The 144,179-nt window shown below is 40.1% G+C and overlaps 1 protein-coding gene and 1 pseudogene across 1 annotated transcript; both read right to left on the bottom strand.

Annotated features, from left to right (window-relative positions):
- Window positions 1-14,336: 14,336 nt before the first annotated feature.
- Window positions 14,337-75,094, bottom strand: SLC25A43 (solute carrier family 25 member 43). Its single transcript, XM_077146492.1, has 5 exons — window positions 74,768-75,094; window positions 57,560-57,801; window positions 52,892-53,064; window positions 16,534-16,668; window positions 14,337-15,549 (listed from the first exon to the last, which is right to left on the bottom strand). Exons 1-5 carry the CDS (start codon window positions 75,040-75,042, stop codon window positions 15,349-15,351), a joined length of 1,026 nt encoding a protein of 341 aa, XP_077002607.1. The 5' UTR covers window positions 75,043-75,094; the 3' UTR covers window positions 14,337-15,348.
- Window positions 33,747-37,268, bottom strand: LOC143670917 (junctophilin-4 pseudogene; annotated as a pseudogene).
- Window positions 75,095-144,179: the final 69,085 nt, after the last annotated feature.

Genomic DNA, 144,179 nt, shown 5'->3' on the forward strand with positions numbered 1-144,179 from the left:
GTGCTTTCATATTTGTGGTTCTGTCAGGTTTCTTTCTCTCCCCCAAAAGGTGATCAACTAGTCACATAGAATTTCCCCCCTTTTTAGTCTTTGGTGTAATATTGAATATAGTTTTATTGAAGATGATAAGATAGGTCATTTGAAAGCAACTTCATGCCATGCTTGTTTTTTGTTGTTGTTGTTTGTTTTTTGCCAAAAAACTAGTTGCCTATGATCATGTTCATGTTAAGTAGTCAGACGTTCTCAAAAGGGTCAAGGTCAAAAAAGACAAAGAAAGATGGAGAAACTGTTGCTGATTAAAGAGACCGAGGAGATATGTCAATTTACTGCAATCTGTGACCCTGGATTGGATCCAGGACCAGAAGAAGTACATTAGCGGTACAATTAGTGAAATCTGAGTAAGATCTATAGATTAGTTCAGAGTATACCAATACTATTTTTAGTTACTGTGTTTGTGTAAGATGGTAACATATAGAGTAACTGAGTGAAGGATATATGGAAATTCTTTGTACTGCTTTTTGCAACTTTCTTATAAGACTGAAAGTTAAAATAAAATGAAATAAAGGACACCAGGACCAAAAGCCCAGGAAAATAGAGAACACTATTCACGATGATAATGCCTTGTCAACCCATTAAAAACAAATTCCTCCAGTGAGGTATAGTATTATGATGTGTTATGTTAGTAACTATTATGTTTCTGGAAGCTATATAGAATACAAATATAATAAAGATTAACTAAAGCTAAGGCTGTGCTTAGTAATTCTCAAGAGAAAATAAAGGGTCAGAATTATACTTAAGGCCTCTGGTATTGCTTCAGTTTGCTAATGCTGCTGGAATGCAATATACCTGAAATTGACTGGATTTTGATTTACTTTTTTTTTTCTTTTGTCTGAGCAGGCTCTGGGAATCAAGCTGGGTCTCTGGTATGGCAGGCAAGAGCAGGCGAGAACTCTGCCACTCAGCCAGTGTTGTACTGCCTATGAAATTGGCTGGCTTTTACAAAGGGAATTATTAGGTTACAAGTATACAGTTCAAAGGCCATGAAAATGTCCAAATTAAGGCATAAATAAGAACATACCTTTACTCAAGAAAGGCCAGTGGCATCCGGGGTTTCTCTGTTACATGGGAAGGTACATGATGATGTCTGCTGGTCCTTCTCTCCCGAGTTGGTTTCAAAAATGGGTCTCTCAGGTCCTGTGGGTCCTTCTGGCTTCTCTTGGGGCATCTTCCTTCTCCAAGCCTCTGTGGGTCCTCTCTTAGCTTCTCTGGGGCAAACTCTGAATTTCGTCTCTTAGCATCTCCTGGGGCATTTTCTGTCTCCAAACATCTGTCATCTCTCTGCTTTCTGTATCGGCTCTGAACTCTCTGTTTTCTGTCTTTTATTTTCTTCATTGAGGACTCTAGTAAATGGATTAAGACCCACCTTGAGTTGGGTGGGTCACATCTTGGAAACAGTTTAATCAAAAGGTCCACCCACAACAGGCCTGCCCCTGTTGGGATTAGAAGTACATGGCTTTTCTGGGGTACATAACAGTTTCAAACCAGCACATGTATCTAGGTACCAATACCCAGAATTTGGGTAATAATGTGAATGTAAGCTGTTAATAGAAGGAAGACAACACAGTTTTATAGGTATCATTCAGATTTGATAGGTTGGGACTTGTGATTGGCAGCTGGGAAAGGAAGGGAAACTTGGCTCGGAGAGAGGTATGGAAGGAGAGGAACAGTGGTAATATGTCCAGAAAGTATGCATAGTAATTCATTGGCCACAGGGTGGAAAGCATTCAGTGAGGATGAAAGGGAGAAATGAAAATGACTGTAGTCGTGAAAGTATATAAGAATTTCCCAGATAAAAGATATGAACAGTACCTCATAAAGCTGTCACATAGGTGAGAATGATGATCAGAGACATAAACTATCTAAATATCTGTTTGTAGCTTCATTATTCTAATAGCAACACATCAGATAAATTCTTCACTCTCTTGCTGATAATTATAACTCTCATAAGACTGAAGAAACAGTGAGGGAAACTGCTAGGTCAGACTTAATCCCGACAATAAATAGGAAAATCTGGTTAGCAAAGTGAAAGTGACGAGAATCTTGGGGAACATGACCATGCCATCTGGATTTGTTAAGCAGAAGAACGCTGGGCGTGGCAGACAGGTTAGCTAAGCTTTTTTTGCAGGGGTTGGAACAGGCATGGGGATTGCAGACTTCAAAAGGATCAGAGAAAAAATAAGTATGATTTCCTGGCCAAACACCAAAAAAGAAAGACAGATCAAGACGGAGAGGGATTGCAAGAACAAAGTCAAAATTAAAAATTGTAAAAATTTCAATGGGAAATTTAAAAGAGAGAGAGAGAGTAAACTAAAGTGTACTTGTAGATTATTCTCTAATGGACTTAGATTTTAAAAGGATTTGTTGTATTGATGATGAAAGGAGGGCTAGGCTTCCACGGACAAAGACCAAAGAGTATCACAAACTTCTAGGAATTGAGTCATAAAGGCTAAAGTCCAGAACAGACCCAGGTTTATAAAATGGGAAGGACCATAATAAAAGTTTCTGATGTTCCCTTTGGTGCAAGACCTTTAAGGGCGAGGAAGTGAACTTAATGGCAGTACATGTGAAAACTGAGAGTCCTAGTTGACTCTGAGTTGACAATGTCAAAAATGCTAATCAGTCTTGAGTTGGAGGAAGAGAATGGTAGTGAATGGGGGGTGGTGGTGGTGGTGGGGCTAGTTTAAGTTCCATGTGAGTCTCTGCTAGTCAGCCCATAGAGTTTTATGTTTCATTCTAGGTGCTATGTTTAAGAGGACATTAACAAGCTGGAACATATATTTAAAAGGCAATAAGGAAAGCGAGTGTCTCTAAACCGTATCATATAAGAAATGGCTGAATGGATGAGCTCTGGAAAAGATCTTTGGGTGAAGGGGGAACATCAAAACTGCCTTCGAAATTGAAGGACTATTAGGTAGAAGAGAACTAGACGTTCTATGTGGAATTAACGCAAGCTGGTAGAAGTTTCAGGAAGGTAGACTTCAGTTCAGCAAGAAATTACTTTCTAAAAATATGAGCTATTTAAGGCGGAATGGGTTACTTTATGATGTGGTAAACTTCTTGCCTCTGGAAATATTAAAAGTGAACATGGAATAACCACATTAGGGACACTTTAGAAGAGATTGTTGTGCTGGCTGGGAAGAGAGTGTTCTACAGCCCTTTCTGATCATAAGATTCAATGGCTCTCTACTATTTCTGCATCTATAACAATAAATGGATTTGAGCATTTAGGTTTGGAAGTCTGGGACAAAATAGGAAGGGAGAGGTAGTTTAGTTCAGTGGTTAAGAGGGTGGGCTTTATTTCCTAATTTAATTTCTATGGTCAGTTTAATTGAACACCATAAGTACAAGGAATCTTAATTAGGGCATGATATTTTGTTGGTTTGTCCAGGTTAGCGTGATGCCCCGATAAATCCCAGAGTGATTTGGACAGTGAATAAAAAGTATTTGCAAAGTCCCCTTGAGGGAATGGGGAGAAAGGGGGAAAGATTCAACTTCCATATTTGGAGAATTCCTGATATTCTCGGACGCAGTGAGGACAACCAAATCAATAAGCTGAGCCCTCAAACTTGGGGTTTGCCCTATGAAACTTATCCCTGCAAAGGATAGGCTAAGCCTACTTAAAATTAGGCCTAAAAGTCACCCCAGAAAACCTCCTTAGTTGCTCAGATGTGACTTCTCTCTCTAAGCCAACACGGCAAGGGAACTCACTGTATGTTAAAAATATTTGTGTTTGTATGTTGTTGTTTTTTTTAAATATTAAAAAAACATTAGAAAAGAAAAAGAGGGTGGGCTTTGGAGTCAGACTGCTTGAGTTCAAACACTGGCTCTACCACTTGCTAGGTGTCAGGCCTTGGTAGGTTGCTTAACCTTTCCAATTTCTTCAGGATTCAAAATAAGAATAATAATAATAGTACCTATACCTCAGAGGGCCACAGGAACAATGAAGCGAGATGGTGTTTGCATAGAACAGAGTTTGGTACAAAGTAAGCATTCCATAGATGTTAGGTGTGATTTATATTAAGAAAAATACTGACTTTGGCTGACTAACTCTGAGTTTTAATGAAGAATTCACTTCAACACTGCTTAAATTGGGTGGTAAGCCAGTTCTCCATCCCAGGTAAGGACCCTATCTATAATTTGGTAACATATCAGAGTCCACGTAACAAGATATGTGGCTCTAAGATGAACCCAGAAAAAGTGTTCTCCATTTTCAGTCCTGGCTTACATTTCCAGGATGGAAGACTGGAAAGTCTCAGTCGCGTTTGCAGTGTAATTACCGAGGAGAAAACAAAGAGTTTGTGAGCAGTCTTCCTGTCTCTAGTTTTTCACTACTCCAGCTTCTGAAACAATCTCACCAACATCCAGTTTTCATTGCCTCATCATGTTGCTAAAGAAACTAGTGACTCCCGTTTGCTTATTAGATTGAATCTAAACTCAGCATTTGAAGCCTTTCTCTTTTTGCCCCAGTGCTTCAGAGGATTTTTTTTCTAGCTCCTCTGCCAGCCTTGGAAGGCTTTTCACAGATCCCAGCCCTGGGATAACTGCTTTTCTTTTGGCATGGGCAGGACCCAGAATGGAGCCCGGGTCTCCTGCATGGCAGGTAAGAACTCTGCCACTGAGCCACCATGGCCCATCTGGGATAACTGTTTTTTTTTTAAAAAGAAAAGAAACGAACCCAAACAGCAGTCTCATTGAGGTAAAATAATTGACGTTCAACAAACTGTACATATTTAAATTGTACAATTTGGTATGTTTTGACTTATACATCTGTGAAACCATCATCACAATCAAGGTAATGAATATATCCATTGGCCCCGCCCCTCAAATTTTCTCATGCCCCTTGGTAATCCCCCACTGACCAGCTTTCTGTCGCTATGGGTTAGTTTGAATTTCCTAGAATTTCGTGTAAATACAATTATCATATAACATGTACTCTTTTTTTTTGTCTGACTTCTCTCACTTGGCAAATTATTTTTACGTTCATCCATATTAAAGTTTTCTATTGCTAAGTAGTACTTATTGTATGGATCTACCACAATATGTGTCACAATATGTCATCAGTTGATGGACATTTGGTTTATTTCCACTTTTTGCTTATTATGAATACTGCTGCTGTAAACACTCCTTCACAAGTTCTTTGTGTGCACACCTGCTTTCATTTCTCTGGGCTGCATATCTTGGAGTAGAATTGCTGGGTATTATGGCATCTCCATGTTTAACCATTTGAGGAACTGCCAGACTAGTTCCATTTCCTCCATATGTTGGGACCTTTCTTTAACCACCATTTCCTTGATACCATTTCTTAATGCTTCCCCCTGCACCAGCAGTTTCACTCCTTTGGTGCTCTCACTCAGTTCCTTGGCTTCAAGGGCCATCTACCTGCTAATGACAGCCAAACTTCTATCTCCAGGCACTACTCTACCCTGAACTCCTGGTTTGTCTGGGAACTGTCTTGTTTAAGCCTATTATCCTGACATAGTTATTAATAGCATCTTGTGTATTAGTTTTGTTTTGCTGCTGTAACAAATTACCACAAACTTACCAGTTTAAAACAGTAATGAATTCCTTCAAAAGTGAGGGAGAGATTACTCTTTTCCAGGACAAACAAGCACTGAGAGAATTTGTCAACTAGAGACCTGCCTTACAAGAAATACTAAAGGGAGTTCTGTTGGCTGAAAAAAAAAAAAGCAGGAGAGGCAGGTCTGGAGGAGGGCATAGAATTGAAGAGTACCAGTAAGGGTAATTTAAAGGATAAAAAGTGAAGGAGGGCAAAGAATATATAGATCTGACACATAAAATGCAAAGGATAAGATGGTGGATTCAAGAAATGCTTTTACAGTAATAACTTTGAATGTTAACAGACTGCACTCACCAATTAAAAGATAATTGGCATAATGAATTGAGAAACATAGTCCAGCTATATCCTGCTTACAAGAGACTCATCTTAGATAAAGGATACAAATAGATTGAAGGTGAAAGAATAGAAAATGATGTTCCATGCAAGCTGTAACCAAAAGAAAGCATGAGTAGCTATACTAATATCAGATAAACTAGACTTTAAATGAAAGACATCATAAAAGACAAAGAAGGACACTATATATTAATAAAAGGGACAATTCACCAAGAAGATATAACAATCATAAATGTGTACGCTCCCAATCAAAGAGCTCCAAAGTACATGAGGCAAACATTGGCAAAACTGAAGGGAGCAATAGATGTTTCAACAATAATAGTAGGAGACTTCAATACACCAGTCTCCTCTATAGATGGAACAACCAGACAGAGGATCAACAAGGAAATAGAGAACTTAAACAATTTGATAAATTAATTAGAACAACATATATAAGTTATTACACCCCAAAACACGAGGATATGCATTCTTCTCTAATGCTCATGGATGTTCTCCAGGATAGATCATATGCTGGGGCACAAAAATGGGTCTTTATCAATTTAAAAACATTGAAATTATTCAAAGCACTTCTCTGATCACAATGGAATGAAGCTGGAAATCATTAACCACCAAAGAATGAGAACATTCACAAATATGTGGAGATTAAATAGCGCACTCTTAAATATACAGCGGGTCAAAGAAAAAATTTCTAAAGAAATCGGTAACTATCTGGAGATGAATAAAAATGAGAATACAATATATCAGAACTTATAAGATGCGGCAAAGGTGGTGTTGAGAGGGAAATTTATTTCCCTAAATGCCTATATTAAAAAAGAAGAAAGAGCAAAAATCGAGGGCTTAACTGCTCATCTGGAGGAATTAAAGAAAGAACAGCAAATTAACCCCAAACCAAATAGAAGAGGAGAAATAACAAAGATTAAAGCAGAGTTAAATGAATGAGAGCACAAAAGAACAACAGAAAGAATAATAAAACCAAAAGTTGATTCATTGAGAAAAATCAATAAAATCGATAGAGCACAGCAAGGCTGACAAAGGAAAAAAGAGAGAGAATGCAAATAAACAAAATCAGAAATGAGAGGGAGGTCATTACTATGGACCCTGAAAAAACAAACAAAAAAAAATCATAAGAGGATACTATGAAGAACTTTAGGGCAACAAACTAAACAACTTAGATGAAATGGACAAATTCCTAGAAACACTACTCAAGAAGAAACAGACACCAATCCCAAGTAAAGAGACTCAAGCAGTCATCAAAAATCTTCCTACAAAGAAAAGCCCATGGCAAGATGGTTTCACAGGGAAATTTTATCAAATATTCCGAAAAGAACTAATACCAACCCTGCTCAAACTTTTTCAAAAAATTGATGAAAAAGGAACACTACCTAACTCATTTTATGACACTAACATCACTCTAATACAAAAACCAGGTAAAGATGATATAAGAAAGGAAAACTACAGGCCAATTTCCCTAATGAACATAGATGCAAAATTCTCAAAAAATACCAGCAAATTGAATCCAATGACACATTAAAATAATTAAACACCATAACCAAGTGGGGTTTATACCAGGAATGCAAGAGTAGTTCAACACAAGAAAACCAATTAAAGTAATACAGCACATCAACAAATCAAAAGAAAAATCACATGATTATCTCGATTGATGCTGAAAAAGTATTCAACCAAATTCAGCAACCTTTTCTGGAAAAAAAAAAGAAGAAACAACACTTCAAAAGATAGGAATTGAAGGAAACTTCTTCATTATGATAAAGGGCATATATGAAAAACCCAAAGCCAGTATTGTACTCAATGGTGAGAGACTGAAAGCCTTCCCCTAAAGATCGGTAATGAGACAAGGATACCCTCTGTCACCACTATTATTCAACATTGTACTAGAAGTTCTAGCTAGAGCAATCAGGAAGGAAAAAGAAATAAAAGGCATCCAAATTGGAAAGGAAGAAGTAAAACTTTGATTATTTGCAGAGCACATGATACTATACTTGGAAAATCCTGATAAATCTACCACAAAGTTACTTGAACTTAAAAATTCAGCAAGGTGACAGTATACAAAATTAATATGCAAAAATCAGTAATGTTTCTATACACAAGTAGTGATCTAACTGAGGAGTCAATTAAGGGAAAAATTCCATTCAAAATAGCAACTAAAAAAATCAAGTATCTAGGAATGAACTTAACTAGAGACATAAAGGACTTGTACACAAAGAAAACTACATAACATTGCTAAAAGAAATCAAAGATCTAAATAGGCAGAAGGACATTCCCTACTTATGGATAGGATGGTTAAATGTAATTAAGATGTCAATTCTATCCAAATTGATCTACAAATTCAATGCAGTACCAATCAAAATTCCAACAATCTACTTTGAGACTTGGAAAAGCTAGTTACAAATTCATTTGGAAGGGAAAGAGACCTCGAATAGCTAAAATATATCCCAAAAAAGAAGAATGAAGTGGAAGGATTAACACTCCCTGACTCTAAAACTTATTATAAAGCCACAGCGGTCAAGACAGCATGGAACTGGCACAAAGATAGAAGGATTAACCAATGGAATCTAATAAAGAGTGCAGAAATAGATCACATCTATGGTCACTTTATCTTCAACGAGGCCCCCAATCCACTGAACTGGGACAAAATAGTCTTTTCAATAAATGGGCATGGGAGAACTGGATATCAGTAGCCAAAAGAATGAAGGAGACCATTACCTTAACCCTATACCAAAATTAACTCAGAGTGGATCAAACATCTAAATATACAAACCAGTACCAAGAAACTTCTAGAAGAAAATGTAGGGAAATGTCTTCAAGACTTAGTAATAGGAGATAGCTTCCTAAACTTTATACCCAAAGCACAAGCAACAAAAGAAAAAATAGGTAAATGGGAACGCCTCAAAATCAAATGCTTTCATGCCTCAAAAGACTTTGTCAAAGAGGTGAAGAGGCAGCCAACTCAATGGGAGATAATATTTGGAAAGCACTTATCAGATAAAGGTTTGATATCCTGTATACATGAAGAAATCATGTAACTCAATAACTAAAGAACAAACAACCCAATTATAAAATGGGCTAAAGATATGAATAGGCATTTTTTCCTGAAGAGCAAATACAGATGGCTCAAAAGCACATGAAGAGATGCTCATTTTCACTGGCTATAAGGGAAATATGGATCAAGACTAATGAGATAACACCTTACACCTATACAAATGGCTGCTGTTAAACAGATAGGAAACTGTAAATGTTGGAGAGGATGTGGAGAAACTGGGACACTTATGCACTGCTGGTGGGAATGTGTAATGGTGCAGCCACTATGGAAGACAGTTTGGCGGTTCCTTAGGAAACTAAATATTGAGTTGCCCTATGACCTGGCAATACCACTACTCAGTATATACCCAGAAAAGCTGAAAGCAGTGACACAACAGACATTTGCACACTGATGTTCATAGCAACATTATTCGCAATAGCCAAAAGATAGAAACAATCCAAGTGCCCATCAACAGATGAGGGGATTAACAAAATGTAATATATACAGATGATGGAATATTATGCAGAAGTGGGACAAATTGATGTCCTGAAGCACATGACAACATGGATGAACCTTGAGGACATAATGCTGAATGAAATAAGCCAGACACAAAAGGATAGATATTGTATGATTCCATTTTTATGACCATGGTAAAGGTAAAGTCAGAGGTTTATAATACAGAATCTAGGGGACCTAGAGATACATGGAAGATAGAGATGGTTGAATGGTTAGCTAATGAGGTGGAACTCCAAAGTAAGGGAATAGGTAGAAGTTTAGGTGGTTCTCTATAGGTAGAAGTTTAGGTGGGTCTATAAGTAACATTACCACATTGAAGGTGAACATGACTGAAAGGGGTTGTATAGACTCATGTGTCCCACCAATTAACACTAGAAATATAAACAAGTTCTTGCATGAACTACTTCAAAGGTATGAATCTTGTACAAAGAGTGTATAATTTCAGGGTATGGGGGGAAACTGCTATTGCATGCTATTGTACCACAGCAATATCAGGGTTAAATAATGGGGGGTGGGGTGGGAGGGAAAAGAGTTAAGGGGAGGTTTGGATTTTCTATTTGATGAAAGTGTGTTTATTGGTTATTTTTCTCTTGGGAACAATGAAATTATCTAAAATGAAGAGTGTTGATGAACTGTTGACATTGGACATTATACATGATGCCCAATGGACGGAGCTGGCTGAAGGATATATTGACTGAGAAGTAGAATGGCGAATGATGGTGTATGCTTATGATCAAATATTGTGCTGCTACAAAAATAAATGAAGTTGTGAGGAAGTATGCAATGTTGTGAATGAACCTGTGAGACATCTTGTGAGGCAAAATAAACCAGAAACAAAAGATCAAATATTGTATGTTGTCATTTAGAAAATACTTATAAAAAAACAGGGGCCTAGATTATAAGCTCTTATAGCACTCACATCTTTCCAGAGTGGTAATTGTTATTTCTAGATTTTAAGAGGCTGTGCTAAATATGTATTTAGAGATAAGAATGAAGCTGATCAGGTCGGGATTAAGGTGATTCAGAACACAGGGTTAAGGAAGACATTGTCTGTGTTTTAGGACTTCACCTACTCTATGAGACCAAAGGAAGAAAGAGTTATTTTGTCCAGAATCTAAATTTTCTATAGCACATAGGTTCCATGCACTAATCTAAATCAACCTATCTGGATAGATCATTTAAATAATCCAAACATGAACCCAGAATGGGAATGAGGGCCTGTAATCATGTATAGCTTAATGTAATTCTCAGGGTGTATTAAGCAGATAATAAAAAAGTATTGGCAAAGTCCTTTGAGGGATGGGAGAAAATATATGGAACTATTAAATTTTAGCACTGGGGAAACCCCTGGTACTGTGTCAAACATTAGGGACACCCAAGACAATGGGCCAAGCCCTTGATCTTGAGGCTTGCTCTTGTGAAGCTTATTTATGTAGTGGAGAAGCTTAGCCTACCTATAGGTATGCTGAAGAGTTACTTACAGAGAACATCTTTTGTTGCTCAGATGTGGCCTCACTCTCTAAGCCTAACTCTGCAAGTGAAGTTACCCTCCCCCTTATGTGGGACATGACATCCATGGGTGAAAGTCTCCCTGGGAACATGAGATGACTCCCAGGGATGAGGCTGGCCCTGGCACTGTGGGATCGACAATGCCATCCTGACAAAAAGGGGGAAAAAAGTGTAACAAATAAGCTATCAGTGGCTGAGAGAGTTGAAATAGAGTGGAGAGGCTACTCTGGAGGCTATTCTTATGCAAGCTTCAGCTAGATACTGCTACCCTCCATAACTTGCCAAACTGCAATCAAAACCATTCCTGCTAACCCTAAAGAATACCTAGGGCTTTATATGAGATACTACAAAGGTTCCATGCACTAGGATTACTTTCCAGAAACCTACAACCTCCAGATGGCTTCCTAGACCAGATAAGTCTTGAAATGCTGAGGACCCAGCCTCTCCAGAACATCAGCTAGTTCCGTCTCCCTACCCACTAGTACTGACAGCCCCTTCCAAAATGAAAAGTTAGAATGAGCATAGCCCAAGTACCCCTAAAGAATTGGAGAAAGAGCAAAGGAGATGATGGAGTTATACAGAGAAGGCAGGATTTCGAAATGAGTATGATTACTGAATCACTATATTGATATTTCTTTAAGTCTCCAGTGTCTTGGAGCAAATAGTAGTAAAAACCTAAAATTGTGGAATTGTAAGTCATACCAAACTCTGAAATCTGTTCTACAACTAATTTGTTGCTGTGTGCTTTGAAATGTATTGCTTTTTTGTGTGTATGTTATTTTTCACGAAAAAAAAAAGAAGTGGATTGTGATGCACAGCTATATAATGATACTGTGAACCACTGATTGTACACTTCGGATGATTACATGGTATGTGAATATATATCAATAAAATTGCATTAAAATAAAAAAAAAGAATGAATTGACAATCTCACAGTCAGGTAGGTCAGAAGTCTGATGCAAATCAAACCAGGGGAAAATCGAGGTATTGGCAAAACTGCGTTTCTTTCGGGAGGAGGCGCCAAGGGCGAGTCTGTTTCCCTGCTTATTCGGGCAATTGACTGAATTAATTTCTTTACGGTGGTAGGGATTGAAGTACTATTTCCTTGGCCCCAGGGCACTTAAATCTTCAAAACCAACAATGGCGAGTTGAGTCCTTTTTATGCCTCATTTCTCCTTCCTTCTTCCACCCTTGCATCTGTCTGACCCATTCTTCTGCTTTCCTCCTCCACTTTTAGGGACTCATGTGATTAGGTTGGGCCCACCCAGATAATACAGGATAATCTCCTCATCTGAAGATCTGTAACCTTAATCACGTTTACAAAGTCCTTTTTGCTTTGTAAGGTAACATCAGTGAATGGCAACATCATCTACTTTGCTAATCAAGTCAAGCCAAAAACCTAGGTGCCATCCTCAGTTCCCTCCTTTTTTCTATTCTTTACATTCAGTCCCTCGACAAATCCTGCTAATTCCAAAATATGTCTTGCACTCATTCACTTGTCTCCACCTTTATTGCCAGTCCAAGCCACCCCCCACTTCTTACTTGGACTTCTGGAATAGTCTCCTAATTAGTTTCTCTCCTTCCTGTCTCGCTTCCCTCCAGTCCGCTATCCACACAGCAATCGGAGTGATCTTTTAAAAGTGAAGATCAGATTATATCCCTTCTTTGCCAAAAAATCTTCAGTGGCTTCCCGCAGCTATTAGAATAAAATCCCCACATGTGATCTGGCTCTCTATCCAACCTTATTTCTTGTGAGTCTCTCCCTCAATCTGGCTACAGTCACCTCCGTTTCATTCAAATCTTTTCCCACTTCCAGACTTTTGCACTTGCTGTTCCCTCTGCCTGGAATGCTCTTCTCCCTTGATCTTTGCCACATGGAGGAGCAAGTAGCCAGAAGTCAGTGGAAATTGAAAAAGCAGACACAAGATGAGAGATAGCCGTATATCTAAGAGAGATATGCAGACCAAGGAACCCCAAGTAAGTGACACCATAATGCCACAGTCTTCCGGGGAAAGCATCGTGTTGTTTGCCACCTACGTTTCCAAACCGTGAGCCAATAAATCCCTGTTAAACCAATTAGCTGTGTGGTATCTGTCATAGCAGCTGGGAAAACTAAGACAGCATGGTCAGCTCATTTTCATCCTTTAGGTCTCATCTCAAATGTCACCTCTCAGAGCCAGAGAGGGTGTCCCTGGCTCCCTAATTTAAAATATCTCCCTCACCCCCAGTTGATTCTCTAACAAAGCACTGTTTCTCTCTAACATTACAATCTATAGTGACCTAATTGATTGATTAGTTCACTTGTTTATTGCTACCCTCACTAGAATGTAAGCTCCAATTAATGTCCTCTTACTTCCTTCAAACTTAGGTTGACTCATTACCTCCCCAAACCCCTGCTCATTACTAGCCCCTCTAACCTCTGAGGATCCCTTTAATCATTTCTTCAGTAAGTATATATTGAAATTCCTGGCAATCTTGTAAAACAATTGATTCTACATGATCATGCCTTTGCTTGCATTTGCTTTGTAATCCTCATTGTTCCATATATGTAGGCGTGTTTTGTTCCTTAAAACTATAAGTTATTCCTGGGTAATTACCGCATCGCATGTTTTTATAATCCTCCTAAAATACTTAGTCCAGTGTAGTGAACACTGCTGGCTAAACAGCAGAACACTCCCTTCATACCTGTGATAAAATGAAAAGATCTGAAACTTCATTTTCAGAACCGAACTAGAGTTTTAAAGAATTGTTCTGAAATTAGAAAAATAAGGCATATCCTTTTCCCCACTTAATTTATTAAAAAAAAAATCAAAACTGCACCTGAGGAAACATCCCTGTGTATGGCAGTAGCAAGGGTTTATATTACATGTAGAAGAATATATAGAAGATATGACTATGATATAAACAGCCGCAGGGATAGGATTTTAGATTGTTATACTAAAGTAAAAAAAAAAATGTTTTGTAGCTTTCAGGACTTTTTGAAAATTTGCTCAATTCAAGGAAAATAGAGAGTAACAAACATGAACTACTAAATCTGGGTAAAGAATTTACCACCCTCCAGACTCTAACAGATTAGGCTACAGATGAGATTTTCACGTATGTGTTAACTGCCATTCCTCATATAACACAGTCTGCCAAAGCAATTGGATATATTAGTTATTTTGGTAAATATTAAATAGGAGAAGGTTCTGGGAGTTTAGAAATTTTGAGCAGGATGTAGTCAATCATAGTTTTTACAACTCTGATTAGTAACAAATGAACAGTACATCACTTTTCTTTGGAAAATAAATTTAATAGGTAAAAATATTTTCAACATACTGAAACCCCCCTTCTATGTATGAATTAACAATTTGATGTTAGATAATAATGTTTTTTTAAAAATGCATAAATAGGCTCTATTCAAAAGTTATATAAACTTTATGTAGAATCCCCAAGGTAGAACAATCCCCAAATTTGATTTTTTAAGAAAATTCTAGTGCAGATGATTAGCCTGGAGTGGTTTTGTTCAGTTACTTTTTTTTTTGTATGTATGTCAAATATTCCATTTCTGGGCAACTGGAACATCTTGTGAGAATAACTTAAGTTGTCTAAATAATTCATTTTCAGTGTAGGCTTGCCAAACCAGTTAAAAATGCAGAGAATTCGGGCCACTTGAACTGTACATGATTTCAATCAGAAGAAGAGCTTCTGGAGCATAATTAAGCAGTCATGGTAAAGCTGCCTTCCTAAAATACAAGATTCTCAGTGTGGGAAGCTTCAAACCTAAATAAAAGAGGATGGCTCTATTATGATAGTGATAACTAGGAAATGTTAAAAGTTTTCATTTAGTTTCTGATAAATTGTAATCTATACTGTGGTGCATGCGCTCAGTAGTCACCAAAGATTATGCATATAAGGACCACTGTATTGGGAAGCCTTGGGCTAATTTGAGAGGAACGAGGGCTGCATTGGTTAATGCAAGCTTTGCCTGGACTGTGACCATGTGGCTGAGCTTCATGATGTGCATCTCCTCTGCTACTTCCACTTCAACTATAAGTTGCTTTGAGTGCCATGTTTCTATTCAGAATATGAATTGCACATTTTATTACTGCTAAGCTTTGGTTATAAAATCTGGTGGAATACCGTCAGGAACCAGTCGTGTTAAGAAACCTTCCCACGGTGCAGGTTTTCACAAGGACATCAGTTTGGAGCTCAGAGGCGGCGGAAGGCTGACCTTCTCATTTCCAAGAGCAGCAGACTGGAGGACCTTCTCAGCACTATACAATTATGAGGTGACGTTTATCTAGGATCCTAACACTTCTAGTTCTACTCAGTTTTAAAGAGTTGGTTTCTTAGACTTTAGTTTTCCAGTTTTGAAGAACTTCTTTAATTCCCTTAATTCCTGGGGCTGCAAACTCTGATCCACCCCTGGGGTCAACTTATAACTCAGAGGAGACACAATATAACCATTTTGGTAAAGACAGATTCTCTTGCAGAACTCAAAGGTGCTAAACATAACTCCAAAATATGGAATTATCTGTTAAGAAAAAGGGAAATGAAAATCATGTTAAAAGATAGTTGAAGAATTAACATAATTCTTAAAAGGAAAATGTCAATGGGTCTGCAATAAACTTGGATCAGAGCAAAGTGAGGTGAACACTGTGGTCAGTTCAACTTGGTAATTCTTGGTGGAATCAGAGAAGGTGGCAGAATGAAAGCTGGCACAGTGAGGGTTGGGGGAGAGGAATGAGGAATGATTGAAGGGCACACCTGAGGAAGCCCTGGATCTAGACTAATATCAGTATAGACAATCAGTATATACTTGCCTTGATTGGAATCACCTAACAACTTAGTGCAAAGTTAGTTTGGAGGTTTTTTTTGTTTTTGCTTTTGTTTTAAATTTTTATTAATAAAACCAATCAACATACAACATGAACATTCTTAACATATGAACATTCCATACTTGTGCATTCAGTGGTTCACAATGTCATCACATAGTTGTATATTCATCACCATGATCATTTTTCAGAACATTTACATCACTCCAGAAAAAGAAATAAAAAGAAAAAAAGAAAAAACTCATACATACCATACCCCTTACCCCTCCCTCTCATTGACCACTAGTATTTCCCTCTATAGTGTGGAGTTTTTAACTTTTTTTTTTTTGGTCATGGAGTTCTTTTGGAATATGATGAAAGTTACGGACCCTCTTTAGGGAGAGGCACATATGTCCATACATACACGTTTTAGTTTGGGGGGTTCGATTCCCCTTAGGGGTTCATGATCCCCATGTTAAGAACCTCTAAATTCTCAGCTCCTCGGGGTGGGTTACTCCAACACTGCACAGGGTCCCCCCTCTTCAGGGTTGACAGCTGGTCTGTTCTCAGGGGACTCGTGCTATCATCCATGCAAGTGAAGATGTTTCCACACAAACTCTCGGTTATGGGGGATGTGAGTGACAAAGGAAGAGAGTAACATTGGAAGAGGCAGAGAAGCAGGTGGAGACTGTCCACCCTCTCACCTTGAGTAAGTTGGCTGTCAGTCCATTCCAGAGCCCCAACACCCCTTGGGCCTTCACTATCTGCCGGAAGCAGTCCACTGCTCCTGAGAAGTGGACATCTACTCCTCCACAATTGGGAAGATAGGGACTCTGAGCCTGGCAGGAAATAGAAGGTAGGATGAGGCACTTTAGTCACCAGGAAATAAATGTGCTAGTCAAAGTAGCCAGGGTCAAATTGAACCCTAGACACTATGCTCCTGGCCCAGATGATGACAAAGAATGGCTGCCACTGAGTTCTTCTGGTTCCAAGCACTTAGAAGGAATATTAACGTGCAGTAAAATCATGATCCCCCCGTTCACATATTTGTGGTTTATTCTGCTCGGAAGGAAGCAGCCATTCAGGGACAGACTCAATTTTGCATGTGCATTACCTCCTACCTTATGATAAACACATTCCCATGCCCTTAATCTTTTTCAGTGTCCTCCTGCTTCCTCATCTTTCCTGGTCCCAACCTCTCAGATATATCCCTTCCCTGTGAAGCTCTCGAGTAGGGGCTGCTTATTTACCCACATCACTGATGTCACAGGGTGGGGAGGAGAGGGGTCCAGTTTCCTTCTAGCTTCCTGTTGCTGTTCTTGGACCTTGTTTCCTTCACCTCTCATTCCAAAAAATTCTCATCTGGGGCTCATGTCATGAACCATACTCCTTGTTATTGCTATCATCTACTGACCTCATGGTCACTCTTCCTTTTTCATTGAAGAATGTGAAACCTGGTGGTTCACACTCTCCCAGCTTCACCATCATCTTAGGTAACTTCAGCACCTATTAAAACAACCCAGTTTCTGGACCTCGACTTCAGTGACCTTCGCATTTACACCACTTTGACCACCCATTCCTTCAGCCAACCCTATGGATTTCATCTCAATCTCACAACTATCTTGCCTAAATCCTGTTATCAGAATGATCGATCTCTGAAATTAACTTGTTTTCTTTGTCCTTTAGAAAACCAACTTTATGAGCAGATGAAATGACTTCAGTATGTTATCTCAATTTAAAACTGACACTGCTTGTCCCTATGAGGGGATTTTCTCTTCATAACTGGTTTTTGGAAATGGTGATGAGTTTACATTGAGCTGTGCCTGTACTTCGGTTTGTTTCTGAAATGTCTAGTTAGGGTTAGGATAGTATTCTGTTGCAATGGAATCAAGATTTTCCAGGCGGAAGAGGTAGGATAGGATAACAGTAGGAAGAGCATATACTCTGAAGTCAGCAGGTTGGGTTCTCATCCTGGTTTCTTCACTTCCTGGCTATGAATCCTGTGCAAGTTACCTGACCTTCTTGAGCTTCAGATTCCATTTTTAGAAAACAGGAATAGTACCCATTTCATGGGACTGCTGTGACAATTGAGATGATGCATGTAAAGCACTTAGCAGTGTCTGGCACTGTTGTGTAGGGAGTGATAAATGTGAGCTATTATTGCAATTACTGTTATGTAGAAATTATGACAAATATCAATAAAATCCCTTAACTTCTTACCTCTACACGTCACCTTCTGAAATCTTACATTTCAGGACTGCTCTGATAGTGTCCTCATCCATCTCCTTCCTTCATTCCCTTATTTCTATCTTCCTATTATTATTCATCAGTGTTCATATCATTAAGCCCTGTAGTTGTTTGCCCTCTGCTTAATTACTGGCTTCGCACTCCTCCATTTTCATCCTTGCAGCTCTTTTTTTTTTTTTTTTGCTCCTTGCACCTTGTCTGTCAATAAGTCCTCACCCCCACAAACTCCTTCACTGCTCCAGGCTGCTGAAGACAAAAGACAAATCCACAAAGGGGCAGGTCATTGCCACGGAAGCTTCCTGGTCTCTAGCCTCAGCGGAACCCTCAACCGTCGTACTGCAAAGCAAGTGTACAAAGCATCCTTTCTCAATCCTCACAGCAGGTTTTTGAAACCTTTGCCATACCACTCAATGCACCTCACCTGACACCCATTCCCTCACCTCCTAGTTCATACGGAAAACAGATGTTATATAGGCCTCAACTTTTGCTTCTTTTCACAAACATCTTTTCTTCCCACCAGTGCCCTGGATCTTACACCTTTGAACTTGGGCACCTTTCCCCAGAGCCCTGACTTCGCACCATAGCAAATGTATAAGCTCAAATTCCTCCCATCTTAAAAACAACTCCTTCCTTCAATCCTAACTTTGCCCTTTGCCCTTCAGATACTGCCCAATCTCTCATTCTCAAATTAACATACAGTAATAGACTTTTTTGGGGAAATATAGTTCTATGAATTTTAACCCATAGGTTGATTCATGTGATAAAGGACACAGAACAGTTCTCTCAGGTAACCTGCCCCTCCCCTTCCCCAGCTCCCCCCCCCCCAACTGCCCAGACCCTCAGGCCATCTCTTTGTAGTCACATCCTCCTTATCCACCCCAAACTCCTGGAAAACATGATGTGTTCTCTATCACTACAGTTTCTTCTTTTTGAGAATGTCATATAGATGGAAGAGTACAGTCTCTAACTCTTGAGACTGGCTTATTTCACCCAGCATAATGCCTCTAAAATGGACTCAAGTTGTTGTGTGTATCAATAGTTTTTTTTATTACTCAGTAGTATTCCATTGTGTCGCTATACCGTAGTTTGTTTCTCCATCCACTATTGAGGGACATCTCATTCCCTTTTCATTTGAGCTTCTTAAAAGAGCTGTCTACACTAGCTGACTCTACTTCCTCACTTCCCACTCACTGCTCTACTCATTGCAATCTGGCATCTGCTTCCATTCTGGCCAGGGTCACCAGTGACCTCCTAATTGCCAAATCCAACAGATACTTTTTAGTCATTCTCTTACTGAATTTTGGGGGCAGCATTTGGCACTGCTAACAGCAGCATTTTGTCCTTCTCAACTTAAACACCCTCTCCAGACAATCCTATCTATACCCATGACTTTAAACACCATACACAGGCAGATGACTCCCAGACCTTTATCTCCAGCCTAACCTTCCTTCTGAGCTCCAAAACCAAGCACCCCCGTGCCTACTGGACATCTCCACCTGGAAAGCACACACACACAGGTCCTCAAAATCTGACATACCTAGAAACCACTGTAGCCTATCTCTCTGACCACATCAAATTTATTCTTCCTCCTGTGTTTCCTCTCTCAGCTAATGCATCACGATCCAACCAGCTATCCTAAGCCAGAAACCTGTGAGTCTTTCTTTCGCTCACACCCTTATTGCCCTATTCAATCAACCATCAAGTTTACCAATTTTATCTTTTTAGTCTTTCTTAGATCTTTCCCCTGTATTATATCCCAGTTGCCACTCTCTTAGTTCAGGCTACCATCATCACACGCATATCTTACTGCAACAGTCTCTCATTGGCTGCCTGAACCCTGACTTGCCCTTTTCCATTTCACCCTTCATAATGCAGCCAAGATGAGCTTCTAAAATTTCAGTTTGGACCACTGATTCCTTTGCTGACTCTCCACCATCTATAGGATGAAATCCAAGCTCCTTAGAATGACATACAAGGCCCTTCAATGACAACTTTTCCAGAGTCATTCACTCAAATCATACTGATTGTGCTCCTTAGCTCTTTTTCTTTGTACTCTCATCGGCTTCCCTTAGCCCCTCTGAATATTTCATTTATTCAAATATTTACCGAGTACCAACTATGTGCCAGGCACTGAGGACACAGCACTAAACAAAAAAGACAAAAACCCCTGTTTGCACAGGGTTGAAATTCTAGTTGGGGAAGAAATGGGCAAATAAAATAAATAAGTAACTGATATCAAAATTAAAAAGCAGTGAGTGCTTTGGAGAAAATAAAAGCTGGGAAAAGATTTAGGTAGTGCCTGGTAAGGGCAGTGACATTTTAATTAGGGTTGTTAAGGAACAATCCCACCAAGATGACCTTTGAGTAAAGTCTAAAAGAAGTGAAAAACTGAACCCTACTGATATATGCAAAGGCCCTGAGGCAGGAATGTATCTGTAGTGTAGGAGAAACAAGGAAGCCATTGTGACAGGAATGGAAGGGGAGGGAGTTAATAGGAGATAAAATCAAAAAAGTCAAAGTGGACTAGATCATGTAAGATGTAAGGGGTAGGCCATTGTAAGCATTTTGGCTTTTACCTAGTGAAACAGGGAGTCACTGGAGGGATATGAACAGAAGAATGACATGATCCAATTTATATATATAATTTTTAAATATTTTTATTGACCAAACAGCACAACATATAAACATGAACATTCTTAACATATGAACATTCCATACTAGGTGTGAAATTAATGGCTCACAATATCATCACATAATTGTGTATTCCTCACCATGATCATTTCTTAGAACATTTGCATCAGTCCAGAAAAAGATACAAAAAGAAAAAAAGAAAAAACTCATACATACCATACCCCTTACCCCTCCCTTGCATTGACCACTATTTCCATCTACCCAATATATTTTCACCTTTGTTCCCTCTATTTTTTTCTATACCTCTTACCACTCCCTTTCATTGATCACTGGTATTTCAATCTACTCAGTTTATTTTAACACCGATTTATATTTTAACAGGATCACTTTGGTTGCTGTGTTGAGAAAGATGCAAGGGTGGGGGTAAGGGTAGAAGGATGGAGACTGGTTAGGAGATTACTACAATAATCAAGGCAAGAAATGATGGAGGCTTGGACTGGGAAGCTGACAGTGGGGTCATGAGCAGTGGTCAGATTCTGCATATATTCTGAAGATAGAGTCACCAGGATTTGCTGATGGATTGGATGAGGGTGTCAGAAGAAGAGAGGAGTCACGGATGACTGCAAAGTTTCTGGCCTGAACAACTGGGTGAATGGAAGCTTCATTTAGTAAGATGGGGCAAACTGTGGGAAAAGCAGTTTTTTTAAAAAATATTTTTATTGAGAAATCTTCACACATATACATTCCATATGTGGTGTACAATCAGTGGCTCATAATATCATCACACCATTGCATCTTCATCACCACGATCATTTTTTAGAACATTTGCATCACTCCAAAAAAGAAATAAAAAGAAAAAAGAAAAAACTCACACACCCCAAACCCCTTACCCCTCCCTCTCATTGACCACTACTATTTCCATCTACCCAATTAATTTTACCCTTTGTCCTCCCTATTATTTATTTATTTTTTATCCATATATATATTTTTTACTTATCTGTCCATACCCTGGATAAAAGGAGCATCAGACTCAAGGTTTTCAAATCACCATCACACAGTCACATTGTAATAGTTCTATCTTTATACACTCGTCCTCAAGAATCAAGGCTACTGGAAACATCTCAACAGTTGCATGTACTTCCCTCCAGCCACTCCAATCCAAGCAGGTTGGCTTTGTATTTTTTTTTTTTTTTTTTTTGCAGGAGAAAGGAAGAGAATCAGAAATTCAATTGTGGGATGCCTTTTAGACATCCAAGTTGGTTACACAGTCTGGAGTTCAGGGGAGAAGTTCAGGGACATTAGCACATAGACAGTATTTCAAACCAGGAGACCAGATGAGCTCACTGAGGGAGTCTAAGGCTAGAGAGCACGGACATTAGAACATTTAGAAGTCAGGGAGAAGAGCAGGACTAGCAAAGAAGACTGAGAAGGAATAGTCAGTGAAGTAGGAGGAAAACAGAGAGAGTGTGGCATCCTGGAAGCTAAGCGAAGGCAGTGTGCCAAGAGAGAGCAAGTGGTGAGCTGCTACTGGTCAGGCAAGATGAGGAATGAGGATATTCCATTGGCTTTAGACATGGAGGTAACTGGTCACCTTAAGAACAAATGCTTCTACTGGGAGATGAGTACAACCACCTGATTGGAATGGATTCAAGAGACGATGAAAGAGATTGGAGATGGTGAATATAGGCAACTCTTTCAAGGACGCATCTTTCACAACCATATTGTAATGTCTGATTTACATGTCTGTTTTTACCTAGTGGGCTGTATGCTCTGTTTTGAGGACTGAGTCTTGATAATTTCTGTATTTCTAGTGCCATCCCCAGAAGCTGGCACATGGCTGGTGCTCAATAAATGTTTGCTGAATGAATGCATATAATGCTAAGTATAGGAACTTTTAAAAAGCAGTTTGAGACATATCCACATACCATACAGTCCCTCCAAAGTGCACAATCAGTGGTTCATAGTATCATCATATAGTTGTGCATTTGTTACCATGACTGATTTTAGAACATTTTCATTCATCAAAACAAACAAACCAAAACATCCCATGCCCCTTGTCCTCCACTATTATTGACCCTTAGCCTTGGTGTAGTACACTTGTTACTGCTGATGAAAGAATATTAAAATACTACTATTGGGGTTGCAAGGGTAGTAGTTCAGTGGTAGAATTCTCACTTGCCATTTGGGAGACCGGGTGTGATTCCCCACCCATGCACTTCCCCAAAACAAACAAACAAACAAACAAAAGAAAGAAAGAAACTAACAAACAAAATTCAACAAATGGTGCTGCATTAATGGGATACTCACATGGAAAAAGAATGACATGTGACCCCGCCATACAGCATATAAAATAAAATAAAATAAAATTTAAAATAAAATAAAGTTACAATGAGATAAAATAAAATAAAATAAAATAAAAACACTTTTAATTATAGTCCATAGTTTACAATAGGTACACTTTCCCCATATACCCCTCTATTACTAACTCCTGTATGTAGTGATGTACATTTATTCTAGTTCTTGAAAGATCATTTTTATATCTGTACTATAAATCACTGTCATCATTCACCACAGGGTTCACTGTGTTATACAGTCCCATGCTTTAACCTCTAGCTTTCCTTCTAGTGACATACTTGACTCTAAACTTCCTCTTTCAACCGCAATCACACATATTTCAGTGTTGTTAATTATTCTCACCATATTGTGCTACCATCACTTCTACCTGTTTCCAAACATTTAAATTCAACCTAGTTAAAAATTCTGCACACATTAAGTACCCACGCCCATTCTCTACCCATTCTATTTCCTTGTAACCTATAGTGTAGGTTTTAACGCTATGAGTTTACTTATTATAATTAGCTCATATTAGTGAGATCATACAATATTTGCCCTTTTGTGTCTGTCTTATTTCATTCAACATAATGTCCTCACAGTTCATCCATGTTGTCCCATGCTTCAGGACTTAGTCCTTCTTACTGCTGAATAATAGTCATTTATATGTATATACCACAGTTTGTTTCTCCATTCATCCATTGATGGACACTTGGGTTGTTTCCAGCTCTTGGCAACTGTGAATAATGCCGCTATGCTGAAACCCCTGCTTTCAGTTCTTCTGAGTATATACCTAGTAATGGGATTGCCAGATTATATGGGAGATATATACTTTCACCTCAAATTTTTAGAGCATTTGACATAATTTTATGTAAGGACGTCAAGACCTATACAATGTAACGTTGTAATGCAGCATCTTTTTAGAAAATAAATATTGAAATTCAACTATTTTATTTTTATCCTCACAATAACATTTTAAAGGTACTATAAAGAAGCAAAATCACCCATAATAATATTGTTCTACTAATAAATAGCTGCTAACATTTGTTGACTGCTTATGTGCATGTTACAATTGAGGAAACTGAGGCTCAGGGACAGGTTAAATAACTTGACTAAGGTCATTCAGTTAAAATCAATACATTTTATTTTGTTCTATTTTAGTTGTTTCATGTCTTTCTTTCCTAGGAGACTGTGAGTTCCCCAATGGAGAAGAGCTGCTCTCTTTTTCATCCTCCATAAAAATCTGTAGAATATATGAACAAACTGCAAATAGAGAAATGGTGCTTAAAACTCAATTTTAATGATTCAAACAAACTACCCAGAAGGTGAGGCCTTCTGGACTCTTGATCTTTATTGTCTCTGACCATGAAATCTGGCTCTTTCTCTCCTTCTAATTCCTGGATCTTCAATTTACTCTAGAGGCCCTGATAAACAAGATTCCCCCAACCAAAGATGCAGAAATCTGAAAGGGACCTTAAGATCTTCTAGTCCAAGATGAGTAAAAAATATGGATAAAAAATAAACAAATAATAGGGGGAACAAGTTTAAAATAAATTGAGTAGATTGAAATATAATGGTCAATGAGAAGGAGGGGCAAGGGGTATGGCATGTATGAGTTTTTTGTTTCTTTTGCTGAAGAGATGCAAATGTTTAAAAAAAAGATCATGGTGATGAATACACAACTATTTGATGATGCTGTGAGCCACTGACTGACTGTACACCATGTACAGAATGTTGTATGTCAAGAATGTTTGTATGTTTGCTAAGGTTTACAATAAAAATATTTAAAATAAAGATCTTCCAGTCCAATTACTTCATTTGACAGATGAAAACCAAACACCCTGAATGGGAAAGTGACAACTAAAATCTTTAGCTCCTGTGTAGCAGAGGCAGGACTAGAAGGCTCCTGGTCTACTGTAATCTTCACTCCAGGATCCTGTCTCCTGGTGACTCCCTAATCTTGGCCTCTAGGCTCTGAGATTCAAAATCACAAGTTGTGTTGCTCTCTAACTCATGCCCTTGCAGGACACCCTACCTGACTACCTTTTGCTGAACTGCCCATCTCCAATAAGGACATTCAAGAAAGCATACAATAGTGTCACTAATTCCAACTTGTGTATGTGTGTGTCGCAGGGCTGGGAGGGTAGTCTGAATTATTAAATTTTTGAAAGACATTCCCTTTTATTATATATAACTGAAGCTAGGTTAACGTAGGGCCACCTAGTAGAAAAACTCTTCAGGCCCTGCTTTTGTGCACAGCTGAGTGGTCTGTGGACGACTGAGCAGAGCAAAAATGTTGCGTGACATGGACTATAGCATCACCCAGACCTGAATCTGAATCTTTGTCTCTTCTGCTCACTAGCTGTGTGACTTTAAGCAAGTTCGTTAACTTCCCTGGGAGGAGGCTCAAAAATGGGGATGATCAAATCTCTCAGAGTTGCTGTGATCATGAAACGAGGCAGTGAAGAGTGCCAGGACCCTAAGAAGTCCTCAATAAGGTTTGCCACTATTCTTCGTAAATAGTTATTTCAATAAGGTTTAAAAGCAGCTTCTTTTGGTAGAGTTTTACTATCCCCACAATCAGGCTATTTATATTATGAATTTGCTTACTCAGCTCTGAATGGTTATAATGTTAGGTTTGTGGTCTGCACACTAAGGAGGTTTCATAGTTCTTTATTTGATATGAATGATTGTTTTATCTTTCTGCCTTAATCCATCTTGAAGTATCAACACTCTCTACTTTCAAAATACAGGGTTCTCTATCAAAGTGAAAGGTCAAATTTCTGGCTTACACTTTCACTTTCAGGTACAGTAACAACCAAGCACAGACCAGGTTACAAGAAACAGAACAGGAAGTAGACAAACTGAGTCTCCCAGTCTAGGAGTTAGAGGAGCCAAAATGGTCAGGGGTCCTTGGTCAATGTCTTATTTTGAAGTGTTTCCCCTATAGCGATTCAGACTTGACCTCCTTTCCTTTTCACAATCATCAGCAAAGAACTATTGCCAAAGAGAAATTAAGCTTCCTAACCCCCACCCCCCCTTAAAAAAAAAAATACCTGCCTAATCACAAGATTTCCAGTTCCTCTTGCTACTCTAAGATTGAAATATTGAAAAGCAACTTAAGTGTTCTCCTTGCCTTCTCCCTCTATAGTCCATTCTCTATGGAGTGGCCCAGAGTGATTTTTTTAAAAAAAAGTAAATCAGATCTTTTCACTCCCTTGGTAAAATACTTTTGTGGCTCTGCATCACACTTACAATAAAATCCAAATTTCTTACTGTGGCCTACAAGCGGTAATGTGATGATAAAATGTTAACTTGCTGATTTCTGTGGTGTAAACACTCCTACTATGGCTGATTTCAAGCTACACCCAGTGGGGTCAGGCAGCCCGTAAATTTCCTGAAATTTAACAATCAGTTCAACTGGGCCAGTACGAGCTGGCTGCAGCCTACTACCTCCAAGACCTTACATGATCTGCCTTTGCCCACCTTTCGAACTTCCTCATGTGCCACTTTCTTGCTCACATGCTTCAACCAAATTGGCCTTCTTTCTGTTCTCTCTGCCTGGTGATTTCCAAATTTGTATCTCTAGCACCTGTGGCTCCCCTGAGCCACAGGATCATGTAACTTGACATCTCTACTTTGAAGGCTATTAAACAACTCGAGCTTTCTATGTCCTAAACAGAACTCTTGATTCTACTCCACCCCAACCCTGACCGATTTTCCTCATGTCTGTAGGTGGGACTGCCAATACCCTAATTGCCCAGACCAAAACCCAGCCTTGCCCTTAAGTTCTTCCCCTCCCCTTCTATCTAACTCATCACCAGGAAGACCTAGACACTTTACTTCCCAAACATCTCCCAATTTGTCTACTTTTCTCTCTTTGCACTACCATCATCCTGGTCCAAACCACCACCTCCTCCAGCACTATAAGTACCTCTAGCTGGTCTACGTGCCCTTATTCCCCAAAGAGCAGTCAGAGTGATCTGAACAGGTCATACTCCCCTGACTTCAACTCTTCAGTGAGATTCCTTTGCCCTCAGGGTAAAGTCCAGATTCTTTAATCTGGTTTACCAGATCTTCCATGACCTGACCTTTGCTTACCTACTGGACTGATCTCTTGCTGTTCCCTGTATTGTAATCTATGCTTCACATCCTTTGTGGTTCCACTGCCAATACTGAGTGTCATTTCTCACTTGAGTGAGGATAACAGTTTCCTTGTGAATTTCTTCTAGTCCTGTCTCTGCCCTCTCCATCCATTCTCTGCTTTGCAGCAAGGCACCATTGCAAACTCATCCAATGCTGGCATTTCATTGCTTGGAGACCTTCAGCAACTCCCAGTTTTTTAACCCAGTATCATTTTCTACTACCACCCACATGCCCTACACCCTGTCACACTTGTAATCTCCTGAAAACTACGTGTGCTTTTTCTGATGGGCAAAATTCTAGTTATCCAAGGCCAGGTCAGATGCTATCTTGTCTTGCAACTCTTCCTGATTCTACAAACTGGAACTGCTTGTTCCCTTCCTTTTTTAAATGTGAGCTTTCTCTTTTAAGAAACTTTTTATGGTGGAACATTTCAAATAGATACAAAAGTAGAGACAGTAAAATGAGCACAAAGTGCTCTACTAGTTTCATCACTAGCCCCACCAGACATGATTTCAATTCATCTGTAAATATTAAATTAGGTTTCTCTAAAATATAATGGCTTTATTATATATATATATATATATGAATACCAATATCACACCTAAAAATCTCTAATTCCTTAATATCATCAATCACCTTGTCTTATCATTTCTTTAATTGCTTCTCTTTGAATTGGGATTCTCTCCCTATCTTAGGCAGTCTCCCTTAGTGATTTGTTTAGATTTCTAATGTAACAGTCTATCTCATATGAATTATCTGGGTACAAGTCTATGCTTCCTCCACCAGCCAACAAGCTTAAGGGCAGCAGGCACTAGGCCTTCCTCATGGTCCTGGCTCTTCAGGATTTAACACCGTTCACTGAACATAGCAGGCACACATTAAATGTCAAACCAAATTCCCCTCAATATCAGTGATCAATATTAGTGTCAAATACAATTCTTACCTGTGACTGGTCATCCTATACTTCTCCTTCCTGGCATGTAACACAGTTTGTAATGATTTAGTGGGCAATTATTTCTTTAATATGTATACTTACACCCCACTTCTCAGACTGGAAATGCTATGAGGGCAGCAACTATGTCTACCTTGTTTCTGGTTTTGCCCTCAAAACCCACCAACATGCCCAGCACAGCATAGGCACTCAATACATATGGAAAGAAAGGAGGAAAAACCTATAGTAGATGAAAATGAAGAACCTATATATATATATATATTTACAATCACATGGTCACATTGTAAAAGCTATGTAGTTATACAATTGTCTTCAGGAATCTAGGCTACTGGAACACAGCTCAACAGTTTCAGGTATTTCCTTCCAGCTACTCCAATACACCATAAACTGAAAAGGGGTATCTATATTATGCATACAAATAACCTCCAGGATAACTTCTCGACTCTGTTTGAAATCTCTCAGCCACTGACACTTGATCTTGTCTCATTTCTCTCTTCCCCCTTTTGGTCAAGAAGTCTTTTTCCATCCCATGAGGCCAGGTTCTGGCTCATCCTGGGATTTCTGTTCCATGTTTCCAGGGAGAGTTATTCCTTGGGAGTCATGTCCCACATAAGGGGGAGGGCAGTGAGTTCACCTACTGAGTTGGCTTAGAGAGAGAAGCCACATCTGAGCAACAAAAGAGGTTCTCTGGGGCTGACTCTTAGGCATAATTATCAGTAGGCTTAGCTTTTTATTTTTTTAATTTACTTATTAATTAAAAAAATTTAAGAACAAAAACATTAACATATAATTCTGTTCTACATATATATTCAGTAATTCTCAATATCATCACCTAGTTGCATATTCATCATTTCTTAGAACATTTGCATCAATTCAGAAAAAGAAACAAAAAGACAACAGAAAAAAAAAGATTATACATACCATACCCCTTACCCCTCACTTTCATTTATCACTAGCATTTCAAACTAAATTTATTTTAACATTTGTTCCCCCTATTATTTATTTTTATTCCATAAGTACTACTAGTTTCTTGACAAGGTAGATAAAAGGAGCATCAGACACAAGGTTTTCACAATCACACAGTCACACTGTGATGGCTATATCATTATTCAATCATCCTCGAGAAACATGACTACTGGAACACAGCTCTACATTTTCAGGCAGTTCCCTCCAGAGTAGGCTTAGATTTTTCATTAAAGGAATAAGTTTCATAGGGGCAAACTCCAAGATTGAGGGCTCAGCCTATTGAATTGGTTGTCCCCATTGCTTGTGAGAATATCAGAAATTGCCCAGATGAGGAAGTTTAATATTTCCAGCTTTTTACCCAGACCCCTCAGGGGATTTTGCAAGTAATTTTTTATTCTTTGTCCAAATTACTCTGGGATATATCAGCATCACACTAACCTGTACAAACCAACAAGATCTCACTCCCTATTCAAGATTCCATGCAATTATGTGTTCGAGTAAAATTGACCATACACGTTAAAGTAGGTAATATGCTACCCAAAATATAAATTTTGCACCAAATAAACATCTCTTCCTTTGGTCTCACACAGAAGTTGCAGTTTATTTTATTTTTTACCTTGGCATGTTTTTATTTAAAGATGTTTCCATTCCAGTGTACTTTTCAGTGTTTCAATATATTCTCTATATAACAAACATAGAACTCTATAATTCATATTTTAGTATAACTTTCCACTACAGACGTTGAAGTTTTAAAATACAGACGATATCATCCTTTATTCTGTATTCTGAGTTACCTTACTTCTCTTCAGATCAGCTTCATTCATATCTCTAGTCAAAGTATGATCACTTTTTCAACTTTTTAACAGTTGCTGTATGGGGTACTGCTGACTTTCACAGCTTCACTGCTCAAACTCTGAGTCTCAGGTGTCATGCAAATACTCAAAGTTCCAGAGAATGACTAGGCTATATGCAAATGGCTCAGCTTCTCAGATTTTAGAAATAACAGTTACAACTCTGGAATAGATGTGACTGCTATAAGAGCTTACAATCTAGGAAACCTTTACAATAGGCCCCAACCTGATAACTTATGCTTGTCAACTTCAGTTCTCTGAGTTTGTATATTATAGTTAGTCCATATGAGTGAGGCATAATAATATTTGTCTTTTTGTTTCTGACATTTCATTCAACATACTGCCCTTAAGGTTTACCTAGTTGCATACCTCAAAACTTCACTCCTTTTTGTAGGAGCTCAGTAGTCCGTTGTATGCATATACCACAGTACCCCTTCAATTTCTCAGTTGATGGTATCCTTAGGCCACCCCATCCATTGCAAATCTCAAACAATACTGCCATAAACACCAGCATGCAAATGTCCATTTGCATCCCCACGCTCAGTTCCTCCAGGTATATACTGAGCAACAGGGTTTCAGGATCATATGGCAAGCCCACCCCTAGCCTCCTATGGAACCATCACATTGCCTACAGGGGGCTGTACCTCTCATTTTCCTACCAACTATGAATAGATTCATCTCTTTCTCCACATTTTCTCTAGCACATTTCTCCCTGTTCATTTTTAAACAGTTTTATTTACATATCATACAATTCACCCTAAGTAAAAAATCAGTAGTTCCTGGTGCCATCACCACCACCATCTATATGAGGACATTTCCTTTTCTTCCACAAAGAATCCCATACCCCTATTCTGTATCCACTTATTGACATTTAGTTTTGGCATAATGCCTTTGTTATGTTCAATGGAATCACATGACAAGGTTACTGCTGACTATAGAACCTAGCTTGCATTGATTGTACTTTTTCCTGTACACCATCCCATTTTCAACATCTGGCAATGTTGACATTCATTTGTTCTCGCTCTGCAAAAACATTCTTATATTTGTACATTTAATCACCACCACTGGCCACTCTAGGCATTCCTAAATTATACTGTCTCATTCTTTATCCTCTGTCCTACCTTCTGATTTCATTCATGCCCCTACCCCATCTCCCTCAACCATATTCACATTCAGCTTCATCCAGTGTACTTATATTTTTGTGCTATAATCAGGTAGTATTGTGCTGTCCATTTCTGAATCTTTACAATCATTCCTGTGGCACAATCTGTATTCATTCAGCACCAAATGCCCAATCTCTACCCTCTTTCTATCTCCTGATAACCTGTGTTCTTAACTTCAACTCTCAAAGTTCACTCATTAACGTTAGTTCATATTAGTGAGACCATACAGTATTTGTCCTTTTGTTTCTGGCTAATTTCACTTAGCGTATTGTCCTCAAGGTTCATCCATGTTGTTACATGCTTCATGACTTAATTCTGTCTTAGAGCTGCATAATATTCCATTGTATGTATATACCACATCTTATTTAGCCATTTGTCCATTGGGCTGTTTCCATATCTTGGCAATCGTGAATTGTGCTGGTCTGAATCTATTATGTACCCCAGAAAAGCCATGTTTTAATCATAATCCCATCTTGTGGGGGCAGCCATTTCTTTTAATCCTGATTCAATTTTATAGGGTAGAAACTTTAGAAACTTTTGATTAGATTATCTCCACGGAGATATGAAGTGCCCAATTGTGGGTGAGATTAGATGGAGATGTGACGCCACCCATTCCAGGAGGATCTTGATTAGTTTACTCGGATCTTTTAAAAGAGGAAACATTTTGGAGAGAGTCAGAAATGACAGAGCTGACAGAAGCTTCAGCGCAGAGCTGACACGATACCAATACTTGGAGAACAGAGACACGGATGTTTGGAGATGCTTGGGGCCCAGCAGACATTGCCATGAGACATCAAGCAAACCAGAACCTGGAGAGAGCCAAGGGAAGCCAAGAGATGAAGGCCAGTCCCAGAGAAGGAAAGTGAGGAACCCCCACAGAAACAGAAGCTGAAAGCAGCAGAGCCCAGGAGCAAGGGACCAGCAGATGCCAGCCACATGACTACCCAGCTGACAGAGGTGTTCCAGATCCATTGGCCATTCTTGTGTGAAGGTAACCTCTTGCTGGTGCCTTAATTTGGATGCTTTCAGTTCCTGAGAACGGTAAACTTGTAACTTATTAAATTCCGTCTATAAAAGTCATTCCATTTCTGGTATATCACATTCCGGCAGCTTAAAAACTAGTACGTGAATAAATGCCGCTATAAACATCAGTGTGCAAATGTCTGTTTGTGTCCTTGCCTTCAGCTCCTCTGAATAAAATCCAATATTTTAAAGCACTTTTCTTTGAACTTTATTGTTACTATTTTTGTCGTTAAATGTCTTTGTATTTTTTTTTCCTGCAAGACTTGGTGTTGGTAGCACTGTTGTAGTTTAACTTCAATTCCAAATTCCATAAAATAGAAATCAGAAGTAAAGGTTGAGAGGGAAGGAAGAAAGAAGGCAGGCCAAGGAGTAAACAGAGTTTGACTAGAAAAAAAGAAGAGGGGGGGTGTGGTGGGCTTCCCCAGGCAAGGCCATCCTTGAGGGTGGGGGTTGGCAGGCATTTTGGTTCTGCCTCATGCAGGATGGGGGCGGGGGGGGGGAGTTCCTCAGGGATCCCTACAGTCCCCTCTTCCTAGGCCTTCCTGCCCCCCAGGGGAAAAGCTATTACTAGGGATCAGTCACAGCCTCAAACAGGACTCTCCAGTCACATCACACCCTGTGTTTGATGTCCCTCTCTGTCCTGCCTGGAAAGTTTGAGGGGTTTCATCTCTACCCGCACTCGAAATGATCTCATCTGTAAATATTAAATTAGGTTTCTCTGAAATATGATGGCTTTAAAATATATATATATATGAATACCATTTCCCCATTTCATAACACTCTGATATGATGGGGGAAGGACTATAACCCATTTGGAGACTATAAAACTTGTCACAGCTTCTGCTGCCCTGTGAGCTCCACATTATTTTGACTGGTTCTACCCCGCCCCCCCACCCCAAGAACTGCCTCCATCCCCGCCGGATTTGGGCAGCCCTTGCTCAAGTGCTCTAACCTTCTGTAGTAGAAATGCCTTCTCTAGGCTCCTTAGGAATTTAATCAGAGGCCATAAGTGAGTCCAGACCAACCAAATAAAGTTTTAGGGGGATAGAAGGGTGGGAAAGGTCAGTGGCAAAATTTGGGAGGGGAAAGACTACATTGCAATGGATATTTTTTGTGCCTTTGCACATTGCTCTTGGCATGCCACCATAGGGATTTTGAGGAAAGAAAGAGGAAGATGCTCGGGAGTTGCTTTAGTGTGTAAGCTGCTGGAATGCAATAAACCAGAAATGGAATAGCTTTTAAAAAGGGAATTTAGCAAGTTACAATTTTACAGTTCTAAGCCTATAAAAATGTCTAAACTAAGGCATCCAAGAAAAGATACCTTCACACAAGAAAGGCTGATGGAACACCTCTGTCAGCTGGGTAGTCACTTGACTGGCATCTGCTGGTCGCTTGCTCCTGGGCTCCTTTGCTTTCAGCCTCTGTTCCTGTGGGAGTTCCTCACTTTGCTTTTCTGGGGCTGGCTTTCATCTCTTGGCTTCCCTTGGCTCTCTCCAGGTTCTGGATTGCTGAACATCTCACGGCAATGTCTCCTGGGTTCCAAGCATCTCCAAACATCCATGCCTCTGTTCTCTAAGTGTCAGCATCTATGTCAGCTCTGCTCTGAAGTTTCTGTTGGCTTTGTTGTTTCTGAGGTTTCTCCAAAATGTTTCCTGTTTTAAACATTAAAACAGGAAACTGTAAACTAATCAAGACCCACCCTGAATGGATGGAGTCACACCACCATCTCATCAAATGCCACACCCACAATTGGGTGCGCCACATCTGTGTGGAGATAATTTAATCAAAAGTTATTGAATCAGGATTAAAACATGGCTTTACTGGGGTACATAATATTTTCAAACTGGCACAGGAGTCATTCTACTTTTCATTTCCTGTATCTCCTTCAGGGAAGGATCCAGTTAGGCAAAAACCTAGCTCAATGCTTGGAGGTGAGAAAAGGTCCTCCAAGGTAAAAGGTGGGGGCTGCACCTCCTCCAGGTTTTCACTAGGTCGCAGAGGGACACCAGGCCCCTGGGGTCAGAGAGTGACAGCACCTCTGCCAGTGTTTTGCCCAACATTTAGTCACCCCTTATGTACTTTCTTTTTCCTTTCAGTTCAGTTTCCAGGAAACTCCTCAGGACACCAGACTGCCACCCTCAGGGAAGTTAAGGTCTAAAGAAAAGTTGTTGAGGGCATGGGCGCAATGGCCTGACTTAGATTTGTGTATCTCACTGATGAGAGCAACTCAGAGAGAAAAACCCTTCATATGTAAACAATCTAGAGAAAGAGAAGGGGTTGGTGGGGAAGGGAGTGAAGAAAACAGAGACAGATCCAGAATAAATGAGATCATCTGAAAGAAGGGAGACAAAGAAAAAGAAAGAGATAAAAACAAAGGGGGGACAGAAAAGAAATGGAATGGAGGAGAGAAAGATAGAAAAAATGACCAGGAAGAGGAAAAGAGAAATAGGCAGGTCAATGGGGCTAAGAGGCAGCAAGTAAAGCCAGAACTAGACCAGGAAGTAGCCTTGGGTGAGGAGCTGGGAGAAGAGAAACACCAGGCTGAGGTCCAGGATGGCCAATGATCCCACTGCTAGAGGGCTGGCAACTCCAAGCTGGGCAGGCCTCTTGGTTGCCATGGCTCCTCCAGCTCTTCTGTCAGGTGCCCAGCATCAGAACTCGAGGATGTGCCTGTCAGGACTGAAGTGGCCATGGGCTCGGGCTCAGAGCCTCCTGGGGATCTCAGCTGGGGCAAGGGCCCTTCATCTTGCCCCTTCCTCCTCTCAAAGACTTCCTGAACTATCACTGCTGCCCCCAAGGAGTGGGGAACCATCTCTGGGCCCTGGCTCCTGCATGCTGGCCTCATCCTCAGCCTTGTGGCCAGCTAGTTCCTCTGCCTGCTCCCCCAGGCCAAGCTTTCGGGCTGGAGAAGGGACCCAGGTCCCCTCCAGGGGTTAATGGGTTCCGGCAGGCAGGGGTTTGCCAGGGCTGGGGGAAAGAGACAGGGCTGCTAGGCAGCCCTCTGAGGGGGATCAGTCCATTCTCATACACCCCAGGGCTGTCCTTATCCAAGGGCTCTGTGTTGGTTCCTACTGAGTTCTGCCTGGGTCTGTGGTCTGGGGCCTCTAACATGGGTTGCTATCAATCTGGCCATTCAAGCTACCTCCACAGCCTTCTTTGCGACACTGCTGGCTGCCACTGCCTTGAGGTGGCTAGTGCTCATGGCTAGATGGGCGCCACTGACAGCACTGTCCACCTTCCCCTTGACTTTGCCCCACCTAAGGACCAGAGGCAGGAGGCTGAGAATGCACCCCTGTGTACCAGCCGGTTGCGCTTGCACTTGCCCTCCTCATGGGAGCCGTTGGGGTGGACCGTGTGCCTGTAGCCGTGCTGCCTGCGACCCAGCCACTTGCCCTGGAGCGCAGTAGCGCAGGACAATTGGAGCGCTGGCTCACACCATAGCCCCTGTGTGGATCTGCACGCCATTCACCCCTGTACACCTCAGCTGCAGAGCCCTTGATGAGGCGCACAGCGCTGGGGCCGGGGGCCAGGTGCTGCCCCCCTTGCTGTGCAGGGAGACCCGCTTGCTGCCCAGGGAGCTACGGCGCCCTCCTGCCAGGAGCCTGCTGAGCAGCAACAAGCAGCGAAATAATCGGCCAGCTGTCGGGGTGCGCTTTCAGGTGGACGCGCCGGTGACCCCGGTGTGTGTGTGGGGAGCCACTATGACGCACCCCTTAGCCGTAGGGCTACCCGGCCTGCCACTGGACCTGGTAGGTGCCTCCATGGGAGTAGATCTTACTGCCGCAGCCATCTTGGAAGTCATCCTTCCAGAGCCCGGCATAGGGCAAGCTTGGCACGCCCTCCCACATGCTGCTGCGCCCCTTCAGCCTGCCCAGCTACTCGCTGCGGTATGTCCAGCGGCTCTTGAGCTCTGCGTCCAGCTCATCGAGCTTGCCCTGCTGCCCGGGCTGTACTAGCTGTGTCCACCAGGCCCGGTGAAGAGCCTGAGTGACTTATAGCCCTGTGCCCAGCAGCTGCTATACTCATCCTGGGTGCCAGGCCCCGTGCACACTAAAACAAAAGTACTTGATTGTGCCTGTGATGAATGCAATAAACTCCTCAGAAGTATGCCACCAGGGGCAATATTTGAGGCTATTCATTCTTTCCATGAGTACTGAGATAAATAAACAATATTTATAAAAATGCTTTTTGATCAAAGCAATCCTACTTCTAGGAACCTATTCCACAGTTTTAGCTGCAGGTGTGTGAAATGATGGATGTACAAGGATAGTTGTGGCAGCATTGTTAGTAACAGCAGAAGACTAGAAATTACCTAAATGTACACCAACAGGGGACAGGTTAAAGAAATAGCACATCACACTACAGAACAGTCTGCCACAATTAAGAACTATGTGGTAACTCCGTCTAGAGTGATATGGAGTTGTCTCGAGGAGACATATTTAGGTGAATGAAAACAAGGTGCAGAATACTATTTGTGGTAGGCTGCAGTTTAAAAACAAAAGGAAACATTGCATGTTTACGTGTCTTTGCACAAACCATCTTTAGAAAGAAACTGGTAATGGCAGTATTGCCTCCTCTGGGGTCAAGAACTGGGTGGCTAAGGGACAACTTAATTTTCAATTTCTATGCTTTGCACCTTTTGGATTTTGTATTGTGGGCATGTATCACCCACTCAAAAGACAGAATATTTAATTATAAAAGAGCATTATGAAGAAGAGACAAAACAAAAGGAAAGGAATAGGGACAGAAAAGAAAAGAGTCTGCCAGCTGGAGCAAACAGGACTTCAGAAGTTGTTTTGGAAACAACTTTTTATCTTCAGGAGATGCAGCGGACACAACCTGAAGACCAAGCTGGTCAATTACATAACCATCTGAGGACATATATGTTGGAAGGCAGTTGTGGTAAGAGGTTTCAGTCTTTTGGCAAATCCCCAATAATCAAATTAAAAAACCCCAAACAATCACATTAGAGGAAAAGGACCTTTTTTATGTCCTGTGAACCACACGCCCCACGTTCCTTTTGGCACAGCCAGGACGCAAACCACTGTCTTTGTCTCAGCTGGGAAGCCCCCAGCCTCCATGGTGGGCATGTTCACACAACTGGGCTTGGAGGCAGCTGCCCCCGGCATGGCATACTTAAAAGATACCCTTAATGTCTGCCAGAGGAATGTCTCACGTTTCAATGGCAGCGCAGAGGAACAGCTAGCTGCTCAGAAAGCCTGCAATGATGATGGCGGGGCAGTCTGGGTAGGGGGTGGGGGGAAGCAAGCAAAGCAATGGCAGGTTAGTACTCTGCTTAGAAAGAGAGAAGAGAAACAGTTTCTGTGTGGAGCTTGGAGGCTGGCAAGGAGAAACCAAAGTACGGCTAGGCACGACTGGACAAAGCAATTGAGATGCAAGGGAGCAGCTCACCCAGAGACCAAGGCTTAGGCCATGTGAGTGGCACGTAAGGAAGCAGTGGCGTGGAAGAACCTGCGGTTACAGTTATTGTTTTGTATGGGGGCGAGACTGAGTGAGGAAGGATGAGAAGAAAAGTTCAGAAGACGACAGTTTTCAGAAGGCTAGGAATATATAGACACATAGGTTGCCCTCACAACTAACCGAACAAATATTTAACCCTCCAAGCATCCCTGCTCACAATTCTCTACAGAAATCGAGGAATCAGAGGTTTTGCGATGCCAGCTCATCTCTGTGTTTATAGCAATCACAGGAAACATGGAAACATACCCAGACTTATTTTTATATTCTAATCGGGCCATTCAGTGCCATTTAGGAATGCTGAAGAGTTGCTTCAAGAACAGGAAAAAGAGCACCCAGGCTTTATGGAGTATTTATTACGTGCCAGACTCTGTCTAGGCATTGACCTTATTTAATCTTCTCTACAGGGATGTGAAGTAGGCGCGCTTCTTCTCTTTGTGTTTTACAGATGAGGCTCACAAAGGTTAGGTAATTCCTCCAAGTTCTTGTGGGAGTTAAGGGGGCGGGGCTGAGCTCTGCAGCCCACACTCTTAACCACTCTGCTAGGCAGCTAGGCTGCTTGTCAAAACCTCAAGATGCACAGAGCTCTCAAAAATAAGTGACAGTTAAGTGTAAAAAAAAGGAGGTGAAAAGGAGTGTTGCGCACCAAAGCTGGGCTTGAGGCCAGGAGAGTTTCAGCAAATTCCAGGGGCTGCAAATGAGTGCTCAGAGCTGTGGGTCTTTCCTTGCTGAAGGCAAGCCTTTATGTGGATGTTTCTTTCTCTTTCTCCCACTTTTCGTTTTACCAGCCCTTTGGGGGAGCAGGACAGTTGGGAAGTCCAGGAGTAAGCTCCTATCTTAGCTGCTTTTACTGTTTAGCTGGAGCTCAAAGAAGCCTGCTTAGCACAGGGTGGCCACTGGAGACCTTTATCCCTTACAAGGAATAAGCCAGCTCAGGTCAGGAGAAAAGGGCAGAGTGATTTTCTATGCAGTAGAATTAGGAAGCCACCTCATTACTCCCTCCTTGCCCACTCTCCAGGGACAGTCTCGTTTCCATGATCAACAACTGCCACCTGTAAAGTACTTAGGGCAAGCTGCCTGCTGATACCTTTTGTAAAAACAAAGGGGAGAATTTTCCTTTCCCTTCACTTTAACCATGATGCTTAAACAAAGCCAACTTGCCTAGGGGATGCTCAGACATCTATCTGCATTCTAAAAGCATCCTTTTTTACTTGAACTCCAAGGAAATGATACTCACTTAGGCAGAAGTTGTCGGTCCCTGAAGGGGCCAGAGACCTAAAAGTAAGACAACAGCAAGGAGTTGAAAATATAACAAACCAAAGGTAGCATTCCCCTCCTCTTCCACTACCCTGAGAGCTCAGAACCAGCAGTGGTTGCAGTTCAGGACAGGTGCATTTGACTCTGCTAGGAAAACAGAGCTCCATTTCTGCTGCAGAAAACCTGAAACTCTGCTAGTGACTCCCAGTAGGTGTGATGGCAGCCGCTTACGCTCCCCTCCTGAGGCTTTGCTCCTGCTCCTGCTCCCCCAGGGGCTGAAAGAGCCAGGGGGGCTTTGGCCCTGATCCTTCTGGGCAGCCAGGTCACTTTGGGGCTGGCCAAAGGTCTGTGCTGCTGAATGATCCATGTCTGTGGCTCTCTGCTCATTAGGATTTGACAGGCTTAAGTCAGGAGCTGCTAACGTGGCCTTCTATGGCCTTTGGCTATCAGGCTGTCAGGGACTAAAGCCCAGCCCGGGACCAGTTCAGTTTTCCAAAGACTGTTTTTCTCTCACTTGAGATAACCACTCCCCATCCAAAGCCAGGCCATGGCCCATCTGTCTGAGTTTGCACACCACTGGTTGTCTGAAGGCCTCTTGTGCTAAGGCAGTGAGCTCCCAGTTCTCAGGTTTCTGTCCCCCCCCCCCCCCCCCCCCCCATCTTCTACTCCTATACCAGGAGCAAGGGAACTGGAAAAAAAGGTTTTTTTTTTTTTTAAAGGAAAGACAGAGAGAAGGAAGGAAGGAAGAAAGGGAAACATTTTCAAACATTTTCTTGTTTTATTGTATTCTGTTTCTCCGTTTTTGTTACATGGGCTGGGGCCGGGAATCGAACCGAGGTCCTCCGGCATAGCAGGCAAGCACTTTGCCCGCTGAGCCACCGCGGCCCGCCCGGAAAAAAAGGTTTTAACCTAGCATCTAGGAACAAGCCCCTGGACTCCTAGTGGAGAAAGCATGGGCAAGAAGAAGCGGAAACTTCGGTTCAAATCCCAGCTCCACCACTTTACTAGCTGTGACTGCTGGGCAAGTAATTTACCTCATTTCTTCATCTATAAAATGGGAATAATTATAGTACTTATTTCATGGGATTGATAAAAAGGATTAAATAGGATAATAAACTCCCTTGCACATATTAAATGACCAATAAAGGGTATTTATTATCATATGATTATAATTTCTCAATCCCAGCATAAGTTTTCCTTCCATTACCTCCCCTGACATATTTTGTCCCCATTTTACCTGTCAAAAGCCTTCCTACTTGGACATGATATCCATGGGTGGAGTTATACAGAGAAGGTAGGGTTTAACAAGAGAGTATGAGTGCTGAATCATTATACTGATATTTCTTTTAGTCTCCAGTATCTCTGAGCGGCTAGAAGTAAAAACCTAAAATTATGGAACTGTAACCCATACCAAACTCTGAAATCTGTTCTACAACTAATTGTTGCGATGTACTTGGAAATTTATTGTCTTTTTGTATATATGTTACATTTAACAATACAAAATAACATTAAAAAAAAGCCTCCCCACCTGGTAGCACCACATTGTGAATATAATCAACAGCACTGGATTATACATTTAAAAATGCTTAAAAGGGAGAAATTTTAGGGTGTATATATGTTACTAGAATAAACATTTTTTTAAAACCTTGGGACTGTACAACACAAACAGGGAACCTTAATGTAAACTATGGACTAAAACGTACAATTATAATAATACTATCTCTTCAGTTGTAACAAAGGCACCACACTAATGCAAGGTGTTAATAATGGGGGGAGGGTATTGGAAACCCTATATTTTCTACATTTTTCTGTAAACCTATAAATTCTCTAGTAAAAAAAAATACTAAAAAGCCCTCTCCACCAAAATAGAGCAGCTATTTACATATATTCATTCAGATCAAGGTCACATTTACTGAAATCAACAAATCAACAAATACAAATGCCATGATGCTATGTTGCACTCCCAGGCAAATCCACTGGAGGTTGGAATGAAGAGAGGGTATAAGTTAAAATGGTGTCAAGATTTTTTTATCCTGGCCTTTAATCATCCATGCCTAGCTTGAAATGTTAACACCTGTTCCAGCTGAGTTACACAGAACATGACTGCTAAGGTAGGAGACGGAGGCTGGTACATTATCAAAAGCAAAGAGGCTGGTATATTATCAAAGCAAAGAGTATAGGCAATTTCTGACAGGGTTTAAGCAGAAGTTCCCTTAGGGCAGCTGGCTGGGGCTGGGGCAGGCTTGGGTGCTTTTACCTTCATCAAAGGGAGTAGGTACAACGACACAGGCTCAGGGGTCACCCGGTGGCAGTTAATTCTGTTCTCACAGATGGTGAGATCCTGTAACCCATCCCTGAACTTCATTCATTTGTTAAGTATCAAGTGCCTGCTATGTAAAAGGTGCTGTGGGGATACATATGCAAATGTGTAAGAAATCCTTTCCTAAGGCAAAGAGCTTGCAATCTAGAGGAAATAGTGGATGCAAATGATTCCAATACAAAGAAGCACATCACAAGGGCCACAGGAGAGGTATGGGGGGTATTCAGAGGGGACCACTACTGCCTGGGGAGGGGAGAGACGACTTCAGGTGGTGGCCCTCACAGGGAGGAAACAGAAGAGTAGTGGTGTTGAGATGGGAAAAGGTGGGGCGGGTAGAGAAATGCCATGCAAAATAAACAGGCTGGATCAGAGGGTATCTTTTCAAAGGTGGTATTCGCCCCTCCCTAAAGCTCTGGGAACAAAATAACAATGCCCTTGGTGGGGTGGTGGGGGTGGTGGATGACAGTGAAAACACAACATCTGCAATCACTGACAGGGCTTCTCCTAGCCCAGAGACCCCTCTGAAGTGGCCTGGAGCACTCTCATTGTGAGTCCACAAAGGCAAAATCTGCCTTTATCTTTCAAAACAGGCTAGCTGTCTTAGAGGTGGGAGAGCCAACTCATTTGGCCAACAAAAGCAACAGATACGTGCTAAAGAGGGTAGGTCTGAAGAGACTGCCATCACCAAGGCAATCTCAGTTGAGCATTTAAGATGTCGGTAGATGTTCCGGGCACAGGTTAACTGCCTGAACAAAGGCCTAGTGAAGGGAACGTGAAATATACCTATTCTTTAGGGGCCTGGGGGATGGGGATTAAGTAGATCATTTTGATTTAACTGGAGGTGTAAATAGAGCAGAGATCAGAAAAAGGCATGGTTTGTTTGGGCCAGACAGCATTTAACAAATTCTATTTGCCAACACTGAAAAATCAAGAGATTTTACATAAAAATCTGGGTTTTCCCCGGAGGCTGGGCCTAAATTTTTACATGGCATCCATCATTGGAGAGGCGCTTGCCACAGCCTCCAACCGCTTACTCTATTCCTTTCAGCTATCCATATTTAGATGCTAATCAGTTTGTGAGCACAGTGCAATTAGCCCTCTAGAGTGCTTTCTAAAGCCACTAATGGATCAGAATGTATTCGAAAGCTTATTTTTTTATGGGATGTGTAGGTTATCTAGTTTCCCTACTTTCTCTTTTTTCAAGCTATTTCCAAGTTCCTGTAGGCATTTGATGGTGCTACTCCTGATACAGAGGACCCCTGTGAAACAAGGGTGGCAAAGTGGGTAAGGAACGCATGCCAGGCCAAAGAGTGCAGTTCTCTAGGGGCAATAAAGAAGGACACTGCACAAGAAGTTTTTAAGAAAATTACTCTGGCAGAAGTCTGTGGGCTGGGCTGAAGGCAACTGAAATGTATATTGACCTTTCAGATAGGCTACATGGGCTTAAATCCCAGCTCAGTTACCAGATGGTTGAACTTGTGCAGGTGACAGAACCTTCCAGTCATGTGGTTTTCTCATCTGTAAAATGGGATGGATAATAACAGTACCCACCTTGTTGTTGTAAGGATTAAACGAGATAACGAATATAAAGCACTTCACACACTGCCTGGTACATATTAGTGCACAATGCCTATGATCATTTTTAGAATTAATCCTGGAGACCAATTAGAATAATCCTGCAATAATTTAGGCATGAGCTGATAAGGTCCTAGACTAGTGCAGGTGCCATGATAAAAGGAAAGGCCTGTGTGTGTGTGTGTGTGTGTGTGTGTGTGTGTGTGTGTGTGGTGGTGGCGGGGGTGGGGAAACTAGGAAGGAAGAACCAACTGGGCTAGATATAGGGGAAAAGGAAGAATCAAAGACAACTTCTGGATTTCCTGCCTTGGTGTCTGTGGGGATGATAGTACTAAAGTAGAAACCTCTGGGAAGAAAGTTTTAGGAAAAGATTAAATAGTTTGACACATACTAAGTAAGAGGAGAAAGTAGAGAGAGATGATAGCCAAGTGGCAACGTCCACCTGGCAGTGGGACACATGGGACCAGGAAAGATATCAGGGCTGGAGACGTAGAGTTGAGCATGAGAAGCCACAAGAAGGGATGAGTTCTCTGAGAGGTAATGAATGAAGCAATTGTGTCCAGTTCTGCAGAGGCAGCCCAAGTCATTAAGCATCTGGTCAGAATGGGCATCCCTTTTTGAGTAGGCTGGGGCCTCTGTTCAATCACAGACTATATGTATTCTGCTCACTCAGCTGTGCCACTTGGACACCACCTTTGGTCCTTCACCTTACATGCTTTCAGTTCAAATGCTGACCTGGACAAATCCTCCTTACCTTGTGAGCCTTGATGGGATTAAAGTCCACTGGGGTACACCAACAAATTAGATAACTTAGATGAAATGGACAAATTTCTAGAAATGCACAAACTATCTACACTGACTCAAGAAGAAATAAATCTTGACAAACCTATAACTAGAAAAGAGATTAAATTAGTCATCAAAAACCTCCCAACAAAGAAAAGCCTAGAACTAGATGGCTTCACAGGTAAATTCTACCATAACATTAATCTACCAAAAATAATACCAACAAATTAACATAATCCTGCTCAAACTCTCGAAAACTGAAGAGGAGGGAATACTCCCTAATTCATTCTCTGAGGTCAACATCACCCTCATTCCAAAGGCACACAAAATAACCCAAGAAAACCATGGACCAATTATCTCTTATGAATATAGATGCAAAAATCCTCAACAAAATACTGAAGCAGGATAAAACAGGACAGGTGTAAGTCCCTGGTTTCCCATTCAGCTCTGAAAGAGTTAATGAACAAGTGCAAATCCCTTGTTCCTTATCTAGAATATATTAATCAGATAATCAAAAAGTATTGGCAAAGTCCCTTGAGGGATGGGAGAAAATATATGGAACTATTAAACTTTACCATCAGGGAATCCCCTGATACTGTGCCAAACATTAGGGACACACAAATCAATAGGTCAAGCCCTTGATCTGAGGCTTACTCTTGTGAAGCTTATGTATGTAGCAGAGAAGCTTAGCCTACCTATAGGTGTGCCTAAGAGTTACTTCTGGAGGACCTCTTTTGTTGCTCAGATGTGGCTTCATTTTCTCTAAGCCCAACTCTGCAAGTGAAATCATTGCCCTCCCCGCTACATGGGACAAGACATCCAGGGGTGAAAATCTCCTTGGCGATGTGGGAGATGACTCCCAGGGATGAATCCAGACCGGGCACTGTGGGATCAATAATTCCATCCTGACCAAAAGGGGGAAAAGAAGTGTAATTAATAAAGTATCAGTGGCAAAGAGAGTTCAAATAGAGTCAAAAGGCTACTCTGGAGGTTGCTCTTACACAAGCTTCAGTTAGTCCTTGCTGCCTATCATAACCTGCCAACCCCCAATCAGGACCATTCCAGCCAAACTTAAAGAACACCTCGGGCAATATAAAAGATTCCACAATGGTTCCATGCACTAGAGTAACTTTCCAGAAACCTACAACCTTCAGATGGGTCCCTGGTCCAGATAAGTCCTGAAACCTAGCCCAGTCTCTCCAGAACATCAGCTAGTTCCATCTCCCTATGCCATATTAGTGACAGACCCTTCCAATATAAAAAATTTAGAATTGCCATAGCCCAAACACCCCAAAGAGACGGATGGAAAGATCAAAGGTGATGATGGAGTTATACATTGAAGATAGGATTTAACAAATGAATATGAATGCTGAATCATTATGCTGATTTTTCTTTTAGTTTCCAGTATCTTAGAGCAGCTAGAGGTAAAAACCTAAAATTGTGGAATTGTAACCCATACCAAACTTTGAAATCTGTTCTACAACTAATTGTTGTGCCGTGCTTTGAAATTCATTGCTTTTTTGTATATATGTTATTTTTCACAAAAAAAGAAAAAAAAAGTCAGTTGTGATGATTTAAAAAAACACATTTATTCCTTTTAGCGTCCAATGCTCTGGAGCAGCTAGAAGGAAAAATCTGAGATGATGGGGGTGGGGTATGGTAGCCCATGACAAACTCTAGGATCTGTCCTGTAACTACTTGCCAAAGGGTGCTTTGAAAACTATTGCTTTTTTCTTTCTTTGCTTTGTATATATGTTGTATTATACAATAAAAAATGTTAAAATAAAAAAAAAACTATACCCCAAGATCAAGTGGGATTTATCCCAGATATGCAACAGTGGCTCAACATAAGAAAATCAATTAATATAATATACCATATTAACAGAATGAAGGGGAAAAATCACATAATCATCTCAATTGATGCAGAAAAGGCATCTGGTGAAATCCAACACCTCTTCGTCATAAAAACACTTAGAAAACTAGGAAGAGAAGGAAACTTCAACATTATAAAGGGTATATACAAAAACCCACAGCTAACATCGTACTTAATGGTGAAAGACTGAAAGCTTTCCTTCTACAATAAGGAAGAAGACAAAGACACCCATTTATCAATAAGGGTTTAATATCCAGAATATATAAAGAAATCCTTCAACTGAACACCAAAAAGATAAATGACCCAATTAAAAAATGGGAAAAAAATGTAAATAGACATTTCTCCAAAGAAAATCTACAAATGGCCAAAAAGCACAAGAAAAGATTCTCAAAATCTGTGCTGGTTTGAAGCTGTTATGTACCCCAGAAAAACCATGTTCTTCTAATCCAATCTTGTGGGGGCAGATTAACTCTTGGGTGGGACTTTTTGATTAGGTTGTTTCCATGAAGATGTGACCCCACCCATTCAGGGTGGGTCTTAATCCACTTACTGGAGTCCTGTAAGAGGGAGATCTTTTGGAGAAAACACAGATGTTTGGAGATGCTAAGCTAAGAGAGGAAAACCAGAGTTTGCCCTGGAGAAGCTAAGAGAGGACCCAGAGATATTTAGAGAAAGAAAATGCCCCAGGAAAAGCTAGAAGAATCCACAGAAGCTGAAAGATCCATTTTAAAACCAACCCAGGAGAAAAGGACCAGCAGAAGTGACCATGTGCCTTCCCATGTGACAGAGAAACTCCAGAAATGGTCATCCTTTCTTGAGTGAAAGTATCCTCTTGTTGATGACTTAATTTGGACATTTTCATGGCCTTAGAACTGTAAATTTGTAACCTAAAAAATCTCCTTTGTAAAAGCCAATCCATTTCTGGTATACCGCATTCCGGTAGCATTAGCAAACCGAAACAACATCACTAGCTATTAGGGAAATGCAAATTAAAACCACAATGAGATACTGTTTTATACCTACTAGAATGGCTGCTATTAAAAACAAAACAGAACATTAAAAGTGTTGGAGAGGACGTGGAGAAACAGGAACACTCATTCATTGCTGGTGGGAATGTAAAATGGTACAGCTGCTGAGGAAAACTGTTTGGCATTTTCTTAGAAATTTAAATATAGAATTACCAAATAACCCTACAATCCCACTTCTATACCACAAAGAACTGAAAGCAGGACTCAAACAGATACTTGCACACTGATGTTCATAGAGGTATTATTTACAATCGCCAAAAGACAGAAGCAAACCAAGTGTCCATCAACTGATGAATGGATAAACAAAATATGCTATATACACACAATGGAATATTATTCAGTAGTAAAAAGGAATGAAGTTCTGATACATGGGACAAATGGATGCATCTTGAAAACGTTATGTTGAGTGAAATAGGACAGATATCTTATGATCTCATTGATAGGAGAATAAGAAGAATAATTAGAATAAGCACATTCATAGAGTCAGAATCTAGAATATAGGTTACCATGGAACAGGGTAGGGGTAGGGAATGGGAAGTTAAGACTTAAAAGCTACATTGTTTCTATTGGGATGATGGAAAAGTTCTGGTAATGGATGGTGGTGATGATAGTATAACCTTGTGAATGTAATTAGCAGCACCTGGTTTGAATATGTCTGAATGTGGTCTTAAAGAGGAAAATTTTAGGTTGTATATATGTTACTAGAATAAAAATAAAAAAAACAACAACCACGGAACCACATTACTAAGTTAAACCATGGACTATTAATAGCATAATTGTAAAAATGTGCTATCATCAATTGTAACAAATGTACCACAACAATGCAAGTTGTTAATAAAAGGGTAGCATATGGGAATCTTGTATTTTATGCATGATTGCTTGATAACTTCATAACTTCTTTAAAAAAATGGCCCTGGGGTATAAAGCTGATAGTTGGCTTTATGGCTGATGAAATGGAGACACCTAATAAGGGCAACAGGGGAGTGTGTCAGGCAGAGGTATGACAGGACCAAGCTTGTGCCTGGTGCCTTGCTCCTCATCCTTTTAGGAAGCCACTGGGCTCCAAGGTGCCCATGTTCTCAACTGCTCCCTGGATTTGCAGGGCAGCACACCCCCCCCCCCCACCCCCGCTTGTCTCCTTCTCCTCTCCACATGCATCTGTCCAGAGAACGATGATTTTTTAAAAAATCAGGACTCCTTGGTCCTTATTAAGGGTCCACAGATGAATCAGGTAAATCAATCTCTGTCATATTTATCCCTTCTACTTATCTTAATACACTAAGTGCTGCCGCAGCCTCTTCTGGCCAGGTGCTGGAGATTCAAGATGAAAAGGCCAGGACCTACCTGGAAGAGTTTGAGCTGAGATACACTGAAGTGGAGAAGCGGATTTTAGGTTAAAGTAGTCTTGGGGTCCATGAGAGTACCAGGTGGGGTGTTCATTCCATTTGTGCATGGGGCTGACCCACCCCCCTCCCCACTGGAAACCATTCTACTGAAACATGCACATGCATACTTTACCTCTCCATTCTCTAGCATGCCAGCCAGGAGCCAAGGCAAGAAAAAGAAAAAGGAATAAAATAAGTGTAAGCATGGTGAAGGGCTCAGCTGTTTAACCAAGACTTCTGATTATTGCTATTAATGTTCAAAAGAGTTCCAACCTGATATAGCATTCAGTGGCAGATTGTGTGTGTGTGTTGTTCATGTGTGTGTGTGTCTAGATCAAAGCAAAGCATATTAGGAGAGTGAGACAGTCAGGCAAAGTGGCTGTCAGTGTGGGGGCTGAGAAAATTCCCTGTCCAGCTGGTTATCCAAAAGACACCTGAAATTGATTTGCTTCCTGATGGGCAGTGCGACACGGAAAGCCGATGGAATGCAAATGTCACTATTAAGTGTGCTCACATCAGAGCAGCCTGGTTGCCTTGCAAAGGTCCCTTGTTATGAATTCTGCTGGCAAACTTGTTCCCTTGTGGGGAGAACATCATTAAAGCACAATCAGAAAATTTGGATTGTGATCTTTGTAGGACCCCCCCACCCCCACCCAACACACACACAAAATTTAGGGCTTGCGTATTGTTTCTAGGCCCATTATACTCCAAACTGAAGATGACTTCAGGGCAGGGATTATGAGGTTATTAACTGGACAGAGGTCACCCACAGTTAGGCTCCAGTACTCACGGTACTCGCTCCCCAGTTACTGCAGCGACATCTAATGGCCAAAGGAAGCAATACTATGTTTGTATTTAAAAGCAGCCTGTGGTTCTGCCTTGTGGGTTGATTTTAATATAGAGTGCACAAAGTATTATTATGGTTACTAACCTCTGAAAAATACCACTTTCACCGTGATCCTACGAACTCACTTCCTATATCTTTATAAAGCATTTATGATGTCATTCATAATTGGATGCTGATAATACTTTGTGAAAACAGTGCAAATTACCTCTTTGGATTTTTTTTCTTTTTAACATGCATCATGATTCTGCATTTATTTGTAAACTTCTTCTTGCAGCTGTGTATGCATTATCTAAGATGTTTCCATACCAGGGAAAAGATTATCAATATTTACTGCCAAATACCCACTTCCAGTTTTACCTTACCCCAGTTTATAGTAGATTATTGTGTTAAGGATATATTGCAGTGTAGAATGCAGCACTGGCTAGATTTCCCACACAGAAGGGCACTGCTCAAGACCCCAAGAGGAGAAAAGGAAACTAAAAGTTTATGGAGAAGACTGAAACCCCCATTCCACGTTTCAGCTTCACCTGACAGCCTTTCTCACTAACTCCTCTCTCCCCACCTCCACTCCCCAGCTGAAGGCCCTGATTTTGGACAGGCCTGCTATGGAGAGGAAGCTGAGCTCACCAAACCTTGAACCATGTATAAGGAACACTAAATTATAAGAGGTGGCAGAAAGGGTGCATGGATAGTTCAGCGGTTAGAATGCCTGCCTTTCATGTGGGAGACCTGGGTTCAATTCCCGGATCATGCCCCCCCCCCCAAAAAAAAGAGGTGGCAGAAAGTGCTGGAGAGAGACCCCTGGCTCCACTACTTCAAAAAGTGATCCTGAAAGCATGGGCACCAGTGATATAAATATCCTTTGTTTCACCCATGTTTGATGGTCAATTTGTGAGAGCCTATTTTCACTAAAAGATTCTTAGGGCTAGGGTTTTCTAATTAAAAATTTTTTTTTAGGGCTAGGGGTTTTTAAAGCGGCAACAAACCCTGTAATATATTATAGCTCCTTCCCACTCCACCTCCTCTTATTTTCTTTTTTGAAAAAGAAGCTATCTTTTTTAAGAAAGAGCATTATCACTATATGAAAAAGAAAAACAGCTTTTCTTAAGGTGGAACAATATAAAAGTGTCAAATTTTGGCAATTTTATATAGCTCAACCTAATGAAAGGAGACCGAATCTAAAGGAGAGGTATACTGTCTTCCTGAATAGAAGACCGAAGATTTTACCGAAATAATTCCAGGCTTACAGGCTTAACATAATTCCAATTGAAAGCACAAGGTAATTTTGAAGTTCATCAGGAAGAAGTAGTTAAGAATAATCCAGGAAATGCTGAAGAGCAATGTGGAGGGATTTACCCTATCAGATATTAAAATGTATCACAAAACTACAGTAATTGAAATAGGGTAATTCTGGCACAAGCACAGACTAACAAAACAACAGGACAGAATACACAGCCCTGGACAGGCCTTAAAATATATAAATATATTTAGCATTTGGTAAAAGTTGTATCACAAAGTATTGGGGAACAGAAAGATTATTGCAAAAAATGGTGCTGAAACAATTTGTAAGCTATTTTTTTTAAAGTTAGATCATCACCTCACATCATACCTCAGATAAATTCTAAATGTATTAAAAATGTTAAGTTTAAAAATTATAACAAAAAAGTATTAAAAGAACATATAAGTGATTGGTCATATGCCTGTGGGGAGAGGAAGGTCTTTTAAGCAGAAAAGCAAAGTTAGAAACAAAAAATAGTAATAGACATAACAGCATAAAAACTTAAAAACATATATACAATGCAACAACACACTACCCCATAGACAGCATTAGAAGTCAAATGACAAACTGGGAAAAATCTGGGCAAATGTATGATCAAGGGTTAACAGTCTTAATTTATAAAGACTTTTTAGCAATCAATAGAAAAACCCGAATGTCCTAGAAAAAGTGAAGGTCACAGAAAATTTACACAGGAATACAAAGGGTCTATCGATATATGAAAAACATACAATTTTACCTATAACCAATGAACTTCTAATTAAAACAATGTGCTACCATTTTTCAGCTATTCACAACTATCTGAAAAGTGATAATAATTAATAGTGAGAGTTTAGGAGATTAAACAGCTTCACTTGCGAATGTAAATTTACAAACCTACTGGAGTGCAAATTTCATTAAGAGCCTTAGAATTATTCATATCTTGTGACCAGTAAGTCAATTTCTCTGAATACAGCCTAAGGGTATTATCATGGATGTGAAAAAAACCAGGGATATTCAATGCAATGTTATTATATTGAAGAATTATACACAGCTTAAATATTCAAAAATTGAGAAACTATTACATGCTTATAGCACATCCATATGATGGAATATTATGTGTTAATTTTTAAAAGATGTTTTCAAAACTTAATGGCCTGGGGCAATACCATTACATATGAAAGACAGGATACTAATTTTTATACATAGCCTGAATATTTTGTACAAATATATATATTTATATTCATACACATATATTTATACACACACATACACACATACATAGAAGAAAAACTAATCAATATAATCCATGTATGTTGGGCTTATGGGTCATTGTTGCTTTCTTTTTTGTACTTTTCCATATTTCCTTTCAATACTCTGTGCATGGCTTTTTTTTTTTTTAATGTATGCTGTATGGCGGGGTCACATTTCATTCTTTTCCCGTGTGAGTATCCTATTATTGCAGCATCTTTTGTTGAATTTTTGTTTGTTTGTTTTGCTTGTTTGTTTTTTGGGAAGTGCATGGACCAGGAGTGAACCCTGGATTTCCTGCATGGCAGGGAAGAATTCTACCACTAAACTACCCTTGTGTCCCCTCTGTGCATGACTTTTAAAATGAGAAATAATGGCTTTTATAAACAAGCAATCACTAAGCAGCCTCTAAATTTGCATCTATCCTACAATCACAACAGTGTGACAATTACTTATGTGTTTGGACAAGGACAAGAAAGGAACATGATCCAGAAGGATGAAAGTGGCAGAACTGTAATCACGATGCACACCATTCTGAAGGCAGCTTTTCTCTGTGGGCTTGGATAGGTACCTTCAGGCTTTTGAGTGCTGAGGTAGGTGATGGCCTAGGCCAATCGAGAAAACTACCAAGGGGAAGCCAGAGGTCATTGAGGTAACAGGGGGACAAATTAGAGTCAGGTGGAAAAACTAACTCAGCTGGGACTGATGGTTTAAAATTTGACTTAGCTGACCCCAAACAAAATTTCCATGCAGCTCTTTAGGAATATATGGATTGTATAAATCAAGTTTTGCCTAGAAGACACCATGGAGGCAGAGATGCCTGTGGAAGTGGTGTGTTAAAGGAGGCTAGGGTAAAGTGAGCAAGGTTGAGTGCCAATGTGGAGTGTCAGCCCTGTTTGGATTCTGAGCCTGCCCCTGCTGTTTAGATGGAGCTGTCACACCCCCACCCTTTTATTTGAACCACTCCAATTTTTCCTTTACCCAAAATGGTTTATTCTAGGTTAAGCCAATTTTTCACTTTGAAGCCTCCGATATCAGGCTTTTGCCTTTGTGATCTGTAGAGAAAAGGTGAGGTTTCCCAGGTAAAGATTAGGAAAATGCATGGCCAATCCTGCTCTAACACTGCCCCATTTGAAATGACAGTTACCTTTGCAGCAAGGGAATCGGGGACTTTGGGACCATTGTCATCTATTGTTCTGGGTTACCTTAGTTCTATCTAGTCTGCTTCACTGAGGTAAGGAGCAGCTTTGAAAGCCAAAGAGTGCAATGTCCATGCTAGGGAGGCAGCAAGGAGAGGGTGTACTGGTGCATTCTACTTGCCGGTGGTCTTGGAGCAGGGAGAACCACAAGAGATATGATGGGCAGTGGCAGTTACCAAGAAGACAGGAAAGAAAGCTGGCCCCCTTTTATGGAGGCCTGATAAAAGATGGAGAACAGAGTATGGGATGTGGCATGGGCTAGGACAACAGTCTGAGGTTAGCAGCAGAAACCCCACAGGAGTGGGGATGTGCATAGTATTTGTATGAGCAGTTACAATCTCTCTGGAAACCAGGCATCACTCAGGGTCAGCAACCTTATGGTTGCTATCCACTCAGAAAACCTTCAAGGCACCCATAATCACCACCACCACCACCCCCACCCCCCCAACACACACACAAATACACACGCGTGCGCGCACACACACACATATTACCCCTTACCTGCATCTTTCTCTTCATGGTGTCAAAGGGAAAGGAGAGGGTCTGAGTCACTGCAGCAGCCAAACAGACATTGGCAAAGTTCTGGAGGAGAGAGAACCGATCTCGGGGTCCATTCCAGATTTTCTCCAAGTTCATGTAAACTAGAAGGGAGCCAGCAGAGAATGGGAGAGCACCTGCAAAATGAGGCCAGGAAGAGGCTGCTGATGTCCCGGGGAAAACATTGGCTTGAGAACATACTTGTCAGTGGGAATCCAGGGAAGGTGAACAGGAGGGGCTCTGGGCTTATTAAGATCACTGCAACCAAAGGAGCATGAGGGAACATCCCTGAATGATGATAACATTCTGTATTTTTTTTAACTTTTTAAACTTTTTTATTGTATAGTATAACATATATACAAAGCAAAGAAATACAAAAGCAACAGTTTTCAAAGCACTCTTCAACAAGTGGTTACAGGACAGATCCCAGAGTTTGTCATGGGCTACCATACAATCCTCTCACATTTTTCCTTCTAGCTGCTCCAGAATATAGGAGGCTAGAAGGCTTAAATATTTTTGTTTATCATCACAATTGACTTTTAACGTTCTGTATTTTGATAGGGGTCTGTGTCATTTTTCAAAATGCATCAGATGGCTCACTTAAGGTTTGTGCATTTTACTGTACATAAATTTTACTTAAAAAACTTGAACTCTAGTTAATGATATACATGTTGAAGAGTTTAGGGATGAAGTGTACTGATGTTGGCAACTTACAGTGACATCATCAAAAAATAAGATGGACTTATAAATGGCTAGAGAGGGATAGATGGATAGATATGCAATAAAGCAAATAAAGCAAAATGTTAATTATCAGATTTAGGCAATAGGTATATGGGTGTTCACTCGACAATTCTTTTAACCTTTCTTTAGTTTTGAAATTAAAAAAAATTAAATGTTGAAAGAAATCACCCGTGTTAAAAAAGAAAAATGTTAATGGGCAGCACCTAATCAAGTTTTGGAGGCTAGGAGGGACTGGTGTCTAGCTAAGAAGAAAGCATGCTGTGAAAACTGGAAAGTGAGAGATTCTCAATGGTGAGGTTACTTGACCTCACCTTTGGGAATGATGTGATCATATTAGGGCCCAGTGGGCCCCCCAAACTGCATGCACCTTCCTAGGAAAAGATGGTGCGCAAGTAGTGCAGTGGAGGCACTTTCTGACACTTTGGGATCACTCTTGAGTTTACAGAGGGATCAATTTCTTCCCCAAAATGTGACTTAAAAATAGGTCATAAGAAAAGGACTGTTGATCTTCAGAAAAATGTAATATTTATCTAACTCCTGTCCTGCAGATGCTCACCATTCAGCAGAGGAGACAGTCTGGGAAAAATGAATAAATATGGTATCCCTGATATGAGCCATAATAGGGAGCTATACGAAGTGCTTTAGGTACATGAGGATAAGGGTGATTAACTTTGCCTGGGGGAATTGGGAAAGACTTCAAGGAAGAGAGAACTTTTGAACTGAGTCTCAAGGAATGAGTGGGAGATCATCAGACACAGAGAGAATGAAAAGGCATTCCGGGCAGAGGGACCAGCATGTACAAAGGCAGGCAGTTATGAAAGCTTTTCCCTGTAACTCAGAAGGAGCCACTGAAGTCATCTAAGGAGGGCAGTAAAACAAGGGTGGTGAAGCAATCAAGTTGCACAGGGGAGTCTGGAACAGGAAAGGTAAAGGTCTCTTTCAAGAGTCTAGGGGAGCCTGGCAACGTGGGACAGAAATCCTGGAATGAGCTGAGACTCAGCATCAAGGGACTGAGAAAAACCCTAGAATGAGCTGAGAATTAACATCAAGGGATTGAGAGAACCTTCTCGACCAAAGGGGGAAGAGTGAAATGAGACAAAGTGTCAATGGCTGAGAGATTCCAAACAGAGTCGAGAGGTTATCCTGGAGGTTATTCTTCTGCATTAAGTAGATATCACCTTGTTGTTCAAGATGTAGTAGAGAGGCTGGAGGGAACTGCCTGAAAATGTAGAGCTGTGTTCATCCAGTAGCCATGTTCTTGATGATGACTGAACAAGGATATAGCTTTCACAATGAGACTCTGTGAATGTGAGAACCTTGTGTCTGATGCTCCTTTTAGCTACTATATCAACAGAAGAGTAGAACATATGGAATAAAAATAAATAATAGGGGCAACAAATGTTAAAATAAATTTAGTTTGAAATGCTAGTGGTAAATGAAAGCGAGGGGTAAGGGGTATGGTATGTATAATCTTTTTTTTCTCTATTATCGTTTTATTTCTTTTTCTGTTGTCTTTTTATTTCTTTTTCTAAATTGATGCAAATGTTCTAAGAAATGATGAATATGCAACTATGTGATGATATTAAGAATTACTGATTGTATATGTAGAATGGAATGATATCTTAATGTTTTGTTTGTTAATTTTTTTAATTAATAAAAAAAAGTTTAAAAAAAAAAAAAAGTGTAGGGGAGGGTGGGCCACGGTGGCTCAGCAGGCAGATTTCTTGCCTGCTATGCCGGAGACCTGGGTTCAATTTCCGGTGCCTGACCATGCAAAAATAAATTAAAAAAAAAAAATCTAGGGGAAAAATGATGAAGGCCTGGCCTAAGGCAGAGATAGGGATGGAGCAGGAAGGGCAGACCTGAGAGTTAAAAGAGGTCAAATTGACAGGACTTGGTGACTGAAGTGGGAATGGAGTGAGAGGAGGAGTTAAGTTAAAGGAAGGAGGTATCATTCACTAGGGAATACAGGAGGAAGAGCAGGTTTGAGATAAACAAGGATATCAGGTTTAGTCTTGAGTTTGATGTGCCTATGGAGGAGCATCTACGTGAAGGTGTCCAATTGCAGGTAAATATTTGTACTGCCACCGGGAGGGGGTATAGGTCAGTGGTTAAAAGAGAGGGTTTTGGAGTTAGATAGCTAGGTAGATAAGTTCTTCCACTTTTGATTTATGTGATCTTCCAAAGTCACTTAGCCTCCCTAAGCATCTATTTCCTCATCTGTAAAATGAGTGTTCAATGTGAGACTGTCTACAAAGCATTTAGCATGGTATCTGGCACATAATTAGCACACAATATATGTTAGTCATTGTTATAAGAGAGCTTGAGAGTCATCAGAGAATACTGATGCCCATTTAAGCCATAAGCTTAGATGAGGCCATCTAGGGAGGGTATGAAAGGGTGAGAAGAAAGCCAAGGTAGAAGGTGAAATGAAAGTTAAGGATGGAGTCCAGGGGAATAGTAATATGTAAGGGAGGCTGGGAGTGTCAGATGAACCAGATGAGCCAGACGCACATGAGTTGCTAGAGAGGTGGGAAGATATCCAGGAGATGGTGTGGCCCTAGGAGCCAAGTTTCCAGAAGAAGGGGTGAGCGATCTTACCAGGTGCAATGACAAAGATCAGATAAAGAGCTGAAAGTCTACTAGACTTGGCAAGTAGGCTGTGGGCAGCTCCAGCAAAGGTTACCAAGACCACCGCATACTGAAGACTCCTTCTCATTGTCAGATGGGCAGTGTTTAGGATTGTTTCCCTACCAGTTTGTGCTAAGCCAAACCCACTCTCTCCTCTACTGCCCCTCCCTGGGATGTGATTGGCCAAAGTCAGGAGTGGGCTGTATGACTCTGGAATAGAAGGAAGTTAATTGGCTCTCTATGGATTGAATTCATACAGCTATGACCTCAGTAAAACTTATTTCACTGGTCAGAAACAAAGGTCTACAGTATATTCTTTTTGTTTGTTTTGTCTGTCCAAAAAAAGTATTCATTTTGCCTTTATTCTTTTTTCTTTTTAACTTTTTTATTGTATAGTAGAACAAAGCAAAGAAATAAAAATATATACAAAGCAAAGAAATAAAAAAGCAATAGTTTTCAAAGCACTCTTCAACAAGTAGTTACAGGACAGATTCCAGAGTTTTTCATGGGCTACCATATAATCCTCTCCGATTCTTTTTTTCCTTCTAGTTGCTCCAGAATATAGAAGGCTAGAAGGCTTAAATATTTTTTTATCATCACAATAGACTTTTTTTTCCTTCTTTTTTTGGTGAAAAATAATATACATACAAAGAAGCAATACATTTAAAAGCACAGCCCCCCAATTAGTTGTAGAACACATTTCAGAGTTTGGCATGGGTTACAATTCCACAATTTTAGGTTTTTACTTCTAGCTGCTCTAAGATACTGGAGACTAAAAGACATATCAATGTAATGATTCAGCATTCATATTTGTTGCTTCCTGTTGAAACAGAGCTCGAAGGATATTAAGGAATGATGAGGAAAAAAGAAAGGAAGAAAGAAAGAAAGAAAGACACAGACGGGCTCAGGGGGTCTGAATTTCTCAAGCTTCAGACCCCCTGAGCCCGTCTGTCTTTCTTTCTTTCTTCTTTTCTTTTTTTCTCATCATTTCTTAATATTCTTCGAGCTCCGTTTCAGTAGGAAGCAACACATATTCATCTGTTAAATCCTATCTTCACTGTATAACTCCACCATCACCTTTGATCTTTCCATCCCTCTCTTTAGGGGTATCTGGGCTATGGCCATTCTTTTTCATGTTGGAAGGGTCTGTCACTAGTATGGGATAGGGAGATGGAACTATCTGATATTTACAGTACATTCTTATGTGTCAAAGAGCACATATGTCCATATTCTTGGAAAAGGTGAGAAGTTATATCTTACCTAAAACAGTTAGGGAAACTCCTCGATAAAGGGCCAGGAACCCTTCCTGTTGGTAAACAGTAGACAAAGCATGGAGGAATCCCCTGTAAGATGGCTGTACCAGGTTCTGCACAATCAGCCGGGTTTTGATGAGGTCTGTTGGATATGTCACAATGGTAGAAACCATGCCTGCAAGACTCCCCGCCATGATGGAGCTCCACTGGGAAATGTGGCCCAGGTCATCTGTGAACAGTACAACAAACCTGGAAGAAAAGAGGGGGAAAGCCCACAGAATCAGCTATGGATTGGGCTAAAGGGCAACATTTTCCAGCATTTGAAAGTGCTTTGCAAAGTGAAAACTACTATACTAATGTATGAGGATTAATAAATAACAAATTTGGTTCCGGGTCAAGATGGCGGCTTAACAACATGCGCGTTTTAGTTCGTCCTCCAGAACAACTGCTAAATAACCAGAAACAGCACAGAACAGCTCCTGGGGCCACGTCAGTGACCAGACACACAGCGTACCCCAGTCTGGACCAGCTGGACCGGCTGCGAGCACCCCCCAAAACCGTGAGTTCCCAAAGCTACGGCGGCCAGCGCCCCTCCCCCACAGGCCGCTTCCCGGAGGGGGAAGGAAAGGACTTTACCAACAGCAGGGACTGGGCACAATCAAACGCCAATTGTGGAACTAATTAACAAATTCTGACTACTAAAAATAGGCCCCCAGCTTAGGTGAACCCGATCAAAGTGGAGGTTGCTCATTTTTGCCCCGGCACCAAGGGGGCAGGACTGACAGAAAAAGGGGGAAAAAAAAAAAGAAGGAAACAGGTTTTTGTGGCTGTGTATCTACAAAGGCTTGACTGCCTCTGGATACAGCGGCAGGACTTTTCAGGCTGCAACTGCCCCAGGCATAGGCAGAAGTGAGCTCTTTTGGGGGCTTATCTGGAGCCTGTGTCTTCTCCAGGGGAGGGGTGAAGGCCCACCCAGGTGGAATCCCTCCATCAGGGAATTCAGACACCAGTGCTTGGTAATTTGAAGCCATTAAAACCAGCCTACAACCTCTCCTCTGTCTCCAACAAACCTCCAGCCAAAGTTAAAGGTACCGCATCATCTTATGCTGGTGGGACCTGCAGTCAGACAAGCGCCACATACTGGGCAGGATAAGAAAAACAGGGTCCAGAGACTTCACAGAAAGTCTTTCAACCTGCTGGGTCTCATGCTCAGGGAAAACCGACGCAGGTGACTCTTTCCTCCTGATAGGAGGCCAGTTTGGTCTGGGAAAATCTGGCTGGGGTCTATAATATCTAAGCAGACCCTCCTAAGTGTGTGTGTGGGGAAACGTACCATCAAGCAGGGCAAGAAACAAGAAAACAAGAACTGAAAAATTCTCCTCTGTTAAACAAAACCTAAGCTAAAGGTTCAGATAAAGCTGAACAGAATGTCAAAGAACAGATAGACAACAAATCATGCAGCAAGAAAACCCTAGATAAAAGAAGTGAAAGTAATCTCCAGAATAAACTAATTAAGGTAATTAAATGCCTAGACGCCAGCAAAAAATAACAAATCACACTAAGGAAATTGAAGATATGGCCCAGTCAAAGGAACAAACCAACAATTCAAATGACATACAGGAGCTGAAACAACTAATTCAGAATATACGAACAGACATGGAAAACCTCATCAAAAACCAAATAAATGACTTGAGGGAGGATATAAAAAAGGCAAGGAAGGAACAAAAAGAAGAAACTGAAAGTCTGAAAAAACAAATCACAGAACTTATGGGAATGAAAGACACAGTAGAAGAGATGAAAAAAACAATGGAAACCTACAATGGTAGATTTCGAGAGGCAGAACATAGGATTAATGAACCGGAGGACAGAACATCTGAAATCCAACAAGAAACAGAAACTATAGGAAAAAAAATGGAAAAATATGAGCAGGGACTCAGGGAATTGAAAGACAATATGACACGCACGAATATACGTGTTGTGGGTGTCCCAGAAGGAGAAGAGAAGGGAAAAGGAGGAAAAAAACTCATGGAGGAAATTATCACTGAAAATTTCCCAACTCTTATGAAAGACTTAAAATTACAGATCCAAGAAGTGCAGCGTACCCCAAAGAGAATAGATCCAAATAGACATACTCCAAGACATTTAATAATCAGAATGTCCAAGGTCAAAGAGAAAGAGAGGATCTTGAAAGCAGCAAGAGAAAAACAATCCATCACATACAAGGGAAGCCCAATAAGACTATGTGTAGATTTCTCAGCAGAAACCATGGAGGCGAGAAGACAGTGGGATGATATATTTAAATTATTAAAAGAGAAAAACTGCCAACCAAGAATTCTATATCCAGCAAAATTGTCCTTCAAAAATGAGGGAGAAATTAAAACATTTTCAGACAAAAAATCACTGAGAGAATTTGTGACCAAGAGACCAGCTCTGCAAGAAATACTAAAGGGAACACTAGAGACAGATACGAAGACAGAAGAGAGAGGTGTGGAGAAGAGTGTAGAAAGGAAGACTATGAGTAAAGGTAAAAGGAAGGAAAATTAGATATGACATATAAAATCCAGAAGGCAAAAGAGTAGAAGAAAGTACTACCCATACAGTAATAACACTGAATGTTAATGGATTAAACTCTCCAATCAAAAGACATAGTCTGGCAGAATGGTTTTAAAAAACAGGACCCATGTATATGCTGTCTCTACTCAAAGGTCACGAGGCCAAGGACACAAATGGACATTTACATGTTTATAGCAGCATTATTAACAATTACCAAGAGATGGAAACAGCCAAAATGTCCATCAACAGACAGTTGACTAAACAAACTGTGACATTTACATAACATGGAATATTATGCAGCTGTAAGACAGAATAAAGTTATGAAGTATGTAACAACATGAATGGACCTTAAGGACATTATGCTGAGTGTGATTAGCCAGAAACAAAAGGACAAATACCGTATGGTCTCACTGACATGAACTGACGTTAGTGAATAAAATTAGAATATTTCCTTGGTAACAGAGACCATCAGGAGATAGAAATAGGGTGAGATATTGGGTGATCGGAGCTGAAGGGATACAGATTGTACAACAGGACTGAATATAAAATCTCAGATATGGACAGCACAATACTACCTAACAGTAATGTAATTATGTTAAAACACTGAATGAACCTGCATGTGAGAATGATAGAGGGAGGAGGGCTGGGGACATAAATGAAATCAGAAAGAAAGATAGATGGTAAAGATCGAGATGGTATAATCTAGGAATGGCTAGAGTGTATAATAATAGTGAAATGTACAATGTACAAATTTAACAAATGTTTTTGCCTGAGGAAGAACACAGGAATGTCATTATTGCAGGGTGTTGAAAATAGATGATAATTAATACTTTAAAATGTCACCTTATGTGTGAGACTAAAGCAAAAAATGTTTGTTACAAAATTTATATTTTGACTAGAGCATTTCCTAATATAACTCATGTAGATACAGTGAATGTCATAAGTACTTGCAATCTCAGGTAGCATATGAGATTTTGTTGGTTTGTCCAGAGTGATGCCCCGATGAATCCCACAGTGATTTGATCAGTGACTGGAAAAGTATTTGCAAGCCCCCTTCGGGGAATGGTGAGGGTGGGGAGAAATTCAACTTCCCCAAGTTGAATTCTTTATATTCTCACAAGCAGTGTGGACAACCAAAGCTATAGGCTGAGCCCCCAGGCTTGGGGTTTGTTCATATGAAACTTAACCCCACAAAGGATAGGTCAAGTCTACTTAAAATTTAGGCCTAAAAGTCACCCCCAAGAGAGCCTCTTTTGTTGCTCAGATGTGGCCTCTCTCTCCAGCCAACATGATGAGCAGTCTCACCACCCTCCCCCTCTCTGCGTGGGACATGACTCCCAGGGGTGTGGACCTTCCTGGCAACGTGGGACAGAGATCCTGGAATGAGCTGAGACTCAGCATCAAGGGACTGAGAAAAAACCCTAGAATGAGCTGAGAATTAACATCAAGGGATTGAGAGAACCTTCTCGACCAAAGGGGGAAGAGTGAAATGAGACTAAGTGTCAATGGCTGAGAGATTCCAAACAGAGTCGAGAGGTTATCCTGGAGGTTATTCTTATGCATTAAGTAGATATCACCTTGTTGTTCAAGATGTAGTGGAGAGGCTGGAGGGAACTGCCTGAAAATGTAGAGCTGTGTTCCAGTAGCCATGTTTCTTGATGATGATTGAACAATGATATAGCTTTCACAATGAGACTCTGCGAATGTGAAAACCTTGTGTCTGATGCTCCTTTTAGCTACTATATCAGCAGAAGAGTAGAGCATATGGAATAAAAATAAATAATAGGGGGAACAAATGTTAAAATAAATTTAGTTTGAAATGCTAGTGGTAAATGAAAGCAAGGGGTAAAGGGTATGGTATGTATAATCTTTTTTTTCTCTGTTATCATTTTATTTCTTTTTCTGTTGTCTTTTTATTTCTTTTTCTAAATTGATGCAAATGTTCTAAGAAATGATGAATATGCAACTATGTGATGATATTAAGAATTACCGATTGTATATGTAGAATGGAATGATCTCTTAATGTTCTGTTTGTTAATTTTTTAATTAATAAAAAAAGTTAAAAAAATTTTAAAAAAATAACAAATTTAAGTCCACTGTATTTATATAATGCCTAGTTAGCTATAAGGAAGAGATGACCCAACCCTCTGCTTTATATCTACCCTAAGTACTTTTCACTTCGGTTTAAGTATTTTCTCTCAAGCCTGGCTTTCCTATGGCATATTACATGCACAAAAGTATCAGCAAACAGTGAACAAGACGGCACCCCTTCGGTTCTGTTCAAACTTAAAAGGAATGAAACTGCTTGAAATAATGATTTTGAGCATCGCCAGTAATTGAATTTTTAAACTATATTGGTTTAATATTGTATAAGAAAAGATGCTCCACCACGTGAGTTATCAGGGAAATGACACATAAAAACAAGAGCAAAATACCATCTCCTATCCAGCAGACTGGCAAAGATTTAAAGGTGTGATAACATCACGTGATGGTAAGGCTGTGTGAAAGCAGGAACTCTCGCCCACTGCTGGCAGAGATGTAAAATAGTTTAGCCACTTTGCAGTAGCTGGTAAAACTGAAGACACCAACCTTCACCCCCAGCAATTCTACTTCTAGGGGCACATCCTACAGCAACTCTTACACATGTACATTTACAGTCCCACATTTCAGCTTCTAACTTTTGTTTTGTGTTTTTTTTCTTTTTTTTTCTAATCTTCTAACTTTCATTCCAGTAACACACAGAATCCAAAACTTCCCCTTTCAACCTCATTCACAAACATAATTCAGCGCTGTTGATTACATTCACAATAATGTTGTACATACAAGGATATAACTGTGGGACTAGGAAAAACTCCATTGGTAGGAGAATGGAAAATTGTGGTACAATCATACAATGGATACTATATAGTTAAAATCAATGAACTTGGAGCTATGCTTATCAATATGAATAAAGCATAAAAGCATAATATTGAGTGACATGTCAAGCTGCAGTGAGCTACAGTGTATAACCATCTATTTAAATTAAGAAATACATCTACAAAACAAAACTATGGGTACATATATGAATTAAAATCGACCTCTGGGAAGGTGGTGAAGAGAGGGGACTGGGGAGGAGGATGAAGAGGACTTCAGCTTTATCTATAAGGTTTTATTTCTTGCACTGAAAAAAGGTACTTGAAGGAAGCAAAATGCTCTCAATTCTGGATGTTGGTATATGAGTTCTTGCTAGACTCTGTAGTTTTACAACTTCACCATAACGTAGCTTTGGGTAGACTATTCCACTTGGCTACAATCCCTCTTTTTGAAAGCAGTGTAGAAATTAATAAAAGGGGACTTTTATATAGCACACATTCTCTGGCCAGAGAGCAAAGGAATTTTACACCTTTTTGCAGTTGAGGACAGAATCTGAAAAGAGCTTGTAAACTGGGAAAAATAGTAATATTTTCTGCCAGAGATGTGGGGAGGGAGAGGGGGAGAGGTGTTGTGAGGGTTTTGAAAAAAAGGTAAGGAATAGAACCGGGCTAAAATAAAAGTACCACATATTTAAAAAAATCTGAGCACCCCCAGATCTTTGGCTTTAAAATCTCCAAAGAGGAGATGCGGAAGATGGCGGCTTAGTAAGACGCGCGGGTCTTAGTTCCTCCTCCAGAAAAGCTACTAGGGAAGTAGAAACGGTACAGAACAGCTCCCGGAGCCACGACAGAGACCAAGAAGACAGTGTACCCCATTCTGGAACGGCTGACTGGCTGGGAGAACCCGCTGCAGTGAGATCACTGAGGGGCACGCGCTTCCCCGGGCGGGGAGGCAGGAGTCCCTCCCTCCCTCCTTCCCGGGCCAGCTGGGAGAATTGGACAGGCGATCCCCTCAAGCCGCGGCAACTTGCGCCGCCCCCCCCACGCGTGGCCCCCCGGACCAGCTGGGAGAATTGGATCGGAGACCCCCCAAGCCGCGGAGACTGGAGACCGGGGTCCCTTCCAAACACGTGGCTTCCCGGTCTGGCTGGGAACGGTGGATAGGCACTCCCCCAAGCCGCAGCGGCCAGCGCCCCCCTGCCACGCTTGGCGCCCCGGGCCAGCAGGGAAATTTGGACAGGCGCTCCCCCAAGCCGCGGAGGCCAGCGCCCTCCCACCACGCTTGGTGCCCCGGGTTGGCTGGGAAATTTGGACAGGCGCTCCCCCAAGCCGCGGAGGCCGGCGACCCTACCCACGCACGGATTCCTGGGCCGGCTGGGAGATTCGGATTGGCACTCCCCCAAGCCGCTTCGGCTGACGACCCTCCCCCACAGCGAGAGTTTTCCAAAGTTAAAGGAGCCTCAGCATCTTTTACTGGTGGGACCCGCAGACAGACGAGTGCCACGAGCGCCACCTACTGGGCAGGATAAGAAAAACAGAGCCCAGAGATTTCACAGAAAAATCTTTCAACCTGCTGGGTCCCAAACCCAGGGAAATCTGATTAAATGTCCAGATGCCAACAGAAAATAACGGATCATGCTCGGAAAATTGAAGATATGGCCCAGTCAAAGGAACAAACCAATAGTTCAAATGAGATACAGGAGCTGAGACAACTAATGCTGAATATACGAACAGAAATGGAAAACCTCTTCAAAAACCAAATCAATAAATTGAGGGAGGACATGAAGAAGACATGGGCTGAACAAAAAGAAGAAATAGAAAAACTAAAAAAACAAATCACAGAACTTATGGGAGTGATGGACAAAGTAGAAAAGATAGAAAAAACAATGGATACCTACAATGGTAGATTTAAAGAGACAGAAGCTAGAATTAGTGAATTGGAGGATGGAACATCTGAATTCGAAAAAGAAACAGAAACTATAGGGAAAAGAATGGAAAAATTTGAGCAGGGGATCAGGGAACTCAAGGACAATATGAAGCGCACAAATATACGTGTTGTGGGTGTCCCAGAAGGAGAAGAGAAGGGAAAAGGAGGAGAAAAACTAATGGAAGAAATTATCACGGAAAATTTCTCAACTCTTATGAAAGACGTAAAATTACAGATCCAAGAAGTGCAGCGTACCCCAAAGAGATTAGACCCAAATAGGCGTTCTCCAAGACACTTACTAGTCAGAATGTCAGAGGTCAAAGAGAAAGAGAGGATCTTGAAAGCAGCAAGAGAAAAACAATCCATCACATACAAGGAAAACCCAATAAGACTATGTGTAGATTTCTCAGCAGAAACCATGGAAGCTAGAAGATAGTGGGATGATATATTTAAATTACTAAAAGAGAAAAACTGCCAACCAAGACTTCTATATCCAGCAAAATTGTCCTTCAAAAATGAGGGAGAAATTAAAACATTTTCAGACAAAAAGTCACTGAGAGAATTTGTGACCAAGAGACCAGCTCTGCAAGAAATACTAAAGGGAGCACTAGAGTCAGATACGAAAAGACAGAAGAGAGAGGTATTGAGAAGAGTGTAGAAAGAAGGAAAATCAGATATGATATATATAATACAAAAGGCAAAATCGTAGAGGAAAATATTATCCAAACAGTAATAACACTAAATGTTAATGGACTAAATTCCCCAATCAAAAGGCATAGACTGGCAGAATGGATTAAAAAACAGGATCCTTCTATATGCTGTCTACAGGAAACACATCTTAGACCCAAAGATAAACATAGGTTGAAAGTGAAAGGTTGGGAAAAGATATTTCATGCAAATAACAACCAGAAAAGAGCAGGAGTGGCTATACTAATATCCAACAAATTGGACTTCAAATGTAAAACAGTTAAAAGAGACAAAGAAGGACACTATATACTAATAAAAGGAACAATTAAACAAGAAGACATAACAATCATAAACATTTATGCACCGAACCAGAATGCCCCAAAATACGTGAGGAATACACTGCAAACACTGAAAAGGGAAATAGACACATATACCATAATAGTTGGAGATTTCAATTCACCACTCCCATCAATGGATAGAACATCTAGACAGAGGATCAATAAAGAAATAGAGAATTTGAATATTACTATAAATGAGGTAGACTTAACAGACATTTATAGGACATTACATCCCACAACAGCAGGATATACCTTTTTCTCAAGTGCTCATGGATCATTCTCAAAGATAGACCATATGCTGGGTCACAAAGCAAGTCTTAACAAATTTAAAAAGATTGAAATCATACACAACACTTTCTCGGATCATAAAGGAATGAAGTTGGAAATAATAATAGGCGGAGTGCCAGAAAATTCACAAATACGTGGAGGCTCAACAACACACTCTTAAACAACGAGTGGGTCAAGGAAGAAATTGCAAGAGAAATTAGTAAATATCTCGAGGCGAATGAAAATGAAAACACAACATATCAAAACCTATGGAACGCAGCAAAGGCAGTGCTAAGAGGGAAATTTATCACCCTAAATGCCTATATCAGAAAAGAAGAAAAGGCAAAAATTCAGGAATTAACTGTCCACTTGGAAGAACTGGAGAAAGAACAGCAAACGAATCCCAGAGCAAGCAAAAGGAAAGAAATAACAAAGATCAGAGCAGTAATAAATGAAATTGAAAACATGAAAACAATAGAGAAAATCAATAAGACCAGAAGTTGGTTCTATGAGAAAATCAATAAGATTGATGGACCCATATCAAGATTGACAAAAAGAAGAAGGGAGAGGACGCAAATAAATAAGATCAGAAATGGAAGAGGAGACATAACCACTGACCTCACAGAAATAAAGGAGGTAATAACAGGATACTATGAACAACTTTACGCTAATAAATACAACAATTTAGAGGAAATGGACGGGTTCCTGGAAAGACATGAACAACAAACTTTGACTCAAGAAGAAATAGATGACCTCAACAAACCAGTCACAAGTAAAGAAGTTGAATCAGTCATTCAAAAGCTTCCTAAAAAGAAAAGTCCAGGACCAGACGGCTTCACATGTGAATTCTACCAAACATTCCAGAAAGAATTAGTACCAACTCTCCTCAAACTCTTCAAAAAAATTGAAGTGGAGGGAAAGCTACCTAATTCATTCTATGAAGCCAACATCACCCTCATACCAAAACCAGGCAAAGATATTACAAAAAAAGAAAACTACAGACCAATCTCTCTAATGAATATAGATGCAAAAATCCTCAATAAATTTCTAACAAACTGAATCCAACAACACATAAAAAGAATTATACATCATGACCAAGGAGGATTCATCCCAGGTATGCAAGGATGGTTCAACATAAGAAAATCAATTAATGTAATACACCATATCAACAAATCAAAGCAGAAAAATCACATGACCATCTCAATTGATGCAGAGAAGGCATTTGACAAGATTCAACATCCTTTCCTGTTGAAAACACTTCAAAAGATAGGAATACAAGGGAACTTCCTTAAAATGATAGAGGGAATATATGAAAAACCCACAGCTAATATCATCCTCAATGGGGAAAAATTGAAAACTTTCCCCCTAAGATCAGGAACAAGACAAGGATGTCCATTATCACCACTATTATTCAACATCGTGTTGGAGGTTCTAGCCAGAGCAATTAGACAAGAAAAAGAAATACAAGGCATCAAAATTGGAAAGGAAGAAGTAAAACTCTCACTGTTTGCAGATGATATGATACTATATGCTGAAAATCCTGAAAAATCCACAGCAAAACTACTAGAGCTAATAAATGAGTACAGCAAAGTAGCAGGTTACAAGATCAACATTCAAAAATCTGTAGCATTTCTATACACCAGCAATGAACAAGCGGAGGGGGAAATCAAGAAACGAATTCCATTTACAATTGCAACTAAAAGAATAAAATACCTAGGAATAAATTTAACTAAAGAGACAAAAAACCTATACAAAGAAAACCACAAAAAACTGTTAAAAGAAATCACAGAAGACCTAAATAGATGGAAGGGCATACCGTGTTCATGGATTGGAAGACTAAATATAGTTAAGATGTCAATCCTACCTAAATTGATTTACAGATTCAATGCAATACCAATCAAAATCCCAACAACTTATTTTTCAGAAATAGAAAAACCAATAAGCAAATTTATCTGGAAGGGCAGGGTGCCCCAAATTGCTAAAAGTATCTTGAGGAAAAAAAACGAAGCTGGAGGTCTCACGCTGCCTGACTTTAAGGCATATTATGAAGCCACAGTGGTCAAAACAGCATGGTATTGGCATAAAGATAGATACATCGACCAATGGAAGCGAATAGAGTGCTCAGATATAGACCCTCTCATCTACGGACATTTGATCTTTGATAAGGCAGTCAAGCCAACTCACCTGGGACAGAACAGTCTCTTCAATCAATGGTGCCCAGAGAACTGGATATCCATATGCAAAAGAATGAAAGAGGACCCATATCTCACACCCTATACAAAAGTTAACTCAAAATGGATCAAAGATCTAAACATTAGGTCTAAGACCATAAAACAGTTAGAGGAAAATGTTGGGAGATATCTTATGAAACTTACAATTGGAGGCGGTTTTATGGACCTTAAACCTAAAGCAAGAGCACTGAAGAAAGAAAGAAAGAAATGGGAACTCCTCAAAATTAAACACTTTTGTGCATCAAAGAACTTCATCAAGAAAGTAGAAAGACAGCCTACACAATGGGAGACAATATTTGGAAACGACATATCAGATAAAGGTCTAGTATCCAGAATTTATAAAGAGATTGTTCAACTCAACAACAAAAAGACAGCCAACCCAATTACAAAATGGGAAAAAGACTTGAACAGACACCTCTCAGAAGAGGAAATACAAATGGCCAAAGGGCACATGAAGAGATGCTCAATGTCCCAGGCCATTAGAGAAATGCAAATCAAAACCACAATGAGATATCATCTCACACCCACCAGAATGGCCATTATCAACAAAACAAAAAATGACAAGTGCTGGAGAGGATGCAGAGAAAGAGGCACACTTATCCACTGTTGGTGGGAATGTCAAATGGTGCAACCACTGTGGAAGGCAGTTTGGCGATTCCTCAAAAAGATGAATATAGAATTGCCATACGACCCAGCAATACCATTGCTAGGTATCTACTCAAAGGACTTAAGGGCAAAGACACAAACGGACATTTGCATACCAATGTTTATAGCAGCATTATTTACAATTGCAAAGAGATGGAAACAGCCAAAATGTCCATCTACAGACGAGTGGCTAAACAAACTGTGGTATATACATACGATGGAATATTATGCAGCTTTAAGACAGAATAAACTTATGAAGCATGTAATAACATGGATGGACGTAGAGAACATTATGCTGAGTGAGTCTAGCCAAAAACTAAAGGACAAATACTGTATGGTCCCACTGATGTGAACCGACATTTGAGAATAAACTTGGAATGTGTCATTGGTAACAGAGACCAGCAGGAGTTAGAAACAGGGTAAGATAATGGGTAATTGGAGCTGAAGGGATACAGACTGTGCAACAGGACTAGATACAAAAACTCAAAAATGGACAGCACAATAATACCTAATTGTAATGTAATTATATTAAAACACTGAATGAAGCTGCATCTGAGCTATAGTTTTTTGTTTGTTTGTTTGTTTGTTTGTGTCTTATGTTTGTTTTTTCTTTTCTTTTTTTATTATTATTATTTTTATTTTTTTCTCTATATTAACATTCTATATCTTTTTCTGTTGTTTTGCTAGTTCTTTTCCTAAATCGATGCAAATGTACTAAGAAATGTGATCATACATCTATGTGATGATGTTAAGAATTACTGATTGCATATGTAGAATGGAATGATTTCTAAATGCTGTGTTAATTTCTTTTTTTTCTTTAATTAATAATAAAAAAAAATCTCCAAAGAGGTGAGGTTCTTGCTCCTTCAGTTTATCAGTAGGCCAGGGGCTGCTGCATGATAATTCAGATAGTGTTGGTCCAGGTAAAACCATTTCAGCGGTCCTAGGAAGGCTCCTTTGCCCCCAGTTAAACACTTATTGATTAAGGAACTTTATCAATAGTATCCATTTACTTCAAAAACCTAAAATTGTGGAACTGTAACCCATACCAAACTCCAAAATCTGTTCTATAACTATCTGTTACAATGTCCTTTGAAGTTCATTGCTTTTTTGGTATATATTTCTTTTTTCCTTGTTATTTAACTTTTATTGTGAAAAATAACACATGTACAAAAAAAGCAATAAATTTCAAAGCATACCGCAACAATTAGTTATAGAACAGATTTTGGAGTTTGGTATGGGATACAGTTCCACAATTTTAGGTTTTTCCTTCTAGCTGCTCCAAGACACTAGAGACTAGAAGATGATTCAGCAATCATACTCATTTGTTAAATCCTGTCTTCTCTGTTATAACTCCACCTTCTCCTTTGATCTTCCTTCCAATATTTAGGGGTATTTGGGCTATGCCCATGCTAACTTTTTCATGTTGTAAGGGGCAGTTGATAATATGGGATAGGGGGATGGAACTAGTCCATGTTCTAGAGAGGCTGGCCCCTCTGGGTTTCAGGGCTTATCTAGACTAAGAAGCATCTGGAAGTTGTAGGTTTCTGGAAAGCAATCATAGTGTTTAGAACCTTTGCAGAATCTCAGATAGAGGCCCTAGGTGTTCTTTAGGATTGGCAGGAATGGTTTTGGTTGAGGTTTGATAAACTATGGTAAATAGCAGTATCTAGCTGAAGTTTGCATAAGAGTATCTTCTGGAATAGCCTCTCCACTCTATTTGAACTCTCTGTCACTGATACCTTATTTGTTACAATTATTTTTCCCCTTTTAGTCAGGATGGCATTATTGATCCCATGGTACCAGTTGTTGTTAAACAAACAAAAAGCATCTCCTTCAAGCTGTAGAAAGCTCTTGACTTTATTTTTCAGCCTACCTTAACTGCATCAACTGAACAGTTATTTGAGTTAACCAGCTACCCTTTAAAGATGCAGATAACTAACCCTGGCCTCCACCACTGGGCCATTTACCTCTAGGTGCAGCCTGGTGCTTTCACTGCCTACAAACTTCTGTGTTTCTCCCTCTTCTCTCCCCTAGCCAGTTAGGGTGGAGGGGAACCTTAGGAGAAGCAGGGGCTACAGAGAATATGGAAATGCTTATCAGGAGGGGTGGTCTGCAGCAAACTGTAGTAGCCAGGTGAAGGTGGGAGTCTGAAATGCCAACAAAAACACTCATCATTGTTTCACCCTTACTCCCCAACCCACTGGGCCACTTCTAGGGGCAGTAATTAATTTATTACCCATTCACTGAACATCTACAACGTGCCGGACACAGCGTTAGCACTCAGCACAAATCATAAGAGAGTTCAACAGTCTTGACGAAGAAAAGGACCGATAGGGGCAACTGGAAAGGAAATTGGCCATTGGGTCACAGATGGACTTCATGAACTTGGAAGCAGAATCCCGCCTTATATCAGTTTGTTTTATAAAGTAGGGTCTTACTATCAAATATCCACAAATTTTTTTTCAAAAGAAGCGAAGGAAGTCCTTTCTTCTTAGACTCCTACCATCTGATACAGAGACAAGGGCCACTCAGAATCATGAAGAGTCAGGGTAATAGACAACCCTAATAGGTTATCATTTAAGGTCATTCTGGTTCCCACATCTTCAGTTCATTGGACTGGCCACAGTAGCAGTATTCCTTTCTTCCTCCTACTCCCCGACACAAGCAGCTTTTTCCAGTGAGACTGGATAAGCTGCTGAACTACAGTAACCCTTTCTTTCAGCCAGCACAGATATTACACACAGGACCAAATGCCCTAGACATATGTAGTTAAAGCTGCCAACACTTCAACCTAACACAGGTTAACAGCCAATGCCACCAATCCCAAACTTATGAAGTGGTCACACATACAGGAAATGGTGTTGGTCATGAAAACTTTCACCGCTACAAGGATCCAGACCGTTGATTATACACATAAGCAATCACTGGTAGAGTAGAGTTAGGGAGGGGTTCTACTATTTGATGCATTAGAAAACTGTCCATTGCAGTGTGATATTATTTATTCATTGCAAGAATCTAGTCCCTATTAGGCTCTATTGAGTAGAGTCTTTGGATCTTAAATCCAGGTAGGCAGCAATTTCAGCTGAGGAATGGTGGACTGAGCCCTGGACTAAGGAATCAGAAGGCCTGGTTTCAAGCCCCAGCTCTTCCACTAGTGTTGGTGGACAAGTCATTTAACTGTTCCATTCCCTGAACATTCTGGATGTTCATGCTTTATTCAAACCCATGATTATAAGCTATACCATTAACCCCAGGCAACTGTTGGCAACACGGTCAGGAAAGAGTAGAGATGAATCAATATAATGATGGACCAAAGATGTCATCTTTATGTAGGAAGGATGGCACTGCGGTTAATCAACCACTTTGCTTTCTAACTATGCCTTGCCTTCTACTGAACAACTTAATTTTAGTTTCCAGGAAAAAAAAATCCAGCAGGGGAAAAAATATTAGCAAACCTAGCCTGGGGAACCATCTGTCTTTCTCTTTCACCCATTTCTTTCCCCCTCCCACTGTCACCAGCCTATCTCAGGCACGTTCCACTGCCATATGGACAAGTGCAACAGGTTCCTAACTGGTCCTGCCACCCTACTGTCTACCTCTCTAGTCATCCTACCCTGCCAGTGGGTGACAATAATTTCTGTGGAATTGCTTTGAACACAGCCCTCTCCTGGCTCAAAAATCTCCTAAAGCTCCCCTTCATAGCAAGTAAAGTCCAAATTCCTTAATCCAGGCCTCCAAGGTCTTATCGCAACCTGCTTTTCCAGCTATATTTCCCACTTCTGTCACAAACATACTTTAAGGTCCAGTCATGCTGCATGCCTTCCCACCTCTGAACCTTTGTTCATGCATGAAATTAACTGCAATATCTTTCACTCCATCTTTGCCCAGCAAACTCCTACATATTCTTCCAAGGGTAAACTCTGTAAAGTCTTCATGCACCCTTCTCCTTCCTCATTAGTGTACATTTCCAGAGTCTTGTCCCTGGCAATCACATGCCACCATGTGCATTAAGATTATAGACACACCAGCCTTAATCTTCTATTACCCTGTAACTTCCTGGGGCAGTGGGGCCATGACCTCTTTCATCTTTGCATTGTCTCCAGTGTCATACACCCAGTGCGTACTTAATGAAGGCTTGCTAAATTAAAGTTAAATGAGTACAGAGAAAAAGGCAGCAGGCTGTAACAGAAAGTATAGGGCTTGGAGTCAGAAGGCCAGACAGTGGAACTCAGCTCTGTTACTGGCAAGGGATGTGTCTAGTGTGAGCCCAAGTCTGCATCTAGAAAGTGGGCATAATAAAACTTTCTGCTCTATGGACCTCGCAGGGAAGGAGGCAGAGGTTCTAAGAATCTAGTGACGTGTATTCTAGGTGGTTAGTGGAAAAGCCACAGTACTTAAATCTGCCTTTGAAGTGTTGTCCCCCTGCTCTGTCCCCTGGTACATATTATATCTTATCCAAAAGAAGATGTCCACACCATTTTGTGGAAAAGAGGGTGAAATGGGGAGAAATTCAGTCATTAAAACCCAGTGAATTGTTTACAGACTGCAGGCCAGATGTTGCTGAGGGCAAGGCATGGCTGGTGGGGAGAGGAGGAGGAAGAAAGCCTTGACAAAAATGTCATGATCATACTACCTTCCTCACCTCCAGAGGAAAAGGTAACTAACTTCCTTTTCTCCCAGGCAGAGGCAAAACGAGTGCAGATTCCACTGATTGTCAGCTCTGGCCTTAACAGCACCAAGGCAAAATCCTTTGACTTGTGGTCAGGACTGGCTCTTCCTACTGTGGGCTGTTGTCCTAATTGTAAGCCAACGTCTAGCCTTGAGAGTTGGTACTGTGTCCCTGAATGAAGAACACGGGGACTATGCCCCCAAATATAGAAACATCTCTTCCCGAAATCCATCATTCCTTTCATTCTTTTAGGCTTTGTTTCCAGTTTAGAACGCAAAGGTCTCTGAGCTCTGAGAGATGTTTTAAGACTCACACGGCCTGCACATCTTTCAATCTTTTCTTAAGGAGCATCTGTTAATGTGGAAGAAAGCAGAAAGAGCCCAAAGAATGAGGCCAGTAGGTAGCTAAGGGTGGTGTGACGCACGAGGCTGAGAGCACTGTTTGTAGCTAGGGGAGGGGAGGCTACAGCTTCTGTTGGACTTCACTTAGGTGATGGTGATGGTGTCACAGATCTGTGGTCTTTTTGTGGCAATGGATTGGACCCTCTCCCCCTACCGCACTTTTTCTGGGGACTTAAGTCACACAAACACATAAACACACCTTCAAAAGGGTCTCTCATCTCCTAGGCCAGCAGAGGCAAATTTTTCGAAGTTGGGGGAATGTGGGAACAAGTGATTCGCAGCATTCTTTCTGCAGATCTCTTTCCATGAAACTTCCTTGTTCCCCTTTTCACCTCCGAGCCCGTCCAACCCCGTACGCTTCTGAGTCAGGGTTACGCGCTGCAAAAATGCACCCGGAGGGGGCAGGAATCCCCCCCCCCCCCCAAACGTGAACACTTGAACACGTTTGGATACCGCCTTTTGGCCAAACAGTTCTGAAGGACCCCCACGGGTTCCGGATGGCTGCTGTGGCCCACAAGAGGGCCCCTCCCCGGGAAGCAGGGCGGCGTCCGGCCGCGGAACCCGGGGTGGAACCCCGGCGCTGGCTTCCCGGCTGCCCGCCCGGCCCGGCCCGCCCGTGCCGGCTCCGGCTCCGGCTCTTACTTGCGGTAGGCGGCGAGCTGCACGGCGCTGCAGGGGAAGAGGCGCAGGCAAGCCACCCCGTTCCCCTTCCACAGGGCCCTGGGTCCCTCGGCCCGCCACACGCGGAGCCCTGTGGCCCACGGCCCCCGGGCGTGGCCTCGCACGACGCCGACCTGGGCCAGCACACTGGCGAGCTCCAGGGGCGCGGTGAGGCTAAGGCTGAGAGCCCCCGCCAGCCCGGCGCACAGCAGCCGTTGGCTGCCGGTCAGCCGGTTGTCCCGCCTCCACGTAGCCATCGCGCCCCGCCGGCCGCGTCGGCCCGAGCCCGAGCCGGAGCCCGAGCCCGGGAGAAGCGCTGCTCTGACCTGCCGCTCGCGGGCCTCTAACCTAGACCAGCCGCTGGAGTGTAGGCCCCGCCCAGGCGTGGGGAGGAGCCGCAACTGGGTCGGGAAGCCCAGCCCACGCCTGAGCCCGGCCTAGCGGTTGGGGGCGGAGCCGGGCAGGACCGGGGGCAGGGCTAGGGGCCGGCAGGATCAGGTGTCTGAGGCCCTGAGGATTTAACGCCTGTTGTCAAGGCTCGAGTTTCGACTTTCAGTTGAGAAATAGTCACCATGTTGTCTCATGGCCTAGCCAGCTAGACTTCTTGTTTCCTGCATATTCAGCGCTCCGTTTACCCTTTCTCTCCTTTTGCACATTTCATCTCTCCTCCTCCTCTCCTCACTTATGTTCTCTTCTCTCCAGCCTCTTTTTTCCTGCCCCCCCCCCAAAAAAAACCTGCCTTGCAGGTTTCGCAGTGCAGAAATGAAAAAACCCCTCTAGAGTTGTTACCAACCACAGCTGCTATTATCTGACCCTTGTCAGATAGCCCTTGGGGCTTTATACACATTATCATTTAATCCTCAAAGCAGCCCTTAGTAGGTATGCATTATTACCGTCCTTGTTTGGAGAGAACGAGTGCAGCCTGGATCCTGGAACCTGAATTCCAATCTTGGCTTTTCAGCCTACTAGCTGTGTGAACTTGAGCAAGTCGCTCAACCTCTCTGTGCCTTACTTGCTTCGTAAACTTTATCTCTATAAAATGGAGATAATAGTTCTTCCTCCTAGGGGTTGTTGTAAGGATTCAATGAACAATAACAATGATATGTGCTAGCTATTATTAGGTATTATTTTACAGAAGCTGCAACCAAGACACACACAGGCTAATTGGCTCAAATTCACACAGTTACTGAGAGGCAGAGTCAGAATTCAAATCTAGATAAGTTGAATACCAACATCTGGTAAGAGCTACTTTCCATGTTCACTAGAACTGCAGAGTGTAACTGCTATAGGGACATTTTTCAGCATTTTTTTTAGGTAAGAAGAAAATGGAGGCAAAGAAGTGCCAGAGTCACTTGGCCAGAATCCAAGAAGGACTTTTCTTGTTACAAAATAATTCCAAATTTATTCCTGCCTTTAAAAAAACAAATCAATAATAAAAATTAAAGGGAAAGGGACAGTCAGTAAACTATTTCAGAAGTAATATTGCAATATAAAGAGAAAACAACTGGCTGATTCAGGCCATACTAAAAGTTTTTAATTCTGCAACTCTCATGTTTCAATTTCTTTTTTATCACTAACTGAAATCTTCTCTCAATATATTACTACAGTTTAACTTGCTAATATTTCTCAGATTATAGTTTATCTTGCTGTGATCATACCAGTGTAGGTTGGTTCCTGCTCTCACATTTTTCCCTTTTATTCTTTAATTGCATGGAATTTTGTAAATTACAAAAGTAGTATATATTTGTTGTGTCAAGACGAACAGTTCAGAAGTGTATTGAAGAAGGATAAGAGTCTCCCCAGTACATTCTCAGGGGTAATCAATGCTAAAAGCTTGAAATTCATGGATGTGGGTGTAGATGTGGGTATCCTGCCTTATATATACATATATATATATATATATATATATATATATATATATATATATATATATATATATTTTGGCATGGGCAGGATCCAGGAATTGAACCCGGGTCTCTGGCATAGCAGGTGAGAATTCTGCCACTGAGTCACTGTTGTACCGCCCATGACTTATATTGTTTTCATGCTCCAATATATATTCATTTGTATGGGGTTTTCTTTATATCTCCTCTCTGCCCTCCCTCCCTACCCTTCTCCCTCCCTCCCTCTCTCCCTTCTTACCTTCCTTTCTGTCTTTTAAACAAAAATGGATTCATTCCTCTGTAAGGACTCTCTAGAAACTGATAATTATCTCTGGAGAAGCAAAATTCGACACCTTGGGAACTGAGATAGAAGGGAAATTGACTTTTTGCTGTGTGCCCTTATATATATATATATATTTTAATTGCCAATTTAAGAAATTCTCTCTTCCGTTACCAATTTTCTCTCTTTTCTGAAACATTCCCTTTAGGTACAGTGTTTTCCATGACATTGCCTTGCCTTTGGTGCTGTATTCTTTTTGAAATGGTAAACAACTCCTGATGAAGTTCTGCACAAAACAAAAACAATCTTTTTTTTATTTACATGTTACTTGCATTCCTGGAAATTCCATCACATAAACACTGTGCAAAAAATGTTTTGCATTTATGAGTAAAGCAGAGTTAAGTTCTCAACTCAGATAATTAAACACAAGTTTTCTGCCTACATGAACGGCTGATGGGATCTTTGAAACCCATGAAAGATGGAGGACTATCCTGTGCATTGCAGGGTATGCAGCATCTCTGCATGCCCATTAAATGCCAAGAGAGTACCCCAATCATTGCGGGCAACCCACCTGCACCTCAGTTTCCAAAATGCCCCCTAGGAGGCCACACCACTTCTGTTGAGAACCACTACTGTAGCTGCTCTGTTTGCCTGTAATGTTCTTTCCCCAAGTGTCATTCAGAGCTCAGCTTAAACATCATTTCCTTTGAGAAGGGCTTGCCTCAACACCCAATCTACAGAGCTCCCATTCCATCCATTGCATTGCTCCATTTCAATTCTCTCCACAGCATTTATCCCCATCTGCTATTTTTCTCTTCTGTTGGTTTATTGCCTTTTCCCCACCTTACCAGAATCTTAAATCCATGAGAGAAGGGATCTTGTCTCTTGTTCATAGCTGTTCCCAGTGCCTGAAACAGTGGCTGGAATGTAGTTAATGCTCAGTAATCATTAAGTGAGACAAAAGGAAGGAAAGAAGGTGGGAGGGAGGGAAGGAGGGAGGGAGGAAAGAAATCTCTTCCCCAATTGTACAAATTGGAAAAGATTGTCAGAACGCGATGCACAATGTCTTCTTGAAATTGTTTATTTAGGTCAGATATCATAAACAACAAAAGATTAGCTAAATTGAAAAGATTGGCAAATTCACCAATTTGCAGTGAATAATGTCAACTTTGTCAGAAATTGGATATTTGCCATCTTATGTTTTCAGCCACATCTGTAATTCTAAAATGAACTGTGTTATTTGGCAGAGGCACTTGCTTTGTCTCCAATCATTTTCACCATTTCTTTGGCAGCAGTTTTGGCAAGTATCTTAGCAATGACTTCAGCAGCTCTAACCTTTGCAATTTAATATAACACTATAAAATGTGGCGTCCACAGCTTTTGCATTTTTAGTCCTTGGCACACTGTAGTCAACTTTAGGCAATGCTTGAATGTCCTTCCATTTTGCTTCAAAATGTTTGATAATGTTTTAAGTGGGAAGGCTTCATATCAATGTGCGAACCTGTGCCGGTTTTCTGTGTTCCCTAGAAAAGTCATGTTTTAATCAAAATCCCATTTTGTAAAGGCAGAATAATCGCTATTCAATACTGTATGTTTGAATCTGTAATTAGATCATCTCCCTGGAGATGTAAGCCAATCAAGAGTGGTTGTTAAACTGGATTAGGGGAGATGTGTCTCCACCCATTTGGGTGAGTCTTGATTGGTTTACTGGAGTCCTATAAAAGAGGAAACATTTTGGAGAATGGGAGATTCAGAGAGAGCAGAGAATGACATAGCCACGAGAAGCAGAGTCTACCAGCCAGCAAACTTTGGAGATGAAGAAGGAAAATGCCTCCTGGGGAGCTTCATGAAACAGGAAGCCAGAAGAGAAAGCTAGCAGATGATGCCGTGTTCGCCATGTGCCCTTCCAGCTGAGAGAGAAACTGTGACTGTGTTCGCCATGTGCCTTCTCACTTGACAGAGAAAACCCTGACCTTCACCGGCCTTCTTGAATCAAGGTATCTTTCCCTGGATGGATGCCTTTGATTGGACATTTTTATAGGCTTGTTTTTTATTTGGGACATTTTCTCGGCCTTAGAACTGTAAACTAGCAACTTATTAATTTCCCCTTTTAAAAGCCATTCCGTTCCTGGTATATTGCATTCTGGCAGCTAGTAAACTAGAACAGAGCCTCTTCATTTATTCTTTCACTCATTCATTCCTTCATTACATAAATAGTTTTTAAACTCTTATTCTGGTACAGGAACTGTGTTGGGGTTACTTATGTCACATAATGGAATTAAATTTATACTTATTACCAGGCCATGAAAATCCAAATTTCAACTCTTTTTCATGGTAGTCACATGATACTGTTAATTTTTTTGCAGCTGAAATTTTTACACTTCTAATAGATGATCCAAGTGATGGAATGAATCAGCTCTAATGCCTATCTAAAGGCCTAAGACTAAACACATCACATTTTCATCACAAACTCCACCTCTAAATTTTTTGTAATTTTGTAATTTACAAAAAATTTACTTTATTTGATATAGAGTGCTATGAATTTTAACACGTGTATAGGTATGTGTAACTGCAGAAGGATACAGAACTGTTTCATCAGCCACCCAAATTCCCACGTATGTGCTGCCCCTTTTTAATCAGGCCCTCCCCCACCCCCAGCCAGGGGCAAATACTGTTTACTGTCCCTATAGTTTTGCCTTTTGAAAAAGTCATATAAATGTAAGCGTATAGCATGTCAACTTTTTGAGACTGGCTTCTTTCATGCAGCATAATGCCTTTGAGATTCATCCATCTTATATTCATCAATGGTTTGTTCCTTGTTATTGTTGAGTAGTATTCCATTGTATGGATATACAACAATGTGTTTATCTGTTCACCCATTGATGAATATCTGGGCTGATTCCAGTGTTTGGCTATTATGAATAAGGCTGGTATGAACATTCATGTACAGGTTTGGTATGAACATAAGTTTCCCTTTTCTTTTTTCATAAAAGGTAGCGTACCATAAATCTATTTCTGGCACTTTGCTTTTTTCCCTGTACAGTATAGCCTGTAGTTCACTCCATATAAGTTCATAGAGATTTTTCTCACTCTTTTTTACAACCCGACGGTGTTCCATTGTGTGGATGTACCATAGTTTATTCAATCATTCTCATATGTATGGACATTTAGGTTGTTTCCAATATTTTACAGTTTTAATGTTGCAATGCATAATCTCGTGAATAAAAGGTTTTTGTATTGTTGGGGGATTATCTGCATCCTCTTTTATACTTTAAAATCCCATTTGTAATCTCTGACCTGTGATGAGTTCAACAGAAAACAAAACAGAAGGAAATGAAGCACAGGCCTTAATGAAATTTATACATATGCTTACATATTTCCTATACTAAAGGATTGATGTGCCAGTGAAAATAATGCATCGAGGGTGGTGCAATGGTGGTTCAGCAGGTAGGGTTCTTGCCTGCCATCCCGGAGACCCGGGGTTGATTCCTGGTGCCTGCCCATGCAAAAAAAAAAAAAACCCACAAATAAATAATAAATAAATAATGCATTGATGTGCATGGACCATCAGTGTACAACGTCCTGTACTAGCGCCATGGGTTGGGAGTTCTCCTCTGAACTCCAAATTGTCATACCCAGATGTGTTCTTAATAGCTCCACTTGGATATCTAATGAGCACCTCAAGTCTAATGTATCTCAAACCAAAGCCCTGGTTTTCCCCACCAAATCTTCCCCTCCCCTAGTTTTCCCCCACTTCAGTAAAATGTTGTGAAGTGTGTCCCAAAATGACAAAGTGATCATTGGTGATGAGCAGAGCAAGGAAACAAGAGGCGAGAGTGTTGCGTGGTTGGCCACAGGAATGCTGAAATCATTGAGACTGATGGGACAAGTTAGGATGAAGAGGACAGACAGACTGTGAGTCAAGAACGGAAATATTCACGAATGAGGGCAGTGTCCAAGTGGATGACTGAAGACTGCCACCAGGATGGGGAGACCGTGATATAATGGGATGGTGTGAGCCAGGGAGAAACCAGAGATTTCTCAGTGGGGAGAGGAGCATAGCTCAGAAGGTAGCCCTGGGGACTGCGACTCCACCTCCTGGCCTCCCCAAGGCACTTGATGATGAGGTGATAGAGAAGAAACAGCCTGTACTTTGGAGGATTAGAGCAGAAGGTAGAGGAAACATCCTAAAGAGAGGTTTGAGGCTATTGGGACTTAACCCTTTAACAGGTTGGGAGTTCTAACCTAAAACAACCCTAACCCTAACTTAACCCTTGCTTTCACCACCAACTCACTGTTGAGGTCCAGCAGTTGTAGGTAAAATGTTCCTTTACTTCTAGGTCAGCGGTCAGCTGGTGTTGGCAGCAGCAATGAAAGTAGCAGCAGCTGGCTCCAACAAACCATGTATCCTTTTGCTTCTGGGGCCCTGGAAGTGGTTTTAAGTGTCTTTTGTGGGTGTTCTCCAAAGTTGGGCCTGAAGGCCTGATTGGGGTCACAGAAGGTTGGGCTCCTCCTGCAATGTGGAATGCATGGTTCTGATGCTTACCATCCCCAAACCAGAGATGAGCCATATCTGCCATGACACTGTCATGCTGTTGTTATTTTGCATATAATTTGCATGTGACTTGTTGCATTTAATAGATGTCAAAAGGAAAGGCTGACAGACTACTTAGTCAGACTTCACAGGACAGTAATACCTTGGTGGGGTCCCTGCTATCTATTCCCTTAGCTTTGCAGCTCCAGAAACTCAGCTTTATCAGTATTCCCTGCAGTGAGCTGTATCGTGCTGACTTTTAAAAACACTTTTCTTAAATGTTTTATGTTAATTTCAAGGGGGCTGACTCTTTTTTTTAAATTAATTTTTAATTTTTTTTAAATACCAAAAAACACCAAACGCAAACATTTGTAATTTTTTATCATTCTGTTCTACATATACAATCAGTAATTCACAATATCATCACATAGTTGCATATTCATCATCATCATGATCATTTCTTGGAACATTTGCATCTATTCAGAAAAAGAAATCAAAAGAAAACGGAAAAAAAATTATACATACCATACCCCCACCCCTCCTGCTCACCGATCACCAGCACTACACTCTAAATTTATTTTAACATTTGTTCCCCCTATTATTCATCTTTATTCTATATGCTTTACTCGTCTGTTAATAAAGTAGATAAAAGGAGCATCAGACACAGGGTTTTCACAATCACACAGTCACATTGTGAAAGCTATGTCATTATTCAATCATCATCAAGAAACATGTCTACTGGAACACAGCTCTACATTTTCAGGTAGTTCCCTCCAGCCTCTCCATTACATCTTGGTTAACAAGGTAATATCTACTTAATGCGTAAGAATAACCTCCAGGATAACCTCTGGACTCTGGAATTTCTCAGCCATTGACACTTTGTCTCATTTCACTCTTCCCCCTTTTGGTCGAGAAGATTTTCTCAATCCCTTGATGCAGGGTCTTGGCTCATTCTAGAGTTTTTCTCAATCCCTTGATGCTGAGTCTCAGCTCATTCCAGGATTTCAGTCCCACATTGCCAGGAAGGTCCACACCCCTGGGAGTCATGTTCCACATAGACAGGGGGAAGGTGGTGAGTTTGCTTGTTATGTTGGCTGGAGAGAGGCCACATCTGAGCAACAAAAGAGGTTCTCTTGGGGGTGACTCTTAGGCCTAATTTTAAGTAGGCTTGACCTATCCCCTGTGGGGTTAAGTTTCATATGAACAAACCCCAAGACTGGGGACTCAGCCTATAGCTTTGGTTGCCCACACTGCTTGTGAGAATATCAAGAATTCAACTTGGGGAAGTTGAATTTTCCCCCTTTCTCACCATTCCCCAAAGGGAACTTTGCAAATACTTTTTTATTCACTGTTTAAATCACTTTGGGATTTATCAGGGCATCTCTCTGGACAAACCAACAAAATCTCATGAAAAGACATGTTCTTGATCTTAATCTGCATTCCTGTGAGTGTGATCCTGTTAGTGTGAACCTACGGCAAATAAAGCCTTTTGAAGATGTTATTTTTGGTTAAGGTGTAGCCAAGTGAGTCAGGGTGGGCCTTAATTCAAATTACAGAGGCTTATAAAAACCAGAAGTCAGAGAAGGCCACAAGAAATCAGGAATATTGCCATGGGAGGAGAGGCAGAGATGCAAGCCAAGGAACCCAGGGATTGCAGCAAACCACACCAGAATGCTACAGACTTTGGGTGACAAAGTATGTTCTTACTCATGCCTTGATTTGGGACTGCTGGCTTCTGAAACCATGAAACAATAAATTCCCATTGTTTGAGCCAACCCATTGTGTGGTGTTTATCATCCCAGAATGGCAAACTAAGACACTCCCCTGTTGGGGATTGAATCATGTCCCCCACAAAAGGCATGTTCAGGTCCCAACTCCTGGTTATGTGGCTGTGAACCCATTTGTAAATAGGACCTTTGAAGATATTTATCAGTTAAAGTGAGCCCAGCTGAATCAGGATGAGTCTTTTAATCCCTATTCAGTACTGTATGGTGGAAACTTGATTAGATTATCTCCACGGAGATATGACACACCCAATTGTGGGAATTAACCTTTGAATAGAGGGAGATGTGACTCCATCCATTCCAGGTGGGTCTTGATTACTTTACTGGAATCCTTTAAAAGAGGAAACATTTTGGATGGATGATGACAAGGACCATCAGAGCCTGCACAGCCAGAGAGACCTTTGGAGATGAAGAAGGAAAACGCCCTGGGGGAGCTTCATGGGACAAGAAGCTTGGAGAGGAAATTAGCAGATGTTGCCGTGTTTGCCATGTGCCTTTCCAGTTGGGGGAGAAACCCTGAACTTCATCAACCTTTCTTGAGTGAAGGTAACTTCTTGTTGGTGCCTTAATTTGGACATTTTTATAGCCTTGCTTTAATTGGAACATTTTCATGGCCTTAGAACTGTGGACTTGCAACTTAATAAATTCCCCCTTTAAAAGCCTTTCTGTTTCTGGTGTACTGCGTTCTGGCAGCTAACAAACTATAACACATCACTATGTGCATTTCCATATGACAGAAAAGCCAAAGAACCCCAAAGATTGCCAGCCGGAAGATATTGACCCAGGGAGGAAGTGAATCTTCTAGTCTCTGAAACCACGAGCCAATAAATTCCTGTTGTTAAACCAAACCAGTTTATGGTATTTGTTTATGGTATTAGCAGCCACAAAATTGATCACCCCCCATATTCTCCTCTCAACTCAGCAGAACTTTTTTTTCTTTTAACATCTATAAATTGTGAAATATAACATACAAAAAAGCAATAAATTTCAAAGTACATTTTGACAAGTAGTTATAGAACAGATTTCAAAGTTTGGTATGAGTTACAGTTCCAAAATTTCAGGTTTTTCCTTTTACTCAGCAGTTCTTTAAAACATGAAAGTCAGATCCCATCACTTCTCTGTTCAGAAACTTCCAACGACTCCCCAGCTCACACAGAGTAAATTCCCAGGTCATTTTGATTCCTGGACCGTGCATCTTCCCTCCAAAAGAAAAAATCCAAAGTCATTACACTGCTCTGCAAGGCTCTACACAATCTTTCCCTCATCCTCACATGTTATCTCTCTGACTCATTTCTTACTATTCTTCCCCTGGATCACTCCACTTCAGTCCCACTGGCCTTTCTGCTGATCCATAAACAAGCCAGGAACATTCCAGCTCAGGCCTTTGTACCTGGTGTTTCTTTTGCCTGAAATGTTTGGCCCAGCTGTCTGCATGGCTACTTCCCTCACCTTCTTCAGGTCTTTGCTTGAATGTCTTCTCAGTGAGGCTTCCTTATATGCCTTCTTCTTAACTTTTTTAAAAATTGTATAATATTAACACATATACAAAGCAAAGAAAGAAAAAAGCAATAATTTTCAGGGCATTCTTCAACAAGTTACTACAGGACAGATCCCAGAGTTTGTCATGGGTTTTTCCTTCTAGCTGCTCCAGAATAAAGGAGGCTAGAAGGAATAAATAATTTTTATCATCACAATTGATTTTTTTTCTTTTTTGTGAAAAATAATGTATTATACAAAAAAGCAATAAATTTCAAAGCACACCAACCACAATTAGTTGGAGAACAGAGTTCAGAGTTTGGTATGGGTTACAATTCCACAATGTTAGGTTTTTACTTCTAGCTGCTCTAAGATACTGGAGACTAAAAGAGATATCAGTTATATGATTCTGCAATCATATTCGTTTGTTAAACCCTACCTTCTCTGTATAAGTCCACCATCACCTTTGATCTTTCTATCCCATTCTTTAGGGGTGTTTGGGTTATGACTATTCTAACTTTTTTATGTTGGAACGGGCTGTCAATGATATGGGGTAAGGAGCTGGAACTAGCTGATGTTCTGGAGAGGCTGGCCCCTCTAGGTTTCAGGACTTATCTGGTCTAGGGACCCATCTGGAGGTCCTACACACCTGATATAAAATTGTAATCCCTGGGTGGGCAACGGTGGCTCAGTGGCAGAGTAGTCACCTACTGTTCCGGAGACCCAGTTTCGATTCCCCATGCCTGCCCAAAGGAAAAAAAATTGTAATCCTTATCCTGGCACATCCTGTCCCCATTCCCTGCTTTCTTTTTCTCTTTAAAATTTATCACTTGCTAATATACAATATATTTTCCTTAAGAAAAAGGCTATCTCTCTAGATCATTAGAATGTAACCTCCAGGAGGGCAGATTTTTGTCTTTTCTTTGTTTTTTTTTTTTAATTTTTATTTCTGGCACTTAGAACAATGGCACAGAGTAGGCTAGTGGGCACTCAAATATTTGTTAAATATGTAAATGACCAACCCAATGTATAAGATACTGATGTATGAACCAGAATGTCTGTTTATTAATTGGTAGTAAGAAATATAACTGTAAAACAGATCTGAATACTCATATTCAATATTCAGGGCACCCTCTTCCTTTTAGGGGCATCTTAATGAGCTATCACGCTACAATGAGCAGCTAGTGTAGAGTATACCATCAGAGCAAAGGGAACTAATAAATACTCTTTACAGGCAATGCCATCACCCATCTCCACTGTAGGCATATACCTTCCAATTGGATCATGAGATTCATGGTAACTCCTCTGGGATCATGGCTGCACAGGTCTCTTTCAGCTCCCTTTTCTTCTAGTTACCATGTGGAGGAATAATGGACACCTTCTAAATTTGGGGCTTAAGCAAATGGATAGATGTTGGTACAATTAGTTGAGATGGGGAAGGACTAAGTTTATTGATAAGCCCATGACAAAAACTTAGACTGAAAGTGATGTGTTCAGATAAAATATGAAGGGTTTACAATGCAATTTGAGAGCTTGTTTCATATATTCAAGATGTTACACTTCGAGAGAAGTTTACCATGGCTGAGACCGCACTCCAATGTCCATGTGTTCCCCTACATTGCCCAGTTTTCCTTAATAGCTAAGTGGAGCCATGAAATTTTGTTCTGGCTAATGGAATGTGGGTGGGACTGACAAATGCCACTTCCAGGCCTGGCCCATAAAGTATCGTTTCTTGAGTTTTCATGTTAAATCTCTCTACTGTTGATGAAGCCGGAAGCAAAGTACTCTGATATTGCAGAGGAACTTGGATCCAAGGAACCTGGATCCCTGAGTTCACCACTCGGAGGAAGATCACCCTTGGAAAGCTTGCCAAACAGGAACAATCTCAAGAGACTTTATGTAGGTGAGAAATAAACCTTTGTATTGAGCCACTGACATTTCAGGGTTCATTTGTTACCGCAGTAGAGTCTTGTCTACCCTAACACATCTACACACTATTGTCCACAGGAAAGCCTGATCTATGCATGAAGATTTAAGAGAAGACTATAATGTTCATCAGTCAGATTAAGGATTTTTTTCTCAGCTTCATGAACTGATAGAAAATGGCCATAAAGAACTACTTTTGCTCAAGGAAGTCGCTGCTTAAACTTCCTTGGAAAAGGAAAAAAAAAAAGTCATCACTTGACTATGTACGTTTCAAGAAAGACCTGTCTGGAAAAGCCTTCAACTGAATATTGTGATTCTAATGAAGAGACTCTTGAAATGCTTGACTAAGTGTCTTCTGAAGGATTTTCTCAGCATGGATGGTGTGGTGAGTGGCTAATTGTGCAAATTTGGGTCCTCCAGGATAATATAGATTTAGGAATACGAGATGTTTGGGGATAATGCCTGTGAAAGATAAAAGGGAAGGGCGCAAGATTGGGCAGAGAAAGTCTTTGGATCATAATGCAGATCTGACAAATGTGAAATGAGACAAGGGAGGAAGCAGAATCCAGCAGAGTTGTCTCTGATTGTAGCAGAATTGTCTCTGATTGCAAGGCAGATGTGACAAAGTCTTCATCAACCCAATGGGGAGTTCTGGAGTAAAGACTGTCTGTTAGAGGAGCTCTATATTGGGCAAAATAGCTAAACCTGAGTATACACACCATTCCAGTCATTGGCTGAAGGCTGCCTAGGGAAAGCATGACCTAGTCTAGAATGCTGCAGCCGATCTTGGAAGGTGCTGCAGCTGGAGCAGTCAACTAACTGCACTCTTCACAAAAATATGGCCAATTCTTTCTTTCTTTCTTTTAAAACACAAATTGAATATTTTTTTTATCATCACAATCAACTTTTTTTCTTTTTTGTGAAAAATAGCATATATACAAAAAGCAACAAATTCCAAAGCACAGCACAATAATTAGTTGTAGAACAGACCAATCTTTCTTGAAGAAAGATCTGAGTCATGTACCTCCATGCCTGCCACAGTCCACCCTTTGTACTACATGGATTCCCTTCTCCAAATACAATCCTGTGGGCTTCTCTTCCTGAGAGGAAACTTAGAATGCAGAAGAACCTCAGCCCTCATCACTACAGTTGGTCTCAGGGCTGCCCCAGATTCTCATCTTCTCCTTTCTCCACTATCCATTCTATGTCCAGACTGATATTCTGCCTGCTTGATCTATTGATTACTGAAAAAGGGGTTTTTAAGTCTTTAACTATAATAGTAGATGTTTCTTTTTCTCCTTTCAGTTCTATCAGTTTTTGCCTCACATATTTTGATGTCCTGTTGTTAGATGTATACATGTTTAAGAGTCATATCTTCTTGAAGAATTGACCCCTTTATCCTTATGTGATATCTCTCTTTATTCTTAATAATATTCCTTGTTTTAAGCCCTACTTTGATAGAAATATAGCGACTCCAGCTTTCTTTTGGTTAGTGTTTTCATGGTATATTTTTATTTGGGCCCATACCAAGTATGTGCAAAGCATGGGCTGATGCTACAAGACTGAAAAACATGTCAGCCATAGAAGTAGACACAGATTTATTTGGACTTACAAACAGGAGCAATTCTCTGGTGATGGCATGTCAGGAAGAAAAGCACTATGCAAGGGACAGAAGATGCAAGGAGTAATACATGAATTTAGAACAAAGACATTCCATATAATATGAGGACATTGGGTCACTAGTATAATCATTAAAGGGGTCTAAAACCTGATAGTTTACTAAGATTAGTGTTTAAGTCTAAGGTACAATCAATGCTGTTTTTACGTCTATGGTTAGATTCTTCCCCCTCTGGGGAGATTGTTTACTTTCTTGACCTTTGTCCTTGGCTAAAGCAGGCTTGTTATGGACCGTTTAGGAGGGGGCCTAGACCCTGGGCCGCCACAATTTGTGTCAGTTCTTTTACTTTTAATCTATGTCTTGATATTTAACGTGAGTTTCTTGTAGACAACTTATAGTTCGGTCTTTTTTTTTTTAATCCACTCTGATAGTCTCTTTCTTTTAATTGATGTATTTAGACAATTCACATTTAAAACAATTGTTTATAGGGTTAGATTAATATCTACAATCTCTGTAATTGTTTTCTGGTAAAGGTAATTTTTGCTGTTAGCCAATATTAAAACTGTAAAACCGTTGTCTTATTTATGTCAAACCTCACTTCATCTTAAACTAAATTACATTGAACCAAGTAATCCTTGTATTACTGCCTGACCTTAAGCAGTACCATTCTTTTTGTCTAGGTTTATATTTTCATGTGTGCTTTTAAAAATGCAACTGGATTTATTTTTAGTATTGTTTTATTTTATTTTAATTTAATTTGCTAGCTGTTTTATTTGCCTTTTTAAAAATTTTATGGTTACCTTCTCTTTATGGCAACTGGTACTGATTTTACATTTACAATAGTGACATAAAGTTTCCTTTTAAAATAAGCCAATCCAAAAATTTAATCAATTTAAAGAAAAATGCCAAGAAAATAATAGTATAAGTGGAAAAATCATGAAAATGGTTCCGCAGTGTCTGAAATTGGGATCCTTTCTGTTGCTTCAAACATTGTACTCTTTATCCTCAGTCTTCTTTCTAAATTTACTTGCTCATGTTCTTTCAATGAAAAGTTCTTCTAACTTTCTCCAATCTACTTTCTCAGCATCTATCGGTTCTCATTTTTTTTTAAGGGCTAAATGGAAGAACCACTGGCTTGCTTTTAATCAAGTTTTTTTTTTTTTTAAGTTTTTAAAGTTGTTAAACTTTAAATTTTAAAGTGGCATCAACCAGAGGAAGGATGTAGGGAAAATAATCTGAAACTTTTCATGTAAATTCAAACTTTAAAATTCCCTGTTTACAAGGTTTATTTCTGAGCGACAAAGATTAGCTCCCCTTCCCCATGTTTGTGGTACTTCCTGTTTTCTCCCATTCAATCTTGGCTGCCACAATCAGACTGATAGAAACCATGATGATCTTTTTTTTTCTTGTATCAGTAGTGGATTAGAAGAAGACTTGAACTGCTCTGGGTCTGTCAAATAAATGCATTACTCACTTATTTTTCTTTTTTCCATGGGAACGCACCGGGAATCAAACCTGGGTTTCCGGCATGGCAGGCGAGAATTCTGCCACTGAGCCACCCACCGTCACACTGCCCCCTCACTTGTTTTTCATTTCCTTTCTAATCCCACTTAGATTCCATGGTTCTTTATAAAACCCATTCTCTTAAAAATACACTCAATTCTCTTCCACCTTGCTCAACTTTCAAAACACAACCGTCTTTCTTCTCTGTACGTGCACCCAAGCAGTTGAGTATTGCTGTAGAAAATGACACAGCAGGGTAGATTGGTATCACTAGGTATTAACAGACCCTCAACATCCCTTAGTAATCTTACAGCACTTATTGGGCAAGCTTCCTCTCTCATTCTGTAATAATGATTTCATATCTTTTTCACTCTCCTCAAGCTTCTTACCTTCATTCCCTCCTCATTTACCTCATACTTTTAATGGAAAAAAATGTCATTTTTGGTAACTAAGTCATTTTTCTTCTCCACCAAATCTATCTATAACACCTATTTGCATCCAAACCCATTTGCTTTTCTTCTTGACTTTTATGATGGATGGCGTAACCTCCTCCTAGGCAGAGCTAATTCCTCATCATATCCTTTGGATTTTGTCTCCTCTATCTTTCTCAGGGATTCTTTGCTGTTTTGATTATTTCTTTCTCTGTCAAATCATCAGTCTCTCTTGCTCTATTAATAGTTCCACCAGCACCCTCTAGTAATGATGATAAGTGTAAACAGATGACATTTACAAGTGAAACAGCATGTATTGACAGACCATATTTAAAAAATTCAGTTATATGCTGTTTATAAAAGATATACCTAAAATATAAGGACACAGAAAGTTTGAAAGTAAAATGACAGAAAAAATATGCCCAGCAAATATAACAAAACAAAACAGTTGCCACAATATTGATATGAGACAAAATAAGTTTTAAGTAGAAAACATTACTAGACATAAACATGGTCACTACATCATGATGAAAGGAACAATTCATTAAGAAGGTATAATAATTCTAAACTTATGCATGTCTAATTACATTATTGCAAGCACAATAAAGCAAAAATTGATAAAGTTACAGGGAGAAAAGGACAAACATACAAGGATAGGAGAAATTTTAACATACCTTTCTCTAGAATTGTGAGATTATTCAGATAAGAAATTAGTGAAGGTATGAAGGATTTGAAAATTACAGTCTTTCCCTAGTGGACATACTTGGAACATTACATCTATCAATTAGAGACTTCATACTATTTTTAAATACACATATAACAGTTTTAAAAATTGATAATTATTGCTTTTTCTGGAGTGATGCAAATGTTCTAAGAAATGATCATGGTGATGAATATACAACTATGTGATGATATTGTGAGCCACTGATTGGACACCAAGTATGGACTGTTCATATGTTAAGAATGGTCGTGTTGGTATGTTGTTTGGTTTTATCAATAAAAAATTTGATAATTAGATTACAAATTAACAAATACCAAAGAATATTTTTCATGGACATTGCTTCCCTTACCACAATAAAATTAAATTAGAAATATTTAAAAAACCCAAAGAATAATTGTAAAGCCACGTATGGTTGGATACTTATAACCAGTACCATATGGGTCGGAGAGTAAATTGTACTGGAAACTAGAAAGTACTTACAATTTGATAATAATGAAAATACTAAATAAACTAAACTCATGAAGGTGCAACTAAGGTGGTACTTAGGGGAAATGTTTATCTTCAAATGTCTATACAATAAAAAGTAGAAGACCAAAAATTAACTCAAGAAGTTAGAACAACAAAGCAAACATAAAGAAAGTAGAAGGAAAGAATTAAAAAAAAATAAAAGCAGAATTTAATAAAGTAGAATAACAAGCCAATTCAAGAAGAATGACAAAATAAAACATTCTTTTTTATGTGAATATAAAGATGACAAATATTCAAGTTACATATGCCAGGATAGGCTGTTCTTAAGTACTTAATTATTACACTAACAGATATTATTGTTGTTAAAGTGTGTATTTCATCTCGTGTAATTTTATTCTTCCTAAAAAGATTAAGTGAGAATTAAATGAAACTGAGCCTTTTAAATTCCCTCTTGTAAATTTATTAACAAATCAGGAAATAAATACAATGAAAAACTGGTTCTTTTAAAAAGATGATAAAATAAACACATCTCTGACTAAATTGATCAAGCAGAAAAGGAGAGAGGGTACAAATAAATAATAAGAACAATGAAAGTGGGTATGTAAAGTAACTGATACTGTAGATAAGATATTGAAACAATAATAAGAGAACTTTATGAGCATCTCTTTGCTAATAAATATGAAAACTTAAGTGAGAAGGACAATTTCATATAAAATTACAATGTGCCGAAACTGACTCAAGAAGAAATGGAAAAACTGAGGACACTTATGATTAATAAATAAATTGAGCTGGTGGTTGAAACCTACCAACAAACAACTTGCGACCCACTTTCTAGATGGTTGGTTGTACAGTTGAGTTCTGTTGAATATTCAAGGAACAGATAAGCTCAATACTATAAACACTGTTTCAGTGAATACTCTCAACTGAATTTATAAGGCTACTATAACTTTGATGCCGAGCCAGGCTAGGATAATATAAGAAAGGTAAATTACAGGCCAACCTCACTTACTGCAAAAATCCAAATTAAAATCGTTGCAATCAGAATCAATTATTGTAAAAATACATTACGACCATGTCAGGTTTATCTCAATAAAATAAGTGTCGTTTAAAATTTAAAAATCTATTAAATAACAGAATAAAGGAGCAAAACACCTTGAACTGTGGGTCCTATTCAGCATAGTAAGAAAAGAAAAAGAAATAGAAAGTAAGGATCAAATAGGAAGAAAAAAACTTTATTTGCAGATTACATAATTGTCTACATAGAAAATATAAGAAAATATATAAAACTTTAAAACTATAATTAGCAAGGTTAGAGGATATAAGATCAATATAAAAATCAGTAGTGCACTAAACAATTAAAATTTACAAGAGCAACAAAAACTAGAAGACATTCAAGAATGAATCTAACAAATGTTTGCAAGACCTGTAAGCAGTAAAGTATAAATCTTAATCGAATGACATTAAAGAAAACCTAGGTTAATGGAAGAATAAAATATGTTAATGTATAGGAAGACCTAATAAGTTGATGATGTGAGGGCTCCCTAAATTCATTTAAAGATGTAATGCAATTCCAATTAAAATTCTAAATGGAACCAAGAACAGCCAAGACAATTTTTTCTTCCATCATTTTATCCTCCTTTATTATTGTCAAGACAATTTTAAAGAGGCACAATATACCTGAATAGATGTCAATTCTTCTTATAAGCCGCAGTAATTAAGACAGTGCAGAGAAAAATAGAACAGTGGAACAAGAGTATAGATAGTCCAGAAACACACACAGATAAATGGAAACTTGCTATAAGATCAATGGGAAAATGAAGTATTATTTAATAAATGTTGCTGGAGCCATTACTAGCCATATAGAAGAAAAAAATCACATTCCAAACTTACCTTGTATACAAAGACAAACTCAAAGTTCTTGTCACCTAATTGTGACAAGAACTTGAAAACTTTTGTAAAATCACATAGGCATGATAACTCCATGACTTTGTAGTAGGGAAAGATTTCTAAAACTGAATGCAAACAGATAAGTCATAAAGGAAAAGCCTGATAAATTTGACTACACTAAAATTTAAAAACTTGTATACAAGGAAAGAAATAAACAAAATGGAAAATCAAACCACAGACTAAGAAAAGATATTTGCAACATGATTGCTCCTATCTCAGACACTTGATCTTCCTCTACCTGAAAGAATCTTCATCCAATTATATATTTGGCTCTCTCTCTCAATTTATTAATATCTCTATCTAAATGTCACTTCCTCAGAGAGGCCTTCCTTGACCACTCAATTGAAAACAGAAGCACAGTCACTTCATCTTCCTTTGCTTGATCTTCATGGCACTTATTAAGACTTGACATTCTATTTCTTTTTGCTCACTTATTTATTGCCTACCTTCCCACTAGAATTCAAGGTCCTTAAGGGCAGGGACATTGTTTTGTTGGCTGCTATAACCCTTGATCCTCAAACAATGTGGCACATAGCATATACTAAATAAATATTTTGAATGAATTAATGAGTAAATACGAGTGATAATGGATTAGTATTCAGTACAAACCAAAAAAATTACAATCAGTTAGGGGACAAAAATGCCCCAATAAGAAAATTGTTAAGGGCTATGAACAGAGAATTCATAGAAGAGGAAGCCTAAAGAGAAAACAAAAATATGGAAAGAATTTAATTTCATTTGGAGTGTAAATTGGCACAACCACCTTGGAGGATAATTTGTTAATATGTAATGAAGATAAACACACACATCCTGAGATCCAGAAATTTTACTCTCAGGTAAATATGTTAGAGATACTTTTTCATATTTGAGTTGAGACCACACAAGAGTGCTCATATTGGCATTATTTGCAATAGCAAATAATGAGAAATAATCCAAATGTTCGTCACTAGTTGAACAGGCAAACACACAGTGATGTTTGTTCCATTCCAAACAGTGGAATACTATATAGCATTCAAAATGAACAAGCTACAGCTACACTAACCAATGTGTATCTCATAAACACATTGAGCAGAAGAAGCAAATTCTACAGGGCATGAAGTTTCATGTCCACTTATATGAAGTTTCAGAACATCACAGACTGCACTATATGTTGTCTATGGACAGATGAATGTGTGGTAAAGAGATGGTGGTTACCTCTGGAATGGGAAGGAGTGACGTGGATAAGGGGAGGGACATAGGGGACTTCAACAGTATGTCTTTTATTACTTTTAAAGAGGCAGATATGTTAAAATTTGACAAAGATGGGAAGTAATAATATCATGACATGAGTTATCATTTTCATTTTTTTTTTTTCACATGGACAGTCACTGAGAATCGACCCCGGGTCTCTGGCACGGCAGGCAAGAACTCTGCCTGCTGAGCCACCATGGCCCGCCCATGAGTTATCACTTTATTATTCCCATAGTGTGTGCTTGAAATGATTCATCTGAAAAAAGTACAATTAATTATTATTATTTTTTTGGCAATTTAAGAGTTTAAACAGTTTGATAATGCTTCTATTTTCCCACCCACATGTTCTCTTCTTTCTATTCACAGTGTCCCAACTTTAGGGTAATTTCCTGAATGAGGATCACACAGTTCTTGAGTTTGAAACACAGCTCATTCAGGACAGGGGTTAGCAAACTTCTATTGTAAAGGGCCTGTTAGTAAATATTTTTAGCTTTGCAGACCAGATGGACTCTGAAGCAACTACTGGACTCTGCCATTGTGATGCAAATGTACTATGGTATGCAGAATTCTAAGATGGTCCCTAAGATCCCAGGCCCTTAGTATACACACACACGTCCTTCCAGTTAGTCAATCAAACACCACTCTAGGTGCTGTTGTGAAGGGATTTGGGGGAGGTAGTTAAGGTCTCATATCAGTTGATCTTAAGATACAGAGATTGCTAGGCTTGACCTCATTAGGGGCTGTCAATAATATGGGATAGGGGGATGGAAATAGTTGATGTTCTAAAGAGCCCTTAAAAGGACAAGGTTTTCCAGCAAGAGAGAGTCAATGCTTTAAAGAGATTCAACTTGAGGGAGATTCTCTGATGCTGGCTTTGAAGGTGGAGAGGGTTACATGGCAAAGAATGTAGGAGGCTTCTATGTTTCTAAGAGAGTGGAGCTCTTAGTCCTAAAACCACAAGGAACTGAATTCAAAAGAGGACCTTGAGCCTCAGATGAGACTGCAGCCCCAGCTAGTATCTTGATTTCATCCTGGTGAGACCCTGAACAGAGAACCCAGCTCAAACTTGTCTGGTCTTCAGACCTACAGAAATTGTGAGATAATAAATCTGTGCTGTTTTAAACCACTTAAGTTTGAGGCAATTTGTTAGGCAGCAATGGGAAACAAATTCAAGCAACCATAGACAGTTATGTGAATGATGAGCAAGGTTGTGCTCCAATACAACTTTATAGACTGGGTACACGGGTGGTTCAGTGGTAGAACGCTCTCCTTCTATGCGGGAGACCGGGGTTCGATTTCCAGACTATGCACCACCACCCCCAAAACCAAACAAGCAAACAAACAAAAAGACCACTTTAAAAACTTTATGGGCACTGAAATTTGAATTTCATAAACTTTTCATGTGTCACAAAATGTTACACATCTTTCAAATTTTCAAATATTTAAAGATTTAAGTATATAAAAGCCATTCTTAGCTCGTGGGTTATACAAAAACCAGTGGTAGGGCAGATTTGGCCCATGGCAACCCCTAGTCTAGGTCTAGGTCTAGTGCATTAATTTGTCAAACCCTCTGAATTTTGAAAATTTCTCAGGCCTCATGGGATTATTGAAATGAGTCAATCACTCCTTTCTTCAAGATTTGAAACATGTTACTGCTCATTTTCTTTGCATAGGATCATAAGTGACATGATATATTTTAGAGCAATTTTCTCTAATGGTTTAAATCTCTTCTAAACCTTGAATTATACTATAAAACCATGCAACTTATATATCAATTTCTGACACTTTAATAGGTTCATTGGAACATTGCCAAGTCCCTAATGAAGTTATTGTAGGTATTTATATGCTTTATATTCCCCATAGATTGCTCTTTATTTTACTTTATTTTTTATTAGAAAAGTTGTGGGTCTATAGAAAAGCCATGCAAAAAAAAAAAATAGAGAACCCCCAAGTATTCCCTCACATACACTGTTTACCCTATTATAACACTTTACACTAGTGTCGTAGCTTTATTACAATTGAAATAATACTATTCTATTTATACTATTAACTATAGTCCATTGTTTATGTTAGGATTAACTGTGCTGTACAGTCTTGTAATAAAACATATATACAAAACAAAGAAAGAAAAAAGCAATTAGTTCTAGAACAGATTTCAAAGTTTGGTATGCGTTACAATTTCACCATTTTAGTTTTTTCCTTCTAGTTGCTCTAAGATAGTCGAGACTAAAAGAAATATCAATATAATGATTTAGCAATCATACTTATTTCTTAAACACTACTTTTCCATACAACCCCACCATCAACTTTGACTTTGTATATCTTTAAGGGTATTTGGACCACACCCATTCTAACTTTTTCATGTTGGAAGGGGCTGTCAATAATATGGGGTAGGGAGGTGAAACTAGCTGATGTTCTGGAGAGGCTGTGTCCTCTGAATTTCAGGACTTATATAGTCCAGGGACCCATCTGGAGGTTGTACGTTTCTGGAAAGTTACTCTAGTGCATGGAACCTTTGTAGAATGTTATTAAAATGCCTTAGGTGTTCTTTAGGATTGGCAGGAAGGTTTTTGGTTGGGGTTTGGCAAGTTATGATAGGTAGCAATGTCTAACTGAAGTTTGTGTAAGAGTGACTTCCAGTGTAGCCTCTCAACTCTATTTGAACTCTCTCAGCTACTGATACCTTATTTGTTACACTTCTTTTCTCCCTTTGTGTCAGGATGGCATTGTTGATCCCCAGACCAGGGGCAGGCTCATCCTTGGGAATCATCACCCAGGCTGCCAGGAACACTTTCACCCCTGATTGTTGTGTCCCACATAGGGTGGAGGGCAACGGTTTCACTTACAGAGCTGGGCTTAGAGAGAGAGAGAGGGCACATCAGCACAACAAAAGAGGTTCTCCAGAAATAACTCTAAGGCATTCCTATAGGTAGGAATAACAGAGAAGGTAAGTTTCTGTTACATACATAAGCTTCACAGGAGCAAGCCTCAAGATCAAGGTCTTGGCCTATTGGCCTGGGTGTCCCTAATGTTTGACAGAGTATCTGGAGTTTCCCTGGTGGTAAAGTTTAATAGTTCCATATTTTTCCTCCCATCCCTCAAGGGACTTTGTCAATACTTTTTGATTATCTGCTCAATATACTCTGGGATGTATCCAGGCATTACATTAAGCTATAATGTATTAAAGGCCCCCATTCTTATTCTGGGCACCCTGTGTTTGGATGGTTTAAATGGTCTATCCAGGCAGGTTGAGTTAGAGTATGTGGTACAAAAATTTAGGTTCTGGACAAAATAAAACTTTCTTATTTTGGTCTCAAAGAGTACATGAGGTTCTAAAATACAGACAATGTCTTCTTTACCCCTGTATTCTGAATGACCTTAATCCCATCCTGATCAGCTTCATTCTTACCTCTAAATAACAGATTATACATGTATAAAACAGCCTCTCAAATACAGAAACAGCAACTAACATTCCAGACTAGAACTTACAATCTAGGCCCCTGTTTTCTTATAAGTATTTTCTAAATGAGACCATACAATATTTGCTCTTTCATTTCTGGCTTATTTTGCCTCACCAAATGTCCCACAGACTGATTCACAATGTTGCATGCCTCACAACTTTGTTCCTTTTCGTAGCAGCACAATATTCAATTATATGTATACACCATCATTCACCAATTTACTTCCCACTCAGTGATCCTTCAGCCACCTCCATTCATTGGGCATCATGTATAATGTCCAAAGTCAACAGTCCACCAACCCTCAATTTTAGATAATTTCATTGTTCTCAAGAGAAAGATAACCAATAAACAAACCCTCGCCAAATAGAAAAGTCAAATCTCCCTTAACTCTTGTCCCTCTCCCCGCTATGTACCCCTGGTATTGCTGATGTTTTTCTGTTAAACATAGCCTGTAGTATGCAATAGCAGTCTTCACCCTATACCCTGAACTTACACACTCTTTGTACAAGATTCATGCCTTTGCAGTAGTTCATGCAAGAACTTATTTATATCTGAAGTGTTTATCAGTGGGACACATGGGTCTATACAACTCCTTTCAGTCATGTTCACTTTCAATATGGTAATATAACTTATGGACCCACTAGTGAACCGCCTTCACTTCTAGCTATCTCCTTACATTTAAGTTAAACTTCATTAGCTAACTGTTCACCCATCTCAAAATTCTGTGTATCTCTAGGTTCCCTATATTCTGTATTATAAGCCTCTGACTTTACCTTTACAATGGTCATAAAAGTGGAATCATACAATAGCTATTCTTTTGTGTCTGGCTTATTTCACTCAGTATTATGTCCTCAGGACTCATCTATCTTGCTACGTGCTTCAGGATGTCATTCCATCTTACCTGCTGCATAATATTCCATCATATGAACATACCATATTTTGTTAATCTACTAGTCTATTGATGGGCACTTGGATCATTTCCATCTTTTGGCAATTGTGAAAAATGCTGCTATGAACATCGGTGTGCAAATCTCTGTTTGTGCCACTGCTTTCAGCTCTTCAGGATATATATTGAGTAGTGATATTGCCGAGTCATAGGGCAACTCGATATTTAGTTTCCTAAGGAACCGCCAAACTGTCTTCCCTAGCGGCTGCACCATTATACATTCCCACCAGCAGTGCATAAGTGTCCCAATTCCCCACATCCTCTCCAACATTTGTAGTTTCCTGGTTATTTTATATCAGCCATTCTTATAGGTGTGAGGTGGGATCCTTTATAGCTAATGAAAATGAGCATCTCTTCATGCACTTTTTAACCATCGGTATTTGCTCTTCAGAAAAATGCTTATTCATATATTTAACTCATTTTGTAATTGGGTTGTTTGTTGTTTAGGTGTATGATTTCTTTATGTATACAGGACATCAAACTTTTATCCAATGTGTGATTTCCAAATACTTTCTCCTATTGAGTTGGCTGCCTCTTCACCTTTTTTTTTTTGTATGCTGTGTGGTGTGGGTCACATTTCATTCTTTTTCCATGTGAGCATCCTGTTATTGCAGTATCATTTGTTGAATTTTTTGGGGGGTGGGGGTGTGCATGGGACACTCTTCACCTTTCTGACAAAGTCTTTTGAGGTGCAGAAGTATTTGATTTTGAGGAGTTCACATTTATCTACTTTTTCATTTATTTCTTGTGCTTTGGGTGTAAAGTTTAGGAGGCAACCTCCTAGTACTAAGTCTTGAAGATATTTCCCTACACTTTCTTCTAGAAGTTTTATGGTGCTAGTTCTTATATTTAGGTGTTTGATCCACTTTGAGTTAATTTTTTTTATAGGATGTAAGGTAAGGGTCGTCTTTCATTCTTCTGGCTATTGATATCTAGTCTCCCATGTCCATTTATTGGAAAGAGTATTTAGTCCCAGTTCAGTGGATTTGGGGGCCTTGTCGAAGATCAGTTGACTCATAGATTTGGTGGTCTATTTCTGCACTCTTGATTCGATTCCATTGGTCAATACATCTATCTTTGTGCCACTACCATGCTGTTTTGACCACTGTGGCTTTATAATAAGTTTTAAAATCAGGAAGTGTTAATCCTCCCATTTTGTTCTTCTTTTTAAGGATGCTTTTAACTATTCGGGGTCTCTTTCCCTTCCAGGTGAATTTGGTAACTAGCTTTTCCAAATCTTCAAAGTGGGTTGTTGGAATTTTGATTGGTACTACATTCAATCTGTAGATCAGTTTGGGTAGAATTGACATTTTAACTGCATTTAACCTTCCTATCCATGAGCAGGGAATATCTTTTCACCTATTTAGATTGTCTTTGATTACTTTTAGCAATATTATGGTGTTTTCTGTGTACAGGTACTTTACGTACCTAGTTGAGTTCATTGCTAGTTACCTGATTTTTTTTTTAGTTGCTATTTTGATTAGATTTTTTTCCTTAACTGACTCCTCAGTTAGGTGATTGTGTGTACATAGAAACGTTACTGATTTTTGCACATTAATTTTATATCCTGCCACCTTGCTGAATTTGTTTATTAGCTCAAGTAACTTTGTTGTAGATTTCTCAGGATTTTCAAGTACAGTGTCATGTCATCTGTAAATAATGAAAGTTTTACTTCTTTCTTTCCAATTTTGATGCCTTTTATTTCTTTTTCCTATCTAATCGCTCTAGCTAGAACTAGTACAATGTTGAATAATAGTGGTGACAGAGGACATCCTTGTCTCATTCCTAATCTTAAGGAGAAAGCTTTCAGTTTCTCTCTATTGAGTATGACGCTGCCTATGGGTTTTTCATATATGACCTTTATCACATTGAGGAAGTTACCTTTGATTTCCTACTTTTTGAAATATTTTTATCAGAAAAGGATGCTGAATTTTTTCCAATGCTTTTTCAGCATCAATCAAGATGATCATGTGATTTTTCTCTATCAATTTTTTAATGTGCTGTGTTACATTGATTTTCTTGTGTTGAACCGTCCTTGCATTCCTGGTATAAGCCCCATTTGGTCATGGTTTATAATTCTTTTAATGTGCTGCTGGATTAGATTTGCTAATATTTTGTTGAGAATTTTTGCATCTGTATTCACTAGGGAGATTGGTGTGTAATTTTCCTTTCTTGTAGCATCTTTACACAGTTTGAGTATTAAGGTCATGGTAACTTTATAAAGTAAGTTAGGTAGTGTTCCTTTTTCCTCAATTTTTTGGAAAAGTTTGAGCAGGATTGGTGTTCGTTCTTTTTGGAATGTTTGATAAATTTCCCCCGTGAAGCCATCTGACCCTGGGCTTTTCTTCATAGGAAGATTTTTAATAACTGATTGAATCTCTTTATTTCTGATTGTTTTGTTGAGATCTTCTATTTCTTCTTGAGTCAGTGTAGCTTGTTTATGTGTTTCCAGGTATTTGTTCATTTCATCTAAGTTGCCTAGTTTGTTAGTGTATAGTTCTTCATGGTATTCTTTTATGATTTTAAAAATTTCTTCAGTGTAATGACCCCCCTCTCTTTCTGATTGTTTATTTTCACCTTCTCTGTTTTTTTCTTTGTCAGCCCTGGTAGTGTTCCATTAATTTTATGTATTATCTCAAAGTACTAACTTTTGTTTTTATTGATTCTTTCCGTTGTTCTCCCATTAACTCAACTCTGCTTTACTCTTTATTATTTCTCTTCTTCTATTTGCCTTGAGGTTAGTTTGCTGTTTTTTCTCAAGTTCCTCCAGGTGAGTCCTCTATTTTTGTTCTTTCTTTTTGGTATGGGCAGGCTTTGGGAATCGAACCCAGTTCTCCAGTGTGGCAGGTGAGAATTCTGTTTCTTCTTTTTTTTAATATAGGCATTTAGGGCAATAAATTACCCTCTTAGTAGACCCTTTGCTGCATCCCATAAGTCCTGATATCTTGTGTTCTCATTTTTGTTCATCTCTAGATAGCTATCAATTTTTTTTAGCAATTTCTCTTTTGACCCACTGGTTGTTTAAGAGTGTGTTATTTAATCTCCATGTATTTGTGAAATTCTCGTTTTCTGATGGTTATTGATTTCCAACTTCATTCCATTGTGACCAGAGAAAGTGCTTTGTATAATTGCAATTTTTTTTCTTTTTTGGTATGGGCAGGCTCTGGGAATTGAACCTGGGCCTCTGACATGGCAGGCGAGAATTTTGCCACTGAGCCACTGTTGCCCCACCCAATTTCAATGCTTTTAAAGTCATTAAGACTTGTTTTGTACCCCAGCATATGATCTATCTTGGAGAATGTTCCATGAGTGCTAGAGAAGAATGTATTTCCTTGTTGATCCTCTGTCTAGTTGTTCTACCTATAGAGGAGAGTGGTGTATTGAAATCTCCTACTATTATTGTTGAGATGTCAGTCGCTACCTTCAGTTTTGCCAATGTTTACCTCAGTACTTTGGAGCTCCTTGATTGGGAACATAAACATTTATGATGGTTATTTCTTCTTGGTGAATTGTCCCCTTAATTAATATATAGAGTCCTTCTTTGTCTCTTATGATGTGTTTACATTTAAAGTCTATTTTGTCTGATATTAGTATAGGTAGTCCTGGTTTCTTTTGGTTCCAACTTGTGTGGAACATAATTTTCCATTCTTTCCTTTTCAATCTATTTATATCCTTGCATTTAAGATGAGTCTATTGTAAGCAGCATATAGCTAGATTATCTTTCTCAATCCATTCTGTGAATCTGTATCTTGTTGATGAGTTAATATTCAGTTAATATTCAGTTATTAACTGTTAATATTCAGTTATTACTGTAAATGCATTTCTCAAACCCACAATCTTATCCTTTGTATTTTATTTGTCAGATCTATATATTCTTTTCCCTATTTGCCTATTTTTCCTTTATGTCATGCTTACTGGTACTCTTCAATTCTGTGCCTTCCTCCAGGCCTCCTTCTCTTGTCTTTTTTTCCAGCTGCAGAACTCTCTGTAGTGTTTCTTGTAAGGTCTGGTCTTGTTGACAAATTCTTTCAGCATTTGTCTGTGAAAATTTTAATCTCTCCATCAGCTTTTTTCCTTTTTTTTTTTGCCATGGCAGGCACAGGGAATTGAACCTGGGTCTCCAGCATGGCAGGTGAAAACTCTGCCAGTGAGCCACCGTGGCCTGCCCTCTCCCCTCAGTTTTAAATGACACTTTGGCTTGGTACAGAATTCTTGTCTGGAAGTCTTTCTCTTTGAGGATCTTAAATAGGCAACTGCCTTTTCACCTCCATAGTGCCAATTGAATAGTCCAAACTCAGTCTTATGTGGTTACCCTTGTATATAGTAGATTGTTTTTATCTTGCTGCTTTCAGAATTTTCTGCTTCTCTTCAACTTTTGGCAGACTGTTTAGCCTGTATCTTGGGGAAGGCCTATTTGGATTTATTCTGTTTGGAGTTTGTTGGGTTTCTTTGATTTGCATATTTATGTCCTTTATAAGGATTGGGAAGGTTTTCCCATTATAGCCTCTACTAATATTCCTAGCCCTTTACTCTTCTTTTCTCTTTCTAGAATGCTGATGATTATTATATTTGTACACTTTGTTTTGTCCAACATTTATCTGAGATCCAATTCAAATTTTTCCTTTTCTTTCTTTTTTTGCCATTTGCTCTTTTGTGAGTTCAAAATAAGTTGTCCTGTCCTCTAGTTCACTTATTTTTTCCTCTGCCTCTTCACATATGCTGTTGTGTGTCTCTAGTATATTTTTTATTTGGTATACAGCATCTTTAATCTCTGTGATATCTGATGTTTTTGTATTTAGTCTTTCAAATTCCTCTTTATGCTCTTCTAGTGTCTTCTTGATCTCCTTTAAGTCATTATCCAACTTATTTATTTTATTAAGTAGAGTTATATGAACATCTTTGATTAGTTGTTCCAAAGTTTATGTCTCCTCCAGTGTTTTAATTTGGTCATTAGACTGGGCTATATCAGTCTGCATCTTTATATGCTTGGTGATCTTCTGTTGCCTTCAAGCATGTAAATATCTTGATAGGGTTACTTTGGAATTTGATTTCCTTCAGTAGACTAAAGTTTTGTATTTGTGGAATGGGTATGGAGCAGGATGCAGGGCATGGGGTGGGGCAAAACAGTGTGGCAATGGTTTGTGACACAGGTATGAGCACAGACTTAGGGATGCTATGCTGGTGTATATGAGTGTGGGGTGCGGGGGACAGGATTGTGAAGGTGTGGTGCAGGGGACATGGCAGCAGAGTGCAGCTCAGCCAGGCCTTGGAGCACAGGAACAGGGTGTGGTGTGGGGGACACACAGGTAGGGTATGGCAGGAGGCAGAGGGGTGGGGCTGTGCAGATGCCTGGGGGCTGATGTGCAAGCAGGATGTGGGTAGGCATGCAGAGCATAGGGGTCGTGGCAGGGTGTTGGGTACGGGGCACAGAAGTCAGGGCACAGGGAGTTCAGGGTGTGGGTGTGTCCTTGCACAGGGAAAGGGGCCCAGAGAGACAGGGATGCGGATGTGTGAGTGTGTAGGAAGGGCACAGGTCATGAGATTTGCAAGATGTGTGTCAGGGGTGGGTATGTTGGGTGGGCCGGGCCCTGGCATTGGTGTGCAGTTGTGGGAGGGGTGGGGGCAGGGGTGCACACGTGTGCAGGGCAGGGGTTATGTGGCACAGATGTGCATGTGAGCACCTGCCAGGTGTGGGAGCAGGTGCTTGTGCCAGGGGGTGGGGCAAGGGTGAGCACATGTGAGAGAAAGGGGATGAGGTGCTGGGGTCAATGGTTCAGTGCACAGACGCACGGGTTCCCGGTAGGGAAGATGTGGCTGTGCGTATGTGCAGGTCTGGGGGTTGGCGCCCTCATGTGCACATGTGCAGAGCTCAGGGGCAGCAGGCCGGGTTGTGCCTACATGGGATGGGGGTGGGGCTGTCCCAGATGCACAGGTCAGCTCTAGCCCAGAGCTGGGGGGCATGGCAGGGGTGTGCACGTGCTCAGATGTGGGGGGTGGCAGATGCTGATGTAGGCGTGTGTGCACAGAGCTGGGGGGGGCGGACAAGGTTGCGTGACTGTTTAGGCTTGGGAGCGGGTGTGGCCCAGGTGTGAAGGTGAGCACCCATAGCCCAGATGTGCAGGCGACTGCCTGCAGGGTCCAGGGAATGGTAGATAGGGACTGAGGGGCTGTGCACAAGTGCACAGGTCTTGGGAGGATTCAGGGTGAGACTGTGTGCTTGCACAGGAGAAATGGGTTGAACTGGGGCATGTGTGCATGCATGCAGTGTGAGGGCGTGGAGTGGGGATGAGTGGGAGGGGGCTGGGGTGGGGGCTCTTGGAGCGCTTTGGAGTGCATTGGAGTGGGTGGGTGTTCTAGTTTGCTAGCTGCCAGAATGCAATATACCAGAAACAGAATGGCTTTTAAAAAGGGGAATTTAATGAGTTGCTAGTTTACAGATCCAAGGTCGAGAAAATGTCCCAATCAAAACAAGTCTATAGAAATGTCCAATTTAAGGCAGCTGGGGAAAGATATCTCGGTTCAAGAAGGCCAATGAAGTTCGGGGTTTCTTTCTCATCTAGAAAGGCACATGGTGAACACGGTCAGGGTTCCTCTCTCATCTGGAAGGGCATATGGTGAACATGGAGTTATCTGCTAGTTTCTTCTCCTGGTTTCCTGTTTCATGAAGCTCCCTGGGAGGTATTTTCCTTCTTCATCTTCAGAGGTCACTTGCTGGTGAACTCTGCTTCTCGTGGCTATGTTGTTCTCCTCTGCTCTCTCTGAATCTCTCATTCTCCAAAATATTTCCTCTTTTATAGGACTCCAATAAACCAATCAAGACCCACCCAAATGGTTGGAGACATGTCATCCCCTAATCCAGTTTAACAACCACTCTTGACTAAATCACATCATCCAGGGAGATGATCTGATTACAGAAACATATAGTATTGAATAGAGATTATTCTACCTTTACAAAATGATATTTTGATTAAAACATGGCTTTTCTAGGGGGCATACTCCCTTTCAAACCAGCACAGTGGGTGACAGGGTTCAGGTGCATGGGGTGTGGGGGTGATTGCGAGTCGTGTAGTGTGGGTGGGGCACATGAAGGTAGTGCATTCAAGGATCATAGCTTGGCTTACTTCCTTGTCCCATCTCCCTGTCTGTACACTCTTGAGGGCTCCATTCTTCCATTTCAAAATGGGTGCATTAGACTGTTTGCTCTAGCTGGACAGCCTCTGGTTCTCTGCATCTCAATTGTTCAGCTTTCACAACCAGGATTTCCCTTTGTGGTGTAGAAGACCCTCCCAGGTCACTTACACCCTGGAATTGCTGTCCCAGTTGCCTTTCTGTCCATTCTCTAGCTGTTCCTTGAAGCATGGGTGAACTTGACCTATCCTATTCCACCATCTTCCTGGAACTCTCTTCCCCTTATTTTATTTTTTGGCATGGGCAGGCTGTGGGAATTGAACCCAGGTCTTCAGCATGGAAGGTGAGAATTTTGCCACTGAGCCACCATTGCACTGCCCTCTCCACCTCATTTTTGAAGGACAGCTTTCCTGAGTATAGAATTCTTGGTTGGTAGTTTTTTTCTTTCAGAATCTTAAATATATCATACCACTGCCTTCTCATCTCCATGGTTTCTGCAGAGACATCTACATAGTATGTGGATGGGTTGCTTCTCTTGCTGTTTTCCAAATTCTCTCTTTCTCTTTAACGTCTGGCAAGCTGACTAGTAAGTGTCATGGAGTATGTCTATTTGGATTTATTCTGTTTGGGATACGCTGCACTTCTTGGAGCTGTAATTTTATGTATTTCATAGGAGATAGGAAATCTTCAGTGATTATTTCCTCCGTTAGTCTTTCTCCTCCTTTTCCCTTCTGGGACACCCACAACATGTATATTCATGTGCTTCATGTTGTCATTCAATTCCCTGAGTCCCTGCTCATATTTTTCCACTCTTTTCCCTACATTTTCTTTTGCGTGTCAGATTTCAGATGTCTAGTCCTCTAGTTCAATTCTCCTTTCTTCTGCCTCTTCAAATCTATTTGTAGGTTTCCATTGGTTTTTTTTCCATCTCTTCCATTGTGCCTTTCATTCCCATAAGATCTGCTATTTGTTTTTTCAAACTTTTGAGTTCTTCTTTACATTTGCCCAATGTCTCCTTTATATTCTCCCTCAACTCATTGATTTGATTTTTGATGAGATTTTTCATGTCTGTTTGAACATCATAATTAGTTGTTTCCACCCCTTTATCTCATTTGAAGTGTTTTTTCCTTTGATTGGGCCATATCTTTGGTTTTTCCTAGTATGACTCATTATTTTTTTGCTGGTACCTAGGCATTTGATTTCCTTGATTTGTTTATTTTGGAGGTTATTTTCACTCTTTTACCTAGGGTTTTTCTTGCTGGATGGCTTTGTTCTCTATCTGTTCTTTGACATCCAGTAAAACTTATTCTAGACCTCTAGCATAGATTCTGTTTAACTGATCAGAATTTTTCAGTTCTCGTTTTTCTGTTTCTTGCCCTGCTTATACGGAGCCCATTTCTTGAGGAGGGTCTCCTCAGATATTACAGAACCTAGTCAGATTTTCCCAGACCAGAGAAGCCCATGTCTCAGGAAGAGCAAGTAGCCAGCATCAGTTTTCCTGAGGGTGAGACCCAGCAGGTCGTCAGACTTTCCCATGAAGCCTCTAGACTATGTGCTTTTCCTATCTTGCCCAGATTGTGGCACTTGTCAGCCCAGGGCTTCCCACCAGCTAGAGTGTTTCAGTGCCTTTAATTTCAACAGACTTTCTCTGCCAGGGGCGTGGTTGAGACAGAGGTAAGCTAGTGAGATGGGTTTGATTGCTTCTGTTTTCCAGTCCTGGGTCCTGAATTCCTTGAAGGAGGAATTCCATCTGAGCTGGCCTGGCCCCGTTTTCTTGGGGAAGATAGGCTCTTTAGTGATCCTGGATTTGCCTTTCAAGAGCTTGAGTTGGTGCGTGACTCTGTGTATCTCTAGGTTCTATGTTCTCCCTTTTCTTGAGGTCCAGCCCTTTTCTAGTATTTTGTACTGTCCAACTTAGAAAGTCTCTTTTTTATTTCTCTGTTGGCTCCACCCCTCTCTACCAGGGCAAAAACTCCTACTGAAAAAATTCAGTAGTCAGAATTTCTTAATTAGCTCTGCAATTGGAGCTTGGTTGAGCTAAGCCCTTGCTGCTAGTAAAGTCTGTTTCTTTCCCTCTTGGGAAACCAATCTGCTGTGACTGTGGGGGAGGGGTGCCAGTGTCCATGGCTTGGGGAACTTACAGTTCTGTGTGGGGTTTCAGCTGGTCCACCTAGTCCAGACTCATGTATGCTGTGTGTCAGGTCACTGATGTAGCCCCAGCAGTTGTTCTGTACTGTTCCTGGCTATTTACTAGGTGCTCTGGAGGATGAACTAAATTCCACACCTCACTATGCTGCCATCTTGTCCTGCCTCTGCCAATGGAATTTTGACAATGCTTTCTCATTTTTGAAATAAAGTTTTACCAGATATAAAATTCTTGGTTGGCAATTGTTTTCTTACAGCACTTTAAGATTTCATTCCACTGGATAAAGACTTTAAGAATGCTTTCTTGCTTCCATAGTTTCTGATGAGAAATTGACATTTAATCATTGGGATTCACTTGTACTTAACATGTTGCTTTTCTTTTGCAACTTTTAGAACTCTCTCTTTGTCCTTCGCATTTGATAGTTTGACAACTATATATCTGGGCATGGTTCTCTTTGAGTTTATCCATTTTGGGATGCTTTGGGATTCTTTTTTTTTTTCATAACTCAAAACTTTAAGATGCAGTGAAAGTACACCTCAAATAAAGATGAGCACAGGTGCCCTCCAAAGAAGGAGAAGCCACTTTGGGGATTCTTGAATGTTTATATTCATGTTTTTCATTAAATTTTGGAAGTTTTATGTCATTATTTCTTTGAATATACCTTTTGTCCCTTTCTCTCTTCTCCTTCTGGGACTCCCATAATGTGTATATTGGTAACTTGATGGTGTCCAAAAGGTCTTTAGAGTTTGTTACTATTTTTCATTCTTTTTTCTTTCTGTTCCTCAGCCTGAATAATTTCAATTGTCTTGTCTTTAAGTTCACTGACTCTCCTTTCTGCCATCTTAAATCTCCTGTTGAAATCTTCCTGAGTATTTTTCATTTCAGTTATTGTGTTCTTCAACTCCAATATTTTTGTTTGGTTCTACTCCACTCCACCATCTTCCCAGAAGTTTCTTTCCTTTTCAAAATTTCTATCTATGGAGTTTCTCATATTTTTTGTTCATTGTTTGCCCAATATCTTTTAGTCCCTTCTTTATGGTTTCCTTTATCTCCTTGAGTTTATTGAGGGTCATTTTTTCCCCCTCTCATCTATTTTTGTTTTATTAGATTTTTGCATTTTATTGAAATCTGACAAGAACAAGACATTGGAAGTACAATCATATCAAAGAACAAATTTTCACAGCTTTTATGTTTAAGTCAAACAAATTTTGGAGGGCAGATTTCAAAAAGATGTGAAGTTATAACAATTTAAAAACAATAGTTTACCTGCTCCTAGGAATGCAAAACATACAATCATAGGTTATTTTCAACACAAAAAACTTAAATTTGCTTGTTTTAATTTCTTAAAACTACCAAGACAAAGCACTAGCTTGTACTTTTATTATAGTATACTCCATACTCTTATGTACTCTATCCCAAAATATGACCTGAGGATAGTATTTTAAAGTCTTTGTCCAGTATATCCAAAGTCTTGCCTCTTCATTGATGGTTTCTGGATTTTTATCTTTGGTTGGACCATCATTTCCTGTTTCATTGTTTGTCTGGCAATCTTTTGTGTCACTCTGTACGTTTTAATATTTTAATGTGTTAGCTCTGGCATTTAGCCCCTGTGCTGCCTGTTACATATGTTTGTATCCAGCAAGTGATATGACAGCGATTTGAGTACCAGGAACTAAAAAATTTAACCAATGCAAAGAACACCTTTCACAGTCCTTGCAAATTGGTTCTGCATTGATTGACTGGTGCTCTCCTTCAGAGTTATCCCTCCTATCAAGAATATCAGCCTGAGGTTGAATGTGAAGTGAAGGGTCCTCTGTCTTTTCTGAGCCTGCATCTTGTTCTAGGCTTGTAGTTGCTCACAGACTTAGCAATTCCCCAGTTTATAGTAATTAGAATGTCCCCTCTATGCAGCTTCTTTCTGAAGGTAATTTCTGGGAAGACTAGCCAGACAAGAGTTTCCTGGTTCACTCTCTCAAGCCACCACTCAATAGATTGGTACCAACATACAGGAACCCAGTATGTGTATAGGGGTTATTTTGTTCCCTCTGGAAACAGGGCAAGGGACCCACAATGGGAGCACAGGATACTCCATACTGTGCTGGGAAAGGCGTGGAGAAGGGTCAGCAAGGGTGCCATGAGTACGTTTCTTGTTTTAGCCTTTGTCCAGTTATGGAAACCTTTAAACTGTTTCTAGAGTTCTGAAGAAGATGGCTGTGCCAGTTTTTACTAACTGTTCAAAGATAGGGTAATGGCACCTTGGAGTGTTTTATGCCACCATCTTGGTTGCTGGGAACTCTTTTTATTCTTTTGATTTATGAGCCTAATTAGCGATAAACTTGTGCAGCCTTCCTTAAGACATGCTAATCAGTACAAATGTTGCTATAACAATCTTTTAGTAATTGACATTTTCTGAATATGTGGTATGCCATGCATTAATTTGTATCATTTAATGAAATTACTAAATCAGGAATTTGTAATGCGGCGCTTAAGTTTTCCTTATTTAAAAATGGACATGTAAGAGCAGGTGAACCACTTGGAAAAATAGCTTGAGAGCCTATAATAGACATGTTTTTGGGAAATCTTTCCTAGAGAAATAAATAAGAATGTAAGCTAGAACCAAAATGTTAGAATAAGAATAACCTTAACATTTTTCTACCATAACCACCTTGTTTTACATTTGGATAAAACAAGGCATAGAAAGATTAGGATTCTCTCTCAAGACCACACAGCTCCAGAAGGACAGAGCTGTGACTGGAAGTCAGTAGTGACAGGGAAATTTATAAAGCATGCAAATCTGTTACTGGTAAACACATAAAATACTCGAGGCTGGTCCAAGGCAAAAAAGTACAAATTACACAAAATTTGTTTTTGAAATTTTTTCATGTTCCTTTCATTTCCTTTTTTCCCTTGTTGAAACCTTCTTAGCCTCATGCTCTCCTCTGGAAATAGGTGGTATTTTCTGAGAGCTTTTTTATGCACCAAGCATCCTGCTAAGTCTTCTATGGTACTATCTCATTCAATTCTCACAACAATCTCATGTGGTAATTGCTAGTATGAGCCCATTTTACAAATGAGGAAAATAAGCTGCAGAGGTTCATCAACTTGCCCAGAGTTTCACAGCCTATAAGCAGTAGGGTTGAGATGCAGACACGGGCAGAGCTCACATTCTCAATGACTCTGCTATTGAGCATCTTTCTTCTTGCCATTGACCATGCCTCCATGTGTTTGTACTTCATACTTTGCCCAAAAATACTCCCTGGAGGACCTCATTAAGCCTGCTTTCCCAGAGAGGGTCTGTTCTAGTTTGCTAGCTCCCAGAATGCAATATACCAGAAATGGAATGGCCTTTTTTAAAAGCTTTTTTTTTATTGTATATCATAACATATATACAAAGCAAAGAAAGAAAAAGAGCAATAGTTTTCAAAGCACTCTTCAATAAGTAGTAACAGGACCGGAATGGCTTTTAAAAAGGGGAATTTAATAAATTGTAAATTTACAGTTCTAAGGCAATGAAAATTGTCCCAATTAAAGCAAATCTACAAAAATGTCCAAATTGAGGCACCAACAAGAGAATACCTGCACCCAAGAAAGGCTGAGGAAGTTCAAGATTTCGCTCTTAACTGGAAAGGTGCATGGTGAACATGGTGACGTCGGCTAGTTTTCTCTCCAGGCTCCTTCTTTCATGAAGCTCCCCAGGGGGCATTTTCCTTCTTCATCTCTAAAGGTCGCTGGTTGGTGGACTCTGTCTTCATGACTCTTTCCAAAATGCTTCCTCTTTTAAAGGATTCCAATAAACTAATCAACACCACCGGGAATGGGTAGAATCACATTTCCTTCTACTCAAAGGTTAAAACCCACAACTGGGTGTCACATCTTCTTAGAGATAATCTAATCAAGTTTCCAATATACAGTGCTGAATAGGGTTTAAAAGAAATAGCTGCCTCTAGAAAATTGGATTAGGATTAAAACACGGCTTTTCTAGGGGGCATAAATCCTTTCAAACAGACACAAGATCCTCCATTTTAGAGCTATTTCTTGGATTCTGCCTGTTGCAATGATGGGGTGGTAAAAAGAAGAAACTGGTCAGCTGTATGAGCAGGGTCTTCCAGGGGTATAGAGTCTGTTTTTGAAAGTGTTAAGTTCTGTGTCTCAGATCTGAGGAATCAGAATCTTTGCCTTGTTAGCTTCCCCAGGAGTGTCCAAGTCTAGGGACTGAATTGCCCTACCTAAATTTGCAAGTGGTTGATTGCTAATACAGAATACCAATTTGGGAATTTATACTACGTAGTATTCCTGCCAAGTGTTGCAACCAAACAGAGCAATATTGGAAAGGGAGAGCTGCTCAGAGATGGCCTCGTTAGGGACCCTTTAGTGAAATCCTAATGCCTATGATCTGAATCATGGTCTCCCCCCACCAAAGGTGAATGGGGTGGGAGTGCTGCTAGACTTCAGGATAACAGAGCCCAGGGTGCTGGGTTTTCTCAGGACTTTTCCTCAAAAAGCCTGAGGCAAAGAGCCAGAAGCTATGTGGAGAAGAGCCAAAGTTTTAGCAGGAAAGCCAACACCATGAATTGAATCCAAAGGATGTGGGAGGACAGAAAGAGGAAGATGAAGCGGAAATTCAGTAGCTCAGAGAGTCAGGGGAAGGCAAGTTGAGATGAGATATAGTGCCAGACTCCTGGTTCAGTCTGGATCTTGCCTCTGACTCTTTGGACTTGGCCCTGCACCAGCTAGAACTTCAGCTTTATCCTGAAGGCTTTGACTTGACCCGACCTACAGGGTTTGGCAGACTATGTTGCCTCTGGTAGAAACACCACACTCTGGCTTTGGTGCCAAGAATCCCAATCCTCCTCAGGAAGGGAGGATTCAGATATTTCACCACAAATCTATGGTTTCTGAGGTTCCCACCAACTGCCCTGGCAATGTGGATGTGATCCCTGTCACTCTCCACTCCCTGAGTCTTTGATGCTACAGAAGGAAAACGCAGAGTTTCTTGGGTGGGTTTCTATTTTAACAGTCCAAAAAGTACAAGTGAGGGCAGAGTTGATTCCACAGTCAATTCTGAGAGCTAGAAAGGTTTTAGGCAAAATATTTACGAGAGGCAGAAAGCATTTTTCCAAGGTTGCTTGATTTTCTCTTTTTGCATCATTAGATTAGAATTTTTTGCCTGTCATGTTCTCTCTCATTTTTAGACATTTTTTTGGTAATAGGAAAAAACTTACCTTATTATTAGCCATTAATTACACATAATTAATCTATGCGGCCTTTAAATGGCCACATCAACTGCTCTTGCAGTTATCTTGTCTGACAGTCAGTTTCAGTAATTAACTAGGTGGATGAGCTGCCTTGGATCAGAACTGCTAATTGTCAATGGGCACCAGGTGCCAGGCACATAGCAGGAACTTGAGAAATATTTGCTGAATGAATGAATAAAAGAATAAGTTATCAAGTGAATCTTTGAAGAGTCAATTGCAAACGTTGCTTGTGGTCCAGTTAGCACAAATATTCGCAAGAAAGCAGGTTGTGGTAACTGCTGTTATGACAAAGTTATGAGCTCCTTTTGTTTTTTTCAATTACACAGGTAATACATGAATGCATGCTCACTATAAAAGATTGAAACATTATAGGGCAGGCCACAGTGGCTCAGCAGGCAAGAATGCTCGCCTGTCATGCCAGAGGACCTGGGTTCGATTCCCGGGGCCTGCCCATGTAAAAAAATAAAAATATAGAAGATATACAGAAGAATCAAATATAAATTAAAAAAATATATATTAATTAAAAGATTGAAACATTATAGAAGCAGGCAGAATAAAATGTCCTCATTGCTCTCCCTCCCACCAGCCACACCTGAACCTCCCAGTTTCTTACTGGGAGATAACCAATGTCATCAGTTCAGTGGGCATAATCCCTATCTATTTTCCATGCATTTACATATAGATGTGTTCATACATGCCTTTTGTACATAATGATATAACATTATTGTTCTGCAACTTGCTTTTTTTGTGTGTGTGCTGTATAGTGGGGGTAGCGTTATATTTCATTCTTTTTCCATGTGGCTATCCCATTATTGCTCCATCATTTGTTGAATTTTCTGGGGGGGGAGGGAAGTGCATGGTCTTGGAATCAAACCCAGGTCCCTGCATGGCAAATGAGAGCACTGAACTACTTTTGCACCGCCTACAATTTGTTTTTTCAGACTTAAAACTATTTCATGAACATCTTTACACATCAGTACATCTATTTTGTGATTTTCTTTTTTATATGCTGTATGGCAGGGCCACATTTCATTATTTTTCCATGTATGTATCCCATTATTGCAGCACCATTTGTTGAATTTTCTGTTTTTTTGTTTTGCTTTTTGTTTGTTTATTTTTGGGGAGGTGCATTGTGCTGGTTGGAAAGGATGTATGTCCCCTAGAAAAGCCATGTTTTACTCTAAATCCCATTTTGTAAAGGCAGCCAATTCTTCTAATCCCTATTCAGTACTGTATGTTTGAAACTGTAATGAGGTCATCTCCCTGGAGATGCGACTCAATCAAGAGTGGTTGTTAAGATAGATTAGGTGGAGATGTGTCTCCACCTGTTTGGGTGGGTCTTGATTAGTTTACTGGAATCCTATAAAAGAGGAAACATTTTGGAGAATGAAGGAGATTCAGAGAGCGAAGAGAAGAACAACACAGCCACGAGAAGCAGAGTCCACCAGCCAGTGACCTTTGGAGATGAAGAAAGAAAATGCCTCCCGGGGAGCTTCATGAAACAGGAAGCCAGGAGAGAACCCTAGCAGATGATGCGATGTGAGAGAGAAACCGTGACTGTGTTCACCATGTACCTTCTCACTTGACAGAGAAACCCTGAACTTCATTGGCCTTCTTGAACCAGGGTTATCTTTCCCTGGATGCCTTTGATTGGACATTTCTATAGAATATTTTAATTGGGACATTTTCTTGGCCTCAGAACTGTAAACTAGCAACTTATTAAATTCCCCTTTTTGCCTCCCGGGGAGCTTCATGAAATAGGAAGCCAGGAGAGAAAGCTAGCAGATGATGCTGTGTTCACCATGTGCACTTCCAGCTGAGAGAGAAGCCCTGACTATGTTCACTATGTGCCTTCTCACTTGAGAGAGAAACCCTGAACTTCAATCAGCCTTCTTGAAACAAGGTATCTTTCCCTGGATGCCTTCGATTGAACATTTCTATAGACGTAATTGGGACATTTTCTCAGCCTTAGAACTGTAAACTAGCAACTTACTAATTCCCCTTTTTAAAAGCCATTCTGTTTCTGGTGTATTGCATTCTGGCAGCTAGCAAACTAGAACATGCACGGACCAGGAATTGAACCCAGGTCTCCCACGTGGCAGGCGAGAATTGTATGACTGAACTACCCTTACGCCCTCTATTTCATGTTTTTAAATGATTGTTTAGTATTTCACAACCTGGACATAGCATAGTTTATTTAAACTAGTCCTGTATTAATAGGCATTTCAGTGGTCTCCAAGCTTGTCACTATTAAACATTGAAGCAATAAATAGCCTTGTTATGCATATTTCTTGCATATGTGAGAGTTTCTAGGGTTAAGCATTTATAAGTTTTATAATCCTTTGAATATGTTTTGTATCTTACATAGGACATAATAGTTTCTTGCTTAAAGGTTTTGTTGTTGTTGTTTTTGTTTTACTAAAAGGCAGAATAATGTAGTAGGTAACAACATAGACTCCAGAGCTTGACTAATGGGTTTGAAGTCAGTTTCTGCTGCTTATTGTGACCTTGAGTGAATTAACCTTTCTGTGCCTTCACTTCCTCATCTGTTAAAGAGGTGATAGTAATTACCTCATGGAGTTATGGGGTCTAAATGAGTTGAGATTTGTAAAGTACTTAGAAGAGTACCTGGCTTGTAGTAAGTAACACATACATATTTGTTGAACAAAATAAGTGAGTTATGATCTGTCAGTGCCCAATTCACAGGATTCTGCAAATTTGATCATCCAAATGCACCTGGCTCCTTTTTTTATTGTAATATTTTCATTGTAAAAACTTAACATAGAAGCATACAAACATCCTTGACATAGAAATATTCCATAAATGGTGTACAATCAATGGCTCACAGTATCATCCCATAGTTGTGTTTCATCACCATGGTCATATTTTGGGAACATTTTCATCACTCCAGAAAAAGAAAGAGAAAAGAAAAAAGACAAAACTCGTACATACCATACCCCTTACTCCTCCCTCTCATTGACCACTAATGTTTCCATCTACTCAATTTATTTTACCCTTTGTCCCCCCTATTATTTATTTATTTTTATCCAAAGATTTTACTCATCTGTCCATACCCTGGATAAAAGCAGCATCAGACACTACAAGGTTTTTACAATCAGACAATCACAATGTTAAAGTTCTATCTTTATACAATCGTCTTCAAGAATCAAGGGTACTGGAACACAGCTCAACAGTTCCAATTATTTTCCTCCAGCTACTACAATACATCGTAAACTAAAAAGGGATGCCTATATAATGCACCTGCTTCTTTTAGAAGCATCTAAAACTGAAGTTCATGTTGTACTGTTTATGTCACTGCCCCCCTCCCCACCCTCCCTGAATGAAGTGGAGAACGTGCTCGTGTGCAGTGAGCTAATGCTTTGGGTTTTCAGGTTAGGCTGGAAGGATGTTTATCTTGACTCACTTCAAGGCCAGTGGTCAGGTGAAGCTCTTGCTGCTGATTATTCTCCCTGTAATCATCTGTGCTCCTTACAACAGCTGCTGTGTGGTCTCTGGCCTTGTCCCTAATCACTATTCTGGAAAACTTAGCATTGACCTGGAAGATTCCTTTGTTTCACATATGTGCAGCTCTGCAAGGATACCCAAGGCTTCAATTCAGAGAAGAAACTCTCTTTTTTGTGTCCCACAGGATAGGGAGATGGAAAATGCCTAGCTCTTCTCTAGTGTTCCCTTATATGGAACCAGGCAGGATTACTGGCAACAACTGTGTTTTACCGGGTCCCTTAGGAGAAAGGAAAGTTCAGCAGCTACACTCAGAGGCTGCATTGTGGGGTGCTGCCTGCTTGCTTGTCCCAAACTTGGAGTGAAACTGTCATATTTTAGACCCAGTCCCAAGAAAGCCTCAGGGACCAATACTGGATGAGTTGGCTCCGGTTGCTCAACCTGCAAGCCTAGGACTGCTCTGATCAACTTGAGGCTAGAGATGGGGTTGGAGTCCAGGGCTCCATATGGTATATGGTGTTTGTATTGTATATAGTACTGTAGCTCGTGCATTGCACAAAGGTCCCTAGCCTTGAGGACCCATGGCTACTGAAATCCAGCTTGTGATGTGCTTACCAACTGAGGGCATGCAGAGCTATCCTTTCATGTTTTTCACAAAGGCACTGTAAATGCTGGTGATGACCCTGTTGGCAACCCAGGAAAGCCAAGATGATGCTGTCCTGGCAGCTGGGTTGAGGAAAGAATGTATGCAGTTTGTTATGAGTTGTTCTAGTTTGCTAGCTGCTGGAATGCAATATACCAGAAATGGAATGGCTTTTAAAAAGGGGAATTTAATGAGTTGCTAGTTTACAGTTCTAAGGCCGAGAAAATGTCCCAATTAAAACAAGTCTATAGAAATGTCCAATCAAAGGCATCCAGGGAAAGATACCTTGGTTCAAGAAGGTCGATGAAGTTCAGGGTCTCTCTCTCAAGTGAGAAGGCACATGGCGAACACAGTCAGGGCTTCTCTCTCTCGGCTGGAAGAGCACATGGCGAATACGGCATCATCTGCTAGCTTACTCTCCTGGCTTCTGGTTTCATGAAGCTCCCTGGGAGGCGTTTTCCTTCTTCATCTCCAATGGACTCTCCACTTCATGGTGCTGCAGCATTCTCTGCTCTGTCTGAATCTCTCATTCTCCTCTTTTATAGGGCTTCAGAAACTAATCAAGACCCACTCAAATGGGTGGAGACATGTCATCCCCTAATCCAGTTTAACAACCACTCTTAACTAAATCACATCAACCAGGGAGATGATCTCGTTACAGTTTCAAATATACAGTATTGAATAGGGATTATTCTACCTTTAAGAAATAGATTTATATTAAAACATGGCTTTTCTTAGGGGGCATACTTCCTTTCAAACCAGCACATGAGTATAAATCCCCTTTAGCATCAGGGGAGTGAATATGCTGCCTTGTGGCTTAGGTTTGCCCACACCATAAGAGTATGCATGCATAGTCCAAGCATTCTTGTTTTTTATTCTTTTTTTTTTGTTGTTGTTGTTCTTTTTCATAGTCCAAATATTCTTACAAATGATCCTGGGAAACCACAAGACCTGCCGGTAAGTGGAAAAATGGCTGGCAATTGTGTGTTGGTAAATGTTTAACAACCTGCTCATCAATAAAACATTTAAAAAGCTCTGTCTCGTAGCATTTGGTGATTTCTGTGGCAGACACTCCCACCACGGCGGGTTTCAAGATGCCAATGTGACATTACTAAACGCAAAGTTGGGACGCAATGGGCACAATAAGCTTTCATGAGTTAGGCGCTGGTGCTGCCAGCTTTGGAATCTGATACTGCTTTGGGGTGTGGGGAGGATTTGAGTGCAGATGAGTTTAAGGCAAAATAACTTGTAAAATCCATCTGCTCAGATAGTGTGAATGCAGTAGATGATTGCAAAAGAATATCATTTCCAAGTTGTGTTGATTGCCCATTCTCTTGCTTCTTTGCATGTTCGAATATGAGCTTTTAGAGGTACTCACAAACTAGCATGCATATACAATAACTGCACCTCCTGGTTGAGGAGCATTTTATAATACTAAGCAATCTATATTATTATTTAATTTGTGTATGTGTAGGTATAGGCAAAGCATGCGTGAAGAATGATGCCAATCTCTCTATTTCTTTGTGAACCTGCCATAAAAATGGTAAAAGTCAGTATATAAGTGACATATGATGAGATGAAAATATTTTGTAATTTTTACTGTAAAAATGATTATTTATCATATGCTTCCCCATTACAATAGTTGAACATTATCTATAAAGTTCATGCTTCATTTCTGAAACTAAGTACAGCTGTAAGGATCATTGACAATTCTAGCTACTAGTTCTACTTACTACTGAAGTTTCTTCAAATTGAGATTAATTACAAAAATTACCTAGGCACAGCAATGGTTTAAGAAAAGTCGTCTAATTTCACTCTATTGTCAATGGAACACACATTTTGTGAAAATCACTATTAAAACGACATAATTAGTTCCTTTGCTAAAATGAAGTTAAGGAAAAATTAGAATATACAAAATTCTTATGTGTATTTGTATCTATTTCTGAACTTTTAATTCTGTTCCATGAACCTGTTTATTCATGTGGCAGTACCACACTGCTTCAATCATTGTAGTTTTGAAATATGCTTTATTATCTAGTAAGACCAGTCTCCCCCCACCCATTAATATTTTTCAGCAGTTTTCTGGTTATTTTTCCTTGCATGTTTTTCCATATGAACATTAGATAAGCTTCTCTAGTCCCCAAAGTAGGCAGTTTTACTGGGATCAGGTTAAATTTATCAATTAACTTAGAGAGAATTGACATATTTTGATATCGAGTTTTCCTACTCCCAAATATGGCATGTCTTTCTATTTGTTTAAGACTTTGAAGTTTCTAAAACTGTTATATTTAAAAATTATTATTACTTAATATGCCTGTTGTAAAAACTTTCAATGACTTAGAATGTATAAAATAGAAATGAAAAGTTTTCTGTCATCCTCTCCTGCCCATTCCCACTGCCCACAGGTAACAACTGTTATCTAGTTAAGAATATTACTCTCTCTGTCAATTAAAAAAAATAGGATCATGCTAATTCATGTAATCTGCAACTTGCTTTTATTCACTCAAAATCCCTCATGAGCTGCTTTTCGTCTCAGCACACATAGCAATGCCTCAATCTTTTTTTAAAGAAATGCAATGAATGCCCTGTGATAAACATTTAGGTGTGTCCAAATTTTACTATTATAAACCACTTTATAATAAACATACTTATAATATAGCATTATGCATATTATATAAATATTTTTGTAGGATTAATTCCTAGCAGTATATATGGTGGTGTCAAGAGGAATTGCACATTTAAATTTTTGATTGATATTTCCAAACTTCACTCAAAAATATTTTACCAATGGCAAAAGACAGTGCATGTTTTTTCATAGCCTTGTCAATACTAGAGTTATCGATCTTCTTAATATCTGCTGATCTGACATTTTCATTTTTAATTGTAATTTGTTTTCTGTGATTTATCAATTTCTGTCATTTGCCAATTTTTTAACGTTTTTGTCTTGATGATTTGTAATAGTCATTTGTGCATTACTAATATTAGCAATTTTCTTGTCATATTTGTTACAAAAATTTCCCCCAATTTTCTGCCATTTAGCTTTGTTATAATGCTTTCAGGCTGTTTAAAGTTTAAAAATATTATATAGTCGAATTTATGATCCTTTCCTTTCTGATTTCTGGATTCCAAGATTATTAAAATTTTTCCTATATTTTATTTTACTCCCTGTATTATTATTATCATTACTATTATTATTTTAAAGAAATCTTTAAAAATATTTTTATTGAGAAATCTTCACACGTACAATCCATACATGGTATACAATCAATGGCTCAAAATATTATCACATAGCTGTGCATTCATCACTATGATCTTTTTTTTAAATTTTTTTTGCATGGGCAGGCTCCGGGAATCAAACTCGGGTCTCTGACATGGCAGGTAAGAATTCTGCCACTGAGCCAGCATAGCATTGCCTCACCATGATCATTTTTAGAATATTTGCATCAATCCAGAAAAAGAAATACAAAGAAAAAAGCAAAAACTCATACATCCCATATCCCTAAACCCTTCCTCTCATTGACCATTGGTATTTCAATTTACCTAATTTTTTACCCTTTATCCCCCCCCCGCCATTATTTAACCTTAATTTTTTACTCATTTGTCCATACTTTGGATAAAAGGAGCATCAGACACAAAGTTTTCACAATCACACAGTCACATTGTGAAAGCTATATCGTTGTACAATCATCTTCAAGAATCAAGGCTACTGGAACACAGCTCAAGAGTTTCAGGTACTTCCCTCCAGCCACTCCAATACACCATAAACTAAAAGGCAATGTCTATATAATGCATAAGAATAATCTCCAGGATAACCTCTCAACTCTGAACTATCTCAGCCACTGAAACTTTGTTTTGTCTCATGTCTCTCTTCCCCCTTTTGGTCAAAAAGGCTTTTTCAAGCCCAATCTGCCAGGTGCCAGCTCATCCCTGGAGATCTGTCCCACATTGCCAGGGAGATTTACACCTCTGGGAGTCATGTCCCATGTAGGGGGAAGGGCAGTGAGTATACCTACCACATTGTCTTAGAGCAAGAGGCCACATCTGAGCAATAAAAGAGGTTCTTTGGGGATGACTCAGGCATAATTATCAGTAGGCTTAGATTCTCCTTTGCAGGGAGAAGTTTCATAGGGGCAAATCCCAATATCAAGGGCTCAGCCTATTGAATTGGTTGTCCCCAATTCCTGTGAGAATATCAGGAATTCCTCAAATGGGGAAGTTGAATATTTCCTCCTTTCTCCCCATTCCTCCAAGGGGACTTTGCAAATACTTCTTTATTCTCTGCCCAAATTACTCTGGAATATATCTGGGCATCACATGAAACTGTACAAGCCAATAAGATTTCACACCCTATTCAAGATTCCATGTACATATGGTGTTCCAGTACACTGACCACACAAGTTAAATTAGATACTGTGCTACCCAAAATATAAATTTTGCCCCAAATAAACATCTATCCCTTTGATCTCACAGAAGCTGAAGTTTTAAAATATGGATCATATCATTCTTTAGCCTGTATTCTGATTGATCTTAGTCATATCCAGATCAGCTTTATTCATATCTCTAATTGAACTCTGATCACTTTTTCAACTTTCTTAACAGTTGCTGTATAGGACTTCTGACTTTCATAGCTTCAGCTCTAACTCTGAGTCTCAGATGTTACATAAATACCTGAAGTTTCTGGAACTGGTCAGCTTGTACACAAACAGCTCAGTATCTCAGAATTCAGAAATAACAGTTACAATTCCTGTATAATGTGATTGCTATAAAAGTTTACCATCTAGGACCCTTTACCATAGGCCGCAACCTGATAACCTATGCTCTTGACTTCAACCCTCCAAGTTTGAAAATTCTGGTTAGTCCATATGGATGAGGTATGATAATATTTATCTTTTTGTTTCTGCCATTTCATTCCACCTACTCCTTAAGGTTCATTCACCTAATTGCGTGCCTCACAACTTCACTCCTTGCAGCCAATCAGTAATCCGTTGTATGTGTACACCATAGCTCCCCCTTCCTTCCCTCAGGTGTTGTATTCTTTGGCCACTTCCATCCATTGCAAATTGTGAACACTGCCTCCATAAACACCAGTGTGCAAAAGTCCATTCCTGTCCCCACACTCAGTTCCTCCAGGTGTATACTGAGCAATGGGTTTTCAGGATCATATGGCAACCCCACACCTAGCCTCCTGTGGAACCACCACATTGACCTCCAAAGGGGCTGCACCTTTCAGTTTCCCTACCAACAGTGAATAGTTTCCCTACCACATTTTCTCTAGCACTTGCTCCTCTCTCTTCATTTTTTTATTTGCACATCATACAATACAAACTAAATAGACATGCCTTCATCACCATAATCTATATGAATCATTTCCTTTTCTTCCACAAAGAATCCACACCCCTCCCTCAAGTGCCCCCCCCCCGCGCTTGTTGACATTTTAATTTTGGCATAATGTCTTTGTTACATTCAGTGGAAGCAGTTTAATTGAAGTCTTAACTCCCTTTGGAATGTATTCTTTTGTAGATAATTAGATAAGAATCCAGCCTTATATGTTTCTCCATGGCAAGTGAGTTAAAGATCTTTGGCTGCTAATAAAGATGCTAACTCAAGCTAGCTTAATGGGGGTAAAGGAAATTTATTACAAGAATATGGAATATTTTCCAGAACTGCAGGTCTGAAGTGAAGCTTAACATTCAAAAGGACTGGAATTTGGAAAAGAAAAGTTGTCAGGAATGCAAAGTGTAATTTTTTCTTCTCATCTCTACTTCCTTCTGAGCATTGCTTCATTCATCTTTCTCTGTGGATTGGCTTCTTCTGCTACTTTGTCCTGTTGTGGAAGATGGTATGATGGTTCATTTCATGTGTCAAAGTGGCCAGGTTATGGTGTACAGTTGTTTGGTCAATCAAGCACTGGCCATTGTTATTGTGAGGGTGTTTTTTTAAATTGCAAAGTATAACATTTTACAAAAAAAACAATAAATTTCAAAGCACACCACAACAATTAGTTATTAGAACAGATTTCAGAGTTTGGCATGGGTTACAATTCCACAATTTTAGGTTTTTACTTCTGGCTGCTACAAGACACTGGAGACTAAAAGAGATACCAATATAACATTTCAGTAGTCATACTCATTTGTTAAATCCTATCTTTTGTGTTATAATGCCACCTTTTCCTTTGATCTTTTTAAAATTATTTATTTTACGGATGTTCTAGTTTGCTAGTTGCCAGAATGCAATATACCAGAAACAGAATGGCTTTTAAAAAGGGGAATTTAATCAGATGCTAGTTTACAGTCCCAAGGCCAAGAAAATGTCCCAGTTAAAACAAATCTATAGAAATGTCCAATCTAAGGCATCCAGGGAAAGATACCCTGGTTCAAGAAGGCTGATGAAGTTCAGGGTTTCTCTCTCAAGTGAGAAGGCACATGGCAAACACAGTCAGAGTTTCTCTCTCATCTGCAAAGGCACATGGTGAATACGGTCAGGGTTCCTCTCTCATCTGGAAGGGCACATGGTGAACACGGCATCATCTGCTAGCTTCTTCTCCTGGGTTCCTGTTGCATGGAGCTCCCCAGGAGACACTTTCCTTCTTCATCTCCAAAGGTCGCTGGCTGGTGGACTCTGCTTCTCGTGGCTATATCGTTCTGCTCTGCTCTCTGAATCTCTTTCATTTTCCAAAATGTTTCCTCTTTTATAGGACTCCAGAAACTTATCAAGACCCACCCAAATGGGTGGAGACATGTCGTCACCTAATCCAGCTTAACAAGCACTCTTGATTAAATCACATCTCCAGGGAGATGACCTGATTACAGTTTCAAACATACAGTATTGAATAGGGATTATTCTACCTTTATGAAATGGGATTTATATTAAAGCATGGCTTTTCTAGGGGGACATACATCCTTAACCAGCACAATTGATATATATATATATATATTATATTCACATACCATGTAATCATCCAAAGTGTACAATCAATGGTTCACAATATCACCACATAGCTGTACATTTATCATCACAATAAATTTTTTTCTTTTTTTTGTGAAAAATAACATATATACAAAAAAGCAATAAATTTCAAGGCACAGCACAACAATTAATTGTAGGAAAGATTTCAGAGTTTGGTATGGGTTACAATGCCACAATTTTAGGTTTTTACTTCTAGCTACTCTAAAGTACTGGAGACTAAACGAAATATCAATATAATGATTCAGCAATCATACTCATTTTTTAAACCCTACCTTCTCTGTATAACTCCAACATCACCTTTGATTTTACTCCACTTTTTAGGGGTATTTGGGCTATGCCCATTCTAACTTTTTCATATCAAAAGGGGCTGTGGATAATATGGAATAAGGGGATAGATCTAGTTGATTTTCTGTAGAGGCTGGCCCCTCCACATTTCAGGACTTATCGGGTCTAGGAAGCCATCTGGAGGTTGTAGGTTTCTGGAAAGTTACCTTGGTGCATAGAACCTTTGTAGAATGTTCGTTAGGATCAGCAAAAATGGTTTTGGTTGGGCTTTTAAAAATATTTTTATTAATAAAACAACATACAAACATGCAAACATTCCATACATGGTATTCAATCAATGGCTCACAATATCATCACATAGTTGTGTATTCATCACCATGATCATTTTAAAAAAAATATTTGCATTATTCCAGAGAAAGAAGTAAAAAAGAAAAAAGAAAAACTCATGCCCCTCACCCCTCCTTTTCATTGACCACTAGTATTTCCATCTACCCAATTTATTTTAACCTTTGTTCCTCCCATTATTTATTTTTTAATTCACATTTTTTTACTCATCTGTCCATACCCTAGTTAAAAGGAGTATCAGACACAAGGTTTTCACAATCATACAGTCACATTGTAAAAGCTATATCATTATACAATCATCTTTAAGAAACAAGGCTACTGGAACACAGCTCTACAGTTCAGGTACTTCCCTCCAGCCACTCCAATACACCATAAAATCAAAAGGGGATATATATATATAATGCATAAGAATAACCTCCAAGGTTATCTTGACTCTGTTTGAAATCTTTCGGTCACTGACACTTAATTTTGTCTTTTTTTTCTCCCCCCCTTTTTGGTCAAGAAGGTTTTCTCAATCCCTTGATGCTGAGTCCCGTCTCATCCCAGGATTTCTGTCCCACATTGCCAGGTTTATACCGCTGGGTGTCATGTCTCATATAGAGGGGAAGGGCAGTGAGCTCACTTGTTCTGTTGGCTTAGAGAGAGAGGCCACATCTGAGTAACAAAAGAGGTTCTCTAGGGGGTGACTCTTAGGCCTAATTTTAAGTAGGCTTAGCCTATCTTATGCAGGAATAAGTTTCATAGGGGTGAACCCCAATATCAAAGGCTTGGCCTATTGATTTGGTTGTCCCCCACTGCTTGCTAGAATATAAGAAATTCTCCCAATAGGGAAGTTGAATATTTTCCCCTTTCACTCCATTCTCCCAAAGGGATTTTGCAAATACTACTTTATTCACTGTCCAAATCTCTCTGGATTTTATTTTGGCATTACACTAACCTGTACAAATCTGGTTGGGGTTTGGCAAGCTATGATAGGTAGCAATGCCTAACTGAGGCTTGCTTAAGAGTGACCTCCAGAGACACCTCTCAACTCTTTCTGAACCTTCTCAGCCACTGATACCTTGTTTGTTACACTTCTTTACCCCCTTTTGGTCAGGATGGCATTGTTAATTATTTGTTACACTTATTTACCCTCTTTTGGTGAGAATGGCATTGTTGATTGCATGGTGCCAGGGCCAGGCTTATCCCTGTATTATCTCCCATGCTGCCAGGGAGAGTTTCACCCCTGGATATCATATCCCATTTAGCAGAGGGACAGCAATAGTTTATTGTGAGTGCATTTTGCAGATGGATTTACATCATTAATCAGGTGATTGCATTGACAGTTGATTGCATCTACAATCAGCAAAGGAAATTGCCCACACAATGAGGGGAGTCACCTCATCCAATCAATTGGAGGTATTAAAGTGGAAATTGAGGATTTTGAAAGCCAGAAAGAGGCATTTCTGCTTTTTCCCCAGCCAGTCAGCTTTTCCTGGAGAGTACAATTTCACTTTCATTGGACTGTCCAGCTTGTGGCCTGCCCTAAAGGGTTTGGACATGCCAGATACCGGACTCGCCTTTTTCAAAGTTTCCAGCTTGTGGTCTATCTTGTGGAATTCGGGCTTGCCAATCTCCGACTTCACCCGGGCTGATTTCTATAATATCTCTTTATATATATAAGGTTCTGGAACCCTAAATAATACAGATGGCCATGCCATAGCTCAACAACTAAAATTTTAGTTTCCTTCCTTTGAGATGCCAGCCCTTCAGCCTGAAGAGATTCTGATTAACTCAGCTTGGGTCAGGAGTACACCTCTGACCCAATCACGTATGGCCCGGGGACATGGATTATAATAAACATGAGAGTGATGGACTCACCCCCTGAACCCTTATGGATTGGAGAAGATAGAGAGTGGAAGTTCTCTAGGGAGAATCATCGTGACCTGGGCAGCACATCTACTACACCATTTGTCCCAATGCCACTTTTTGAGCAATTTATCTTGTCCCCACTAATTGTTTATTCACTCTTTCATTCCCCTGAATGTCTGTTTCACACTGCATTACTGCAGATAAACAGGGTTAAATTGTTATAGAAGACTCATAGGACCCAAATGACAGTGCTTACAAATGCAGCTTGTTACAGAAAAAGGATACACTGTAGTCACGGCATTAAAGAAATGATATCCATCAGAGCCGTAAGTTATTTCACAGCAAGGGGTTCTGAGATGTCAAGAGTGGGATCCTATTGTCTTCCTCTATGAGGGTCATGCACTTTAAGATTAGGAACAACTATTGTGTGTATGGAACATATCAGAACCAGGGAGCCCAAAATGGAGTCCAGTAGAGTCCAAATAGAATCTCAGTTTGGGTTTTTTATATTTTGCTGATCATGTAGGCATATTCTTGCTATGTAACCAGCCTCAACAGTAGAGCCCTTGGGGTAGGGCATCACACCTAGACCAGGTACAAATCATCATTTTCACGGTTTACAACACAAATGCTGATAAGCTGGTATAAACTGTCTTGAACCTCCTCAGAACCTTGGTTACAAGGCAACAGTATTAATCAATATGTTTCATGGCTTGATGAGGGGTTTTTGTCCTGCAGGAATTTTAGGAAAACAGCTCAGGCTAAGTCCAGGCCTGCTGGAATTAATCCTCCCAACACACATATTTTTCCTCTCTATTCAAGCCTTTAGCACCTCCTCATCTATCCTCACTCTTGGCTACTGACCTTGTTTCCTATTTCACTAAGAAAATAGGAGCAATAAAAAGACAACTTTCACAAGCTCTCAAGTTCACATCTATACTCTTACCAGAATCTGTGCCTATCTTCATTATTGTCTCTCCTTTTTCTATAAACGAGCTATCCATGAGACTGTTTTATGTATGACTCACTCTCTACATGAGTTCTAGAACCCATTCCCTTTCTCTTATCAAAGACATTACTAAAGCAGTTTCCCCCTCTGTGCTGGTTTGAAAGGAAGCATGTCCCCTAAGAAAAGCCATGTTTTAATATAAATCCCATTTCTTAAAGGTAGAATAATCCCTATTCAATACTGTATATTTGGAGCTGTAATGAGATCATCTCCCTGGTTGATGTGATTTAGTCAAGAATGGTTGTTAAACTGGATTAGGGGATGACATGTCTCCACCCATTTGAGTGGGTCTTGATTGGTTTACTGGAGTCCTATAAAAGAGGAAACATTTTGGAGAAAGAGATTCAGAGAGAGCAACACTACGAAGCAGAGAGTCCACCAGCCAGTGGCCTTTGGAGATGAAGAAGGAAAACACCTCCTGGGGAGCTTCATGAAACAGGAAGACAGGAGAAGAAGCTAGGAGATGATGCTGTGTTCATCACATGCTCTTCTAGCAGAGAGAGAAGCCCTGACTGTGCTTGCCATGTGCCTTCTCACTTGAGAGAGAAACCCTGAACTTCATCGGCCTTCTTGAACCAAGGTATCTTTCCCTGGATGACTTTGATCGGACATTTCCATAGACTTGTTTTAATTGGGACATTTTCTTGGCCTTAGAACTGTAAACTAGCAACTCATTAAATTCCCTTTTAAAAAACCATTCCGTTTCTAGTATATTGCATTCTGGCAGCTAGCAAACTAAAACACCCTCTCTCCTGTATCATCAGCTTTCCCTTCTCCATTGGATCATTTCTATCAGCATCCAGCATGTTTTTACTCCTATCTTTTAAACATAAACTCTCTCTTGAACTCATTTTCTCCCCTAGTTATCGCTTCTTTCTCTCCTCCGCTCTAAAACAAAGTTCCTCAAAAAAGTTGCCTGTTCTTCACCTAGGGCAATATGTAAGATTCCACAAGGGTTGCATGCACTAGAGTAACTTTCCAGAAACCTACAACCTCCAGATGGGTCCCTGGACCAGATAAATTCTGAAACCTAGAGGGCCCAGCCTCTCCAGACCATCAGATAGTTCCATCTCTCTACCCCATATTAGTGACAGACCCTTCCAACATGAAAAAGTTAGAATGGCCACAGCCCAAATACCCCTAAAAAGTGGGATAGAAAGATCAAAGGTGATGGTGGTTGTGGTAGTTAAGTTCAGGTGTCAACTTGGCCAGGTGAAGGTGCCTAGTTCTATTGCTGTGGTCATGAGCCAATGGTATGTGAAGCTCATCTGTTGCTGATTACATCTGCAGTCAGGTAGGAGGCATGCCTGCTACCGTGAATGATGCTTGATTTAATTGGCTGGATGTTTAAATGAGAGCGCTCAACATAGCACAGCCAATGCAGCTCAGCATACCTCATCTCAGCCCTTGAAGCTCAGCCCAGGCCTTTGGAGATGCAGAAAGGAATCACCCTGAGGAAAGTTGTTGGAAACCAGAGGCCTGGAGAGAAGGCCAGCAGAGATCACCCTGTGCTTTCCCACGTAAGAAAGAACCTTAGTTGAAAGTTAGCTGCCTTTCCTCTAAAGAACGATATGTTTTAATGAAATAAATCCCGTTTTATTAAAAGCCAATCCATCTCTGGTGTGTTGCATTCTGGCAGCTTTGGCAGACTAGAACAGTGGAGTTATACAGAGAAGATAGGATTTAACAAATGAATATGAATGCTGAATCATTAAATTGATATATCTTTCAGTTTCCAGTATCTTAGAACAGCTAGAAGTAAAAACCCAAAATCGTGGAATTGTAGCCCATGTCAAACTCTGAAATCAGTACTACAACTAATTGTTGTACTGTGCTGTGAAATTTATTGCTTTTTTGTATGTATGTTATTTTTCACAAAAAAAGAAAAAAAAAGTCGATTGTGATGATAAAAAATATTTATTCCCTCTAGTCTCCTATATTCCAGAGCAGCTAGAAGGAAAAATCTGAGATGATGGTATGGTAGCCTATGACAAACTCTGGGATCTGTCCTATAACTACTTGTTGAAGAGTGCTCTGAAAACGACGGCTTTTATCTTTCTTTGCTTTGTATATATGCTATACTATACAATAAAAAAAGTTTAATAAAAGTTGCCTGTTCTTGCTGTCTCTAATTCCTTTACTCCCGTTCTCTCTTGAACTCGTTCCAGCCATACTTCCACTCCCTCCACCCAACTAAAACTGCTCTGGTAAATGTCACCAGTTACTTCCCTGTTGTTAAATTGGTAGCTTATGGTATAATTGATCACTCCCCCCTCCTTGAAACATTTTCTCCACTTGGTTTCCAGGACTTTGCTCTCCTGTTTTCCTTCCTATTTCACTTGACTCCTCTTTTACCTCATCCCAGTCACACCTGACCTCTTATAACATTGCTCTGTCACAGGGCTAACTTTTTGGACCTTTCTCTGTCTGAATTTACTCCCATGGTGATCTCATCTAGTCCCATGGCTTTAAATGCCACCTATAGGCTAATGACCGTCAAATTTATATTTCCAACTCTGACCTCTCTCACGAACTCCAGTAGCCATATACTAACTAACCTCCAGCTATCCCCCATCTGTCCGATTACTTCCACGTCGATGTCAAAGAAATTCTCAAACTCAGTGTCCAAAACCTAACTTCTGATATTACCCCCACACTTGCAACCCCTGAAGTTGCAAACCTTGAAGTTGCAAGTTTTGAAATCTTTTCCATTACAGTAAATGGCAACTCCATCCCTTGGTTGCTTAGGCTAAAATATTAGGAATCATACTGATTTCCCTTTATGCTCATTTGAAACTGTTATTTACTCTAGAAGAGCCATGTTCTTCTAATCCCTTCTTGTGGGTGCAGACCTACTGTTGGGTGGGACCTTTTGATTCGGTGTTTCCATGGAGATGTGCCGTACTCAATTCAAGGTGGGTCTTAATCTTTTCCTGGAGTCTTTTATCAGAGAGATCTCAGAGAATCTAAGAAAGAAAATGCCCCAGGAGGAGCAAGAAGGATACACAGGAGCTGAGAGAGCCATTTTGATACCAACCTTGGAGAGAAGGGCCAGCCGATGACATCATGCGCCTTCCCATGTGAAAGAGGAATCCCAGACATAATCTTTTTCTGGATGTCTTAATTTGGACATTTTCATGGCCTTAGAACTGTGAATTTTTTTCTTGTTTATCTTTTTTAAAAACATTTTTTATTATGAAATATAACATTTATGCAAAAAAGCAATAAATTTCAATGTACATTATAACAAGTAGATATAGAACAGATTTCAGAGTACGGTATGGGTTGCTGTTCCACAATTTTGGTTACTGTTCCAAGACACTGGTGACTAAAAGAAATATCAGTACAATCATTTAGCAGTCATACTCATTTGTTAAATCCTCTTTTCTCTGTTATAATTCCTCTTTATCCTTAGATCCTTGTCCCAATTAGGGGTATTTGGGCTCTGCCCTTTCTAACCTTTTCATATTGGGGAGGGGTATTGATAACATGGGATGGGGGATGGAAATAATTGATGTTCTGGAGAGGCTGGCCCCTCTGCATCTCAGGACTTATCTGACCTAGGAACACAACTGGAGGCTGTAGGTTTGTGGAAAATAATCTTAGTATGTGAAAGTTTTGTAGAATCTCAGATAGAGCCCTAGGTGTTCTTTAGGGTTAACAGGAATTATTTTGGTTAGGGTTTGGCAAACTGCGGTAATCAGCAGTATCTAGCTGAAGCTTCTGTAAGAGTAGTCTCCCGAATAGCCTCTCGACTCTAGCTGAACTCTTCCAGCCATTGATAAACTAATTTTGTTACATGTCTGTTCCCCCTTTTCGTCAAGAAGGCATTGTCAATCCCACAATGCCAGGGTCAGCCTCATCCCTGGGAATCATGTCTCACGTTGCCACGGAGACTTTCATCTTTGGATGACATGTCCTATGTAGTGGGAAGGGTAATGATTTTATTTACAGAGATGGGCTTAAAGAAAGAGGGGGGCACATCTGAGCAACAAAAGAGATTTTCTGGAAGTAACTCTTAGGCATAACTAAATTCTCCACTCCAGAAATAAGCTTCACAAAAGCAAGCTTCAAGATCAAGGGCTTGGCCTATTGATTTGATTTGAGAGAATATCAGGGGTTTCTCCAATGTTTAAGCTTAATAGTTCCATATTTTTTCTCCTGTCCCTCAAGGGACTTTGCCAGTTTTCAATTAATTGCCCAATGTACTCTGGGATATATCCAGGTATTGCTTTAAGTTATACAGAATTATAAGTCTTCATTCTCATTCTGGGTTCCTTGTGTTTGGGTTATTTAAATGATCTATTCAGACAGGTTAAGTTAGATTATGTGCTACAGAAAATTTAGATTTTGGACAAAATCAACCTCTCTTCCTTAGGTCTCAAACAGTAAGTGAAGTTCTAAAATACAGACAATGTCATCCCTACCCCTGTATTCTGACTCATATTAGTCCTGACCTTATCAGCTTCATTCTTATCTCTAACTGAAGCCTGATATATCTTTCGGTTTCTTTAGCAGTTGTTGTATGTAGCAATACTGACTTTCAGACCTGTAGAACTCCAACTCTGAGTCTTATGTGTCACACAGGTAGCCAAAGTTCAAGGGAGATACCATGCTATACATATATAGCACAGCCTCTCAAAATCTAGAAACAGCATTAACAGCTCTGAACTAAGTGCGACTGCTATAAGAGTTTACAATCTAGGCCCCAATTTTCTTATAGGTATTTTATAAAAGAGAGCACGTAATATTTATTCTTTTGTTTCTGGCTTATTTTGTACCATATAATGTCCCCAAGGTTCATTCATCTTGTTGCATACCTCACAACTTTGTGCCTTTCTTTAAACACACAATATTCCATCATATGTATACACCACAGTTCGCCATTCTACCTTTCAATCAATGTATCCTTCAGCCACTTCCATCCACAGGGCATCATATATAATGTCCAAAGTCAAGAATCCATGTCTCATAGTCCTCATTTAGTTGTACCAGCATCAACACTCTCATTTTTTAGTCAATTTTCATTGTTCCTAAGAGAAAATATACCCTCACCAAATAGAAAATACAAACCTCCCCTTAACTCTTGTCCTTCCCTGCCAATTATTTATGCTTGGTATTGCTGTGGCACTGTTGATGTCTTCTTGTTAAATATAGACCATAGCATGCAATAGCAGTGCCCCCCATACTCTTTATTATATTATTATTGACTCTGCACAAGAGTCTTACTTATGAAGTAGTTCATACAATAACATAATTATATTTGTAGTGTTAATTGGTGGGATACATGAGTCTGTACAACCCCTTTCAATCATGTCGACCTTCAATATGGCAATATTACTTAAATGAACTGCCTTCACTTCTATCTATTCCCTTACATTACAATTTACCATCACTAGCTAACAGTTCACCCATCACTAGCTTCTGTGTACCTCTAAGTCCCCTATGAAAAGAAAGTGAAAGAGTGTAGAGGAGGAGAATGCTCAAAAAGAAGGAACAGACAGACCTCAATAGATAATGGCAAGCTTCATTAGAGAGTGTGAGAAGGACAGCCCAAGGAGCAGTCAAGCTGACTGAACCAAGAGCCATGCTAAGGGGAGGGAGAGTGGCATATTTATAGAGCAGGACTTATTGAAACCAAGAAAAACAAAAAACAAAAGAACAATGTATTTTGTGGTTACACAGCTGTGCTTAAACATTTGATATGCTTCATAGATTGTTAGGAATAGGCAGATGGGGCTCTCCAGTTTGCCAAAGTGGGTGAAGTTCAATCAGCCATGACGGGTTAGGTCAGTTTGTTAGTTTCATCATCCTAGACTCTGGAGGAGTATAAGAAGGGAGCGGGGCGACATCGCTGTATCTGGCTGCTTCCTGCTGACCAGGGGGCATTTTCGGGGGAGGTCCTTGGGGAGCCTGGAGGAGGAACATTGCTTTTACATGATCTTGAATTGTGACTTGGGAGATGGTGGTGATTCGTCTGGCAAAAAAACTTTTGTAGGAGATTAACAAAGCAGGGAAAGAGAGAGAAAATTAATATAAGACATATGAAGGGAGTTATGAGGGGAGTTATAAGGGGTGTGAGCCAAGAGAGGAGATTGCCTAGAGCCCATAGGGAGCTAGGCGAGGCTTGATCCCTGATTTTAGTAGCTAGGTCTCTAAGGGGTTGGGCTCCATCTCAGACTAAGTGGGGTTGATTAGTATCAAAACAGCACTGTTCTTGGAGTAATGCACAGATGCCTCCATGTGCAGCTGTTATGAGGTCGAGCCCACGCCTGTTTGTAAGACTAATGCAGCTAAGGAGTCTACTTGGTCCTGTTGAAGTATAAGCTGTTTTGAGATTTCCTGGAGGCTTGAAGCCAGTTGTTGTTACAGGATGGTAAAGCTGTGTAACAAAACACCTAGTTCTGCTGTTCCTGTACTTACTCCAGAGAGGACACCAAGCGTGGCTAATAGGGGGAGTAACTGGATGGCTCTTTTGATTTTTTTGGGGGGGGGGTTGGGCCAGGTTTATGGGAATAAGGGCGTCGGGGAAATTAGGTTTATTTGGGGTGATAGGAAGGCTAGTGTGCATGTTCCCATCCAGTTGGTGGGGAGACACAGGAAGGCATTTGAACCACATATCCAGAAGAGTCCAGACATGTAGGCCAGGCAGGGGAGCAAATTAACGCTGGAAACTGGGAAGAATTTACCTGCTCCTTGGCGTTTCGTGTCTTCCCTGGTGTCCCAGAAGGAGATGGAATGTCCAAGGGCCGTGGTTGTAAGGGGCTGAAACTTTGTTAGGGCTGTAACATTTGGAGAGGGGTTTCTTGTTGTAAACTGACATTTTGGAGCTTAGTAAGGATGGGGGAATGATGAGAAGCAATTTGAGGATGGTCTGTGTCCCAAATGGTGGGTTGATCTGGGGGTCATATGGGTTGAGGGGGCTGATGGGGTCTAGAGGTTTGGGGAGGAGGGAGTCAGTCTGGGATCGTTGTCCTGGTTCTGCTGTTTGGAGTAAGAAGATGGCAGTTTCGCATAGGGGTGGGATGTGAAGGGAGGCTCGAAGCTTATGGAGGATATCTCTTCCTAAAAGGGGGACTGGGCAGGTGGGAGTGATAATGAATGAGTGAGTGAATGTGAGGTATCCGAAGGAGCAGAGGAGGGAAAGGGTTTTGTGGGGATAGCTAACAGTTTCTGACACTCCTACTATGGGCTGGGTTCCTTTTATTGTGGGCCCTTCCATGTATTCAGGAGAGAGATTGTTGCTCCAGTGTCGACCATGAAGGAAACGATATGGCCGGCTACCGTCTCTACTACCCTGGGCTCCCGGGGATTGTCATGCTCAGTGGCAAGGGCAGTGGAGTCTGGGCTTCCTCATTTCAGTAACTACAGAGAGGGGTTTTTGGTTCTATAAGTGGGAGACCTGAGGGGTGGGGTGTCCGCCCCTCACGGCACTCCACTTTCCAATGTCCCCATTGTCCATAATTGGGGCATGGCTTGGAGGGAGGTGTAGGGTTTGGCAAACTTTTGCCCAGTGCCCCTGGTTGCTGCAGTGGAAGCAGGCCCTGGGTGGGTCTGTGGTTTTTTGTCCAAGAGAGATGGGAGGCCAGGGTGTGGGGCCGTGTGAAGGACCCTGTAGAGCCGTGGCTAAGAGCTGGTATTTGGTCTTGAGGTTTTTCTCTCTTTCCTTCCTTGCCTCCTCGTCCCAGTTGTTAAAACACCTGGAAAGCTACATTGAGGAATCCCTGTTGTGGAGTCTGTGGGTCTTGTTCGAGCTTCCGAAGCTTTTTTCGGATGTCAGGGGCAGATTGGCTGATAAATTGTACATGTAAGAAGAGGGTGTGTCTTCTGGTGTGTTGAGGTTCAGATTGGTGTATTTTATTATAGCCTCGGTTAGTCTGGCCTTAAAGAGGGAGGGGCTTTCTTCAGGCTTTTGGGTAATTTCCGGATTTTTTTATAACTTACCTGGGTATGGGTGTTCTTGAGCACACCTTCTAGTAAGCAGGCTATCATGCGGTCCTTATTCTAAATTCCGGGGTCCCCAGGTTGATATGTCCAATCTGGCTCACTGGTGGGGAGTGCCAGATCTGCAACTGGGCTAAGGTTTCTATTTTCACCATGCAGGCAGTCTGCATATTCTCGGGCGGATTACCAAATGTGGCTCCGTTCATCCAGGGTTAAGGCAGATGTGAGGATGTAATAAAGATCTGACCATGTAAGGAGGTAAGCCTGAATAAGGCGGACGAATTCTTTGCAATATTTGATAGGGTTCTCGGAGAAGGAGCTTAATTTTTCCTCAATTTGGGACATATCTGCCACTGAGAAGGGGACATGAACCCAAACTGGTCCCTCCACTCCCGCCACCTCTCGGAAGGAAAACATGTGGTGATATCGGTTTGGGCCCGACATAGATTCGGGGTATGTATAAGGAGGGGAGGGCAAGGTTGCCTGGGGTGTGGAAGCTGGGGGTTCGATGGGGGTATCCAGCAGGGGAATAGGAGGAGACTGGTTAAAGTTTTGGGGAGGGGGTCAGTAAGAAGGGGGGTCATCAGCAGGGGCTGGGTTGGTGAAGGTGGGGGTGGGGTTTGGGGAGTGTTTTCCTGGTGTGCAGTGGGGGTATCAGCCAGGAATAGTTGGAGTGGAGGGCATGATTTACATAGGAAAGGTCTGGAGCAGAGAGAGAAAAACACCTGGAGAATACAGTACCTCAGACCACTTGCCATTTCAATGGAGGAAGGCGTCTAGTTCGTTTAAAACGACTGGGTCAAAAGTCCCAAATTCTGGCCTTCAATGTTGGTTGTCTAAATTGTATGGCAGCCAGGTATGGGTTGGGAGTCGGAGGAATTTAGTGGCCTTTAAATCAGGCTTTAAGCCCAATGTTTTTAGATTTTTTTATGAGACAGGCTAGAGGTGAGTCTGCCGGAACAGAGGTCCCCATTTTGAGGGAGAGATAGCAGGGAGGAAGGATAACTCTGAGAGGCCAAAAGGCCGGGGACTTCAACAACAGGCAGGGTGCCCCCTGTCTGGTGAGAGGCTGGAACCAAATCCTCGTTGGGCTGGGAGGGCATCCCCTACACCGGCCAGCTGAGGGGACACCCAGGGTTCGTGTAAGAAGAGAGAGAGAGAGAGAGAGAGAGACAGCCCAAAGGGCACCTCTTTGGAGAGAGAGTAAAGGGGGGAGACACCTGCCAGCAATGTCTGAGGGCAATTTTAATCAGTTAGAGGTGGGTGCAGTGGCTGAAATGGTAAGGGTGCCCTCATCCAAAGGTTTTAATGAGAGAGCAGAGGGCTAAAGATTGCTCAGGCTCGGGGTTTGCCAAGCGAGCCAATAAAGAACCACTGGGGTCCTTGCACTGCTAACGTGGCAATGAGGCTGCAAAAGCCATGCTCTAAGAGAGGGTGGCTTTGGGTTGCGTTCTGGCAGCCGTTTAGCCTATAGTGAGCTTGGAGGGTCACTTGGGTCCCTTGGAGCCAAGGTGTGAAAATGAAAGAAAGGAAAGGGAGGATTTAAAGGGGAAGGGTTTGAGTGGAGGGGGAAAGAGCCAGGGACTGGGGGTCCCTGTCTTAGCCTCCTTCCGAGTTTTGGCAACATTATGAAAGGAAAGTGAAGGAGTGTAGAGGAGGAAAATGCTCGAAAAGAAGGAACAGACAGACCTCAATGGATCATGGCAAGCTTCATTAGAGAGCTCGAGAGGGACGGCCCAAGGAGCAGTCAAGCTGACTGAACCAAGAGCCGTGCCAAGGGGAGGGAGAGTGGCATATTATAGAGCAGGATTTATTGAAACCAAGAAAAATGAAAAAGAACAAAAGAACAATGTATTTTGTGGTTACACGTCTGTAGTTAAACGTCTGATATGCTTCAGAGATTGTTAGGAATAGGCAGGTGGGGCTCTCCAGTTCACCAGGGTGGGTGAAGTTCAATCAGCCATGACAGGTTAGGTCAGTTTGTTAGTTCCATCACCCTATAGTCTATATTATAAGCCTCTGAATTTACCTCGACCAAGGACATAATAGCAACATCATACAGTATCTATTTTTTTGTGCCTGGCTTATTTCTCTTAGCATTATGTCCTCAAGGTTCATCCATGTTATCATATGGTTCAGGACATCATTTCATCTTACTGCTGCATAATATTCCATCATATGTATATACCACATTTTGTTTATCCACTTGTATGTTGATGGGCACTTGAATTTTTTCCACCTCTTGGCAATTGTGAATAACGCTGCTATGAACATCGGTGTGCAAATGTCTAGAACTGTAAATTTTTCACCTAATAATTCCCTTTTAAAAAGCCAACCCATTTCGGGTATACTGCATTCCAGTAGCTTTAGAAAACCAAAACACCCTCTTCTATTCATATTTCAGTAAATCCTGTTGAGTCTATGGTTTGCTTTAAAAAAACTTGTGATTAAATTTTTTTTCAAATGGAATTAATTTTATTTCAAGCCTACTTTATAAATGGAATGGGGTGAAATCTATTCAAAACTAGAAAACAGCCCTGCTATAATTTATTTGATGTAATTAACATGCTAAAAATGTCATATTTTATGAAAAGCCTGAAAAAGCCCATAATAGGCTGCCTTACTCATGTTTGTAGAGGTCTTAGAGAAAGCACATGGTCCTATTAGCCCTTGAGCATTGTCAGGCGGAATACACAGAAGCATTCATTGAATACGCAGGAGTCTCAATTAAGCAGTAGTTTTTGCCAATAATATAAAGAGAAAAATGTCTTGATTAAAGTTGGGGGTGGAAAGGGGATAGAAACCACATCAATTTGGGCAATTTTGTCCCCATTGAATTCGCCTGACTAGCTCTGAAAAGAGAACGTGTTCTCTCTAAGCTTTGGATTAATAATTGTAAAATCTATTTCTGTGGCTCTTGTTAAAAAAACAGTCAGATGTGACAGCAAAGGCAGAAACCTTTAAAATAAAAGAATGAAAGCTTAGACCACACTTTAAAAACCAAACTCTATAAAAACAGCATAGATAATATTGAAAGTAAAGAACATATTAGGAAAAATATTTGCAGCCTATATGACAGCTCTATAAATTGATTAAAATGAAAAGAAGACACATGCTCAAATAGAAAGATAGGCAAAGGACACAATCACGATTCAAAAGAAGAAATACAAATGGAAATAAACATATGAAAAGCAGTTCTGCTTCACTGGTGATCAAAGACATGCAAATTAAAATAACATCACCATCTAAAAAAACCTATCAGGGTGATAAAGATTAAAAGATTATTAGTATCCAGTGCTTAAAATGTGCAGGGGTGGGGGGTAGGTGGAGGGTGAGAATATCAATTGATGAAGCCTCTAATGAGTGCAGTTGGGCCATATGTGTGTCAAAACTAAAAAATGTGCAAACTGTGCAGCAATTCTCAAATTCAGAAATTTATTTTGCATGTGCACAAAAATGTATTTTCAAAGATATTTACTGCAGCCTTATTTATAATTGCCGAGAAGATAGCAGCCTGAAAAAAACTACAAAGGACATAGCCCAAATATCCCTAAAGATTGGGAGAAGGATCAAAGGAGAAGGAGGCGTTGTAACAGAGAAGTTAGGATTTAACAAATGAGTATGACTACTGAGTCGTTATATTGATATTTTTTTTTAGTCTCCAGTGTCTTGGAGAAGCTAGAAGGAAAAACCTGAAATTGTGGAACTGCAGGCCATACCAGACTTTGAAATCTGTTCTATAACTGCTTGTTCCAATGTACTTTATTGCTTTTTGTATTTATATCTCACAGTTAAAAAAGGGGAACTGGATAAATAAATTATGGTTTCCTTATATTACATAACTTTTTAAAATAATGAAGTAGATCTTTATATGCTGGTAGGGTAAAACAGGCTCCAAAACACAAAGTATGATCGCAGTCTTCAGTTCTACACTTTTTATTCTCTCTGGCTCACTCCATCTCTTGGCAAGTTTTCCATTACCATTGACCTCAATGATGCTAAACCTGATGTTCAATCCTCACATTACTTGAAATAGTTGACCACTCCTTCCACCTTGAAACACCTTTTTCACTTCGCTTCTGGGACCCAACATTCTCCTAGTTTCTTTGTACCTCACAGGCTGCACTTTCTCAGTCTCCTTTATTCATTCATTTTCCTTCCCCCACCCTCTAAATATTAGAGTTTTCCACAGCTTTGCCCCTGGTCCTCATCTCTTCTCTCTCTATACTCATTCCAAATCCAGTCTCATGGTTTCCAGTATAATCCATGCATGGTTGACTCTAATTTCCTTCTTCAGCCAGGACCCTCTCCTCTCAACTCCAGTCTCATACATCCAACTGCCTATTTGACATCGTCTCTTAGCTATCTAATAGACATCATCAACTTTTCACATCCCAAACTGAACTTCTGATTTTTACCTCCAAATTTTCTCTTCTACATGTCAGTAAATGGCAGTTTCCCTCACTCAGTTGCTTAGGCCGAAAACATTGGCATCATCTGCAACTCTTCTCTCATACTCCACATCAACTTCCAAATTTACTGTGAAGCTAGTGAAGCTTAAGTGTCAGAGCCCCTTGCTGCAGTAGCCCCTTATGAGGCCCTAGCAGTGGGCAACATGGTTATACACTTGTATAAAAGTTGCAAAAGTAAAAACATTTTAATTGCAATAAGTTAAGATAGTCGTTTCCACTCCATCTTCCCTTCTGTTACACTTTGGGATCATGCAAAGAGGAAGTTGATCTGGGTTTACAATTAATTTGTATTTAATCAGACATGTTTACATGGCTTTCAGTCACTTCCATGTATAGTTAAGTCATTGCTAGCCACCCCTGCATAAGAATGACCTCTAAGAATACCAGCTCGCTCTGTGCTGAACAATGAGGCAAGGACAAAAATTATGTCTTGATTCTAACCTGTCGTATAGCACCAAGCATGGAAAATCTATGGAGGTGAGGAGAAATAAGGTTTGGGATGTGCAAAGTCAGAAACTAGGCCGTGGAATATTCTTCCATTCGCCAGACATGTAAAACTGAACATGGAGGATTTAATACTGGCTGGTCAAATATGAATTTTCTTTTGTCAGTAATACACTTGATAATGCAGCACACACAATTAAGAATGCATGACGCATTTTAAAGAGTCTTCTTTATGGGAATTTTGTGAAATAGAATTTGTCAGAAACCCTGTTTTTGTACAACATATGCCTATAGATGTACTATGAATAGTGAGTTTGTGTGTGAAGTTGCATGTTTAATGCATCTCAACATATTGGATCATGTTTTAATGTATCTGGATCATCTTGTCCTGATGAAGTCTGGCAGTTTCAGATGAAATGGCACATAAAGTTATCGTTGATACAGTGAAATAGCCAAAGAAACAAGTATTTCAGTCCCAAAAAGCCTAAACATATTAATCAATAACTCAATGTATGAAGTAGTGGGAGTGATTTGATTATCTAATTACATAACTCAGTACAATGCAGTGCCAATTTAAAAATACATTCAAATTGCTCTTATAAAAGCCTTCTTTCCAGATCAAGTTTATATTTGTCTTTTAGAAGCTTTGATGAACTAAAATTTAAATATGATAGGAAGGAAGGATCTTAGCAAAGAACAAATATGTAAATGGAAAGAAAGAAGATTGGCACATCAAAACTCTCATGTTATTATCATATGGCAATAACATCGTCAATGACAAAAACAAAAATAAAGTAACATTCTTCCTGTTTCCAGATACCTGCATGACTTGCTCCCTTACTTCTTTCAGGCCTCTGCTCAAATGTCACCCTATTAGTGAGGTTTTTTATATAAAATCACAACATCTGCAGCACTCATTATCTCCTTCCTTTGCCTTGTTTTTCTATCACTTTTCACCATCTGACACAATATATGCTTCCCTGTTTATTTGTTTATTTTCTTTCCTCCCCAACTAGGAGTGAGCTTTGCAAGGGGAAGGACTTTATTTTATTCACTAATGTTTTCTCAGCACCTAGACATGCACTTGGCACCTCACAGGTCTTTAATAAATATCTGTGGAATGACTAAATGAAGAACAAATCCTATCTGCTAACTTTAATTATTGGGGTGAGAGGGCAATCATCCTTTTCTTCTTTTTACACTGAGTTAATCTGAATTTCTTACAACAAACATTTACTATTATCATTTTAAAAGGCCATTTCCATTGGGGAACAGACTAATGAGAAATTTAAATTCATTTTATAAGCTGATAATTTGGAAAAGACTGTGTTCCTATTCCTTGTACAGATTAAGGGTGAACCTGTCCAGCTTTAAAAATGATTCATTAATGTGCTGTCCTGGATCCCTGAATATTCAGTACCAGCTGTGTTCCTCATTAAAATCTGAATTATATATTTTACCTTAAGAAATTCAGTACCAAAGCATAGTAAATATTTAACTACTTATGGTATTACTTTAATTTAACATTTTTTTCTTAACTTAGAATTTGTTTACTTAACAACACTGTAGCAGTTGCACAACATCCTAATACAGAAATGTGAGGGAAGAAAAAAGACAGCATGCATTGAGTGCCTACTCTATGTCAGGTGCTTTGTAGATATCCCATTTCCTCCATCCTTCATTTCCTTATACCCCACACACTGGTCAATGAACTCCAAGGTGACTCTCATCAACTCCATTTCATGGAAGATGTTCTTGACAAGATCACCAAGGACATTCCTCACCCTCTTCTTATCAAAACCCCTTCTTCCTTTGGTTCATCATCAGAGCTTTGTGATTCTACTTCTGAAATACTTTCTATTATTTTTCCAATTCTCTCCATATCCACTGTCACCAACCTAACTAGTCTGAACCATCATCACCTCTTGCCTGAGCTACTGCACTAACCTCTTAACTGTTTCCTTTGCTTCCTTACCCCCTCCCTTATCCATTTCACACACCTGCCAATACTCTTTTCAAATTGTGATCACACTACTCCTTTGATTATAACTCCTCAGTGGATTTCCCTGGTTTAAAGTTTGGTATCCTTAGTCTTGTCTATAGAGCTCTCCCCATCTGGGCCCTACCTGCCTTGCCAGACTCAGCTTGGACCATTCTCATTTCTGACCTTTCTACTTGAGACGTCTTGAGTTCCTTGACTAAGTCATATATATATATATATATACTTTCATCTCTGGATCTTTGCACATGATCTTCCTTCTGTCTGGACCACTCTTTATTCACACAAGAAATATTTACTGATGCCTACAAGGTGCCTGGCATTAAGTATTGGGGATTCAGCTGTGAATAAAATAAAGATTCCTGTGCTTCTGAAGCTTGTATTCAAGCAGAGGGAGAGACATGAAAAATAATAAATAAAACAAATAAACTGCGTAGTGTTTTAGAAGATAAGTGCTATGGAAAAAGAAAAAAGGATAGAGCAAGATAAGAGGGATCAAGAAGGCCGAGTAGGTGGGTGGATGACATTACTTAAAAATATTTTTAGTGATAAAAGTTAACAAACATACAAGCATTCTTAACATACCAGCATTCCATAAATGGTGTACAGTCAATGGCTCACAGTATCATGACATAGTTGTGTATTCATTACCATGATCATTTTTTAACATTTGCATCACTCCAGAAAAGGAAATAAATAATAAAAAATAAAAAGTTCATACATACCACACCCCTCACTCTTCCCTCTCATTGAGAATGGTTGAAATTTTTAATGGGGAGGTCAAGGTGGGCTTCATCCAGAAGGCAATGTTTAAGAAAAGACTCGAACAAGGTGACAGAATAAGCTATGTGAACATCTGAGGAAAGTGCTTTCTAAGGAGAGGAAGCAGCCAGTGAAGACGTATTAGGTAGAATCCTGCATGATGTATTTGAGGAAGGGCAAGGAGGATGGTATGGCTGAACTGGAGTGAGTGTGGGGAAGCACAGGAGGAGATGGTGCCAAAGAGGCATATGGAGGCCAGATCATGAATGACCTTGAAAGCCATTTTAAGTTTGGCTTTTTCTCTGATTGAGATATGAAGCTATTGGAGAGTTTTGATCAGAGCAGTGACATAATCTGTTTTATGAAGGGATCCTTCTGACTGCTGTGTTCAGAATAGATTGTAGGGGAAAAATGTCAGGGGGAACAGGGAGACTTTTCAGGAGGCTATTAGATTAATCAAAATGAGAGATGATGG

Source organism: Tamandua tetradactyla, chromosome X, assembly GCF_023851605.1.
Source record: "Tamandua tetradactyla isolate mTamTet1 chromosome X, mTamTet1.pri, whole genome shotgun sequence".
Taxonomy (NCBI): domain Eukaryota; kingdom Metazoa; phylum Chordata; class Mammalia; order Pilosa; family Myrmecophagidae; genus Tamandua; species Tamandua tetradactyla.

Bases quoted from the DNA above. Each gene is read 5' to 3' on its own strand.
- SLC25A43 (XM_077146492.1), bottom strand. From the start codon at position 75,042: ATGGCTACGTGGAGGCGGGACAACCGGCTGACCGGCAGCCAACGGCTG. The intron at 57,802-74,767 runs GTAAGAGCCGGA...CTTTTCTTCCAG, and splicing joins CAGCTCGCCGCCTACCGCAA to GTTTGTTGTACTGTTCACAG. The intron at 15,550-16,533 runs GTGAGAGGGTGG...TTTTCTTAACAG, and splicing joins TGACAGCCAACTTACTCAAG to ATAATTCCATATTTTGGAGT.